The sequence below is a fragment of the Xiphophorus maculatus genome, chromosome 3, assembly GCF_002775205.1.
Source record: "Xiphophorus maculatus strain JP 163 A chromosome 3, X_maculatus-5.0-male, whole genome shotgun sequence".
NCBI lineage: Eukaryota > Metazoa > Chordata > Actinopteri > Cyprinodontiformes > Poeciliidae > Xiphophorus > Xiphophorus maculatus.
In genome coordinates, this window is record NC_036445.1 from 14,667,595 (window position 1) to 14,793,299 (window position 125,705).

Sequence of the window (125,705 nt, forward strand, 5' to 3'; positions counted from 1 at the left end):
AAGATGTACAGGATAATCAACCACGTACACACAGACTCTCTCCCCCAGGACAATTGAGAACAAGCAATTGATGTGTTAAGACAGTTGGAGGATGCCAGAGTATCCAAAAAAGACTCATGAATGCATGGGGAGAACATTGTCTCCTTTCTACTGAACGGTGAGGCATGGGTCTGTGCAGTTCAATACTCTATTTTGTCTGTTCCCATTGTAAAATATGACTGACCTGTACCACATGACTCCTCAACCCCCTTCAGTTGTAGATTCATAAGACAATGGAGCCGTACAATTATGGCAGAGCTACTGGTGTCAAACAACACAGTATATTCATTGAAAAACGTCAGTGCTAGCAACAAGCATGAGACATACTAATGTGTCACGTTTGTTGTCACACAAGCATGATACATCAGTGGGGGTATGGGTTTTTACTATTATTATAGATAATATAAGAATTTGTGATAGGTTCAAAATGAGTGGGCAGAGGCTGGAGTTAGAACATCCACTATGCAGAGCAGTACCTCACACAGGGGCTACAAATGTCCCATCCCTAATGTGAAGCCACACCCGAATCTGCGACATCAGAATAACGAGAAAAGAACTAGATTGGCAATCAGTAGCCTAAAGTCCACTTTTCAGATGAAAGTCATGGCTACATTTAATTTGGAAATCAATCCAGAGTCTGGAGGAAGAATAAAGGCACAGAATCCATATTATTTTTGATGCCATGTGATCTGCTGGTTTTAGTAGACTGTGTTTTCTATAGTCTACAGTACACACAGTCATCTACCAGGACACTTTAAATTAGTTCATCCTTCTATCCGCAAGATTTTTGGAGAGCTGATTACATTTTCCATTTGTCCACACCTGCCCACACTGCCATGGGTACCAAAAGCTGGTACCTATGTTGACTATGTCGTTATTAGGCTTGATAAACACCATGCTGGCCTGACCTAGCAGAGAATCTATGTTTTAAAAATGAAGACAAGAGACACCAGACCCAATAATGCAGATGACCTGAAGACCTTCAAAGCAACCTGGGTTTACGTTGCATCTCAGCAGTACCACAGACTGATTTTATCTGTGCCACATTTCCTTGATGCACTAATTCATGCAAAAGGCCCAATGAAGTATTGAATGCATAGAAATGAACATAATTTTAAGAAGAATGACATTTTAAAGCCTGATTTTAAAATATAATATTTTATTTATCTTATGTAACATTCTAGTTTTCTGGGATACTTTATTTGGGATTTTCATTATCCATAAGCTAAAAGAATCCAGATGTCAAAATAAACCATACTTTAACATATTTTACTCAATGTAATGTAACTCTTTATTACATATGTTTCCTTTCTTGAAATAACTGAAAAGAAATATTGAACTTTCTTAGATATGTAGCCCACATGACGTGTTCCAATGAAATACACCAAAAGTGACTTTTTAAACTAGTTTTAAAGCATGAAACGTTAGTGCTGATCATTTGAAATATGAAGCCTCCAGTATAAACTTTGCTGGGACATTTTACAATAGTGCTCTCTTTCTCTCTAGTAGAACAGAGTACGTTTTTCTCTGTTTATGACCTGCGAGAAAAAAACAAAAACCATTCCTCTCTTCTGGCAGCCCTTCTACAAGAATGCATCCAGCTAGTTCTTGCCATATCTTCCCAACAGATGTCATTTCTTGTGCAGCATCTATCAACTACTAAAGCTGCTGTAGAACTGGCCTAAGAGGACAATCCTGGAGTTCTGTGCCTGAGTGCTTGCTAAGTAAAAAGAAAAAATGTTTTTGTTTTTGTTCTTGACACGTCAAGTAAAAGAACAAATTCCTCTATTCTTGCAGATGAACATATTGGCCTCAACGTATATTTTCATGCCTGTGTTGTAAATACATTCTTGCTGAGATCTGATATCTCAGGGCTATATAACCTACACCTTAGATAATGTCTTAAATCTCCAAAGTTACTCACAACATTTTGTGCTTTAGACTAAAAACAAAGCAGTCATGTGTTCTAAATGTCCTCAGGTGGGGACTGTTCAAGTATCAAACAATAAAAATACAGAAAAGCTTGCTCCAAAGTGTAAAAATATAAATTAAATTAAACAAAATTTTCAAGCCATGATTATATTTGACAGTTTACCTGCTATTTTATTCTAATATAAATCCAGAGATTTTCACTACAAACCTTTTCAGCAAGAACTGTTCAGGTTCTGATAATACAATAGACATAGCCCATCAATTTCAATGCGTTTTGATGTCTGCATCAGTGCTGTGGATGAGAAGGGAAGTCAGTGGGAGAGGGGAGCATGACGTCCATCCACAACTCCTGGATTTGGAGCAGCAGTACAAGAATTGCGTTTGGACAATCAACACCAGACTCCCTGTCAAGCTTAGGATGAACAGGAAGGATGTCAGAGTTGTTCCACTTTACCAGATAGCTGACGAAATTGAGACAGATGCGGAAATGAAATTATTATGAAATATCTATGCATTTTTAAAGGTTTCTTTTTGGCATTTAAAAAGCACAGTCCAAAATAGTTTGCTTTGTTTGAAAATAAACAGAGGCAGGATTTAAAATTTTAACAGTATGATTAATTTACAACTTCATAGAGAAAACTTTTTTTTTTTAAATCCAATACTTACATTTTCTATTAAAAATGCAGGGATAATAGTCCAAAGCCAGAAGACATTTAAATACTACACTCTGTATTGAATTGGTCTGCCGTCTATCCTGCGGCCATCCTCAGCGGCTGCCCGTTCAGTGTGTCTTTCAGTGCCTTCTTTTCTATCATTTCCCTACTAGCCATCTCATTTCATGCAGGACTGGGGTTTCCTAAGAGACAGGGGTTCAATGGAGACAATCTGCTTTTCTTCAATTAACATTGAGAGCAACAGAAGGAAAAAGCAGGGAGAGGGGCAAACTCAGAGGAAGGGCAAAATGAAAGGTGGGTTATTTTAATTTATGGAGATTCTATCATTTTTGGGATATTTTTCTTGTATTAATTAATTTAATTATTTGTAACTTTCAAACACAGAAAGTAATTTAATATTTCATGACATTTCTTAGAGTCCAAATTTTTCATTTTTTTTTTAATTTAACAATATTCATTTTCAATTGTAATGCAGGTCTTACATTTATTTATTTATTTTTGATATTATATTGAACCCAGTTAAGATAAATAATATCTAACCATGATCTACAAAAATTCAAAAGGAGTGACCAGTGACTTTGCATGGTGAAAAGAACACAAAAGGGTGTGGCGTGGGAATGTCCTCAGGGGTCAGGAGTGACGGTGGAAGGGTCAGAGGTCAGAGGCAGCTGGACAGCACACAAGAGGAGATGATGGTGAGAAGTGGAGGAGAGGGAGAAGTCCAAGACTGAAAGACTGGACCCAGAGCGACATTAACATTGAACACATGGGAGGCTCACTGACCACTGAATATTTTGAGAGAGGATAATCTGAAGTTTAATGGTGCATAATAATTGAGAAGTGACAATACTTTCTTTGCATGTGCAAAATGACTTACAGCAGGTGTGTTGCCTTTAACAGTAAGAAGTCATTATACAAACCAATTCAACAAATGTACTTCAATATTGCTGTGCTTTACTAAATACTGATACTATTCCATTATGCTACTTTGACAATACCTTTGGTAAAGCTTATGAAAAATATTAGAAAATATCAAAACTCCTTGTTGTTATCACCAAGGAAATGTTGTTGGCTGGTGATTTAAGCTATCCTTTATTTATTTATTTTTTTTCACATTTTGTCACAAGTTAACCTTAAACTTCAATATACTGTATTTTGTTGTGATTTTATGTGATAGACCAATATCAAGTAGTGCAACTGTAAAATGGAAATTGAATTTTGGAAAAGAGAGCTAGAGAAAAAGCACACCACACTTTCCACATTTTTATTTGTAAAGACATTTCACTTTTCCTCCATCTAACAAATATTGTTTGCAACAGTCTAACAAAAAATAATCAAACAAGTCTTTGCTGCAATGTGACAAAATATAAGTGAAAGAAGCATAAATACTTTTGCAAGGAACTACATGTGACCATTTATTCATGACCTACAAATGTAGAGTGGTTACACAGTACAGAGCACAAAGTGTGGAATGTTGTGCATGGTTTTTTACGCCACACCTTCTGTGATCTCTTTGATTGCTTCCGACACATGCCAGCATTAAATTACAGACAGGTTCAGCTGGTATGTTGAGTCACTTAAAAAAAAAAAAATCAAGGAAGTCTGTAACGTTACAAAAATAAACATTTACTAACACAAATACAACTATTTATTCATTAGCAGTAAAAAAAAAAGTCATATTTTGTAACTGAAACATAAAGGCTGTGAAAAAGGTCACCGATAAAAAAGTGTAAAGTATTTAAAAATATTATTTTCTTTGTTATAATAGCTCTGAGCAATTTTCTGTGTACTTATGGTGTATCGGTACACTTTGCTTTCTCTGTAAGCACTCCCGAGGGCCGGTCCCTTGACTTTGATTTCAAGCAGACACTCTTGACAGCCAGGCCAGGAGGTCAATATGCAGATTTTCACCCCTGTACAAGAGGTATAGCGCCAATCAATTTTCTCACATTACTCTTGCTACATATCTCTGTGAATCTGCACACCCATACAACATATAGTTGTATAATTCTAATTGGTATTAGAATTAGACATGCACAATAGCAGAGGATGCTGTATTTCACCTAAAGTCATGCAAGTCATAATACCGTGTTTGTAGTTCAGAAATATTAAATGTTTGGTGTTTAACATCTTAAACACTTCGCAAAAATGCAATTCAGAACCAGCTTCATGACAATTTCATCACTGTTCTTACTGAACGTGTCACTGGCAATCCACTCTCAGTTACCACAGGTCTGGCAGATGAAATTTAGTTCCTGCGTTTCTGGCAAACCGACCCACTGCTGCCTCCCTGTGGCCTCAATGGCTCCACTCTCACCACACTGAGTTGCCCTTTCTGGTCCTTCTCCTGGCTGCCAGTTCTGGTAACAGCCTGCGTTCGAGCTGGTCCAGAACCAAAAATTAAAGTTACAAGTGTAGCGTAAGCCAAGCCACACATGAGGGGATGTAGAGCTTCTTGCCTTCTCAGCCACTTTGTTTTGAATGTCTTTATTGGTAATCTGAACTAGGTCGACATAGTGCTCCCTGCAGAAGCTCAAAGCCGAAATCCATGTCATATTTTTCTGGATTAATATCATGCCGTCTTCTGGAAAATATAAAATATGGAATCAGATTTTGGCAAAGTAAAATTATAGGCACATGGGTTTGTGAAACATACCTGAATAAAAACTGCTGACAGTCGACATCGGAGTTGGTGATTGTGTTGTTGTTTGGATTGATGTTCCGGTCTGAAGTGTTGGTGTGAAAACACTGTTTGTTGTTATATTCACAGTAGTGTTTCGGGGTGGTTGTTTTGGTGTTACTTCTGTACTGTTCAGCTGAGGGATTGTAGGATGTGAAACAACCTCTATGGTGTTAAGAGCAGTTGGTCCAGCATCTGTTAATGGTGCTGGTGCGGTAAGATTTTGCGGTGGTGCTGTTGATGTAATCATTGGCATTTCTATATTTGTAGTGTTAAGATTACTGGTTATGGGATTTGAAACAACCTCAGTACTGTCAGATGTCAATCCAGTGGCAGTTGATAGTGTTGATGTGCTAACATTTTGGAGTGGTGGCGTTAGTGTCATTGTTGGCATTTCTGTGCTTGTGTTGTTGAGCTCAGTAGTTATAGGATGTGAAACTACCTCTGTGGTGTTAGATAGATTTGGTCCAGTGCCAGTTGTAGGGGTTGGGGTAGTAACATTTTGGGCCTGTTGTGTTGTTGACATTGTGGGCAGTTCTTTAAACTCAGTGATGGTGGGGTGTGAAACAACCTCAGTGGTGTTAGATGTAATCAGTTCAGTGATTGTTGATAGCCCTTGGGTTATATTATTTTGCTTCAGTGTTGTTGTTGTCATAGTTGGCATTTCAGTACTTGCATTGTTGAGCTCAGTGGTTATGGGATGTGAACCAACCTTTGTGGTGTTAAACGTAGTTGGTCCAGTGATAGTTCTTGGTGCTGGGTTGGTAGCATTTTCAGGCATTTCAGACGATGTTATTGTTGCCATTTCTTCATTTGTACTGGTAAGTTGAGTGACCGTGGGATGTGTAACAAACTCTGTTGTTGTAGATGTAATCGATCTAGTGCCAGTTGTTGGTGCTGGCATGGTGTCATTTTGCTGCAGGGGTGTTAGTGTCATTGTTGGGATTTCTGTACTTGTGTTGTCAAGCTCACTGGTTATGGGATGTGAAACAACCTCTGTGTGGGTAGATGTAGTCAGTCTAGTAACAGCTGATGGTGCTGGGGTGGTAATATTTTGAGGTGGTTGTATTGGTGCCATTGTTGGTATTTTTGTACTTGTATTATTGGATTTTGTGGTGATGGGATGTGAAATAACCTCTGTGGTGTTAGATGTAGTACGTCCAATGGTAATTGATGGTACTGGGGTGGTAACATTTTGAGGTGGAGGTGTTGTTATTGTATATATTGTATATGCAGTCAGTCCAGATATAGTTGATGGTTCTGTAGTGGTAGCATTAGTAATCTGCTGTTCAGTGGAAACCAAAGTGGAATTAAAAGTTGTTGTACCCGCTTGAGATGAAATAAGTGAAGGAGTTTCCATGTTAGTTGATGCAGGGTATGTAGTTATGTTCTGTGTAGTTTGTAAGCTGGTGGTTGTTGGATCTGTTGCTGTAAAGGTATGAATAGATAGACGGATGATGTCGATTTGTTCTGTTTTGAGGAAGATTTAAACAACTGCTCATTCAAACTTTAACAGAATTTAAATAACAACTTTCCTCAAATATTACAAAGAAAAAAAAGAACATACCTGTCCCACAAATGACACTGTTTCCGTTATTGCAGTTCTGACTGGACCACTTTCCATTGTTTCCTAAGTCAGCTGTAACACAGTTTCTATTGTTACCATAGAGGGGTTCATTGGTATCCCAAAAGCGGAATGATGAGTTACTGCCACCCGACCATGTCCATGGATCTTTGAAAAGGCCAATCCACAACTTTTCAGAAGTGGATATGTTGCGGACGGCTTTATTTTCCTCTGCTGAGTGTATAGTAACCAGATCAGATGAAAGGTTCCAGCAATAACTGCGAGCATCCCTCCATGATTTTTTAGTCTGAACAAAGATGTAAGTGCGGACATCCCCAACACCTGGAAAAAAAAGAAGACATTGATGCTTTGAATGTGTTATACACTCATCACTCATTTCCAAGTGCATCAAGTGATAACTGGGAACATCATTGTAAAGTTTTATTATTATTCATTATTCCATTATTTTAACTTCAAAAAAGTACAATTTATATATAGGAACAAATTATTATACGCAAAGCATATGATAATTATACGATAATTATATGATGATTATACACTACAGCTTAAGAGAGCCCAAAATGTAGTTTTTCCAGACACTAATGTAACAGGAGACCAATAATAAAGATGCTTAGTGCAGTAAGATTATATTATGGCCCACACAATCACTTGACATTTGTCGAGAACTGTCTGACAACAACAGATAGCCATTGATGCCTTGCACAAGGAAGTTGGGTGTGAAAAGGTAATTTCTAAAGAAATCAGAAGTGTTCACAGAAAATGTAATAAAAAATGGGTGAAAGGACAAAGTCTGGTAAAGGATGGTGTGCAAACAACTGGAATAATGTCAGCCTTAAGTGCTTTGGGAAGCAGTCCCCATTCAAGAGTTTCAAGGAAATTTGCTGTGGACTTAAGCTGGAGTTAGTGTTTACAGACATGTCCAGGACAAGAACTTCAATTGTCATTACTTATGTTTAGGTACTCCTGAATCCTAGACTTTAATAATGGTCTTATCTGGACTAAGGAGAAAAAAGGACACAACTGTTACTCCATTGTTCAAAGTCCTCTTTTCAGGTGACTAATGTGTTTCTTCTTATTTGACAAATTAAAGCCAAGAATCTAAAAAAATATGAATAGGTCCACAATTCAAGTTGCTAGAAGTTCAGTGTAAAGTCAGTACTTGGTGATGATTTGGGTATCTGTGTCATCTACTAGTGTTGATCCATTGTATTTTATCAAGTCCAAAATCATTGCAACCATTGATTAGGAATTATTTGAGCTTGGTTCCCTCTGCTGAAAAAAACTAGGGAAATACAGAATTCAGTTTCTAGCAAAACATGGTACACACTGCCAAAACTTACTTTAATGACCCAGGATTGCTTGACTCGCCTGAATTGAATCAAATAGAGAATCAAAGGAGTATTGTCAAGAAGAAGAAGAGAGACACCAGACCCAAGAATGCAGATGAACAGTTATTATTAGACCTGGATTTCTTTAAACTTCCAGCAGTGCCACAGGCTAATTGTCTCCATGTCACATCACAGTTGATATGTACTACAAAAGATTAATAAAGTACTACAAAAGAGAGAAGTTAAGTAAACATAAAACAGAATAATAATATAAAAATAATAATATGAAAACATAACTTGTAAAATAAACTCATAAGTAAATGAACCTAAAGAATAATTTTTCTAACAGTGATGAAGTAATTCATGCTAAAGAAACCATGAACAGGTACTCAGTGAAAGTACTGTGCAGTATGTGAACACACTTTTCAGGAGCTTTATTGGTCTTATGTTATATTCAGATTGTCTGAGAAACTGATTTTTGGTTTTTTTACCAACTGTAATCCTTAGACATCAATATCAACAAATAAGCGCTGAAATATATCACTCTGTGCATAATGAATCTAATGAATATATGAGGCCATGTCCACTTGGAGACAATTTTAGGTGCATCTGAAAACATTTTTTGTCATTTAAGCTGTGTGTCCACACCGATGCAGCATCTTGTGAGACTGGAAACAATCATCTTTGATACTAAGTTCCAGAATGGATAAATTTCAATGTCGGTTTTATGTTTCCATGAGGCAATATGAGACACTTTGTTTGTTTGTTGATGCCTTTGTTCCATCTCTTTATCTATCCCACATGTGCCTGTCTCTCACAAATAACAGACGTGGTGTCTTTTGGTGCCTTTTTATTGTCTTTGTATGGCAGTGTTTTAGCGCCACCAGCATGTCAGTGTCAGTAGGGATGCATTCTGTCATGTGGAGACACTTTTTTTTTCAAAAACGTTTACAAAAATTCACCATGCTCATCTGTGTGTTCAGGGCCTGATTTTCATTTTTTTAAAATTGAATTAACGGATTTAAAATTACTTATATCAACATCATTTGAGATTGAGACTTTACCATCACCTACCTTGGCAAACAAAGCTCTCTGGAGTTCCACAGTCCTTTTCAAGCCACATTCCATTTTGATTCATTACTGCACATGCTTCTTGTTTCTTATCCTGTGGTTCTCCAGAATCCCAATTTAAAAAGCTTGTTCCTTGATCAGACCCAGTCCAGTGCCAAATCCACAGGTTTCCAAGCTCCAGTCCTATCCAAATGTTACTAGCAGTTGGCAAAACTAAATTGATCATGATATTGACTTCGGCTAAACTGTAAACAGTGGCTACATCAGTATTCATGTTTCTACAGTAAGTCTTTGCCTTGTCATACTTCATCTTCTCAGTCGTTAGCTGAAAGCCTGAAGATTCCAGTGGGGACATGAAAATCACTGTGAAGAGTTAACAACAACTTTTAAACCGAGCAACAATCATAAAAAACTGTATAATTTGTACATTTGCATTGTTATTAGAAGAGGTCTGCATCAATATGACTACTTCTTCAATATTAATATCCTAATTACCACATATTCTCTACCAGGAAAGCAACAAACAAAACATGTTTTGTACTAACCTGAGGTAATAATTAAAAACATAGTTGAAGTCCTTCTAGTTATTAGCCATATTTCAGTCATGATGAAGGTTCACTTGGGTAAAAAAGATCAAGTAAATAATGCCGGAATATAACCATATGCTGCTCCTATCAAAGGGTTCTGGCATGCAGCTTTAAGCAGCAAAGTGTCCATAGTAAGAATGCCACCTGGTGTGTAAAAAGATACTTCTCCAGAAACTACTTGAAGCAAAGCAGTTTGTCAAGTTCCTTCATTCTCTTATACATACAGTGGTATGTGGTTTGTTGAGATGAAACAACGCCTTCTTCTGGCATTAGATGCATAATTATTATAAACGGAAATGAACATATTAACAGATAAAAAGACAGAAAATATTTTAAAGCGACATGTCACATTTGGGACTATTTTGTGTTAAGTAATTACAAGCTTCTGTTTACATTTTAAAACGTAAAGTATGTCTTAACAGGAAATTGCATGGAAAATTGAACCCCAAATTAGATACTTTGGATGTGGAAGAGTTCTGTAAACAAAATAAGTGGTGTAAAAACACGTTGTGCAATATATTCATTCTCTCAAGGAGGAGAAAAAAAACATTCCAGTTACTATGAAGGTGTGGCCATTGTAAAAATGTTGCTTAGATTGACTACAGACTGAACAGTGACCCATAAACAGAATAACTAAAAGCAACACATTGTTTCTATTTGAACTGCTTTTTAACAATCCACCATACCAAAACCACAGCACTCAAATACTTCATTTTATCTGGCAATGAAACTTTTATCTCAGTCTGGCGCTATAGTAGTAAACCATTTAAATACCACTTGATGTTAACTGTTACTGGAAAACTATTTACTCAATAGCGCAACAAAATATGTAAAAGGGAATTTGCATTTTGTTTCAACTCATTATTAAATAAATAATAAATACTGAAGCGTCGATAAAGAAGTTGAACATTATAGGTGTCATATGACAGCGCTGTTATGGGTGGTCCCATGAGACATTTTGGCTCTGGTGGATGATGGCTCAGAGCCAACATGGCCTGTAAACAACAACAGCGGCGTCAAAGTAAAGTTAACTGAATCTGATTTTCGGCGTGTAGTCTAGTTTAAATTAGAAGAGATAACGCGTGGTGGTTTTTCAACAATGCTTCGAAAGTGTATATGGTATGTAACTCCAAACACAAAACAACCACAGACTAGATTTGCCACCACACTTTCTTGGAGCTATACGTGCTCTTGGCTAACTCTCTTAGCCGCGTTAGCCAAGTTAGCTTGCTAACTTGCTAGGCTTATCTATGTAAAGATAATTCTTCGAGTTGGGTTTATTTGGGTTCGTCGTGTGGGGTAAAGCGATGTATTGTTTGTATTTGAATTGGGGCATTTCAACTTTGTCTAATTGCTTTTTCAAATAATTTAAAACCTAACTTTCGGACGTCGGTAAGCAAAGCTAATGCTAGCTAAAGATGTCTGTTTGCGAGGCTTGCTAGGAGTTACGGTTTTGCATTCAAATGTCCCTTAATAAAATCAACGAAGATTGTATAGTGGCTTATAAATATACAATCTTAATGTTTGGAGAAAAAAAATGCATTATTTTTACTTGCATGATTTTCAGTTTTGTGACGTATTTCATCGGGCAGCGGTAATGTGCTTGTATAGCATTTAGCAAATGTGAAATTCTGTTGATAAATAAAGCCAATGCATCTTTTGGTTAAATGTTGGTTAAATGCATCTATTTAGCACACGTGCTTAAAGATTCAATGCCACATTCTTGATCAGTAGTCCTCGTACCATTTCACATGTTTTGATTTTAGCTGTAGATTTTGGACTTGTGAATACGCGTCATCTCTTAATATATTGATCTCTTACAATACTAGTGCGGTAAGATAATGCTGCACGTCAAAACAAACGATGACATTTGAAAGTACAATAAAGTAACTATTTTAAGTGCTAAGATCATGTGTGAATATTGAGGATTAAGACATTTGTAGCATTTCAAAAGCTGATACTAGGTGGTAATCTACACGAAAAACTTTGAAAATGTCTTATTCAAAATCTTAAAAAAGACACAAAAAAACAATGCTTTTTTATATCCTATAATAATTGTAATAATTTTCTGAAATTTTGGTATCGTTAATTTACATATGCAAAAAATCACTTTTGTTGCTAATATATTTTTACCAGTGAAATAGCCACAACAAAAAAATAGACAAAAAAAATTAATTCAGCTAATTTTTTGAATAGCAAGTGAATTTTCGAGAGGACGGCGCAACCAGAAGTATAAATACAAATCAAACAATTACAGCAAAAAACAGCAGCCACACTTCACTTGCTGTGACTTTTATTGTTAATACCTGTGCTTGTTGTTGTGAAATTATTTTACTCCCTATATTTAGTGGTTTTCCATCAGTTTGCATTAATTTAACACATTAATTTAAAACAAATAAACAAACCAAAAAAAAAACACAACCATAAATGTTTTAGATAACCTCTCTGCTTTGCTAATGGCATCTTCTTGTTTCAACCTCAGATTGACATCCTGAAGACGGAACATCATTCTCTTCAGCGGGTAGCTTACGAGCCATGTCCGCACCTCAACCTAACAGCTCAGCCTCCAACAGCCCAACCAACTTCATAGGTTCTCCTTTTTCAGTGATAAGTCCTTCTCTCGGCTCTCCGGTGGCATCTCCCTCTCTGGGATTTGGACCCATCAGCAGCAGTCAGGTATATGTTAGGTAGCTGTATGAGAAATTGTACTCATCTATTTGGGTCCGAAAATTATTGTATTGCAAGAAGTCTTGCAATTGTTTTAGAGCGCCTCGGATGAGCATTACCATTTCTTAAAACCTCGTGTTGCCTTTTCACCACCACCTTCTTCCATTTTTCACACGTACACAAAACAATTTTGCTGTCGCTGGACTTAACCATCCTACATCAGTTTATTTCTCTTGGTGGTTAAATAATCTTTTTTTTGTGGAAATAGATTATCACAAAAAAAAACAATATATAGTTTTATTTATATCTTGTTTTGTACATATTCTAAATTACACTACAGATTTTGTTGGTTGGACTTCTGATCACAGTCTGTGTCCGTTGACTCTTATAAAATGTAGGCGATTATGATCCATATCACATCAAAGTAACTATAAGCAACCTCCAGTCAGTAGGTAATATCTTTGGCTTCTATAGAAACCATATTTTCTAAATTTAGAGGAAGAAACTGTTGCAAAATATGTAGAAATTGGCACATGATTGGCATAAAATGTTTTATTTTAAATTGCTCCTTACAGCATCCAAAAGAGTAGGGAGAAAACTAGGGATGCACTGATTCACTTTTATCACTTTAATACAGATTCATGAGGTTTAGTATCGGCCAATACCGATATGACACAGAAAAACATAGCTGAATTGACTTAAAAAACAATTTTTTAAGCACAAACATATTTATAATTCAAATTCAAAAGTGGACACAAATATATTCAATTATTTGATAATTTATTTGATAATTCCGCACCAGCACAGCAAACTTAAATACACAAGTAACTTCACAAGCTTGGTAAAGCATGTAAAAACAGCACAACTTCATTTTGTTCAGTCAGTGCAATTAGGAGTATAACAGTCAATGTAAAATAAATAATAAAGAAGCTGAAATTGACACAAACAATAGGGTTAATTGCCTTGGCCAAACATGTAAAAAATAAACTGCATTGAACCTTCTTTCAAATGGTTCAGAAAGTGCAATTAGGAATTCTAAATATAATGTTAAATAAATAATAAAACATTAGGATTAGACGGAATAGATCTGCCCTTATGGATTGAGAACATTGTCATTGATTGCCGATCTATAATTTTTGTCAATATCCGGGCCCATTAATGATTACTAGTGTTTCTTCATAGTGTGTTGCGTTGTTGGAATTTTTATATTTTTTTTACTTTAACTTGATTTTAACCAATAGAATTATTGTATATCCAGATTTCGTCTTCAGCACCAATATCAGGGATGCATTCAGTCAGCAGTTCAGAAGATATTAAGCCTCCATTTGGCCTGAGGCCCATGCAAGCTCACAGCCCAGGAATAATGATGTCTCAGAAACGACTGTGTGTGATCTGTGGTGACCGCTCTTCTGGTGAGTGGACTATTGAAAGGCAGCACTAGTTTTCTGTTTATTATTGATTAAAATGATCCAAAATGTTCATAAATCTCTTGCCTTCCCTCCTTTGTTTTGTTTGATCATCTTAAGTTTCACTTACCTGTTTAATCTTCAGGCAAACACTACGGTGTGTACAGCTGTGAGGGGTGCAAAGGTTTCTTTAAACGAACTGTGCGCAAAGACCTGAGCTACACCTGCAGGGATAACAAGGAGTGCCTGGTGGACAAACGCCAGCGCAACCGCTGCCAGTACTGCCGCTACCAGAAGTGCCTGGCCATGGGTATGAAGAGAGAAGGTACGCAAGGAGAAGTGTCAAATATAACATCCACTAGTTGTTTTTTGTAGTGTGATGAACTATGGCTGTTATTAGAGTTATTCAAATAGTCAAAGTAGTTTTGGATTGGCATCATACTTTTAGAGAGAGTGGATGTTGGCTTGGACAGAGATAGATTTATTGGACCTGGGGTAAAAAAAACTAACGCCTCTTTGTCTCTTCCCTCCACTTTCTCCAATTCTACCCTTTCCCCGTCTGTCAATAGCGGTAAATCCTATAAAGTGGAAAAACAAGGATGGAAAAGATGAGGGATGGATGAGTATGTTGTCTAAATTTCAGAGATTTTGTATCTTAAATCTACTTCAACATTTATCACAGAAGAAAATGCTAAGCAGGATAGGCTCATGTGTGACTTTGTGCTATAGTGTGGAAAAGAGAGACAGCTAGTGCACTTGGCTGCTTAGTGATGATGGACTGCTCTGTTAGGCAGCTACAGCCGTGTGCTTGTTTTGTGAAAATGAATGAAAATCCCATCTGTGTTGACAAAGTAAAGAACATGGTTGTTCATATTTTAGGTATGCTACTAGAATCCCAAAGCATGTCTTTTAAGCCTTGCATGCATGTACAAGCCCACCTTAATTAGATTGCATATTTAGGCACAAAGGATTCGGTTCGCTCTGATCACTGACACTTGATGACCTTCAAGTGTCACTTTTTATTACTTCTCTCAGAAGCCCATCTTCACAGTAATGTCAAGATGATTTCTCACAGGATCTGAGTGATGAGAAGCCTGAATATTAGCACTTTTGGCAACTAATGAAAAGCCCTGTTGCTTAAGCTACTTATTAATCACTCTTCTTTTGATTGTCATTATAATCGTCTGTCTTTAGGTTTCTAACAAACAAAATGTAGCTATCTAGGCAACATTTACACCGGAAATTGAAGCAGAAATTTGTAGCATCTAATGAAATCTTGTGCACTCAAAATTGCAAAGAAAATTATTCCTACTGATTTCATTAATGACTAATTTAGCATATTAGTTCTACTAAAAATAGCTGTAACATTTATTTATTGTTCTTCTGATTTACATAGAAAGACTTAGGAATCAATTTAGAATACATTTAGATGTAAGTCTTAGTTTCTATTTTAGTGATTGTTTGCTAGCAATAACCGAGGAGGCCACTCCTGGAACTGGCTGGCAGTACACAGCAATAATAGGAAAAAGGAGTCCTGTCACATACGTATCTAGGACAAACATAATTGATCTTGTCCCCCCAAACGTTTTATAGTGCTACATTTCTGAGTCTCTAAATAGAAAAGTGCCCCAAGAACTTTAGGCACAAAGTAGTTGAACTTCTGCATCTCCCCTGAAATGTCGAGATATTCCTAATATTTTTGATAATGAAAAAAAATAACCATCTATTGCATCAGGCTTAAATTTATCAACCATTCTGTGATTTCCTTTGAGTAATCGAATATTAAACTAAAGTCACTCCCAGTAGTTAACTTCACGATTAGACAAGAGCCTCTTATTGCGTTGGAAAACAACTGACCTTGAAAATCCTGCTTCATTTGGTAATAAATTATTTCACTGTCATCTTCTGGTCATGGGAAAGATTCAAGCTGTTCTCTGTGGGTGGATTATAACTACTCCACACCCACAAGATTGTCTTCATTTTAGGTCTACATATTTTTGTTGAGCTAATTAAGTGTCTGGCATCACTGTCACACTGCATGACTCAGCATGAGCAAAAGCCTTTTTCTTTCATGACTAACAAGAATTTGTGGTTTATCTGTGGAGAACATTTGTTCTGTTCTGAGTAGGTTCCTGCTTCCGGTATTATTACTAGTGAATTATATCGGGCAGAACACCAGGCACAAAGAAATGTCGAGGACGTTTGGCTTCTGACCAACCACCCTGGTGCTAAATCCATCCATCTGTCCATGTCCCTAAATCCATTTTATTCTGTTCCGGGTTGTTTGAGGCTTGCAGCTGTCAACAGACAAGTGGCAGGTTACGCTGTGACAAATCAGCAGTGGATCTTGCAGCGTAGTTACATGTATTTTATGTCCATGGAAAATATCTTACTAACTTTGGTGTATTCATGGTGTGTGGCTTGCAGCTGTGAGCTGTTTGATAATTAGATATGTTTTGTAACTAGGCCTCCCCCTAGTGGCAGACTTTGATACAAAAATGCAGGAAACTCCAAAGGGCTCACTGTTCTGTTGAGAGGTTGCAAGCTGATCTTTTTTTATTGTGAAAAAGCAGTTCTTTGGCTATAAACCTTTTGTTCTGCATTGCCTTTAATGCAGGTTTAAAGAGGACAAAATAACTGCAACGATACGGATGTTGCTGGCAGATATCAGTTTCCTATTTCCTTTTGAAGTTTGATCGTGAAAGTTAAAAGACATGACACAAAAAAGAAAATGTAATGCAGCTTTTTTATTGAGATAGTACTTATTAATCTTACAAAAAACTTGATGAGTAGACCAGTTTAGGCATCAAATCATGTTTCTAACCTTGATCTGATAGGTACAAGTGCATAAAGTAAGCACACTAAAAAAGACAGTTCTTGATAGATAAGGTTTGATGTATTCATTGAAAATGTGGGAATGAGGGAAGGTAAATTTTCTGTATGATTTTATGTTTCTTGGAATATGATTTGATCATGATGATCATGGATCAGAGAGCATCAGAAAAAATCATCTGATTCCCATCTCTGAGCAGTGAATTGGTAGCTGTATGCTGTTGCTCAAAAGAAAGAGGGAGGGAAAGAGGAGACAAAACCTTAAATATGAATGCAAATAATTACAAAATCTCTGCATGGTTTTACACTGAATTATCTCAATTTTAGGCTTTCAAGGGGGTTAAATTGTCCAGATTTTGTAAGCCAATTTTTTAAAAGTTTATAATTCATCTTGGGACTTGTTGTTTGTTAGAAGGAATCTATGAACATTTAGCCATTTCTTGCAAACTCACAACAAAATAGTTCTTAAAACTGTCTTGGTGTTCAGTTTACAGAGTGACAATCAAAATATTCTTGTTAGCCTTTTCCACTGCCTTCTCTGTTATCGAAGAGTATGTCTTGAACAGGGACAGATTTAAAAACCAGAGATTTTAGCAGTTGACTAAATTTTGTCATCATTCATGTTAAAAAAGACATTGAAAGAAGATAAACTGTGTAAAAGCAATTAACCTCCATCCCAGAGATAACACCAATGTAAAATTTAAAAAAGTTGCAATAACCTAACTTAAAGTTTCAAAGTTAATATTAAGCCTTGTTAATATTTAATTTGAAAGAAAAATGTATGTATTTTTTTTTTAGAAAAAATAACTTCTAAAATTATAAAACCATTCAGTTAAAGCAGAATGTAAATATGAGCTTTCATGTTGGATTAAAAGCCAATGAATCCAAACGTCCATTAAATCTCCCTGTGTACATTCTGGAAGTGTTTCTTTGTGTTTGTCTGCTGCAGCGGTTCAGGAGGAGCGTCAGAGGAACAGAGAGCGCGAGGGAGAGCTGGAGTTCAGCTCCGGAGTGAATGATGAGATGCCTGTGGAGAAGATCTTAGAGGCGGAGATGGCGGTGGATATGCGGGTGGACCTTCACTCAGACAGAGGGTCTGCAGGAAACTCTGTGAGTTGTTGGAACAGCAGTCAATCCATTTTAGTGTTTTTTGTTTTTTTCTTCTCCCGTATTTTTCTAAAAAATAAAACAAAGTCGGCTTTATTTGTTTTGCAAGTAACCAGGAAGTAATTGTGATATGTTTTGCAGCCCCATGATGCTGTTTCCAACATCTGCCAGACTGCTGACAAGCAGCTGTTTGCTTTGGTGGAGTGGGCAAAGAGAATCCCTCATTTCTCCGAGCTTCCCCTTGATGATCAGGTCATCCTCCTGCGTGCAGGTATGAATATCGGCTAACAGCTTCAAATTAAAGTCAGCGCATTCAGATTCTGTTTGGAGAAAAGGTAAATCGCTGCTATAGAGAAACAAAATAGGTCTGTGGCAGATTGCCAGGGTCAGTTGTTAAAGCTTTGACTCACGCTGTGGGAGATGCTATTAAATTACTGATTACTAATTATTATTGATTACTAAATATGTGAGGAACAGTGTAAATATCTTGAAAAGTCAGGGATTGGTACAATACTTTTATAAAATTCTTTGTAGCAAATGTATGCAGCGTTCAACACATTGTAGACTGAAAGCTTAAATGAAACGGCAATAGACAGAGTGGTTTTAACCTTAGAGTGCAGGGAATTACTATAACCCAGCAGTTTACATTCAGGCATGGGTTACCTCTGAATAGAGTTGTACATAAATAAACAGGAGAATAATTATCTGCACTGCTGCTTGTATTTGTTAGGGTGGAATGAGCTCCTGATTGCCTCGTTCTCCCATCGCTCCATTCCTCTGAAGGATGGCGCTCTGCTGGCGTCCGAGCTGCAGCGTGACAGCGCACACATGGCCGGAGTTGGTGCTATTTTTGATAGGTACGTTTACATGGACAATACGCTTCCAGAATGCTTAAAAATAAATTACAGCTAACATAATCAGCTGTCATGTGGCTAAACTCATACGGATTTGCTATTATAGATGGATGCATGTCTGTCTTTTTAAAATATTTTCCACAAGCAGACTTCCACATTGTTCTTTGAGAATGTAAGTCTCTGCATAAAATATGTGTTGAAACATATTGACTGTTAATGTTGCAACAGAAACATGTGTGTTTGTTGATGTAGTTCCAGGTGGTGACATTTTTTGTTTGTTTTATGTTTTACTTGTGTTTTTTTCTAATGGATCAAAACTTTCCAGGGAGAGTGTGCAGAGTGCAGAAGTTGGTGCCATATTTGACAGGTACTTGTACAGTTCTTCAGTGTTATTTTTGAGTTCATAATTTGAGTGTACATGTTTAATAATTTGACACATTTTCTCACACTGCAGGGTTCTTACTGAGCTTGTTAACAAAATGAGAGATATGCAAATGGACAAAACAGAGCTGGGCTGTCTCCGGGCAATTGTCCTGTTTAATCCAGGTAATTTGAGAATACATGAGCATAAGAATGATTTATATAGATGCACTAATTGAAACATTGCAGTCGTTTATCGATCTCAAGTCTTTTTAAAGGTTTGATCTGCTGGTAATAATTTCAACCGATTCAGACATTTTTGTAAAAAATGTTAATATAAGAACAACACTCTAGCCTATCTGCTGTCAGTCAGCCTGATTTCTATTAAAAGTAGAGTTGAGGTCACTTTCCATGTCGTTTTCAAACTATTATTGACAGAGTTTTAAAGAAAATGCAAAATTATTTTTATTAGCATTTGGGAAGGTAGCATTGCTAACAAAAACTGTTCAATTTTTTTGTTTGGAGAATACAGATTCAAACCTTGACTCAAAGCCATCCAAAGAGCTATCAAAGTTTCAAAATCCAGCTGCAGCCAGATTTAACTGCACAATCATAGAAATACTGTTTCTGACCTTACTGGTACTGAGAATAGCTACAGTAGAGTTTTCTTTCCTGAGCAGCAGCGTCCACATCAAAGACGATTTTGTTTAGATTTAGTGTGTTCAGTTTTGACAGACCAATGAATGTCGATCAAGTTGGAAATGACCAGATTGTAGTCATGAGCAGAATTCTTGGTGCATCTGAAATGGATTTTTTTTCTCTTCATATCTGAAATGTGTCATGTAATAATTGTGCTTATTAATGTTGCTCTGCTAGATGCTAAAGGGCTCTCCAGCACAAGTGAGGTGGAGCTCCTTAGAGAAAAAGTCTATGCATCACTGGAAGCTTACTGCAAGCAGAAGTATCCAGAGCAGCAGGGAAGGTAAAAGTCCTGTACTGTGAAGTGTTGACTGGTGCATTATTTATGTCCCTGAGGAAAAACGAATGAAACGATTTTCTCCATGCAGGTTTGCTAAGCTCCTCCTTCGACTTCCAGCCCTGAGATCCATTGGCTTGAAGTGCTTGGAGCATCTTTTTTTCTTCAAACTGATCGGGGACACGCCTATTGACACCTTCCTCATGGAAATGCTTGAAGCTCCCCATCAGTTGTCTTAGACAGGAGTCGCGTACTGTGGATTTTAGAAAGCTGGAGTCTGGGGAGGCGGGCATGGGACTGGAGTGGCACTTTAAGTTCTTTTTAAGATTTGTCAGTTTGTCTCACTGCTGTCTGCATTACACCTTAGTGCAGCACAGATTTGCTCTTTAGACCAAACCCAAGGCTTGGCATGACCTTCAAGCTGGTGCTATGTGTTGTCATAACGTCATGAGTAAAAACTATGGTAAACACATAAATATTTTTAAGAAAAATATTTACATATTTCTCTCAGAGTGGCTATAATTTGGGTACTCATTTTTATAAGACTTTTTAAACACCTAAACTCATCTCTAATGCCTTTCTTTTTAATTCAAGAAGGATGCATTCTGAATAACGCTTTGTGAAACGTTTTTTTTAATTTAAATCAAATCTAATAATGCATTATGGTGTCCAGAAGCTCTGAATTGACTTGACAGAATCTGAACCCTGAGATTGACACCAGGTTGAAATGATCCCAGAATTAAGTCTGCGTCTCTTCTATATGTTGCTTAGTGTTTACATATTTTCCCTTTAAAGCAATTCAAATCTATTCCCTATTGTATTTTGTGACAGGAATAAACTGCACATTTGGGATTTGTGCTACTTTTAAAACAAACTTTAAACAAACCGGCCTGACCTTCCCGGCATTCGAGGTTTGTTTGTTTGTTTGTTGTGGTGCTATTTCAGAGACGATTTGACATTACTGGTGAAGTTGCACACCAGACCATAAAACGAAGAAAATATGCAAAACTAGAAATTCTTTTTGTTCTTTGTTTTTAAAATGTAGCAATATAATATGTCTGCATAAGCCTGTCAGTTATTCAATGTTTTGCAAAGATAAAAATGTCCAGTGGAAAGGGAATACTCCATGATGTAATTTATCTATACAATTATGAGGTACTGTGCTAAACAAAAGGGTCAGGGAAAATGCACATAAAAAATTAGAATAATTGCTAAATTCAACGTATGATGTTATTATGCACCCTCGTTTTTAGATGGAATAAAGCAAAATGTTTTTTGGGTTGCACTGGATTTGCTGAGACTGATCAGCTTTGTTTTGTGCTGTTTGTGATGCTTGGTTTTTCCCCCCTCCCCATCTTTCCTTTCATCTTTTTGTAGGTAGCTTACTTTTTCTTCATACAGTTTCTGCTGTTTAATAAAAAAAAAAGAAAAAAAAAAAGCAAACCATAATCAAATTGAAACCCAGAAGACCTTGATGTACAGATGATGTAAACAAGACCAAATGAGGTCTGTGTGGGAAACGCTATACAGGAAAACACTACGTGAGCAATATCAGCAGCCTGTCATCCACTTCTGCGCTCTTGAACTTTTAAGTAACTTGAAGCATGGGTTTTGTGGACTAAAAGAATAAAGAGGATTAAGTTTTTCTTGCATTTTCATCATAAGTGTCACATGTGAATTTCTTTTCTGCTTAAATCCAGTACAACTGAAGGATGATTAAAAAATAGTCCCAAAGGAGTTTCAATGAGCCTTTTTATTGTAGTTGTTACATAGATTTGCTGTGGGGATGGATACAACAGAAGCCTTGGTTTTAATACTATTTTTGTTTAAGGTGAGATGGCACAGGCTACAGTACACATGGGCTAAAAGTAAGAAATGTGAAGTGCAAGAAAATCAAAGGCTTTCAACTTGAAGTTGCTGGTTAATTTGATCATTTTGTAAAAATAAAAAAAAAGCCAAAAAACCCCAAAGTGCATCTAATATCTGAAGCTCAGAAAACCTCTCTTTGTAGCAAAAAAATAGAGTTTCTTAAAGCCAGGCTGGATGAATTTTCTTAACTATCTCAATAACACTTTCAGCTTTTCCTGAACATCTTCACACACAGGGCCAAAGATGAACAAAAAACCATTTAGTGAAATTACCACTTCTAAATAATTTCTATTATTTCTCATAATTGATAACTTGTCCAGTCTGGGTACTTATACTTCCCTTAATTATAGGTGCATCCTAATAAATTATATCAAAAATGGCATTCAGTAATCTGCTTCTGGGAGTGCAACTTGTCGTATGCTATTACACAGCTCTATCATGGAAGCCTTCTGTTGATTTTGACTTGAAGCTGATGAAAACCCAAAATTCAGTTTCTCAGAGTTTTGTTTCAAAATAGAGCTCTCCATTAAAAATGTATTTCAGAAATCTGGGCTTTTCAAAAGTACGTCCGAATACTGCAGGTTATGCACGCCATGCTGATCAGAGCTCCTGGATCAGTTCAACATGACATGGATGTGATCCTGAAGACCAGGTTGAGTAAATCTCCTTCAGTTTTGCATTATTGGCTCTGATGGGTCTTATCTTCCTTTTGACAATACATAGATTCTTTATGAGGTTTGTTATTGCAGGCCAGTGTTGGTCATATTGTGGTCATCAAAGTAGACGTAGGTACTTTTGGCAGTGTGGACAGGTACCAAGGTCTGCTGGAAAATGAAATCGGCATCTCCATAAAGCTTCTTGCAGAGGGAACCCTTAAGTGCTCTAACGTTTCCTGGTGGATTGTTAGCTTGCTGACTTTGGATTCGATGAAACACTGAAGGAGCACAAGTAAATGACGTGGCTTCCCAAATCTTCACTGACTGCCAACTTTACATTGGATCTCAACCAACTTAGACTTTTATTTTCAAATAGAATAAAAAATTTACTTTCATTTCTAAAGACGACTTTGAGTGAGCAACAGTCCAGTCTTTTTCTCCTTACACATCTAATTGCTGTAAATCCTGTACAGTGACATTTTGTCAAGTAAATACATTTACCTTAGAAATTCTAAGCTTTGTTAAAACTGAATATACTCACTCTAGTAATTGCAAAAAGAGATGTACACAGATCACAGAATGAGTTTTTATACGCAAATATTTTATTTGACTTTAAAGTCTGGCTCAGTTTTGCATTGTCTTTAATAATGTGATGTATGTTTATGACAAATGTTGCTATTATCTTTTTTTTACATATGTGTTTATTCATACTGTATTGTGCAAAAGTCTTGCGCCACTTCTAACTTTAAAATACTGAACAAACTTTTTAAATATGTACAATCCTTGGTAGAAAATAAACTTATTAGGAATTTGAGAAAATTCGACTCTTCGAGCTCAAAATACTTTTTTGCAAATACTTTGTCAGAATAAATTTTGCTGATCCAAGTTGTCATACCACTATTTTTAGTAATAATGGAAAAACACAAACACCTGCCTTTATAAACAACAAAAGTTTTAGTGTTCTTAAAGAATAAACTTTTGATGACGTATGGGAGTTCATATGCATCTGGTTATGATGGAGGAACAGAATAGCCAGCAGCTGAAGAGACAAACACTGAGCTGAGGACACAGAATGTGACAAAGCTGCTAGTCCTGTGTGTCATTTGGAATAAAACAATTAAACCACTGCTGCTTCCTTGCTTATGTTTGTTCCTTGGATAACAAAACTGAATTAATTATATGCTATACAGAACAAAATGCTGTGCTTTTGTTTTTGATTGCCTTCATAGCATCCAGTCTGTTTTTGTGTCCAGCTGAACCTGCCAGCTGTGCTGCTGAAAGTTTCCCTCGCTGGGATCTCACAAACCCTCCACAGTGAGTCAATCCAAACTATGTGCTAGTAAACAATTTAGCAGTCAGGATAAACGGGTTCCTCCTCTTATGACATTTAACATTTATGGTTGCAATGTGTATTTTGAAACTGCTCCAATACGATTAAAACATATTTTCTAAACATTTAGCCTTCTATAAATGTATCAAAACTTAAAATATGCATGCACCTTTTTTACTTTAGACTATTGTTATTACTTTGTGTTTAAAAAATTACATTAGACATTTCCTTCTTTAACATTATGTTTTAAGCTCTCTGCTTCTTCACACCCTGTCCAGTAATGTTTGTTCCTGTTGTGTGATTTCTTTCCAGATATGTTTTCACTTCATTTCCACGGCATGTTTGGGCTAAATGAGGAGCTACAAAGTAAATTTAATGAAAACCAAACTTTCCTTTCTTTTATTGTTCATCTGTATTAAATATTTATACTCTGATGGGCACCGGTACAGATCTTTACAGGCACCTGTAAAGTAATTAGAGGAGCCATTTGAGAATTGCTTTTCATTGTCTTTTTTTAACAATTCACATCTTTGAGAATGACTTTTAAAACAATAATGCCTAAAGATGCACCAAGAAATCATCTAGTGTTTGAAAATGGACAATTGCTATATTGATTGCTGCTGATCACTGACCTGTCAGTAATAAACTAAAAAATCAAATCTTACACCTAACAGTAAATGCACCAGACATACACGCTACCCGGCTGCTGTAAAAAAAACAGAACAAAAAAACATTTGGTACAGATTACTCAGAAAAGGAAACCCAAAGCAATTTTCAAAATCGGTGAAATGTTTAAAAATAAAGTCAGAGGAAGCACAAAGATTTTATCCATTCAGACTGTGAGAGAGCAAAACTTTCAGCAGTTTACAGGAGGGCTGAGCAAAATGCAGAAAAGCTTTTCCAAATCTGACTACTTTGGAACATACTGAACTCTGAAGTATTGACAGCCTTTTGGAAATTCATAGTTAAGGTGAGAATCTAGGGAATTCAGGGAGATGGCCTTTTTGGCATCCGTAGTCAGGATTTTTGAAGGCAAAATATATAAAACAAAAGGGATGACTCCAGATTTTCACAGCAGTGTGCTTAAAGAAATACTCAAATATCCTTTGAAGGACAAAGTGACACCTTCTTTAATGTCATTTAAACTACAGATTAGTTTGGCCAATTGTTACATCTCCTTTACCTTAATTGGTCTGTATGTGCACTAATTTTACACCAAGGCTAAATGGTAGGACTCGGATGACGTACAACTTGAAGCTGTAGAAACTACATTATCTTCATAAAGACAAAAAAAAAGTTATTTTGCCATGATGGGTTTAAAAACATCGACTGATGAACATTAAAATAATTTTCTCATACACAAACTGCACATCTGTAGTAACAATATGTGATCACATGTCCCTGAAAGCGTCTTAATAAATAACTGTCGGCAAGGCACTGAAATGTGCAGCTCATAGTTTCTATAAAATACAACTCAACTTTATAAAGAGTACTAACTGTGCCTGCCTCCCTTGAATACTTGCCAGCCTTTTAGTTTTTATTTAAGAATTGATCCAACAATGCAACACTGAACATTTTGTTTCATTATAATCTTCAAAAAAAAAAATATCTACACTAATAAATTCCTTCTTCACCTGTAAACTCATGCACATCTGCCTTGAATCTGTCCACTTCAGTCACGTAAAAACTGTGCTACTGAATAGCTGGCACATTGATGAGCATATTGTCAGAGTCAAGATGTCAGAGTGGTTCATCAGTGTCAAGCATCTCACATTCCAATGATAGCCAACGTTTACATCCAGTGCAAATGTTCCTTTTTAAGCACCTTTTCAGACCAAAATGAAACACAAAATACCCCAGTAGTAAACAACAAAATAACCATCTTCACTAAGTCATCTATTCAATAGATGAAATGTCATTTAGCTCAGCTATACGTTGTTCAACCCCCAGCAAAAAGTCATTTTAAGGGTTTCGGTTCTGCGCCACATTCAACCCTTTGGATCCAGAGAAGGCTGCAGGGATTGAAGCTCGTGCACTGGCAGCCTTAGGCGCACACAAAACAAAGCAAAACCACTGTGGGCACTTGTACGCGAGTCGCATTTGAAGGGTGACCGTGATAAAGCCTTGCGAAAGCAGTCATTCTGTGATCATCCAGCAAAAGCCAAGCTTAGTGGTTTGAATGCAAAGCTATTTTTCCTGCCCACAGGTTTAAGATTAAGATCTTTCGCAGCGGTTTTCCCCTCTCTCTTGTGTCACAGTACGTAAACCAAACAACTCATCCCAGCTCACTGTGGCTTGAGTGCCAAGCTAGAGAGGGGTGGGTTTCCAGTCTGGATCGGAAGTAGAGGGCAGTGAAAGGGCCGACAGTCGTCTTAATGTCCAGCATAATTGCGGTCTTCCTCACACCTGGAGCTCTGAACCACCGGACAAGCCAAGAGCATTTGCCTCTTCTGTCGTCAAGCCGCTCTTCAGTGTCCTCCTTACTGTGTGGTCAGGAGAGAAAATTAACAATAATAAAAACAAATGTAGCAAAAGCATTTCTTGTTTTTGATTATATTTGCGCACATACACAACACCCACATGATTTTCTGTTAAGTCGGGATCGTCTCCTTTCGCGAGGTAGCGTTCTCGGGCCGGGCCCCTGAGTGGCGGATCGAACGATCCTCTCCATGATCTCGTCGGCTGTGTCGTCTGTGCAGTTCACAGGGTCATCGCTGGTAGAACACCACGGAGCAATACGCCCTGAAACAAACGCAGCAGAATCAAATGAAAGCTAACATGCTATGCTGTGTAATAAGGTAAACTACAGAGCAAAGGAGTTACAAGTTTAATTTTATGAATGACGTGGCTAAATCTGAATTTTTACATCACGTATTTGCAATGACATTTGCGGATGTTCAATAGGGGAAAAGCTAAATTTGCTTCTCCATGAAAAGGAAGATCTGCTCCTTAAATAACCTCTTTAAACAGTGTCTCTCTGAACTGAGGCAGTTTGCCCAGATTTGAATGAGGTCTTTTGCATGCACTTGGGGAAAGACTTTCTAAATGTGCATGTTTTTAAGCATAGCTTTCTTAAAGTCTTGAGCTATTTACTTAGATGTGTATCAAAAATACTCCTTACCAAAGTAGCAGATGAAAAAGGGGAAAACATATCTTGGTGGGCTGATGGATTTACTTAAAAGCAGCTCAGGGTTGTTAAAAAAGATAAAAGTCATGTGTGAGATTTGACTGATATTTTTGTCAATAATTTCTCTTACTGAATGTTTATGGATGGTGAGGGAATAATTATGACGGATCCCGCCTGCTTAAAGCTTAAACCTAGATCTTGTGGGCGTGCCATACATGTTACATTTTTTACTATTCAGCACAATATTATATTTTTATTTCATTATTTTTGCACATTTAACTTTTTTTCTTTTAACTTTTAGGGATTTGAACACAAACCATAGACTGGATACCTTAGAAAATAAACACAGGCTTACAAAAACAAAACAGTAGATTCATCATAATGTCAACATTATACAATTTTGAAAATTTAGCTTCATTTTTCTTCTTTTCTCAACAAGTTAAGAAAGACCAGAGGATGGTCAAAAAGGAAATGACTACTTAGACAATAACGATTTGATAATGTTCAGGAGAAAGTTCAGAAAATCATTCATCAAGAACTCATTAGATTGCACGATGAGGTAAAACTTATAACTCTTGTCCCTGAGCCATTGATGGTTTCATAAAATCACATATTTATGAGTTATAAAGTAACAGTAAAACACTGCTTTCTGACCGACCTCTGAGACTGCCTCCTCTGGTACGATTCCTTAGGCCAGGCACTGTGGATGTGCTGCTCTCTGCGTCCGTCAGGCCAGTTTTTAACATGGCCTTCATGTTTTCATGTTCCGCTGCATCGTCAGCACTCTGGATACCCTGAGACTGACTCTCCTGTGCGTCTGAAGAGGCACCTCCAAATTTACCGCTCTGTAAGGGTTTAAGGAAAGAGGTGAAAACTTTAAATGTAGCTCTTTTCATAGCCTTTCCCAGACTGAAATAGGAGAAGTTAGTTATTTCAAAGGCACACAATAAACTTTTCAATGTTTTACTTTCATAACTGTTTCTTTCAGCATGCTTTTGGATTCTGTACTTTTCTACCATTAAGTAAAAGTAACGGCTTAAGGTTAGAATTCACTCAATATCCAAGCGGCATCATGTTTCTTATTCATGCCTTGTCAAAGTTAGTCCCTCTTAGTCTTACAAACAACTCACGACTTGTGTAGACCCTTTGAGTAAAACTGTTATTTAGAAATATAGCTGTGCGTCTTGTTAAATGTTAGTCCAAACAGAGAATATACAGACACGTACATACATACATACTGTAAGTACATTCCTACCTCACTGTCATCGTCATCCTCACTCTAATGAAAATAAAGAACAAAATAGGTATTTATAATACTAATTACGTCGTACTGTAAGCATGTAATTAGAATAAGCAAAATATTCTGGCAAAAATGTATTTGCTTTTATGTTAAATGCTTAATTATAGATTTACTATGAGGAATGTGTCTGCAGTCAACGTGATGTAAAACCCAACATCTAATGGTGCAACTACCATTTAATATCATCAACGCAATCTAGTACCTTATATACTGTAGTATATTGCAAAAGTAGATCATAAAGGGGCAGTATTGTGCATTTTATAGCATATTGTACACTATAAAGTGGCACATAATGCAATTTTTTAAGGACAATTAAGTAATTATGTTACATTCAGCTTTTTATAAAAATGTTGCATATATCAAAAATGACTTAAAACAAATGATACTTCATAATTTGATGCCTTGAAATTGGGCCTTTAAGAAGTTCCTGTTCTTTCCGACACTCAGCCTCCAGCACATCTGGACAGAGATACCTCTCCGTTATGCCGTTTACAACTGTTCTAAGGAGCATTGCACTGACAAGTAGTTTAAGTATGATGAGCTCAGAAGATTTACAGTTCCACCAGATGTTTGCTTTTGCGTTCATATATAGTTCTTCTAATAAAGAACCACAGGGCCTATTATTATCTCTTAGGTATTTTAATCATTAGAAAAAAACAAAACAAAGCAAATTTAATCTAAATCTGAATTGGCAGGTTTGGCCCAAAGGAAAAGTAGAATCCATTTAGGAGAGCAAAAGCTAGATTATAAAATATACAATTGATGTATTGTTATTTGGACAACAAAAACAAAAACACAGAGAAACAAAAACATACAACAATAGCCCAGATGATCTTGGTCATAATTTTAACTGTTCAGATTTTGCCAATTTTCACATTTAAAACTCCAGCACTCTGGGCGATTTAGAGCTTTAACATCTTTCATTGCAAACGAAGTTCATTTGCTTCATTTGTGTAACAGAGGGGCACATATGATGGAAGATCTTTAGGAATGTGACTGAGGTGTGGCCCCTACTTATTTCTCCTTGAGGGAGAGACACAGGTTTGAATTTTCACACCGTGATTAAATTAGGTATCCTTTTCAAAGAAAAGGGTCCCTTCTCTGTAGCCTCCTCCATTAACAGCCGACTCTCCAGGGTCTCCGAGATTTAAATCGCACAGCGAGGTGTTTGCGCTGGCCTGAAGCAGCTACAGAATGAGATCCATTCCACACGACTCCCTGATTGTTGTTACAGTAACTCATACATGTGAGGACGGAGAAAGCTGTGATGACGTCTTTGGGAATACAAACCAACCCTTCGGCCAGAAAACAAGCCAGATTTCACAAGATTACAGATAAAACCACTGAAAATGGTTGGTTAACACCGTTTCATGGAACTGAGGAAGCACATACTAAACAAGAAGGGTGATAGAGCAATGAACAACCCTTACATCTGTTATCATTTTCCCCCTGGTCTTGTTTCTTTCTCTGTGGTTGGCCCTCTTCTGTTTCTGTTGCAGCACGCGCTCTCTCGTTGTGCGGTACTCCAGGGCGAACTCACTCAGGATCTTGCTGAAGCGATGTATGCTAACCTCTCGTACAGCATAGATAGGATGCCCCAGGAACAACAGAAAAGCGTGGAACCTGCAGATTTGCATGGATGACAGAGATGTCCATCAATTGTGTGGTATTACAACACAAACTTTGATGCATTGGTATTTTATGTGAAAAACCAACACAAAGTATGTCATAAATGTGAAGTAGATGGAAAATGAGAGCATTAATCATTAATCATTGTAACCATGAACACCTTTTCACAGACAGTTGAAAACCTTTTCACATTTTTACATGTAAGAAAGTTCGAAAAATATATATAGTATCAATTTTAGTTGGTCTTTCACTTATAATTTGAAAAAAAATACACTCTTCAGTATTCCAGCATACCTGTTGATTATTCTGCGATGCACTATTTTCAGAATTATAATTCTCTCTGCACAGTCTTTCAGGAAGTCTGACATTTTTTGCTTCAATGCTAGTTTCATTTCATGTTTAGCGATGACTTTTAGGTGATCCCATGATGCTTTGCACCTGCGCTCCATCTGGGCCAAATTGTCTTGAAGCTGGTCAAAATCCACCTGAGAAAAAAAAAAACTGTTGAGGAGTGGTTTTAGTGGATATGACAGATATTAGAGAACATAATGAGTTTTTAACCTTGGTCAAGCGGGTGATGGCTCCTATTTCAGAGTAGAGGTCGGTGCTGTCTGGAAACTTTTCCACCACAATGGCGCAGGCGTGGTGTAACAGGGACTGCTTATGAACCGTGTCTTTCACCTCCGGGACTTTTTCCAAATAACTCAGCTCAAAGCCTTTGGCCTACAGACCCATAAAGACACAAATAACACTGAGAATGTGGATGGAATTAGTTCGGTGAAATCGAGCACCAGATGGAAGTGAATTTCCCATCCGGCACAGCTAGAAAAATGGGGCTGAATGGAGATATGTAGATTAATTAGATTGTTAGTATCAAAAACCACAATCTGCTTAAGGCCTGAGTGTTTGTTCTCTCTACACAACAAAGCAAAAGTGGGTCCAGAATGCATCATGAAAGACATAATACCAACAGGATTTCCCTTGTTCTGCTGCCAGCTATAAATGGCTTACTGCAAAAATATAAATGCAGCCATTATTTACGGGAAACTTCTCGTTTTGATGTTGATGACTTATGTTTCCCCTTTTGGATGTTTGCCTTTAGTGATCCCAGAGGCTCATACATGCAAAGTACTCCCACAGAGGCGCAGATGGGGTCACAGGAACAGAGAAAAATCTCACTTTGTGACAAAGTGAGAGGAAAAAAAAAAAACACAGAGTTCACACACAGGCAATCCAGATGAACAGGAACTTCCAAAAAAATTAATAAATTAATTACACAACTCTCCCTCTCCTTCTTCCTTCTCAGCAGATGGAGCCAGACTCAACAGAAGCTGCTGCAGTCAGGCAGCAAACTCACTCACACACATTCTCTAGTGTTATTAATCCCAAAATAATGGGTTTGACTGAAAGTATATGGTAGGAATGTTAATTGAAATTCAGTATATAGAAGGACAACTAGAGAAAAACTAGTATTATCAGAAGCATTCCTTGGATTGTTTTTCTTACGTTTGAGCCATTGAGGAAGTTACCAATGGCCAGCAGGGTGGTGAGGATGTATCTGAGGGTCTTGTTTTTCTCAAGTTGGTCCATTCCTTCTTTTAGGTCCTGCAATGGCTCTGCCACTTCCTAAAAGTGCAGGAAAAATAAATTCATAAGAGTATGAAAGGAACACAGAGCACTAACATACAGAAAGAAAGAAAGAAGGAAAGAAAGAAGGGAAGAAAGAAGGAAGGAAAAAAAGGAAGCCTGCATATCATCCAGGTTGTGACAGAAAAATGCTGTTTTAGAGAGAAAGACCTAAACTTGTTCAGCTGAATGCCTGTTTCATCTGCCCCGGATTAGGGGGAGCAGGAATGTGTCCGACCTTCTCAATAAGCTCATAGTCCATCTTGAAGGCCCACAGCTGCAGGCGCGCTGACAGCTCCGTGATGGAGGAGAGGGTGAGCAGGAACTGCTCAGCGCTGCCCAGAGGAACGTCAGGGTTCATCAGCTGAGCCTCCTGAATCCTCTGCTTCTCCTCCTCTGTGGGGATCATTGTGAGGATTTTCTAGTACAGAGGAGAAATTCAAATTTATGCAAAATTTGTCTCTGTCTGTCTGGATGAAATCTTTGCATGATATGTCAGAGAAGTTGGTGGAAAACATTGATTCGGATATTTCTTAAAGCCGTTTCCTGCTTTCCCACTGAACTTTTGCCCCTGCTTTTGTTTTCTTACTGCAAATACCTCCAGAGAAAAAAGATGGAGAGGAATCTTCCTGTCTCCTAAAAATGAACTCAGGTTATGTAATACCAAAAGTATGAGGTCTCTGTTACCTGCGACTGTATTCTGCAGCAGTTACCCTACATTTTGTTGTTGAGATTATCTAAAAATAACCTTTTTATAATTTCTCTTTTTAAATGTATTCAAAAGATAACAATGTGAACTATTACAACAGAAAGCTTGACAGTTATTCTTAACCCTTTCATGCATAGTGGTCACTACAGTGGACAGCTATCTAAAAGCCATTTTCTTGTGCTTCTTGTGGATTTTTATATTATAAATGCACACAGGCCACTGAAGTGGACACTAATGCATCATAAAATACAGTATAAACTACTGACCATCAGCTGCATGCCAGTAATTATTTTTGTTAAATCCAATATGGCCGACCCTGTCCCTTCTTCTACTGTAGATGGCTCTTGCAAGTAAAAAGAAAAATATTGTGACATCAGATGACCCCTAAAGAACAATACCACTGATGTATTTTTCAAATAACAACTTTGTATTTGGAGAAAATTACAATTGATCACCTAAAAAAAATAAAATATATATATTTTTAAAAAAATTTTCCCTACCTTTTTCATGCCTTAAGAAAATTTTAAAAAATGGAAAAAATATCTTGACACAAAGGATCATAATTCATGCATGAAAGGGTTAATGACACCCATTTACAGTTTAACCCCCCTGACACTACATTCAGTATACATGTAAGTTTTGATGCAGCTAATTAAAGCCTACCTCAATGCCTTCCTTGTTTAGTGCATACTCATCAAAGTTGAGAATAGCTGTCTTGATTGTGCGTGGAGGGGGCAAGACAGTTAACCCGATATTTATGGTGTTGCTGCGCTTTGAGTCCAGGACAATGATTTCTTGTCGTTTGCCTTCAACCGATGCTTTCTGGGAGAAGAAGAAAACATTGGGAGTAGACTGCTTGTAAAATTCCCTACTGCTCTCTATCATAGCTTCATTAACAATTTGTACTGTCAGTTCTGTAGTAACGTGTTTAAGATTTAATGACCAATTCTTTAGCAACTCTCCATTACAATGTCCAAATACAGGGTTTAATCTGGTTTATTTTTATGCAAAACAGTCAACAATTATTTTCCGCAATATTGCTATTTTAGTTCCCAAAGAGGAAACCCACCAGATTTTAATCCAACGTAGCATCACTGTGGCATTTTAAATTGCATGACGTTTATGAGTAATTTAAATTATTTGAAAAGCATACCTTTGTTACTGACAACTCCTTGGATTTGGTCTCAAACAGCTGCTCCAGTTTAGAGGTATCCAGTTTAACCGGCTCCAATTTGGACCACAGGGATTCCTTACAGAACTTGTGATTCTTGCGCTGCCAGTCTACAGGACGCACCTCGTTCCAGAAGAGACGGATGGTCTTCTTCTTCTTTTGGAAGAGAGGGGTGTCCCCTCGACCCAGCTGAGGAGAGGGCGGTGGTATGGGAGCCATAAACGGAGGGGGTGGAGGCATCATCCTGCCCGGAATGGGAGGAGGTGGGGGACATCCGAACAAAGGCGGAGGTGGTGGGAGGGCAGAACTGCATGGAGGAGAAGGTGAGTTGACCACGCCCTCCAAATCTAAAATGTCCATGTCGTCCTCCTCTCTAAGATCTGTGAAGTCCATTTCTTTGATGCGCAGCTCCCTGGGGGACGCCATCAGCTGATCCCAGATGTGATCTGACTCTTTCTTTGGGGGTGAACCAGATGATTTGTCTGTCTGCTGTTGCTCTTTAGGAACCTCTATCTCCAGTGCACATGTAAGACCCTTGACTAAATCTCCAAATTTCTCCGCCACCGCCCTGACGTTGCCATGGTTGTCCAGATTACCCACCTCTAATTTTTTTACACAGTCCTCTCTTTCCTGTCTATTCGCCTCCAGTGTGGAGATCCGGCTGGCCAAACTGGCCACAGGGTCACTCCCATCTGTTTCCTTTTCACATTTACATCGTTCCTTCTCTGACTCTCTGACGTCCCTGTCATCCTCTGAAACGGCCTTCTGGGCATAAAGCATGTCCAGCATGAAGCGCTTGTTGTTGAGAATCTTCTTGCATTGGTCATTCACATCTGTGTCCTTTGAACAATGAGTCCATTGGCCTGTTGATTAGAAAACAATTATACTGTTAATTAGAGCAACATGAAAAATATTCATACCCCATGATCTTTTTTATAGTTTGTCAAATCAATATTACAAATGTATGTGTTTTACAGAGATTGTATGTGATAGACCAAAAAACTAAGTACTGTTAAAGTGGAATAAAAACGATACAAGGTTTAAAAGTTATATTTTTTTTGGTTGTTTTACAAAAGACCGAACTTCAAGAGTTACCAAAATAGCAGATAAAATATGTGTAAACCTAGTGTAAAATGAGATTGGCACAAACACAAACCTACAAAGTTACAGCAAAGAGGAGTAACTCCAGGTTTGCTACCTGAGTCAGTGTCTTTAATTATCTTCTGCTCTCGCTCCTCCCTCTCCAGAGTGCTGCTTGTAGAAGAGATGCTGGATGCAGAGCAGTTGTCTTTTTCATTCACTTCCTCGTTCTGTCTCTCTTTCTCACTCAGCATCACACTTTCCTCCACCTCTGCATCTGCAGGCTGTAATTTCTCCTCTAACTCCACCTCCACATTAACATCCTGCTCTCCAACCTCTGGTCCATCTGTCACCTCTGCTTCCTCAGCTCCAACCTCATCAACAATCCGCTCCCGTTCTGTAAGGATCTCCTGCTCTTGTTTCTCTTCCTTTTCTTTTCCCGACTGCTCCTTCTCATCAAGCTGTGTTGCGCCTTTCTTGCCACTCTGTATGGTAGCAAAAATTCCTGCAACCGCACGTGTCTTTGTCTCAGTTTTGTTATTTGCTGTTTGGGGCGAGTCTGATGCTGGTAGTTCAGGTGCTGGACTCTTGGTTCTAATCTGTGGGATGAGGTTTGGACTTGATATGTTTTCTGTTCCTGGAAAATCAGAATGTAGAATTAACTCAAGTATTAACCTTTTTATTCATAATTTGCAACAATATGGACAAATGGTCATTTTGAGCCAGAAACTGCTAAATGAAACTGTTTTCAGATCTTTTTTTCAAACTTTCTTTGGAATAACACATGATATTCTTTTGTTTTTATCTCCAAAAACTAGTACAATGCCAGACAGAACGTAACCCTTCCTCATCATTGGTATGACCTTTTTGTTGATGCATTCAAACCCATTTTTTTTCAAGGTAGCATGACTATGTAATGCTACCTATGTAACATACAGAGATTCAGAGAAACAATACCTATGGGCCCAAAACTGAACTTATTTTTAGTTTCCTCAAACCACAAATGACTCCATATTTTAAATAGAGACTCAAATATAAGCATAAACTTCCAATAGCGTCTTAGGATGTTGTAGGGAAGATCTACATTTCTTATAGACGTGAACAAGTTTCTGGCATCATTCTACCAGGATGTTTGACCACTCCTCTTGGCACATTTGGTATAGTTCATTTAAACTGGTTAGTTTCCAACCATTAGCCTGGAGTCTTAGTATAAGGTTGGTATCAAATAACTTATAGAAGAAGTTTAACCCTAAGTTGCTTTATACATTTTGCAAGCAATTTATGTGTTTGGTATTTAAATTCTCCTGTTTGAGCCTTCAGACCGGTACAGATTTCAACCATCTCACCCAAACTGTCAAACAAGGATATTCTAAAGAAGCACCCTTGATCCTCCAACGCTAGAGTCTGTCATAAACTGGTACCTGCAGAAACACTGTTCAGAGTGATGCAAGTTTAGCATGAATGCAATCATGTTTACCCAACGAGGAAGTGCCTGCTTCAGAGTTAACTGAAAATTACAGCTGTTCACATGAGCACGCCAAACGCCTTACAGAGAACAGCTTAATGGAGAGATTGAATGAAGACTCATTTATTTCACCACAATGTGAAATAAATCTCCATTACGCTGGATGGAGATTTGGTCATTCCCCACCAACTCTTGAGCATCAACAGTAAAAAAAAACAACAAAATTTTTTTTTTTTACCTGACATCTGCTCTGCAGCCGTGACTGTCTTTTCCTGTGAGATAGAGTGTGACGCTGTGGAACAGCGGGATACTGAGCGGTTGGTCGGAGTTGGACTCAAACACAGCGTGATTTCTGTTCGTCCTCTTGTCGGCATTCGAGGGCGCTCCCGATCAAACTCCTCTGCAGCCAGCCTCTCTACTGCTTTGTACCTTCAAAACAAAATGAAGACTTCATCCGTCTCTGCATACAGCAATCTGATTTCAATTGTATAATTTAGTGTGTGCAGGTCTATTAGAGCGTGCCCTTGCAAATGAACCTTTTCACATTCCATTGGTCACATGTAATTTATTTGGACGTTTTGTGAGTTCTCAAAACAAAGTAATGCAAAACTGTGAAGTTGAAGGAATGTACTACATGGTTTTCAAGATATTTTCACAAACCAAGATCTAAGGAGTGTGTGGTCAATATTTGTCTTCAGTTCCCGTCACTGCAATACATTAAAATTTAATTGTCGTCAGAAGTTACCTAATTAGTAAATAGAGTCATCCCATTTGTAATGTAATCTCAGCATGAAGAGAACAATTCTAGGAATCAGAGGATTATTAGCGAGCAGTAGTGAACAAATGGCATCAGGAAGACGAAGAAACACAGCAGACAGTTTAGGGAGAAATCTGTCTGGAGGTTTAAGGTTGGATTCGATTACAAAACAATATCCCAAGATTTGAACTTGTCAAAGACAACTTTTCAATCCATCAGCTGAAAAAAATATGGCACAAATGGAACTCCGCCAAGACAAAGAGTGCATTAATCAGAGAATCAGCCCAGAGGCTCATGGTAATTCTGCAGGAGCTCCATGGATCTATAACTGAGGTGGGGAAATCTTTTGACAGAACTGCTATTATTTGGACACTCTGCAAAGAAGATTTAAGAAGACCACACTTGTAGTCATAAGTAACAGGGAGCACATATGAGGGGCCGTTTAGGACAAAATTTACGTTTTGTCTCTCACACACTACCAAAAACTCTCGCATACTCCAAAAAAGTAGCCACGCACACTCCAAAAAATTACGTTTTGTCTCTCACACACTACCAAAAACTCTCGCATACTCCAAAAAAGTAGCCACGCACACTCCAAAAAATTACGTTTTGTCTCTCACACACTACCAAAAACTCACGCATACTCCAAAAAAATAGCCTCGCATACTCAAAAAAATTACGTTTTGTCTCTCACACACTACCAAAAACTCTCGCATACTCAAAAAAATTACATTTTGTCTCTCACACACTACCAAAAACTCACGCATACTCAAAAAAATAGCCACGCACACTCAAAAATTACTCACGCACATTCAAAAAATACTCAAATTGCGTATACACACACTACTAAAATGTCACACACACACACACACAAACGTTAACTTTCTCGCTCACATACACTACTACCAGCTCGCTCACATACACACAAACGTTAATTTTCTCGCTCACATACACTGCTAACAGCTCGCACACACACAGACGTTTATCTCTCACATACACAAGACTAAAGTTGAACACACACACAGTACTAAGACTCGTTTTATGTATGTGTGAGAGCGAGACTTTTTATGAATGTGTGAGAGCCAGACTCTTTTTGAATGTGTGAGAGCGACACTCTTTTTGAATGTGTGAGAGTTGTCACGGAAGAGGCGGGGCATAAGTTTTGGATCAAACTGCGCATGCGTAGATCCTAAACTATAAGTTTCGATTGTTGACTCACTGTATGTTCTATTACTTAGTATATTTGTGCTTTTAAATATATATAGAACGTTTAACTTTCTTGTAGATTAAATGTGCTATAGAAATAAATGAATCTGATTGATTGATTAAAAAGAGCAAAATTGCTGTAGTACAATCTGTCCACTGGGTGCCAGTATTACAGGAATTATTAACCGGCGCCAACTAGTGCCGAAGAAGAAAGAGTTTGCTATACCGAACATGGCTAACTGTAATTCGAAACGAGAGAGAATTGGTCAGGCAGCTGCCATTTTAAACACCATTCTATCTTCTCCGGAGGCAACCAGCACTTTGACAGGCGCATTAAACGATTCAACGACTGCCCGCAGTGCTACAATCTGGCACCCAGTGGACAGATTGTACTACAGCAATTTTGCTCTTTTTAATCAATCAATCAGATTCATTTATTTCTATAGCACATTTAATCTACAAGAAAGTTAAACGTTCTATATATATTTAAAAGCACAAATATACTAAGTAATAGAACATACAGTGAGTCAACAATCGAAACTTATAGTTTAGGATCTACGCATGCGCAGTTTGATCCAAAAATTATGCCCCGCCTCTTCCGTGACAACTCTCACACATTCAAAAAGAGTTTCGCTCTCACACATTCAAAAAGAGTCTGACTCTCACACATACATAAAACGAGTCTTAGTACTGTGTGTGTGTTCAACTTTAGTCTTGTGTATGTGAGAGATAAACGTCTGTGTGTGTGCGAGCTGTTAGCAGTGTATGTGTGCGAGAAAGTTAACGTTTGTGAATGTGCGCGAGCTGTTAGCAGTGTATGTGTGCGAGAAAGTTAACGTTTGTGAATGTGCGAGCTGTTAGCAGTGTATGTGAGCGAGCTGATAGTAGTGTATGTGAGCGAGAAAGTTAACGTTTGTGTGTGTGTGTGTGACATTTTAGTAGTGTGTGTATACGCAATTTGAGTATTTTTTGAATGTGCGTGAGTAATTTTTGAGTGTGCGTGGCTATTTTTTTGAGTATGCGTGAGTTTTTGGTAGTGTGTGAGAGACAAAATGTAATTTTTTTGAGTATGCGAGAGTTTTTGGTAGTGTGTGAGAGACAAAACGTAATTTTTTTGAGTATGCGAGGCTATTTTTTTGGAGTATGCGAGAGTTTTTGGTAGTGTGTGAGAGACAAAACGTAATTTTTTGGAGTGTGCGTGGCTATTTTTTTGGAGTATGCGAGAGTTTTTGGTAGTGTGTGAGAGACAAAACGTAATTTTTTGGAGTGTGCGTGGCTACTTTTTTGGAGTATGCAAGAGTTTTTGGTAGTGTGTGAGAGACAAAACGTAAATTTTGTCCTAAACGGCCCCTCATAAGCACATGCTGGTTCTTGTTTCATTGTGGTCTGTTTTAAGTTAATTTTAGAATTTGTGTTGTGTATAAGACTTTATCTTGCCATGATTTTTTATTGTCTTTTAAACTGTCTGTATGTTGTCAAACATACCTTTTGGGAATGTTCACTGGAAATTATCAAAGGCTACAAATACTATAGTATTCAGTATTGTTCATGCTTAACATTTGTCCATATGCAAATACACAAGAATTAAAGAAGAGAGCTATTTTTGAAAGGATGTTGTAAAAGAAACTTTCTTCACAGTTTGCCACAAGCCAAGTGGAGGATACATTAAACATTTGAAAGAAGATTCTGAACAAATGAAACTAAAAGTGAACATTCTGGCCTATGCAGACAACAATATGCATAATCCTGAACCCTGCAATGGAAGATGTTGGTGGTAGAATCATGCTGTGCTTTCCTATAGCACAGCATTAATGTAGTTAATGGTATTTTACCATTTTGAAAACAACACTAGGCAATAATTACTTTATATAGAAAGACACAAACCAAAAGACATAAAATCAAAATGAAATACATTGAGAAAATTTGAAAAATGTTTTAAGTGGTATTAGTACTTTTGCTAGTTGCAGTGCAAAAACTGAAAACCAGTTCTAACTGCATAACTAAATTTGGTGTTGTTTAGTCCAGTTATTTATTTCCGAGTGAAATGTTTTCCAGGAAACTATTGGATTAAAAACATCCAGCCATTGAAAGAATTACATTTTTGGAAGTATGATAGCTTTATATAACATTGATTGTATCTGTAAATATTAGCCATTTACCCTATCTCATTCCAGGAAAATTGTGGAAAAATGGGGCCATAATCCCATTAATCAAGACGTGAATGTTGACAAATGACATCCACCTTTTTTTAAACTGCCGTGAGGAATTTTTGGCAACTACTTGCTAATGCTGGGTTTCTTTCTAGGCTTTCTTTCAAATATTTGAGCTGCATGTCGAAGTTCACGGAGTTGAGAACAGGATAGTAACACAGGGAAACAAAAACACAGATCCATTTGAAATAGAAACAAAATGAACTCACCTTTCCTCTCTGACTTGTCTCGCTTCTTCCCTCTTTTCCACATGATCACGACTGAGACAAAAAAAAGCAACCGAGCTTCACAAAAGGCAATTTAGTACTTGAATGATGTATATATTACTCAGCACAAATCCTGAAATCTTAGACTGCTATAATGTTAAAGATCTGGAATATGGCCTGCAAATGGCTAGGATGTGGCATATACAGGTAACATATGTTTTTGCAGAGTCCTCCTGTTGTGTTTCAGAGTGCAATTATCCTCATAAATAAAACTCAGCTCCTCTCAGCCTCAGGAGAGATTTATGAGCACTTCAGCTGAGCTAAGACAAGAGCCACCTGCAATATTTAGCTGCCAGTTGTGAAGAAACAGTGCACGCTCTTCAACATGAAGTCATGCTGGGTTTTATCTAAAGGCAAGGTGAGACTAACTTGAATCGATTTCTCTCTTCTCTTTCAATCCTCTGCAGACGTTCCTCTCTTTCCCGACATCTCTTCTCTCTCTCTGCAGCCAGAGATTCTTGATGTTGCCTGTATGAAGATGTCAGCAAGCTCCCAATAGCAGTCCTGCTTGTAGAAATGTAAAAAAAGGAAAACATGTGAAGGCATTAATAAAGATGTAGCAATGAGTGTTCCTTTTATCAAGTCTAATTTCACTGAAGATACAAAAAGTGTGTTGATGTGTTCACCTGTCAGTCTTGGAGTCAGGTGCAGAGGGTGTTGAGTTACTGATTTGATGGATGGATGATGTTGGAGTTGGATGTCTACTGTTACAACTTTTTCTGGATAGGAAGAAGAAGAAACAACTTAATGTTGTTTGTCTTTCTTATTTTTTACCAAAATAATAATAAAAAAAAAACATCAGTGACATGATGCAAAACCGAGAATTCTGGACAGTTTAGAAATAATATTCAGTAATTTAATTCAAGGGTTAAAAGTTATTCATATTTCAAGTTGTGTCTTCTGTTTGAGGATTATGGCGTACTGCAAAGTAAACTAAACTCAGTTTTCAGAAATTTCAAGCGCTGCCTATTCAACTGTTTGGGAGATGAGATTTTTAAGGCATTAACTGTGACTGGAGTGCTTGAAGAGGCGCTCCACCGAGACTTATCCTGGATATGAGCTTCAGCTTTGGCTTGGATTCAGGCTCCTGAGCATCAGGAGTGGACTGGGGAGGAAAATAGCTGGACTGTGTATTCAGTTGTTCAGTCGTCCAAAGTTATCTTTTCAGATGACAGTAAATTTTTCATTTCATGAAAATGAAATTAAGACCCCCTGACATGGAGAAAGAAGCAAAGAGGCACAAAACCCAAGTTGCTTGAGGTTCAGATTAAAATTTTCTCAGTGAGTGAGAATCTGAGGAACTGTATTATTTGTTGTCGTTGGTCTACTGAGTTTTATCAAGTCCAAAGTCAGTGCAGCTGTCAACCAGGAAATTTTAAGGTTCTTAATGCTTTTTCTATGTTGACAAGCTTTATGGAGATACTGATTTCATTGTCAATGAGGACTGGGACACCTGCCAACACTGTCAAAAAATACCAATACCCACTTTAATAGCCCTGGTATCAGTGTGCTCAGTATTGTCAAGAGGGAAAAAAAGAAACACAAGACCCAACAATGCAGACAAACTGAAAGAAACAATAAAAGCAACTTGGGCTTTTGTTACACCTTAACAGAGCCACAGGCTAATGGCAGATCAAAATAATGATCTGCTTCATTATTTCATCCAGAAGGAGTTTTGACAAAGTAAAATGCACATTTACAGTACATGGACAAACTTTACACAGGAGGTCAACATTTTTCTAATGAAAAAAATATTTTTAATGCTTTAATGTATTCAAATTTCTGAAAATTCAATTCTGGGTTTTCATAAGTCATGGTGATCAAGGTTACTCTTGCTTTATGAATCTAGTGAATGAAATAAATTAAGCTTTGAATGATAAGGTAATTTTCTGAGTAGTTGTCTAGTCACATTTTTTAGTGCTGCAGGTTTCAAACTTCAGAAATTAACGTCAGCATTTCCATATATTCCTGTTATGCATGACCTGCTGACTCCTGATCTTACCTCTCAGCCCAGCAGGGCTTTCTAGCTGAGTAAGTTGCAGAAGGTGGAGTATCTGTCAGACTGAAGATGGAAGCAAGAGAAAAGATAAAGTAAGACAGAGAGAAAAAGATCAACTGTTAGCCATCCAGTCAAGTTAGTTAGAGAGCAGATGGATCATAGAGAGTTTAATGGCCACAAGAAAACAAAGCAGACCGGAAGAACACATCTTTGTCTGTAGATTGAAACAATGAGCTTCTTCGAAAGCAAAAAAAGTACAGCATGTTATGTATAATTTCAGTACTATAAAGTTCTATCACTCTCAATTTAAGTATATTGTTTATAATATGCTTTATAGGGAATAATATCAGCTGCAGTTAACCTGGGATATGGTAAGAAAGTACAAAATCTACTATGACTGGTATTACACCAATGAGTAGATCAGTGGTCAAATTCAACAAATTTTCCCTGGATTGGCATTAACTGATACTAATGCATCAAATAGGCTGAAAGACTTGCTTTTAAGTTGACTATGGCTGAGAACATCGATTTTACTAACAGACCACAGGAAAGAAAATATCTAGAAGGCTGTTGTTCTGTTGGATGCAAGTGAACCTAAATGGGTTCAACATTTCCTCTGCCAAGTATCATAAAATGGAGAACTAACACAATATATATTCAGTGTAACTGATCTGGCATTTAAAGTGCTAAACTGTATAATAATGATGGCAGATTTTAAATAATAGTGTCATTAGTTGTGCTTTTATGCTTTCTGAAGTTTCACTGGGAGAAATACAGGCTTTAGTGGTGATGTGCTTCACAATGAATAATGAGCCAGTTGTAATGCAAGTCCCTCATCAAAACTAAAAGACACCTGAGTCTGGTTTAACTCAGCAAATGAAGGGACATGAAAAGGGTTCCAGTCTGACTACTACTGAGCATGTGCAAAGCCTGTCTTTCCAACTAGCACCAGACAAGAAAACGGTGGCAGAAAGGAACACACCAAGGACTAAAGGTCCTCTTTTTAGGTGCAACGGACACAGGAGAGGGTGTCCTGGTCTTGATGCTGAGAAAGTCTCTCTGCCCTGCAGGGTCACTGGCTTTAAGGAGGAGGCTGGTCATACACTTTAAGTTCAAACACATGTTAGGAGTGTCTGCTACATCTGGAGCCACACTAGGAGGACAAAATACAAGAAAGCAGGAGTCCAAATAGAAGGAGTGAGGCAATCAGACAGGGAAGATGCTAAAAGAAGAAAAAAGAGGCAGTTGCATCCTGCTTGGCTGGCCTCAAATACCTGTGAGAGCCCTGTCTAGAGGGTTCAGTGTCTGGTTGGCTTTCATCATCTGCCTCGGCCTCCTCATCCTCATCCTCCTCTTCTTCCTCTTCCTCTTCTCTGTGGTTAGAGGAGGGGCCGAGGGATGAATGGATGAAAGGGAGGATGTCGGTGGGCGGGAGGCGGGGAGTGGAAATTTGTAAGGAGACAATGTGAAACCGCAGATGGTTTGCCCAGGGGAGACAACGCACAGAAATGAGACACACAAAACATGCTTGTCAGACAAAAAGCGCCATAGGCGTTAGTACAGAAAAGCAACAAGCAATGGAAGATGTTAGCAGATTGAGAAAATTAGTGGGATGACATCATAAAAACAAGCAATGGATTTTTACATGCAACAACTAAGGGTACATGTGAATACAAATTAAGTAACATACATTAGCCCTCAAAAGTATAGACACTAAAAGTTAAAATGCAAGGATTTTGTGACGCAAACAGTGAATCGAAGATAAGACCCGCTTCAAATGTTTTTCCATCTGTACTATGATAGACAGTTCGGTAAAATGTATTTTTAAAAGTCCTGTTGTGTTGTGTACAGGGCAATATTACACAATGCTGAGGAAATAAATGTAAACTTTTGAATTTAAAGACAGTTTTAAAATAAAACAAAGCGAATAAATAAATAATGTTGATAACCAATCTTAACCTAAAATGGGAAGCAATTAGTCTGATTTACAGCCAAACAAGAAAGAAAAAGTGAATACAGTATAGCCAATTAACTGATGTGCCCCCCAAAAAAGTCTGAAATTGAATCAAAGGTAATACTCTAGTTTAAGTGTGTTAACATTAATACAACAATGATACATTTATTCCATTTACTGTTTTCTTCCGGTTTAATTTTATATGACAAACAGTATGTTATATTAAAGGTGAAAAAGAATTGTAAAGGACAAATCTGTTTATCTCATAAAAATCTGCCTTTAAGGAGTGAGTATACATTTGAGACCCACTTTTATAAAAAATATAAAACTGATGGAATAAAGAGATACATTTTGACAAAATCAAACGATTAGGTTTGATTAAATAACCAGAGATAGAGCAGTAGACAATATCTTGTCTGGTTTATTTGACAGTGTGGGATCATCACACATAACCCTTCCTCCAGTTTGCTGTTTGGATCCCTCCAGGTTGTCTGGATTTCATTAACAATATGGAAAATTGTGCTCTTCAAAGGGAGCTTGAATTTCCTGTGGTAGGGTGGAAGAGGATAGGCTGGTATCAAATGGCCTGCTGGATTGAATTTAGCAAACTTGAAGACCTCAGTGCAGTCGAGAACACAGGTAGGTACTCTGCTTTGAATTGCTTTAACATTGTACCTTAATCAGACAGACCGTCAAAATCAAAGTGGTGTCTTTTTACTGCACGGTCCAATAAAAAAAAAGTTGAATCAGTTTTGAATTCTGAGTGCTTTTAGTAATTAAGGTTTGCTTGATATGAAAACACATGGGATTGTGTAGATAAGGTCAGAACAGTCTCTCTGAAGTAAATATGACATAAAGCAGAGCATGGATAGCCTATATCGTGAGTTTATACATGGTCCCTGCTGCCATCCGAAGCAGAAGAGAAACTCTGACATAAAGAAAATTAATATAATCTTACTTTGTAGCAGAAGGCTCCTATTTCATTCTTTAAATTATAATCTCTGGCTGGAGAAAATGCATCTGCTCAAGACTGGACCTATAAATCTGCAAAGTGTACCAAGAAAAAATGTCCTTTTCTGGAATATCGTTCACCTTTTCCCTTCTTTTGCTCCTTTTGCCTCACCTTTCGCTGATGTCTTCAACTCGGTGGCCACCAAAGGGAAGGAAACTACCGGAATGGGAGTAAGAGTTGCCTGGAGATGCCGAGCTGGAAGTATGGTCTTTGTTATTCTGCAGCGAATGTCTCCGGCTCCGTCTTCTTTCCAAGCCCCGTCTCTCATTGGTACCACCGACGCTAGCTCTGCGGCGGTCCTTTCTGCCACATGGAGGCAGCTGGGCTTCGTCGTCCCCGTCCTCATGGCGAAGAATCGTCTGCATCAAAAAGGCATTATAGTTTAACAAGGTGATGAAACACTGGTGATGAATCGATACCACTATGTTGAGGTGTAGTACTTGTCTTCAGCGAGTGACTTCTTACCTCATAGATGTTGAACTGTTCAACAAGATCAAGGTCAGTGCCTTTTCTGCCTAGATGTCTCCGGGCCGTCACTTCAATACCTTGTTCCTCAAGACAGTCCACCATGTCGTAGTAGGAGTCCTGATCCGGAAGGGCTGCCAGAGTCTGAGAAAAAACATAATCAGTTTGAAATGAACCAGTAAATGAAAGAAACATGTTAGGGATATTGGCTGCTTTGTCAGACTTGTTTCTATTAATTTATTTAGTCATATTTATTTGGAACTGAAGTTGAAACAGAAATAGTTGTATCTTTAAGAGTCTACATTAACAGTTGAGGTAAGCTTAATGGTGTCAATGTTAACAAAAGTTTTAAAAAGTTAATATCTTTTGTCATAGAGAAATGAATGACAGTCACACCTACAGTTCAAAGTCCTGATTGGTGATAGGCACCAGCACCCCTCCTGACCACAATGTGATAAGGGTGTAAGAAAATGAAAGGATGGAGTTTAAAGTCCTACAAATGAGCTACCTGTTGCTGCACACTACCGACCAGCTGACTGAATGAAGGCCACATCTCTTGTTGCTCAAATACAAGAAAACGAAATACCAGAGATATTTCTAGAGAAAAACAACAAACAGACGGTCATGGTTGCCGAAACTAAAGGAGGAACCCTCTTTATTCTTGTTATCTGATGTAATCTGACAGCGGTTGTGCACAGACAAGTCTTATCTCATTATAGAATGAATGCTTCTTTGCAGGAAACACAAAATCTGTCCTCATTTTGATAATTCGTGTGAATGTTAACATTTGATCATAATCTATCACCAGGTGGAGATAGTAAAACACATAACATATCAGGAAAACTAATAGTTTACTAATAATAATTAAAGCTGTATTTACGTACCTTATTAATGAGCGTCATGGCAAACACCAACAGCTCGGTGTCCACTCCATCCTTCTCCTCCAGGATTTCCATGACATTTGACCAAAGTTTTTTACCTGTGCCACCAAAATCAGGCAAGGGATAATGCATGATGAGACTCAAGTAAAAACATCTGATCATTTACAAAGATAGTGGGGAAAAAAATCTGTACCAAGCCATCTGTCCATTTTATAGGGCAAAAATGGTCTATAGACAACTCTGACCAAGAATTAAAAAATAATATTTTGTAGCTTCAGTCAAAAAAAAGCATTGGTGTCCGTTATCTCTATTGTGCTCAGCCTTCAGGTCAGCTACATCTTCTTATCTGCAGCTCAGGGAATCATGTTCAGTCTTCTTGTAACCCTCAGTAGAAATGGTTTCACACTGAGGTGAGACTGACGGATATCTGACCCCTCCACACAGAAGGCCAGCCCAGGCTGCTTGCTCACAGGACAATACTGAGCTTTTAAAGTGAGTAGATAAAACTTACTTAAGACGTTAGTTACAGTTTTTCAAACAAGGAACAGATGATATAATCACCTCCACTGTTTTTCTCATCAGTTTGAAATATATTAAATTTTTTTAAGATCTTTTTTTTTAAAGCAATTATTCGGTTTGCAAATAGGAGTCGGAATTGTGTGGTTATAACAAATCCTCCTTTGTCTTCATGGCTTGTAAAATCCTTTAGATTCCTTTTTTATTATGTTTTTCTCTATAAGAAAAACATAAGGGGGGCTTCAACCAAATGTCTTCAGCTTAAAAAGACAGTGCATTAGTGAGCTTTAAGATTTATTACGGATTTTTGGCTCACTCATCATTGTCATTGTATGCATTGTGTTCCTGCTGCTAAAGCTGCTAAATACACTCTAAGAAATCAGTCATGTTGTCTATTTGCTACATTTAATACCAGTTGGAGGAAACTTTTACAACGGACCCATGCTTGATTACTTAATCATATATCTGCTACTGTTCAGATTATCAGCAGCCTGCAGTATCAGTTTCTGTATTTTTCAGAAATGTTTGTACAATTAAACTTAAGTAAAATGAAAACTGTAAGGACAAACTATAGATATGTGTCTGTTCAGTCTGTCCTACTGTTGTACTGTCTACAACAGTAGAGTGTCGTAGACCGTCTACTGTCTACAACAGTACTGTCTACTGTTGTACACAATAGACTGAACATGCATTACTGCAAACAATATCTTGCTTTTTCAATCTTTCTGGTCCTGTACCTCCTTTGGTATCCACAGTGTTCACAGCCTTTATTAGTAGGGCAGCATTGCTTTCTGTGTATTCCACAAACACCAGCAGCAACTTGAGGGACGTCTTCACCACTAGACGAAACTATTAAAAATACAAAATAGACAGAAGGCACAAAATACAGAATTCAAAGAGGGCAGCTCAATATTGATACATTGATAGTTCTAAAATCAACTTTAGACATTGTTGATATCCATTAATTAGCATTACCTCTACATTCATGAATACTTTATGTTTTCGTTTTGTCTGAGCGCTTTCCTGTCTGGACAGTTAGAGTTTTCATAACTGTGACAGTGTGTACAAAATACTGCATATTTAAGAATATTTGGATACAACACCAATGTGGAAAATATTTAAAATCTGGTAAAAAAAAAAAGAAATACCATTGGGCAAACTTTTAAACATGAGTCTTGGCTTAACAAGACAGAGATTTATAAATACTTTAGAATAGTATAAAGCATCAAAAATGAGGAAAGGATAACACAACGGCTAATTTCAGTAAGCTGAAAGGAAGAAATGACAGAAAAGAAAACAAGAATAGTAATGAATCAACTGTGGTAATATGACAAACAGCTCTATGGTGGATCTAATAGGCCATTTTTCATTAAAAGCAACAAAGAAAAAGCTGAGTATTTTGTCATAATTTACATAAAATAGCTGGTAAATAAGATCTAAAGTTAAAACAAGATCCTTCCTCAAGCAATTTGGCCACAAGGGGGCTGAAGCACCACGGTGTCAGGAAAGGATTGAATCCCTTTGGACATCATGATTCAATCTGTTTTTAAGTGCTCTGATGAGATTACCTAGCTGAGACTGTTGCAATGACATTACAGAGTTTACAATCTCTGAAGGGAGTGGAGATCTTTTCAGAGCTAATGGTTATATTCTTTTTACCTTTGATCCAACCAAGGTGTAAAGCCACTGGACTGTTTCATTGTGAGATATGAGGCCATTCATCCCATCCACGTACAGCATTATCTGGCCTAAAGCTACAGAGAGAAAAGAGTGGAGGACAAATTAGATTAGAAAAAAATAAATACCAGTTATTGATCAATGTAAGGATGTTTGTACATTAAAAAGAATGACCTTACTTGACACTTCATGTGAAAGCAGTCTGACCATTGATATAAAGGTCTACAAAATAAGTAAATCAACTTGAGACTAGACCCTGTCAGTATTGTCACACCTCAGTATGTCGGTGTGTAGGAGGCTTCACTAGTAAATGTCAGACTTCAGAAGAAAAAAGATCAAAATGTTTATGACCAAAGGTAGATAGGCTAATATCTTTTGTCTAGTAGTAGTGAAAATGCCATTTTGCCTCAGAATGTTAACTTGGAGCAGAAAGATTGTTTGCTGCAAAATCATAGACATGTCTGCAAAAACTGACATAACGTAAAATTGGGGTGTTATAGTAAAAAAAATATATATATTAAAAATATAAAAGTTCTTAGTTTAATATCAATAGAAGCTCAAAGTGAATGACCAAATAAAAGAAATATTTAATGTTCCTCAAAAACAGAACACTGTAATCATTTCTTACGCAGTTTAAAACGCTTTCTCATGAGACATCCTGCTAAAAGCCTGCAGTTATGATACATTTCCCTCTGCGTTTCTCATGGCGGGTTAGAAAATCATGTATCTGCTGTAGATAAGCCAAAATTCCCAGGTGCAGCTGCTGTGTGTACATCACGCATGAGAGCGAGCATGGATCCATATCTCTGTGTGTTTGTGCATGCTGATGGCTCTCTGGAGCAGCGGCCGCAGAATTTCATCTTTTATCAATAAGGGGTCAGATTGTCCCAACATGTCAGACGAAAATGTACTTAAAGATTCATTTCTGCTGCATGCTCTGCAGCAAGGAAAACAAAACTAAATTCATCAACAAACAAATACAGGAACAGCTGAGCCTGCATGTTTCTTTTCAAATCCATACCTGCAATAGGATCACTGTGCAGACTTTTATCTCTTGCAGGCACCTGTAAAAGGTATCTGCAGAAGTGCTCTGTGGTTTTTGAGGAATGTCCAGAGCAAACAGGAGTGAGAAAACAGAGGTGGCCTTAATGAGGCTTTTAAAAGTGCCATTACACAAAGCTGCTGACAGATGAGACTTTATCTGGTAGCCACAAAATGAAATACCTTTCAGATCATTCTGACATGTTATCATAAGACATTAGTAAAAAAAAAAAGAAAAAAAAGAAAATCTAATATATAGAAAGTGGCTGAATTTCTGGCTTATACATGAAGCCAAGCAAAAGAAAAACGAGAACAAATATATTGCGTATGGATTTTATTCAGTGAGAAGCAAAATATATGCAAACTGTTAGAAACCACAATAGAGCCCACATAAACATGACCTTTTTCCTCACATATCAAAAATACTGCTTCATGAAAGCCTTCATTGCTGAAGGTCCCTTATGTACAATTTAATGTAAAGCTCCAAAAACCACGAGTTGAATAGTCATGCAACGGTTTAAAGTAAACTGTATTGCCCTTCACTATAGGGATATCTACGGGCACAGAGAGGAAATTGTCTAATCACTTTCTAAATGATTACCAATGCAGACAGCAGATGGAGTTGGTACACTTTGGCAAACTAACCTATATCTAATAGTTATTCGGTGTAAGTTGATCTAGGCTGTAATGTTTCTTTTTCCTACAACTCTCCCTGAATTAATAGTTTGTGGAACAACCTCTTACTGGAATGACAGCTGCGAGTGTTAAGATGGAAATTTGTGCCTGGTCTTTTTTTTCTTTTCCAAATTGCCACAACTGTCAGAATGGATGAAGAGCATTTGGGAACCTATATTTCCTAAGTCTATGGAAGCTAAATTGGATTCAGGTTTGGACTTTGGGTCATTCTAGCCTATGGATGAGCTGAGCTCTACCAGTGTAGTTCTGACTGGATGTTTAAGATCGTGGTCTTAACGATAATCCAAATTAGAGGATCGTGGGAGAACCTCCAACTTCGTCTCAAGTGTTTTGCAGTCTCTAGTCTAAGTTTTAGGTGGATGGCCATGTAATGGTAGGTCAGTAGTTGTTTCTTCATTTCCGGACGTTGGGTTGAACAGTTCACCGTGAGATGTCCAATGGTTGTGATATCAGTTTATAACCTAACCATACTCTAAACTTTTCCACAACTTTAGTCATCATGACGATGATTTGTACACTAATCTCTCCAATAAATATCACAGCAACTTTATTCAATCCTTAATGATTCAAAGTAATGTAAAACGTTTCCACCTAAGGAAACCCAGAAGATTGCTTTGAATTATTGATACGTTGAAGTTTGTTGTTGTAATATGTGTGTGAATATGTGAGAAAGTTTAAGGATTACCTTTCAATGACACATAGTAGATGCATTACAGGATACATAGGGTTACTGTAACATTAAACCAAGCTTTTAGGCAAGATGAGCTACATTTTACTAAAATCCAGCTTCAGTGACAGTGTTTAATGAGAAGTTTGGTCTCTGCTGATCAGTCATTTTATCTCAGTGGAAAGCATTTTTTTCCTTTCTTGATTGATTGATTTAAAACTTCAAAAGGTAACTGCAGACCAATGAACTGTGAGAGATATAAACTGACCTAGAATTGAGAGAAAACTCTCAGCTTAAACAACCAAGGTCTGATGGAAGTGTTTCTTCTGGGCCTCTCCCTCTCATAAACCACAGTAATTATCTTCCACAGCCTCAGGAATGTGCAGGAAGGGCAGCTCCATGACCACTGCTGAGGTGAGAAGCACACTGAGGTCTGAGAGGCTGGACCATCATAAGGGAGCATAGTCAAATGTAGATTCCCAACAAAAAACTCAAAATTTACCTTTAAATAATCAGCTATGCAGTGAAATGTGTTGCTTGCACTTGCCACTTTGGTTTCTTTTGCATTTTAAATAAAATGGGTCAGCCAAACTGGCTTGTTAGGGCACAGCATCCATTTTCCCAGGACTTTTGGTTACAGGCCAGTTCTCTATCCAGGCTAATGCAACTTAAAGCCCCTTATCTTGTTTATTCTGCTTTAGTGAGAAGCTGGACTCACATTTTTAATTTTAGCACTCCATATTTTCAGAAGTTATTTTTGCTTTACGATAAGATCCAGAAAAAAAGTTTTCAGGTAGAGTTTATTTTTGGTTATCTTTCTATAATCAGAAGAAAAAGAACTTCTACAGAAGTAAAAGATGGATTAAACTAACTATGCTGATTTAAAATGTGCATTATTTAATTATGTGAGCTAAGCAAAGTTTATTAAATGTTCAGAGTAAGAGTTACTAACAGAAGACTTTATGACAACTAATTTGTGAAAGGGGTTGCTTGTGGTAATGAACTTATGGAAAAAGTCTCAGTTCTCAGCCCTGGAGTGCTTTATAGTGTTTTCTTAAGCTATATTTCATGGCTTGCCTCTTCATGGGGATTGGCAATAGTACTGATTGACCTTCAGGGCTGTTGTTAGCCACATACAGCAATAAAAACCCATGAACAGACTATATGTTTGATCAAATTACAGCTTAACCCTAAGACTTGTAAAAGAAAAAAAAAATCAATTACTAAGAGACATTAGATTGATCTCCACTGATGCTGAAAAAAATATCAGCATCAGTATATACTGTATATTGCTTATAATTCCCCTAAAATTCCCCTAAAATATGAAAAATGTAGGACTACATGCAATCTTACTGTAACATAATGTACAGTGTCATGTTACAGACCTGTGTCCTTAAGTAATTTTCTGTCTTAAGAGGGAGAAATTATGTTGTGCACACGAGGGAAGACTATATACACACATATATATATATATATATATATATATATATATATATATATATATGTATATTTGCAGTTTTAGTTTCAGACCTCTGGAACAGCATATAAAGAAAATCAAACAACAACTGCAACACTGAGAAGTTTTTTTTTCCACTTTTTCATCCTGTGGTTTTACCTACTTTTTCACATATTTTGTTCTTTACAGAGGTACTGTGTGGTTATTTAAGAGCAGTAATGAGGAACTCAGTCAAATTCGTCATCAGGAACTTGACTGTGTGAACTCAGATTGGAGAACCAGAAAGAAAATGTCATGAAAGTGTCAAACAAACTCAAAATAATCACACTACCTCCAAATGAGTCAATCATTTCTAGGAAGGTCTGCCAGTGCGTATATTTTTTGTTATTCGAGTCCCAAACCTTTAAAATAGCTTTTTAAACATTTTCATACTGACAGATATCAATGAGTATGTCAATCAACAATTATTGACTTTTCTATGATTCAGCATTATGTGTTCTTTCAAATCATTTTAGACTACTTCATATGTTTAGACACAGGCTGTAATAAAATAATTTATAGACTTTTCAGGTTTGGTAGCCATGACAAGAAAGGTTGAGATAAAATATGTGTAATTTAAGTTAATTTCACATGGGTCAAGTTTCTTCAGAGAGACCTTTCCCTTAAATAAATCAAGTAATAATTTTAAGAGTTTTTTAGTTGTTTGGTATTTACATGGATTCTTTTTGTTTAATTTCTGAAGTTAGCTAAAGCAGACCCAATGAATAAATTTACCAGTACATGTCATTTCTGTACTTTAACATCCACTTTCCAAGTTGCAACAAATATTATTAGTTATATGAAGTTGGGTCTTTTAGACACTGGGATAGAGAAGATGCTTAGAGAAGTGAAATATCAAAAATTCTGGGTTGTAGTAATTTGAGGTTTACTGACATTAGAATCAAGATTTATCTCAATTCACACATTAATTTTATGTTTGTTTTTTTGATGGGTATTAATAAAGTTTATGGTTTTACTCATTTGTTCTTGCATTTTAAACTTTGTACGTTTGTATGTTTGTTTTGTAAGCAACATCTAACTAGAGATAAACATTGCAAATTGGCTAAGGGTGTAAAAGTTTTAGTCTGTTGACACCAAAAACTTGTCACTAAATCTAACCAGTGAGATCAGACATTTGTTACAGCAAAATATCTGAAGGTATATGTAGTGAAGCTTTAACTAGTGTGTGTAGTCACACAATCTAAGGTCAAGAAACAAAGCCAAGAAACTTTATTTGATGATTATGTTGAAAGCTGACACATTTCCTTTTGTTTCTGACATTTTTCCTCACTGCATTCAATGCCTCAGGCTAACTTCTGATTTAGCATTTGAGGGTCATAAAAAGACAAGTTTACAGCTCGGCTCTTATTGTATATGATCTGGATTAAGACATAGTTGTGGGCTGCCTTCTATTTGTTAGTCAGCTAATCACCCAGACCATTAGAGCCAGACAAAGTGCCTCTGCCAGCGCAATTCCAGTCACCGTGCCGTCTGCCAGACTTGCACTGAGCCCCATAAAGTAAAACAACTGGGGGATACTTTCATTTTCAGGCGTGCATGTATTTGGCATCTGACAAAATTTGGTGTAGGCCCTAATCACAAACACAATCCCCAGAGACAAACAAACAGAGCTAATGGGACATTAACATTAAGTAAAGCAAGAAAGCCTCTCTGATATTTGGCTGAGCAAGCACTGCAAACATCATGAACAGAAGTGCAGAGGAGGGCAGATCAGTAAAAAGAGGGGAAGAAAAATATTTTTTAAAACTATTTTTCTACTTCTATCTCCTCTGTTAGAAATAGTTGCAAATGTAGAGTTGCTTCTGTCCTAAATAAATGATAAATGTTTAAAAAAAAAAAAAAAAAAGAAAGAAGTGAACAATGAACAGCTGGGCTTTTGGCCAACAGATGAGCTTCTACATTCCATCCAAACAGGACAGTCTTTGGCAAACTGCATCACATCCACCCACTTGTAAAGTGAATTGAAGAATGAGCTGTGATAAACTCTTACCACTCTTGAGGGGTTTGTGATGTGATTCTGATTTTGGTCACATGCATGAATCCCCCCCCCCCCTCCAAAAGAAAACCAATGTAAATCTGATGTAAAGCTCATTCAAACGATTCTGAGCTTTGGATGTTGTGTGACGGCAGGATATATATTCTTGCTCGAAATGATGAGGATAATGAAGTAAAAGCTTGATGTATTAATACAATCTAAAAGACTTATCATGAAATAGTTCTATTCTGAATTCTTTCATAGTAAAACCAGGCTCTGAAAAGGAACTGGAATTCCCCAGCCAGTGGGTTTGTTGAGTTTGGAAGACATCTACAGATCCAGGGAGAAAACTAAGGGGAGGCAGAATATAGGTCAGGCAGGTGGGGTTGAACTGGGTCCAGATGCAAGCTTTTTGCTCATATGAGCGCCACTATGGTGTGATTCAATGGGAGTGGCATAAATAAGCTTTATATTTGAACACAAACACATGGACTCTTTGTTTTAGTGTTAATAAATATACAACAAGGGAGTAATAAATACTATAGATATAAGCTAAGCTACAGAATATTTGTTAGTAGCAACATTTTTGTCAATTTTGCCCTTGCTTTTAGCTCAAGTTTTATTAGCTTATTTAATGGAGTTAATTGCTTGTTTTGTTGCTGTGTCTGTAATTTTGCTTTTGTTTTATTAAAGCAGGTCTTTCTTGTAAATGAGATGTTGGATATCAGTGAGACAAGCCCTATAATTAAGGTAAATAAAATAAAAATAAATAAAATCAGTTTTCAAAAATTTGATTCAATTTACTGAAAGAATAACGCTGGAAGGAAAGAAAAATATAGGTGGTGCACCGCCGAGAATTGGGACGTCAGCAGCTGAAACCATGAGAAACTAAATTTCCTCTTTCCAAATGGAGTCTTTCCTGTCAGCCCAGGGGAGAAAATTAACAGACAGGTAACTTTCATGAGAAAAACTATAAACTTAGAAGCTACAAAATAATTATTTTTAATGCAGTAACATGAAGCTGAAGTTTTATTTTAAAAGTCAAATTGCATCTTTATGTATCTAGTTTTTTGGGTTGAAAAACAAACAAGCAAAAAAAAAATCATATTTCCAAATTTATGTATTTATTTTACTTGAAAAAGTTGATTAGAGCATCAAGGAAACTGTTTTCCTGGCATGTAATAATGATACAAAGTTATATGTTTCTCCAAGTCACTGTTCAAAATGGGAAAGATGAGAAAACATGGACTTTTTCACACAACTCAAACTGGTTCTTAAAATGATGAGTTCCTTCACTGTAAGAAGGAATAAGTGGACATTACTTAAAAAAAAAGTAAACTTGTTGCCTCAAAAAATCAAGTTTTCAAAACTTAAAAATGTTAGTATGTGAAAGTACATCTTACATTTACACAACTCGACTAACTAGGAAATTCTGAGTTGCATTAACTTGTGCAATTTTAGTCACCATAACTTAAATTAACTTAACAAATCTGAATATGTTGTAATCAAACAAGCAAAACATTTTTTTTAAAACTAGGAACTGTATAGAAAGAAGACACTTGCTAGAAACACTCACTGGCTCCTGCTTTTCATTTATTTTTCAACTCAAACTTTGTTAAAAAATAGAAGCAGAGCAGGGTGGTCATAAAAATGAATATACAACTCACTGACGGTGCAGTTTCATTTATCCAAATGCAAATGCTAAAAACTAATTATAAGAGCTGCAATGCTCAGAAAGTAGCCTCATTCTTGATGAACCCACTACAAAGACGAAGCATTGGAGTCAACGTTTCCACCCTAGACATCTTTAAACTAATTTCTGTGACAAATAAAAAAGTGCTTTAATAAACTGCTGCTGCTGGGGGCACAATGCATTGTGGGATACCTTGTTGGCTCATCACATATAAATCAATTGCCTCAAAAGAATGAATTATTGCAACATATAAAAACAAATGAAGTTATGTTGTGTGATTTAAGTATTGAAAACCTAAAATAACTTGATAAATTTTGTTTAGCTGTAAATAAACTAAATAGCAAAGACATCTTGACACTATAAGTTATATACAAATAAGGTATGGTAAACAATATTTTTAAGCTGAAGTGTTATTCTCATCAAATTTCTTTTTTCTGCCCACATCACCAACAGCAGCATTATTTTGTTGACCTACACACGTTAAAGAAACGTGGCGTCATTAGTGAATGTTTCATTTTTCAACTGTGAAATTAGTTGTACAAATGTTCAAAACCTTCTCTTCAGTTTGCAGGCTTGCTTGAGCAGAAATGGAGTATCGTCTGGGCATGTCCTTAACTTTAAGTGTGTTACGGATAAATAATTCTGTTATGTCTCTTAGCTGCTTGCATGCTCGCGTACATGTGTGTGCACCCCTACAGACCCCTACACCACGTATACACACATCTATGGATAAGGAAATGACTCCACAGGGCGTAACTAAGATAGAGGCCTAGAAAAGGAACTGGAAACTGTTGTCCGGTGCTATCTTCTCTGTTTCCCATAAGAAGCATGGTGATGGACCAGCGCTGTAACGGTAAACTATTTGTCCAAAACAATGTTATCACTTATTTGGCTTTAATAAATTGGACTGATGATTTCAACTCTGTTTTCATGGCCATTCAAGACGATTCCTCAAATAAAAAAGAGTGCAGGGCATTAAGAGTTAACCCTTTGCAGTCCAAAATCATCATCACTTTCAAATAACTTAACGTTGTTGCATTATCTCAACTTAAATAGATTACGTTATCAAGCATTTTTTATCCAAAAGTTCACACCACTTGTTCAAGATGAGTACAAACAACAAGATGATAAGAATTAAGTTATGTTCACTTGAGCTCTATTATTGAACAGAATGTTTTGTTTTACAGTGTTCCTTCCACAGTCAACAAACCTCAATGAATCTTTAATATGCTGGAACAAGAGATTCATATCATAGATGTACAGCCAACAAATATACTGCAGTTTGGAATTTTACATGTCGATATGCATCTCTGAGGAACATTTCAAACAACTTTTTTGAATCTGTGCCATAAAGAATTAAGCCAGTTCTGAAAGCAAAGGCGGTCCAATCTGGTACGAGCATTGTCAGTTAAAACTGAGCAACATAGACTCTTTAGGTCAAGAATGAGGCATTCAGGAGTTTTAAATGTATGAAAAATATGCAAAAGATTGGGTGAAAAACCTGCATGAAACCTCCAGAAAGTTATGCTTCTACTGACACAATGAGAGGAGTTCATCCTTGTTCTTCTCAGCATATCTGGTGAACTTATCTTCTCCCTTACCATCGGTCCAGCCTAATCACAAAAAAACAAGTAAATGATAATAGTAAAACCTCAGCAAGTATCCATACCTACACATTTGCACAAAATCCACACGGCACAGCTCAGACCGAATGGAATTGTTTATCCAGACGATGGGACATCGTAAAGGTTTCCCCTCCAGAGCAGACGACCTATAACACAGCCAGACAACGCAATACGCACTGTTTCCAAGAACGGCTTCCAACGCCTCTGTTACCTCAACTGTGCCTGGGTTTTCACTCAAAGCGTGGTAGTCAAAACAATGATCCAGATTCTAAATTAAGAGCACTAAAAAGACCCTCTAGTATGTAACGGTATACTGGAAAAATGTGCTGCTTTTTTTTTTTTCAGGAACACATGATCACATTCATCTGTACACATTTGAAGCCAGCCTGTCCTCTTGATGCAGGTTAAGAGTATTAACATGGAACATGTGACAAATTGTGATTTCTGCTGGGTTTCTTTTTATATCTCAGCACAAAAGAGGTAAAAAGAAAAACAAAAAAGAAAACACAGCTGGCTCAGCTACTATTTGTAGGAAAGAAGAAAAATTGTTTGTTTACTGTGAACTTTTGGATCGCACACAATCTTGGCACTGGGATGAAAAAGCAAAGCGCAGCTGTGTCACTCCTCAACCTCAGTGACATGCCACATGTACAGTTTGAAGCACTACATCCTGGCAGAGACAAACAACAACAAAAAAAGAAGAAATCATATCTAGTCTGGTGTTTTTAGGTGCACTCAAAGTTTCAGACATGGCTGCCCATGAATATCCCTGGCCAAAAGCTAGACCGGGTGCGTTGCTGGGAACAGAGATCCACGTCCCAAATGTTTTAGGAGGCAATGAAACACTCGTCTGGAACACAGCTCCTTTTCCCCACACCGATGTTTCTCTGAGAACCTCCAGCCACAAAGTAGGAAATCACAGCCGTGATAGAACAGCCGTGTCATCAGAAACAGGAGATCTTAAAACAGTAGCAGCAGAGAGAGAGGAATATACACACCTCAAAGGAGCAAAGAAGACAGGATGAGATAAAAGCATAAAAATGAAAAATATGGCCATAAATTATTTCATAGTTATACTTCTGGATCTGGCTTGTTCACAACACAAGTCCTATCTATTAAAGTTATAAATACTACATTTACCATGCAGTGTAAAGCAGCAGATGAGATATAGCCTCCTCAGCATGACAATTTATGGACATGTTTTCCAAAAATGTATCCAAGAGTGCTCCGGTTCAAAGCTGTGAAAGTATTTGACCCAAAACGGATTTCTTTTTTTTTGTCACACTTATATGTTTCAGATTATCAATCAAATACTAATAGCAGACAAAAATAATCTGAGTTTATACAAAACGATTTTCAAAAAATAATAAAAAAATTTTGGTGATAAAAGTGATATACACCAGCCTAGCACGATATAAAAATATAATTGTCACCGTTGTGAAGTAATGAATTAACTATCAATAAACAGTTTTTGTGGTTCGATTTCACAAGTTGCACCCAGAGCTGCTAACTGCAGAATCAAGAAAGCATTTAAATTAAACCCATCTGAACATGTGACGGCTGTTTGGCTGCTTCACGACCAGGACGACTTGCCATGCTGATGTAAGGACAAATTTGCTACAGAAATTCCTGAAGGAGAATGTCCAGTAAATTAAATGTTTTGGTTTGGCCTAGTTAAAGTACAATTTGGGTCTGAATTACCTGATGTGGTATGACATTAAACAGACTGTTTATGATCAGAAAAACATCCAGTGTGGCTGAATTAATATAATTCTGCAAAGAAGCGTGGGCTACATTTCTCTTTAGTGATTAAAAAAAGCCAACTGTTTATTGTCACCACCTCTTAATGGCAACTGATTTGTATTTTTTTGTCTCTGGTTGTGTTTGTCTATCTTAAAATGTGTTTGATGATCTGAAATATTTACATGGAACATAAAAGCAAAAACCAGAAAAAATAGAAATAAAAAATTCTCCCAGAAAATAGTTTTTCGCTACACTGTGGGAGTAAAGAAAGGAGGCAGCCTCTCTAAATTACCATGTTTAAAAAAGCAAATATTTGCTTTTAATTTGTTTCCACTGCAGATTTAAGACGGCAAGTGCTTTGTCAACAAACGCATGCAAACAGAAATGGCACGGGCTTCGGGAAAGCATAGCTAAAAACACAACTTAAAATGAAGAATGTCAACAAGGAGCATTTCAAAGAAGAGAATAATTGCTTCAAGTCCATTGTAACTATTGCTTCTTTAATCTACCCTTTTTTCCCTCAGTCACTCCTGTTTTTATAGAAACCAATTAAACATGGTTGTTATTATGTTCGTGTTCTTATGAATTCGGCCAATGAAACAAAGATTCAGGAAGAAACGCTGTGATTCGGCCCTTCCAGCCCGTCTACTTGTTTTGTTCTTGGTAATTAGTACCATAAGGATTCTTTTTCTTACCACAGTCAAAAACCTTAAGCTTCCTGCTGAAACCTAGCTGACCATTTGCACAGGCTGCTTTTATTTTAAAGCTGTGAAAGCACTTACTGGGCTGTCAACAGTGATAGGTTACCCTGAAAACACAGTACATTTGGTACTTTAACACAAATGGAAAAGACAGAATGGCACAAAGGCATATTTAGGTGTGAATACAGTGACTTGCCTTGCAAAATGATTCCAATTTAAAAACCTTGAACATTTTGTCACGTTACAACCAAAAACTTAACTGCGTTTTACTGGTATGTTATGTGACAAAAGTAGGAAAATGAAACATAACTTTTTAAAAATTTCGTACCATGCATTTTGTATTCAATCTCCACATGTCAATACTTCGCAGTTGAATTTAGAAAAAAAGCATCCCCACAGCAAGATGCTGGCACCACCATTTTTTTTTTGGTGCCATCTGGTCAGAGCAGCTTCTTCCAAATGTTTGCTTTGTCCAGCTGCAAATAAGGTATCTCAGGGACTCTTCCTGCTGCACTTCCAAAAGGATCTAATAGTTGTCCCATCAACAAGATTCTTCCCCTGAATATGTGGATCTCTGCAGCCTATATGGCCACATGTTTTGGCTAATTAGCCTGGTGAGAGATCCAGTCATGATGACTGGGTCTCTCACTGCTAGTGAGCTTCTTATTACTCACTAGCAGTTTTTTATGTGAATTTTTGTAATGTTAAGAAAAACAATCATCATGCTGTTATGCACTTTAGCAAGGCTCCAAGGAACATTGAAGGAGAAGCAGGTTCCACAAAATGTCATCCTTTACTTTGCAGCATCAGACATTTGAAATGTTTGTTGCTGAAAAAGCTCAGTTTTAATCTCTGACCAAAGTTCCATTGGAGTGTCCAGGTGAGACGATTCCTATAGCATGTAACATTTAAATATGGAATGATGAAATCTCTTCAATATAGGCTGATGCTATCACATTAAAATATGAACCTATTTTAGGGCTGTTTCTACATCTTTTTCGGGGATGCAAAGCAGAGACTATGTGTTTTAACGCAAATGAGGACTGAATGATCCAAATGAGGCGTCTCTGGGATTCATAACTAATTACAAAGTTTACAGGAGAACCAGATGGCATTGGCACCTCTGAAAGAGTGACCTCACACCCTTACTTCTGCTGAGATGATAAAGGCACACAAGCTCTCCCCTGAGCCCCAAAATGTTCAGGTTTTCAAGAGCTAAGCCCAGGTTTTGAAGGCCTCTGCCAGGTGTGAGGGGCCATGTAAAGGTCTGTGTGAGCACTAACTAGCCACAGACATCTCCAGGGGGCTTTCTCAAGACAAAATAACAAAAAAAGAAAGAAAAAAAAACAAAAAGAAAAAAATTAAGAAGGGGGAAAGTGTGGATTGTATAGAATCTTTCACAGATTTAAGACTGGGAACCTGTTCTTGTAAAAGGCGAGCAGACTGGTGTGCATGTGTGCGTGTGTGCATGTGTGTCTGTGTGTCGTTTCTAACTACAAAAGATCTGTAAGATTGAAGCAGCTTCATGAAAGAGAGCAAGATTGTTTGGTCGGGAAGGTTTTTAATGCACACCAGACAGATGGGTTCAAGACTGTATTCTCTTTGCTTATCCTCTGTTTTTTCCCCAAGGCTCAACTTGAAAGACTTTGCAGAACAAACACCCACATTAAAGGTGATCAGTATTTGATACCATATAGTGATTTTTGTGCATGTGTGAAAAGTTAAGACGACTAATTTACTCCCCTTACCCTGTAGAGAATCCTTCTGACTTAGCTGCTCTTGGAAGTCATCAACACCAGAGCAGTCAGATCTACATGCATTTCTGACTTGTGCATGTGGGTTCCAGCTCAAACTCAGCTTGTGTTCTCCAAATAACACCCCACAGAGGGAGGGTGATCTACTATGCTCCACATTTCCTCAGCTTGTCAGCAGAAATTAGGTCAAGAGTTGAAACAGTTTAAAAATTCTTAAGGGAGAGTGTTTCTCATGGTGATGTAGAGAAACATACGGAAAACAGCAGTCTGTGGTGAAGACATAAAACAATAGCAACAGACTGACTAAAATACAGCACCGTGAAAAATCACGTATACCCTCTGAACTTTAACAATATCCAGTCACTTTACTGGTGTTGTTTAATGTATTGTACTGGGATTTTATGCGATAAATCATCTAAAAGTTTAGCAGAAATGTAAATGTGTTTTAATCCAAACCATGGGTGTCCAGCTCCGGTCATTAAGGCTCGGTGTTCTTCCAACTTCAGATGTGCTTCTGCTCTAATATAGCTGTTTCAAATGGTCCAACAACCTCGTCAGTTTGTCAGATATCTACAGAGGGCTGGTAATGAACCACCAGTTGATTATTTGTTTCAGGTGTGTTAAACTAGTAAAGAACGAAAACATGCAGGCCTCTGAGGGCTGACTTCGGACATCATCGATCTAAACCATTTCATTGTTCCGCTTTATGTTTAGGGTTGTTGTCCTTGACCTTTTCCTTGGAAGGTGAGACTCTTCCCTAGTTTCTATTCTGCAGATTTTCTTCCAAGAAAGTTTCCAGATATTAAAGGGATTTGCATACAGGCTAAAAAGTTCTATCCTGGTTTTATCTGTCCAGAGCATCTTCTTCTTCTGTGTCTTTCTGGGAGTCCAGACACTCTTCCATAAAAGAGTACCTAAACAGTTGTCCTGTCAACAATTATTCCACCTACGATTTGTATTTCTGCACCTCTTCCAGAGTTTCATGAGCCTATTAGCTGTGTCTGTGATTAATGCTTTCCTTACCAGAGTGTTCACTTAAGGCGGAAAGCCAAGCTGCTTCTTCTCTAAAGTTCCTTAAGAAAGTCCCTGGACCTTCATGGCATGACTGTATTCATACTGAGAGTACAGTAAATGCATTTGGATTAAGGTTTCTTCTAAAGTAAACTTCAGAAGTTAGTTATTAGTTAGTTAGGGTTAGAAACCCACTGAAGTTTATATATGGGTAGGAAATTAAATGCATAGCATGCTTTCCAGGTACTTATTTGTAAAAATATGAAAATATTGTCTAATTTTGCTATGGACTTGTTATGGATTGCTTGTGTTGGTCTGTCACATAAAATCCCAGAACAACATATTAAAGTTTGGCTTGAATGTGCCAAGATATTTCACAATTTTTTCTTTGAATAGCCCAAAGAAAGGTGGTCTCACAATCTTCAGCCAAACTTCAGTAATAACTTGTGTTTGTGGATAAGTTAGTTTCCAAAAGCCAGCTGTTTTCATCCTCCATCATGTTTTGTGTCATTTAACCCGCTATGATTTATGAGTCTGAATGTGAGCCAACTCAGATGAAGCCTGAACCATTTCAGATCAGATTCTGGAAAGGTAGCCCAGGACATGAGATGAACTAAGAATAATTGAGATGAATTGATCAGAATTTTTGAGACCAGTTTCAAATCTCCTTTTTAATAAAGTTTAAGCTGCCAGCACAATTTCATCTTTTTCATATTTGTCTTAAAGAACTATGATATATGTATGAGGTATTTATCATTATCACAATATAATAGAATATTTCACATAAAATAAAATAAATTTATATACTATCCTACAGGTATCAGACTGTTTTCATTGAAAAAAGTATCAATAATAGGTTGTAAAATAGCTCTAATAAACTTGTGGGTGTAGCATGTAAGTGAAATGTGCAATACAGGGGTGAAAAACACTCTGAAAGGTGTTTGACCCATGTAAAGAAAAATACTTGGCATAAGCTCATATTAAGCTAATATCAAACCTACGTGGTAAATAAAGCACAGGCTAAAAAAATCAGTGCAATCAGGATAAAAAAGTGACATATTCAAATTGAAAGACAATAAAACAAAGACAAATAAAATAAATGGAAAGAAGGAAAGAAAGAAATAAAGAAAGAAAGAAAGAAAGAAAGAGAGAGAAGGCAAAGGGGAATTAGTTTTATGATCTGTAATATCCTGGCAGAACTTTATTAGACACTTAAGCATGTGTGACCTGCTTTTTTCACAGCAGGCTGTTAAATGGTAGTGACTTTAGAATGAAAGCTGTGGTCTTCAAGTATCCACAGACAGGGTGTCCTTCACCTCTTCAGCCTCCTCACAAATGATCTTTCACCTCCCCATCATGGGAGCCATAAATTAGGCAGCTGCTACATTTGGTCTAACCGAACCACAGTATCTGCTGCACACACTTGAGTGTGTTTATGTGCTTTAACTTTGCGTGTGTGTCTGTGCAAGAGGGTCATCAAGCAGAATCATCAATTTACATAGTTTATATACACACATGTGGCTCTTGATGGGTTTATGGAAAGAAAAGTTGTTACAGGACTGATTAGAAACATCCTCGTGGTGAGGTAAAAGGAAGGAGCATTGTTAGTTTACTAGTGTTCATACCCCTGAGGATGTAATTCTGGTAGTTCTGGTCCGCTTCAGCTCCCACTTTGATCAAACACGTCAGTCCTTCAGCTACCACAAATTCGTGAACCAAATCTTTGTCATCCTGAAAAGAAAGAACAAGGAAAAAGGGAAACTATTTAAGATGAGTTATTTATCATTCACAATATGTCTACATAGACACAGATTTCAGCCAGTGGACATACATTACCCTCTTCTTCACAGTCACTATAGTATTGGGATTTTAAGTGACACATCAACACAAAATAGTCTAAAAAAGTGTAGAGGATGGAAAATAATACATGGCTTACTTTCAAATTTTTTTGTTTGCAGTTTTATTCAATCCCATTTACTGTAACACTCGAAAATAAAAGCCTATGCAGCAAAAGTAGGGTTTGTTTATAAAAAAACAATATCGTGAACTGGGAGCATAATATTGACAAAATAAGAAACATTTTCAGTTCAAATTTGCATGTATAGTGTAAAACATTGTGACCAAAAACACTATCTTGAACCAGACTCTACACAGGCATTAGGATATGTATATAAAACATACAGCTGGTTACAACAAGGCAGCTGGTTGAATTAGATCCATGTTGGTTTCACATCACAAACTTAGCTTGTATTTTGTTACTGATGGTAAAACCACCTGTGTTTCTCACACCTGTCCGTGACTGCATTATTTAAGACCCAGCATCAGGTTTCTGCAGGATTTATTGCTTTCTTATACATTCTACTGTTCAGATGGGATAGGGAGGAAGGCAGCAATAAACACTGTGGGGTGGCCAGGGCTTCTTGCGTCCCTGGAGCAGGTCTAAGTGCTTCCAGAACATCTTTACCATATATCACCGATGGAGACTGCAGTCATTTGGTACAGACTCCAAATATACAGAAGTCTACTGAAGAAACAGACATATGCACATCATTTCTGAAATGAGCGGACTTCACGAGTGTTAATAACATCCCTCAGATATTCGATGGAGGTAACCATAGTGAGGAAACTTGAGGCATTCTGATCTATTCTGGTGTGGTCGAAGCGTCTGTTGCTTTTGTTCCCATATCGTAACCAGACCTCAAAAGGTCCACAGCTGCCACGAAGGCAGACTCTCAGCAGCACAACTCTGCCTTAGGAAAACAGTACTATGTCCAAGTGTGAGTGTTCACTGATTAATGTTTTCACACCACATATATCTCTTGCATTTTAATGGGTGAGCATGAACCGCTGCAAAAATTGCAAACACGAAGCACTGTGGAGGGGATGGGATCTTGCAAGATTTAAGTTAAAGGGAAATGTTCTAACTGTGCAAATAACTTTTTTCAAATTTTTGTCAGATTACAGCCAGAAAACATGTTTCATTGGGATTTTATGTAATAGATCAACACAAAGTAGTGCATAATTGTGTAGTGGAAGAAAAATAGATAAATGGCTTTTAATTAAATTTTTGTTTCTCCAAATAACTTGCAAAAGGGTTCTGTACATTCCTATTTCATCCCTGATTGAATACTTAGAAAGATCTATTTTGCCTGCAACTGCAGCTGCAAATCTTTTAGGAATGTCTCTCCTACCTCTGCACATCTAGTCCACTCTTCTTCACAACATAGCTCATGTACAGTCAGAGTGAATGGAGACAGCCATGAACATAAAGTATATTTTTTCAGTAAGACTTAGGCCTGGCCTTTGTGTACATATTTGTACCATTCTAACTATGGATGTTGTTGTTTTGCCTCAAAGTGAAAGTCTAACCTAGCTTGAAGGTTCACCTTCAAACTCTTATCAACTCTGTCCAGTTTTTCTTTTCCTACTGAAGAAAAGAATTCCTTGAAATAAAGCAACCTAAAATATATGATGGCAAAATGGCCAATTGTGTGTGGAAAAACTCAAGGGGTGTGAATACATTCTCAATGCATTGTCAAAAAATTAACATATACTAAAGAATTACCTGAAAAATCTGCTTCAGAGAAAAAAGAGCCCTCCGCAGCTCCCGTCCTATGGAGTTATAGAGTTTTTCTGTGAGGAAAGAAAAAAAGAGGAAAAGGTTAATAGCAACATTATCAAGAGAGGTGACTGGGAGAGCTGACTTCTCTTTAAACACCATGCGTTTTAGTACACTATAAGATGATATTCCCATAAATCACTTCCTCATGTGAATGCAATGCACACAATACTGGACTCAAGTAGCTAAATATAAAAACTTTCCCACAAGGGGAACGAAGAAGGCATAAAAACAGTAGGAGAAGCTCAGACAACATCTGCAGAGAGTTAGTGAACAGAGAATTCTTCCTGCTAAGAAGGACCAATCTGCAATTTACTATAATAGTAATAAAAAGAATCACGGAATAAGCTTTGACCACTAGCCACCACAATGACTAAGAAACAAGTCATGCATCAATCAGTTATGGAAACTGTACTGAATAGTAAAGAGACATCTGAGGAGATGGTTCAAATGATGACAGTTTTTTTTCTGCAGATCCTCTGGCAATCCTTGACTCTGTGCAGTCTGCAGGATCTACCATGGAGAGGCAGTGTTGAGCACAAGGAAAGTGGCTTACTCATCACTGCTGTGTGAACGCTCTCTGACTCAGCAAAATCTGTCAGTTGCTGTTGCAGACACAGCAGCATGCAGTGCATTGCAGTTTAATGCAGAGCAGTGCAGGTCAGATTGTTCAATTCTTAATAAACTCTGCAGTGGCTCTTCTTTTTCATTTCTCCCCTCTGTCACATCCAAATTCTACTTAAAACATCATCTACAACAACAGAGAAACAATATGTGTATAATGCTGCAAGAAATACAGTCTTTGCACAAAGCATAAATAATAATAATAATAATAATGAAAAAACTGCTCTCAACTAAAACTTTAGAGTGAGAAATTCACACTGTTGACTTGATACATTTGGGACAGCAGAGCAACAGTCTCCTGTTCATTATTGCTGTTGGCTGTGTGAGCTGAAGACTAAATCCCTTCAGCTGATGAACTGAGACAAAGACAGGGCCGGGGTTCGTTACGCCTGCCAGTTTTGTGGCCAGACACTTTATACTTCTACATGCTCAACCAGACAAAGTGGAAACTCAAAGTTTGATGTCTCTGAGAGGATTTCCAGTGACACGCAACAGATTTCATAACACACATGAAGCCTTCCACTCAGTAAAAACCATTTGCTGCCACTGTGACAACATGCAGACTGAGTCACGATACTAAAATAGTAACCTAAGTTTTTCAGAAAAGTCTGTTATTATGAGATCTTCTGCATGTCAATTGCTGAGCAGAAACAACAAATCATCTTTGTCTCGGTATAATTGTCAAAGCCTGTCTAGTTTCTTGCACCGCCATGCCATTAATCTAATAAAGTAAAATGTACTACCTTTAGAAACTTTCAGGACCACAAATAAATCAGCAATCTGAAAGCAAAGTGCTCTGTTGGGAACATACGGAACAATAACATTTCTGATATATGACTGAGCTTGATGATTGAGTATGTGAGATTTTTAAATTATATTTGCAATTTAACAGGGAGTCAATGAATAAAAACTAAAATAAGAGAACTAAAATGTCTCAAATTTATGTTAATCAGAAATCTTGGTGCAGTATTTTGATTAAACTTAAAGCTTTTTACTTTTTTTGGACTTGCTGATAGTAAAAATTATAGTAAAACATTTTCATAATGCTAATCTTTTGCATTAAATTCATCATTAAGGGGATGATGAAGTGCCAAAGTGATTAGCTTCCTTTGTCTTTATTGGGTAACGTCCCTTATTAACCTGTTGCCTCACACTGCTGGTAAAGTGGCTGAAAGAAGGATAATATATACTGCTCAAAAAAATAAAGGGAACACTTTAAGTGTTAAACACCTGTTTAAGTGTTCCCTTTATTTTTTTGAGCAGTGTACTTTCTTTCACTTAAAAGCAAAATAAGCTCAGTTGTTTGAAATTTTGTACAAAAAACACCATTAAGTATTAAAGGACCACCACATATTGATCTCAGTAAGACTCCTCTGTTTTATCACAACAGTTTTATTGAATAAGGTCATCTGAACTTATTCTACATTTATGTTACACAGATACATTACAGATAGAATGATATAAACTGTACCAATGAGAGGATTATTGGCCCTGTTGTCAGAGGAATTTCTTACCCCACATTTTCCTTTCATTAAACTTTCTATTAATGTTTGCACTCTAAGAACATCTAGAGTATATTATGCTGTGTTCAATGAATCTATATGCTGTGTTTCACTTTTTGAAATAAATTACTCAACCCAATTTTTGAAAATATCCTAATTTAATGAGATGCACCTGTATGTGGTTGGAAAGTATTGCTTTAATTCATTTTTCATACCAATATTACTCAGTATTACAACGGTATCACCTAATACTGTACAACGGTACATCCTGTTCCAAATTTTAAGATCTTAATGTTTTCTGTGCTCAGGGCTTTGTGTTGCTCAGCTCCCTCTTGAGTACATGGGTACTGGTCTTTATCGGGAAGTCACCCCAAATCACTGGCAGCAGCATCCTAGAGGAATAAATTCTGCAACTCCAGAAGTACTGTCAGGGCCAAACTGTGTGATGTTGGTGATTTATGTCTTTATAAATAACAGGAAGGAAGCCTGACTGAAACTTTTCAGTTTGAGGCCCCTAACTGTGCAAGTTAGGGTCACATTGTATTTTTAAAACATGTCATAAAACTGACACATCTTTGTAGTTGCATATTTTTTTGGCTCACTTTTTATCACTAAAATCTCTTGCAACTTTGTTATACATGGGATTATAAAACTGAGGAGTATAAAAATGTAAACATACTACATATATTAAATAAATCAAGACTAAACACATCTTATACTAGGCGTTACCCTAATGCCACAAGGTTTTAAAATAATACTACTCCCTTCTCGAGGTCACAGTGTAGCCAGCTCTATTGCTCTGAACCACAGGAAGACGACTAGGAGTTTGGATTAGGGGATCTTCAAACAGACAAACTCTCGGATCAGTGAAGTGGAAGAACAGAGGTAATAACTCTGGGTTACTCATCGCACCTTCACAACAAAAAGTGAGCTTGATTTGTGGTCATACTGAACCCCAACTTCAATCAGTGCTCCTTTTCTTGCAAACTGTTGCGACTGCTCAGTGTCCACATGGACACTGATCATTAATCATTCAGCGGAAAAATTACACCGAGCATTGCTGAGGAGTCTGGGATGGTTCTGCTTGGCACATGAATCAACACTTGGGTTGCTGTTGAGTTCGACTGTATCCCACCAATGGGTTCTGTGTGAGTCTGTCAATCAGCAACAACGAAAAAGACGGATTCTTCCATGTACAGCTTTGTTACCATTTGTACAAAGGGCTTGTGCGTCTCTACTTAGCCATGTAGTTTGGACTGCAATAAAACTGTCAGAAAGTTATTCCTGCCTTGCATTAAACAAAGCCCATCTGCAGGAACAGACAGTTCCTTCGCTGTCCCCATCCACAGTCCACACACCGATGTTCCTCCCAGAGGCCTGTGTTTAATGAGAAATAACTCAGTGGAGATTAGTTCCATACCACTTGGCACAGATATGCACCCAAAAGAACGGGCCTTCTCCATTTCCTTATTTAGGAAGAAACCTGGGAGCTTATTTATCCACAGGAAATGTTTGGGTCCCAAATCAATGTGCATATGAAACCATACTAAAAACTTCAGACTCAATCTCTTACAACATTCACCATATAGTCTGGCATTGGGCAATACCAAGCTCAGAGAACAAAGGAAGACATAAAACATCCTGGCTGATTTTAATGTGATTTCACCTATTACAGCTAGAATAGCTAAATAAATAAACTGCGACAACCATATAACTTTACACACGCAAAACATACGACTAGCATTTCAACAGTTGTTTTCATCTTCCAGCCTCCAGTGATGTTGCTGATTCTTCATCAAAAATACATGTGATTGTGAAGGTATATTAACTTTCAGCAAAACTACCACTGTTCCAGTGTGTTAAAATTCAAGCAAAAATTTTAAAATACACAAAATGACCTAATATATATATATATATATATATATATATATATATATATATATATATATATATGTAACGAATTAATCTTATGCTATTTTGACACAGATACAGAGAGATCGTTCTAACAGTCTAACACCGTCAATATTAACAAGTTAGTAATTGATGTTTTGAAATATCCAGCTTGAAGTTTTAATTTACACATGATATAGCACAAAATTTTCAAAGATTCAAGTTTTACATTTGGGTTTAAATGGTGAACCTTACAAATACAATAACTGCATATTTGACCAGATTATGTTTCTGGCCAGCTTGATTGTAGTTTGGCTCATTATTATGCCGTAAATCACTGATAAAAATGAGAATGACATTAACAAGATTGATCATGGTTTAAAGTGCAAAACTGTGAAATAAGCTATAAGAGCAATTTTGAAAATGGGATCTTTTGGTGTAACTTGAAGTTGGTAACTGGTAATGAGTGAACCACACAATTTCTTAGTGATGTTAGAAAGATTCTGACATTTCGGAATGAGTTTATAATTTTGCTGAGCGTCATGCTCAGTTTTAATAGAACCAAGTACAGCGAAATTACTTTCCAGCATCTGGTTCTTTTGATGCATAATCCTTGTGCACCAATAGATTCTACTATAATAGAGCATTACAGTACTTATAGCTGGAGAGGTACAGCATTCAATTATTAATTAACAGAACAGTCATAAATAATATCATAGTAAAGTTTCTATCATTAACATGAATGTGCTACGAATAAAAAGCTGTTGTGGTGAGTTCATGTCCTCAGACAGCTCATGGCTTGGATGATGTTTAAGCTGCTCCTAACAAGACAACTTTAAAAAAAGGAAATTTGCTTTAAAGATATTTAAGTTCTTTGGATCCTATTCCAACAATTTCCAGATCCCTGTTTCAATTTTCTGAGTCATTTTTTTGTTTTTTTTTAATATTATATTTGTATGCCAATCTGAACTGCAAACCAGTCTATATCCCTCATTGTTTGACATCTAACAAATTGTGAGAAATTGGTTGCCTTTAAGTCATTGCCTTTTTCATTTTCCATCTTGAAAACTCTTTAAAATGTTTAGTTGCTCATCTGTTCACATGCCTTCAGTTCCAGAGAGTGCTATAAAATGAACAGGATGACTACCACTGCTCATGCATCGCGCAGCAGGCGGAACACATAAACCAAATCCAAAGCACAGCCAGGAAACCCACAAGGACCCCACTGGGGAGCGAAACCTCACGCAGACTGGTGTAAATTAAACTATGTTTACTTTCTCTGCTAGATGTGTCAACCTAAAAGTACAGGAGGAGGATCTTTTACACTACTGTGATGCGTGTGTAAAATTTTTATTGTAATCCACAGTAAAATCAACAGCTTTAATGCAAGAAATGCTGAAATATGGATCCAACATTTTGTTATATCAACGGGAGGAAACAATGATCCATGAAAGGGAGCCGAAAATATTCCATTTAGATTGGCAATTTTACTCCAATCACAAAATCGTATTATTATTTATTACTGCAAACCAAAGTAAAACTTTTGCAATAATAAAAAGTAGACAGCACTTGTCATAATTAAGTATCAACTTAGCCTTTATTATCTTACAAAAAAAAAGTATCAAGTGTATATGTAGCTAAGAAATAAAGATTGGTATGACAAAATTTAACTTGTGTTCTCTCACTTTGTTATGGAATCAATATCCAGTACGTTACTGTTTTTGAACGATACAATTTCATATGTTACAGTGTTACTACATAAAGCATTGGTCCAAAAAAGAATAAAAAAATAATCAATGTTTAATTTTAAGCCACAGATGGACTGCAAGAAGATGAAAAACAAGTAAAATGTTGATAGCTTAAATATAGTCATTTCCCACAGAAATTGTATTTCTGTGAAATAAAATGTTCCATGTTTAAGTTTGTGATGGTAGGACAGAAATATATTTTCCTGACATGCTTATGTCATCTGATGGTTTTAGTAAAGATTTGCGTGCAAAATGCCACTTTACTACAGTTTGAAAATCACAAGGTTCCCTCATCATCCTCCTCACTCTGAGTGGTTACAAGATCATTTTGTGTCCTCATTCACCCGTATTTTCTTACTCCCAAATTTTATGATTATGATTATTGCTCTGAGTGTAGTTCTGACTAGCATGTTCTCTTGTCTGAAAAGTGCCTAAGAAATTGTTTTGTCTCTTGTCTGTTTATATCCCAGAGAAACAGGAAGTGATCAATTATTTAACAGGTAATTAATGTCCTGATCAATTTATAAAAAGTAAAGAATACTTCAGATCACAAAACGCTTCACATTTACCTTTTCAATGCTACAAGAGACCTCAAGTAGTGATTCAGAAGATAATACATAAATTACAATTTTTAATAGTGTTTTGATGCTGCTGCAGCAATAATAGATTAATTTACTTAATTATTATTTTTTTTAGCACATTTTTAGCAGACATGCCAATAGGTGTTAACCAAACTCGCAACAGGACAGGTTTGGTTAACGTTGGTTAGTCAGTCACATGCCAGAGCAGCACTGCCCATGGCTGGATTCCATGGGAACCAATTTTTCCACTGGTCAGTAAACAGAGGTCCAGGCTGAGGTCAGCTAAACTGCAGCCATTTGTGAGAGTTCTGTCTCATGTTTGCAATATCTCTGCTTGGCATGTGGAAGAATAAAAGGTTACTTTTTTTTGCTTTTTATTTTCATCCCCCAGTATTTTTACAAGAAGCAGTTGAGTTTACAATGTCAAGTCACGAAACACAAAAGAAGAACAACAACATAATATTCTTATGTTCCCTTTGTTCCTTTGTTGCTCTGTAAGCAAAGTTGCCCAAGTTTATGAACAGAAAATTCAAGAAATTAAGGAGGACGACCTCCCAGCAGATCCATTGGACGGCATTATGCTATTTTGTGGTCTGAGGTTTTCACCATAGCTGTAAGGTAAGTTAAATGATGGGTCAATAAAAGCAGCTAACAGCACTCAGGCACAGATCAATTGGAACATGTTTACACAGACCAACTTTGGACCAGAAAAAGCCTGTACAATTATAAGAAGCAACAAGCATCAACATGGGGATGCACACTCCAGAGAAAAAAAAGGAATTAATTAATTTGTTCCTGTTACCTGGAGTTTATTCTAAATGCTTTGGAAGTTATGATAGAAGACACATGGGCATGATGGTTTGGATTAGGGAAACGGAGTCAGGCCACACAGAATGAAGAAGCTCGTGTCACTGGCAGCAAACCTCACAGAAAGGCTGAAAAGGACCCACAGGGAGTAAAAGTTATGGGAAGAAAGAGAAATTAAAACCAACAAATAGACACTTAACCTTCTGATGGAAAAAATAACGCTGGAACGGGACTCAAACTGTGCTGCTATTCATACACAATAAAAAGCGTTTAAACCAATGATCCTGCAGACTCCAAGGTAAATCGTCTCTGGAGTGAGGACACGTGTTCCTTCAGGGATGTTAATGACAGTGTTAGGGGTGTGCAAATAAACGACGGTAATTCGTTTTGATTCGACTTCCTTTCCAGATGCCTAACCCAGACCTTCTCTTCACGCTGCTCCAGAGAGCACGGCATCCACAGCCCGCTGGGAGCAGAGAGGAGATCGGATTACAGAGCTGTGACATTCGATCCTGGTGGAGGCATGTGACACCAAAGTGTGCTTTAATAAACACTAACGCTGCCCCACAGAGCTCCACATCACTCACTGCGAGATTAAGAACATTTGTTTATATACCTGCATCGAGTGAAAGTTTTTGTTGGTTCCCGAAATCTCCTCTGGGAGACAGGGGTCGCATCTTAGTTTGGAGTAAAATCTGTTTAGTGTGTTACTGATTATGTGACTTCTGAAGGCAGCTGACTTCACTGGATTTTATTAGGGGATATCAGAGTAAAGGGGGCTGAGAACAACTGCATGGCACACATTTAAATGGTGGGTGGGGAATAATATTGCAAACCATGTATTAGTTGCATTCTAATACATGAAATTATTAGAATTTTACAGAGTAATGTGATGCACATAAAGTCCTCATAACATGTTGTGAGGTTTGTGGCTGTAACATGAAAAGATGTGACAAAGTTGAAGGCGTGTGAATGCTCCTGCACTCTTCTGTACATCCATCTTTCATCGCTTGTTCTGTCCTGCATATGCTGAGCCTCACTGGTTATACTCTTCAGGTGAGCCTCCAGGTTAAACATTTTGCAAATTTACCATGAAGATAAAAATCTGACACGGAGCACGAGAAGCAGCGGAGGAAAGTGACGGTGGAATCTGCAGAATTCCAGACAAGGAGAGAGCCGTGACAGCGAGGCTGATGTGAAGACAGACAAATCTTTTATTACAGCCTGCCACTCTAATGAGTCATTCCGTAGCTACCAGGTGGGGGTGACCCTCCTGACACCCAGTAAATACCCTCCTTTTCTTGTCTCCTCTTTTCTTTGCCGACACCCTTTCACCTCCTCAGCAGGGCTTCCCCCACACTCACGAGTGCTGACACAGATATGTAGTGGAGCGGAGAGCAAAAGAAAAAGTAGAAACCCATTCAGCAGGCCAGACAAAAGCCTGACACAGATATAAACTAGGTGATCAACAACTAAAATGGGACTGCTTGAGGTGATTGCTGTTATGGCAATATGCTATAAACCCTCTAGCTTTGGTTTGTTCTGCAGCATTATGACCGACTTTTTGTAGAGAGATGGACCCTGGCTACTCCACATGTGTTCCTTGGCCGATGACTGAGCCAAACAGCTTTTCTGACTACAGTAAAATGTGCACATAGATGCAAGGCCAGATGCCTAAAGAATGAGATTTTAACTCCCAGTCCATATATTTAGCTATCACATGTGAGCATGCACAGTATACTTCTATTTTATGCTGGGATTTTTAAATGCTCATCCATAAAAGCACAGGTCTGCAATGCCAAGTTTTTTGTTTTTTTATATTGCTTAAAATGGAAAAAAAAAGATTTTCTTTAGTTGTCGGCAATTAAGCAGATTTTTTTTAAATGTAAAAAGTGTGAAAATGACTCCCAAACTTATTTTCTCTCACTTTACTTGGCCTCTCTGCCCCTGACTTTCCTCTGCTCCCCCTTCTTCTTGACAACCTGACACATGGGGTACTGCACCAGTGCAAACTCCATCCAATAAACACAGCTGAGTCGAGACCACATCTATTTCAGACTGGGCTCTATGAATAGGAAGCAAACACATGTGTCACAGTACACCATCTTATTTCCATACTGGCCACCCGGTGACTGACTGCCCTTAAAGGAAAGGAGATGTTGAAACACCTGGTTTTTGCACAAATGGCATCCATTGCAGCCTTCCCCCAGTTCCTTTTACTTTTTTTGATGTTTATATATATATACAGTATATATTATATAATTTATTAAGGGGACTCCTCTTGTCCTCTTGTGGAGGGAACTGGAGGGAAGTCTATATATACAGTATATACATATAAAAGGATATATTACTTAAAGGTATATATATACCCAGCCTCCTCATTTTCTTAGTTACTTATTATATACTTTATTTTAAATCAGTCCTCTAGACTTATTCTTTTAAGCAAAGTCCATGGCAACCAAGTCATCTACTTAGACTCACACTGAACTCAGCAGTTCTGTGAAGACCTCGGAGATTCATTAGAGAACATTAGGTAAGGTGAGGTGAGGTAATTTTATTTATATAGCACATTTTCGGCAACAAGGCAATACAAAGTGCTTATGATGCTGTTTGTTCATTAGTGAACAGACAGCATCATGAAGAACAAGGAACACAGCAGACAGCTGTAAAATAAGTTTGTGAGAAGTCAAAAGCTGTGCTAGGATCTACAACAATAACCTGAACCATTAATATCTCAGCTAAGGAGAGCACTTAGTTGAAAAGAAAGTGCAACTTAACCTAACCTGCACATCTAAATAGTTGCCTACACTAACAACAACTTGAAGATGCAGCTTTTGAAACAACTTGAACAGATTTTGGTTCAAGCAAAACTATAATTGTTTGAACTGATACGTAATGCCTACCTGCTAGCTTTTATATTATGGTAAGAAGACAGTGGTTACTGTGCAGTTCATTAACAAAAAGAAAGGAAAAACGAATGAGCTACTTCTCAATTAACTTGTAAAAACAGAGAACAGCTGACTACAACTACCACAGGGTGACAGTATTGGATCTGCTGGACTGGACATACATGAGGAAAATTGAAGGCTCCTCTTCACAAGTTTGTTTCATCTGCACGAAAGTAAGGCCGGTAAAAACATCTGCATTACAGAGATCATAAATCCCTCAAAATCCACAAGTTTTCCCCATTACTGAATAAGTAGCTTATTATTTTTGTCTAAAAATGTCAAATTTTACGACTCATTTATGTTGACAAAACTTAATCTAAAAGCACAGAAATGGCAGACCACAGCTACATTCGCTAAAACCAAGGAATAGAGGGAAAAATTACTGCGTCGATGAAAGTTGAGATGAGAGAACGGCTGTTTTAGCAGCAAACGCTACCCACTTTAAAGAGAGACATACCTGGCTTTCAACAAACATGCCCTAGCAATGTAAATCACAGTGAGGAGATTGTGGAAAACCACCATTAGGAGTCAGTCATGCATCCACACAGCATGACAGTGTCAGCGTGCAGAGGGATTGGTTGGCACACCGACAGCGCCCTCAGTTTCTGATAGGATTGGATAAAAAGGCGTTCTGGCTCACAGCACTACAGTGGATCAGCCGTCTCTTGGCAAGAAAGAATGCAAAGTGTTCTTACCTTATTTAGCCATCATATCACAAAGCATGCAAAGCAGAAAGAGCGAGAGGTAGCCACAAGATTATCACCCAAAGCTGTGAATAACACGTCAACAAGACATATCTTGAAGTAATGTGATTCTATCTGAGGTATCAAGATGTGAAGAGGTGTTCATCCAGTTGAAGGATAAGAGTCGCTGTATTGTATATCTTTAAAAGACAAAGCCTAGTTCAGGCTAACCTGTTCCTAAATGTATGCATCTGACATTGGCAGACATCAATAGGACAGGCAGAAGTTTTTGGGGTTTCTTTTGTGCTTTTTTTTGTAAAGTGGTTCCAAGACTCTATCTCTCAACAAAACTGAACCTTCATTTGCAAAAGCCAGTGTGCTCTAGCATGTGATGGATGGATGTTTGTGCTTCTTCCAGGATAACAGAAATGAGATATTGTTGGAAGCCTTTAAGAGGAGAAAAATATTGACAAATGGGAACATGTTGCTGCAGCTAAAATTAAAGGGAACCTATTCAAGTAAATGTGAGTCATATTAACTTTTAAAGCATCCAAGTATTACTGTTTTTCATTAATTGTGTAAGATCAGAAGACAGAGAGTCTCTACCATTATTCCAAGAGTTCTTTTCAAATATTCTCCTCAACATTACTTTATATGGACTAGAGAAATAGTTAACAACTTTAACTAGTATAATATGGGCAGAAGGGATGTGTGGGGGAAGGACCTTGCTCTCTGCACAGTAGGGGGTGAAAGGCATGCCTGCTTGCATTAAATCAAAAATATGAGAAAAAAAGTTTACATGCATGTGGTCAAATGAGAAAACACTCTGATTTTGATAATTCACAAAAAGTTCAAACTTTGAACTTTTTTTTACATTTTGTCACCTTAAAGTTTTTGGGGTTTCATGAAAAATGTCATCCGTGGTAGAAAACTATCTGTGCATATTCCCCTGAAAACATTAGTTAGAGAGTAAAGCACGGGGGTGACAGTGTCATACTGTAAATGGGTCAGAGATGCAGATCAGAGATGAGGAGATAAATATAGGCATATCCAGGAAGAAAAACTGTAAGACAATGAAAAAGACTTGAGACCAGGACAGAGGTTAACCTTCCAGCAGGACAACCCTTACCATACAACTAAAACTACAATAAAATTGTTTCATCTAAAGAACTCGAGGCAAAACTTGAAAACACACATTCACAAACATGCTCAATGTCTCTAGAAGTTCATAGCTGGTAGAAACATACCTCAAAAGCAATGCAGTTGTAAAAGCTGTAAAAGGTGGCTCTACACATGGAAATCGCAATAAAATACAGTTAAGCTTGTGGCTGTAACATGACTAAATGTAAAAAATCTCAAGGGGTATCCATTTGCGGGGGCGCCCTAATAAACTTACTGACGTGGCTCAGCATTAGTGCAGTGACTGAACTGATTGAACTTGACTGAGTCTATAGAAAGAAAGACTTGTTTTCAGAAAAAAAAGAAACTGTTGAGAAAATAAATTATTTTAAGAAATCATTCAGTAAATTATTTACATTTATGATGTTGCTTTTGATAATATACATTACTTCAAGCGACCAAAATAGATGCCGCTTTATGTACTTCCAACTTCATAAAGATAAAAGGGCAAAAAAATTAAAAAAAATAAAAAGTCAAGCAGCAAAGCTGCGTATGGATTTGGGGTAGGAGTTGGGGTCTTTATGGGATCTAATGTGAGTGGGCTGCGGCCCTGCATGATCACACAGTAACAAGTTCGGACACCTTAGCCTAACATTCTGGTACCAGATTCATGCCGTTTGAAGTTTTCACATTAAGCAACTTCATTCCTCTGGCACTCCCCCACCTATCGCATTCCTCCAACTTTCAGCTCTTCTTGACCTTGTGCCAGCTTCACCAAAACCTTTTTTAAGCACACCTGGTAGTGGTTAGGCTCAATCACAGCCCAGAGCTGCTGACGGCTGCTGCAGGAGAGAAGGAGAACATCACGACAAAGGTACTCCTATTAACACATGCCTCTATGTTATATGTATTACTCACAGCAGAGTTAGATGTGTCTAAAGGAATGCACCTCATACCCAGAGCTTTACTCAATGCACAACCTTAAAATTAGAGATAAATCCCCCATTGCATGTGGGGTCGAGATCAGTCGAGATTGGGAAGTGCAACATTTCCACATTCACCAGCTGCTCTATTTTACAAGTTAAATAGATGGTTATTTAATTTTATTGGATAAAGGGTAAAAATGAAAGGAAGGTGTATGTAAAGCTCCATTCTCCATTGTAAAACAGAGTAAGCGATAAGTGCAAATCAATGACCTCATTCTTTTTAAACCACTTAGTTTAAAAAGACTCTTCCCAAAGCTCTAGTGATTGGATTAATGAAGAAATGCAACTTGAAATCATCGTCTGACATGTACAGGCTGAGAGGCTACATGCAGCCTACCTTTATCATTGTTAATTTTGTTTTCCATAAAAAGTTGTAATTGGCTAATTGCCCACTACTCATCTGAGAGAGAGCAAGAAAGAATGAGACTGATCAGACAAGAGAGGCTAAATGTATATAATAATAAACAACCTTTCTATTCTATTCTGCTCTATTCTGTTCTGTCGGCTGCAACGTTACTCTGTTTTATCCTGAGTTTTTAACCTCTGTCTGTTTATATGTTCTATAAACTATCAGTAAAATTGTATTTTACTGTTTTATAAATAATAAATAACCCTTCATGGACAGGGAGGCTAGAACATTTTTTTTTAATGTTGCACTCATACATTCTCATATTCCCATTCTTCATAAGAAATCATAATTGATTAAAGTCATTATCAACAGATGAAAGCATTACAAAAAAGTCAATATTGAAAATCAGCCAGTGGCCTGTGGATCTTGGAAATGGTGTTTCATGCAGCCAACAGGATTCTTTGAAGGCCTTTAAACTTTAAAAGATCCTGGATGTAACCAGAAGACAGGATTCCTTCTTCAAATTCTTAAGTATCATATTAAAGAAGAGGAGAGAATTGATAACCAGAACAAAAACAGACCACCCATTTACTGTACACACTTCCAGGCTAATGTTTAGTTTGAACAGCAGTTTGAACAGATTATAATTTCTATAATATTGAATCATAGAAGAATGCTTCACTCAATGACTTAAACAAACAATGACATAGTCCTGATGGTTTCCAAAGGCAGAAACACAGAGATTGGTGTACAGTGTCAGGTTTTAGGCCTATTTATTTCATTTTTTTCTCCTTTTACTGAAACGTTTTGACTCCTCAGATTATTTACCATTTACCCCTTAATTTAGCTTTTATGATTTATGCATGATAGGGTTTGACAGCTGTAAAACAAAAATCTCATTTGAACACGGCTTAATGGGATTCCCATTTGGGAATGAATGAATGAATATACTAGACACTAGTATGTTTATACTAGTGTCTAGTTTACTTGAAACCAGACTTGTGTTTATATGTGTTGTTCCCTAAAACATTTTACTAATAGTATGCTGCATTACTCTTAATGGTCTGGGAACACCCAGGATTGCAGAGAACATTGTTTTTTAATCAACAAGGCAGTGTCAGATGCTGCTTACAGTCTTTGTTCGGGTTTATTAGGTTGACATGTTCCATATGTTGACATTAATAAAACGTGGACTAAGGTAAAGTAAATTACTTCCATTTAAGAAGAACTACTGCTGCTTTGAAGAAAAGAAAAATGTTGCTTGAATATTTGGACTAAATGAAGGAAAATACTTGCTGAACATTCACCAGTGTTTATGCATATCTTTAAATTATGCTTAGAGGTGCCATGGTTGGATCCTAAATTCTGGGCAAAACAAAAGCTTATTTAAATTATAAGTATCAAAGTCCAATCCTGGTAGTCTACATGGCATTATGTTATTTCACTTCAAATGAGGGTTATTCAGCAGTGAATTTGCAGAACCCTTTCAAAGACTATAGACAACTTTTTGTGTGCAGCTTACAAAACAATTGTATCGTCAATCAATCATATCTAAGTTTTAACTAATGATCTCAGAGTTTTTCACCCTTTAAAAGAACATTGAAAACAGACAGTACTAGCTGCAGAAATGGTCTAATGGTTTCTTTCCTTTCCCTGAAAATGATCAAATTTCTGTTTTGTAATGCACATGTGTGAAAAATATTATCAAATAAAGTCCTATCAGCCACATTCCTTTCTGTGTCAAAAATAGCCTAGCTCAAATATGGTGGGCTTTTCCCAAACAATACCTATCATTCAAACACCGCCCAGCCTGTTTAGGCTAGCCAAACTGCAAACCCCCTGCCCCCATCTGATTTATTACAATTTATGCAAATGAGCCCCTGGGCCCCTATCTTATTCTTAGTTGTGCAAACTGCTGATTTAAAAAAAAAGCTCTATGGGATACAACTAAGAAATTTAATAAGAACTGGTCGAAATAAAAATTTACAGTTTGAGTTATTGCTCTACTGAGTGAGAACTACGGAGAACCAGAGTACGGTAATCTCTATAGCTTAGAAACAATTCGGAAATTGGGAAAGTGTGGTTTTACTACGTTTGAGGACTTAAATTACAATCTGAAATGGAAAAGTTTCACATTTTCTTAACTCTCCTGTTATGTTCGTTTCTAGGGTACAGCAAAAATGTTTGTGGGTCAATTTGACCCAGGGAGTGTTTAATCATGCAATAGTGTCAGAAACCAAAAAATTCCTCCAAAACATTTTTGTATCTGATTATTAACTCCAATACTAACCATTTCAATCAATATTTGTGCAATGATGTTTTATTATTTCTCAGAAATTAAGGATCAATGACGACAACCTGCTCATTTACTCATTTGGACATAAAAAATGGAATTTAGATTTTTAATGTCCACTGAAAAAAACCTAGACACAAAAAAACAATAATTTCCTTGAAGTTGACCTTTGGTAAATTATTTTATATTATACTTTTTTTTTTTACCAAAGGGTGATCTTTATAATTGAACTTGAGACACACATACTGTTCTGGGTCAAATTGACCCGCTGATTAAAATCAAGATAAATGAGTCATGCAGAGAGTATTTATGTTTTTCTCCACTTCTGCTGAGTGTCACTCAGAGTGGGTGGAGTTTGTCCACAGGAACAGAAAAGATTCCCGTCAAAAGTTGTGTGAACACCTGCTTTCTCGCAGTTTCCTAGTGAAGTAAAGAGAATAGTGAGAAAGTGGGCTTGTGTGTGTGTGGTTGCGTGTGTTTGTGTGTGAGTGTGTGTGTGGTGAAATATGGTTCATAACTGCAAGGAAACATATAGAATTGGACATTTTAAAATCTTTTTTTGCACTTTAACCTGACTGCCGGGTCAAATTGACCCGAACAGTATCGATGTAAAAAGTAGACCTAGGGTTTGGTACAAATGTGTAAAATGAATAAATTTTCAACTTATGTCTAGAGTGCACCTATTAAGACAAATAGAAAACGTTTCATGCAAAAAAAATGCTTCTATTTTTTTTTTTTAATTTGTAAATTTTAAAACGGGTCAATTTGACCCGGAACATAACAGGAGGGTTTTAATGGTGCCTTCAGTGCAGTGTAACTGCGGCAGAGTATATGGAGCCACTGTAACTTCATGGGGGAAATATAACGTCTCTACTTCTAAAACTTCACCTGAAGTAGTATGTCCTGTTGGTGCTAAATGAATCCCTGATGTTTCCAACGTGTGGAAGCGAGTCTCTACTTTACATGTTTTGTTTGTTTGTTTTTTTAGTTAATCCTTAATGTCTTCTCTGTCTGCACCCATTTGTCTTTGGGCCGCCTGGGCCACATCAGTGGGGAACACAGGGAGAAAAATGGCGTGTGCATGTGTGTGATGAGTGTGACAGCTGCAGCCTGGTTCACACAGCCACTGTGTCCCACTCTGTCACACCAGTCAACAAACCCTCAACCGTAATTAGCAAATACAGAATGAGATTTTTTCTTCACTCTTTCTCTGCTTACATCTATGGACTGCATATGAACAAATATATGAAGTTTAAAACTGGACATCAGTAACTGGATTGTAGATAAGATTTTAATTACCGGTAGATGCAATTTTGGTTATAAGCACAAATAAAAAATGCCCAAAAAGAAACCTGCTTCTAAGAAGGACAGTGTGTCTGTCTGATGAGCTTCTTAAGGAGATGGTGATTTTTAATGCTGTTTAATGTCTGAGTGTCATTACTTAAGACAACCCTGCACATGACATGTTACTGTGCTCTGAGGATAAACTGTCATATTTTATGTTTTAGAAAACCCTTTCATCTGCATGACTTGAACTTAATTTGTTTCAACAAGCACAAGCTATCACCAAAGCTATTTTTCAGTTCCCAAAGCCGAGAGAGATGAATTATGATCCCATCAGTGTTTATTTCGCCTGCTTTAGAAGATCAATTCAATCATAGAGCTCTGGCTCAGCACTACAACATTGTCACAATCTGCACAACAGCTGTTCTGGGGATAAAAGCCAGTTTCCAGTCGATTTGTCTGTCTTGTAACACAGATGTGACTGTCTACTGGTGCATGACCAGAAATGACAAAAAAGAATATGAGCGCAGTTATTAAAAAAAATGTTTGACAAAATCTTATTGTTTGGGAATAATTTCGACCAGAGATGAAGAGAAAATTACAAACTTCTCCAGTGAGTGAAATCATACCACCCATGTCCACTCCAGCATTTTAATGACCACAACAGTAGAACAAGCAAATAACAGAATTTTATCCCACGGACATGTTCAAAACCCAACAAAGAGCAATAAACTCCCATAAAGCCATGAGTGAGACATGTGAATTCACTTTGTGTGGACACAGTTGTTGGAGGTTGCGATGCTTGCCAAAGCCAGTCATTGTATCAAATGTGCAGTTCACTGCGTTACAGCTATGTTTGTGTTTTTCACTCAAACAGCCCAACACTAGTTCTGTTTGCTTGCATGGCTGTTTTTTTTTCTTAAAAAATTATAATGATCCTTGTTGATTTGCTAATCCTGAATGGTTTAGCTGATTCATATTTATTATCCGACACTTAAGAAGCAATGCATGGGTGTGGAATCAGACCTTATGTGCCATTATCTCCCTCGTGGCCACTCTTAAAATTTCCAAACAGCTGTATCAGCTCATCACTCAAGTACAATAAAGGTTTTTCATAACATTCACAGCCATGGGATATAATCATATGATTTTACTGACCTATATTTTATGGTGGTTTCCCTAGGGTTAAATGCTGAGGTGGAGGGAGAATGTTCATTTTATTAAGACTTTTACTTTGGCTCATAATTGCAAGTCAAGTTTAAGAAACATATTAAAAGCTATCCAGTCAATGGATTAATATTGTTTAAAAAATCTAATAAACATATCATAAATATCTCTCATCCATGTATTCTCTGCTCCAAATAGGCATCGTTAATAAACCTCATTATGCTGTTTCGTGGCAGCGATAAACTGAAAATTAACCAACACTAAAATTTATGACGATAACTGACAACGTTTTGCTCACGTAGGTGTATATATATATATATATATATATATATATGCAGCCCTACATATATATGTAGGACTGCACAGTGGCGCAGTTGGTAGCACTGTTGCCTTGCAGCAAGAAGGTCCTTGGTTCGATTTCCGGCCGAGGTCTTTCTGCATGGCGTTTGCATGTTCTCCCTGTGCATGCATGGGTTCTCTCTGGGTTCCTCCCACAGTCCAAAAGCATGACTGTCAGGTTAATTGGTCTCTCTAAATTCTCCCTAGGTGTGAGTGTGTGTGTGTGTGTGCATGGTTGTTTGTCCTGTATGTGTCTGTGTTGCCCTGCGACAGACTGGCGACCTGTCCAGGGTGTACCCCGCCTCTCGCCCGGAACGTAGCTGGAGATAGGCACCAGCAACCCTCCCGACCCCATTAGGGACAAGGGTGAACAGAAAATGGATGGATGGATATATATATATATATATATATATATATATATATATATATATGTAATGTATACATGGATAGCTCACTATCTATTTACAACTGTACTGCTTAGATCCAAAATGCTTGTGCAATGACTTATGCCCTGGCAAACCAGGACACTGGAAAAAACTAATGTTTTCAAAATAAAGTTTGAATTGAATCCCCAATATAGTATATCTCTGGTCACTGCATGCCAGGCACTAAGTCTGAACATTAAATTTTATGTGTGTGTGTGTTTCTTTTTTTTAACAAACAGGTGCCCTTTCTGATGTACCGTTTCTTCAGAAGTATCAGAAAAGTCAACACTAAACATATTAAATGCAAATTCAGGAACACCAGGTGAATTCTGATACGTTCACACTCCTTACACACCCCCACGTGTACACACACACACACTGGTACTTTTTCATGTTGCTGTTGTTGGGCTAAAATCTCTGTTGAGTAATAAGTTTGTTTGTTTTTTTCGGGGGGCTGGGGGGGCACAACTATGTTAGCTTAAAAAACCTAAGCAGAATAAATAAAATTAATGAGCATTAAAGTAATATTTTACTTTACAAATGTCTGTAAGTAGGGTCAAAGAGATGTTATTACCTGCTTTTGTCTCTATTTTTGTTATTCTAAACTTTCCTGAGCATAACACAAATTGTTTTAACATCCTGAAAAGTGATCAGCCTGATTTCCTCTTGCCTCACAGAGTAACGGAGAAACAGAGTGGAGTCCAAATAGAGATGTGATGACCGGCATCAGGAACTTTTACTCATTGGCAAAAAAGGGACATGGCATGATGTAATGTTATAAAAGCAACAAAAAATGAAACAATGTTTTGTTTTTTCCTCTATAAAAACCAAAACTAACGTAGCAGCAACTTCATATTCAACTTTTATTTGGGAAGTATACAAGTCTTATCGCTGGATCTAACAAGTGATCAAATTACTCACTAAACATAGAAAACCTACCAGCCGGAGAGAGCGGATACAGCTGGGACAAGCTATATGTATGCATGAGAAAGGTGAGACCTGTCCACACCAGGGATATACGAGGCTCAGATGAAAAAATAAATTAGCACTTTTGCACATCTTCCTAATGAGTCACACTCTAAGTAGTTACTCTTAGTATACCCAAACGTAGTCTTGTAGTTAAAAATACATAATGTTAGATTAGCGATACTTGGCGCATTGCGTATTTTGGAGTCTTCAGCAATTTTACAGCACGGATGCACAGCTGTATTCTGAATGGGGACATGAAAAGAGAGCAACAATCCCCTTTAGATAATAACTTCTGTGTTGTACGAACAAATGATGGGATATTTTATTTGCGGAAGATGCAGAAGCTCAGTCCTATGATGACGAGATTTAATTGCGTCAGTCTGACATGTTACTTAGGTCCTTCAGGCTACATGAAAGTATGACTGAATCATTTCAAAGTTTGTTTTCTAATTGATCTGTATATATGGTGAGGTTTTCTTTTTCAGATATTTTCACCTACTTCATGTCTTCACACAAGTTCTGTCCAAATGATATCTGTTTAACTGATTGTACAAGATTGTACACTCGGATCTGACAGTAATCAGATAAATCAGATTAATTGCAAGAATTAATGATAAACTTTTTTACTTATTTATGGGAACAAATGCAAACCAAGCTCAGAATAATTACTGTGTCTTAGAATTACAGATGTGGCCCTTGAGTGAAACCTTCTTATAGATCTGTATCTGTAGTAAAAAGTAAGACATTAAATTCATTCATGGTATTGGAATGTATAGTAACAAATATAAATAAGATTAATGTAACAGCAGAATAAATTATTTAGCTATGTAAGTCCTGAGGCAGAAACTGATACCAGTCACTTGAGAGATAAACATGGAGGAAAGTATATTACACAGAGCAATTTGGTTTAAATATTTATTTAAAGTGTTATTTGATTTGCTTCCAAATAGGATACATGGGCAGCTTTGTTCAATAGTCGATGAGTCTAATTAAATTCATTCAAAAGGAAACATCCGATCTGATGGGAAACTGTCTGTCCATGAAAGCCTTTCTGAATGTTCCTTTGTAGTAGAATCGTCTGTTTGCCAGGGCAGGAAATCAACATGCTGTTTCGATGAGACAAGCATCCGCAGAAATTCAGGATTTCAGCAGGGGTGCTAATTTGTCATGCTCTGCCACAACATTGAGAATATATAGAAGGTCATCCAATCTTCTGCTGGCACATGGGGGTCATTAAATAGTTGAAAAAATGACAGCCTTATACACAGAGAGAATGAGATAGATTCCTGCATTTAGAGGATGAGGCCCTTTTCACTCCGTGACTTGGATTACACCAAAGTCTGCCTCACATATGGACTTCTCTGACCAAAATTCCATTAGCCTTTTTTTTATTATATAAAAAAGAACATAACTGTCCACTAGTAATCCTAGCATCAACCGTCAATGATCCTTTTGCCCAAACATGTTAATTTATGGCATAACAAGTGAAAAAAACATTTCTTTATATATATTTTGGTAATAGATTAAGTTTTTGCAAACTTTCTGGATTAGAGGTCTTGGGTGGCCAATCATATCTCAAAGTTGGCGATAATGGAAAGTCATTTACTTGAAGGTGTGCATACTTCTACGTCAATGAAATGCAAAGCAGAAGTGTGATAGTAGGACAAGGGGATAATATAAATACTTTTTATTGAAAATCCAATCATACTTGCTAACTCTTTTCTGTTGCTTACGAAGAACGACGACACCACTGGCTTAATTTTTCTTCAGACGAGGGCCAAAACAAGGCAGGAAACATTTCCAGTTGGACAGATAGCCCTTTGATTCTGCACAGCTGTCATGCCTTCAGCTTTAATCTACTGTGGCACAATATCTCCATCTTTCCTTAGTAATAGCGAGCCCCAAGCGACTAGCTGACACTGGCCTCTGTGCTGCTGCTGCTGCGTTTCTGTGGAGTCGACACTTTCCAAAGATAACACAGTCCGAAGATTTCCACTCACGGGCAGACTGAGGCCCTGCTGAGGCAAACTGCCTGATGGGGAACAGACCAAAAAGGGCAGACACCTCTTCTAAGATGCACAGTACTACACTATCTGATACGCCTTCAAGGTTTATAGTTAGTTACCACAGATGAGAGAAACAGGGACTGACACTGTGATTTAAATACACCCAGAGGATAAAGAACCAGAAGATGCATGAGGCCCAGCTGGTTTCAAAGCATGACACCAACGATAGAGTAATAAGGATGTCATCAAGTGCAAAAAGTCAAACAAATCAAGTGTATTTACACGTAAATCTACTGATCATGCTATAACTTATCACTAATAGCCCCCCCATTCCCTAATAACAAACTGATTCATGTCAAAACATGCTCCTATAATATACTGTTGCTTTCTGTTATTCATAGGTAAATTAAGATTTCCAGGAAAGGCTTGTCCCTGTGAGAGCGCAGGCCATGTGCACAGTCATACACCACACGACGTCTTTGTAGGGGAGCATTCCTTCTAGTCTTTTTACTCTGCCTCTTAAACTATTCTTTTCAATTTGGAAACGGTGTGCATGAACAGCGGTTTAGCAAAAAATATGGGGCAGTAGATTAATGCAAAATTAAGTTGCAAAGAAAACATGTGAAATGTCCCAGACTGAGGACGACACAAGAAACTTTCCACAGGAGGAAATACACAAGGCTGAATTTCACTTAACCTCTTTTTGCACTATGTGAAAATGGACAAAAATAGCTGAGAGTTTTCACCATTGCCAAACATCACAATTACCCAACACAATCTCTCTGAGGGGAGCAGGTATCTACAGTATGTCAACATCCTAATGTCTTGGATGGAAGTCAATAAAACTCTATGTTGACACTCTCTTTAAAATATTTTCCTTCCAACTGTGCCCCACTAAACACTACAGAGGAAGGCGAAACAAAAATGATGGTTCCAGCATTCACCATAGCTTACAGGAGCTGGGATTGTGTCTCCTCTTCATTAATCACTATATGGTGACAGGAGGTGGTCCTCCAGTCAATCAGCCTACCCCCGAGGGGTGACCTCAAGGCCGACAGCTTCCCTAAAGCCTCGGCTTATACATAAAGACTCCTGCCTGTTCCAATAGCCCAAGTTACAGAAGTCTGTGCCAGACCGGGCCTTTCATCCTCCAACATTTGCACATCTAGCATCCTGGAATAAAAGCATCAAAGGTGTAAAGATTGCAACTCAGGAAAAAGAAAGTGTTTAGGTGTGTGCGGCCAGCAATGTGCCCATGTGTTGCAGCATGTGGGATAATCCCATACAGCTTCAACAGTGGGAATCTCAAAGTGGCTTAGAGGTTATTCAAGGTTAAACCTCAGGAAGTCTGAGAAATGCCTACTGTTGTATGTCATGGGATAATGAGGTTATCCCATTGTTTAATTTGTCTCTATTAAGTGGGTTTCATACAAAATTTTTCATGTCAAAATTTCATCCTGATCCAAGTATGATATCCAAAGACATCAATCCTTTTCAACCTCTTTAATCTCAAAGTCCACAGTAATATCTTGCATATATTTTAATACTTCTATCTTTATGTGAACCTCCTAGTCTCTATGTCCTGTTGCTGACAGTTACTAATCAATTTCCCCTCTGTGGCACCGATAGAAAGGACAACAAAAAGTGTCTCCTTAGTGAAATAGAAGACTTACGGTTAGTTATTGAGGATTTTCTCAATAACTAACCTCAAACTTAAAACAAACTGTGTTTTGTATTTATCTGACTACATTTGTGAAAGTTGGTTTAATGATCTGAAGCATCCAAGTTTGACAAAATGCAAAAACAGAAGAAATCAGTCTGCAGTTTTTGGTACTTGGGTGCTAGCTTTTTATTTGGGGAAGGTTGTCTTTTTGCATTAATGAATCATTAACAGCTCAATGTCCAGAAGCTTAAAAAAAAAAACAAAAAAAAAAAAAAAACATTCCTCTGGTACACTGGCCTGACAGAAAGTTAAAAAGTGGTGAATGACCAAAGAAGCCAGGAGTATTACTCCTTACGAAAGACACCTTCGAAAGATAGCATCTGGGAACTCTGCTTCTCTAGAGCGTTGTGTGCTATTGCCTTCTTTTTCATTCTAAGTCCCTTTCCTTCCAAATTTGAAGAAGACACCAGTTGTATTCATTCCAGCTGAGTTACATAAGAGTGTCTCACTCTGGACAAGCCTTGGCAGCAGTGGATGGCTGGTTGGCAGGTTCAGGTTTAACTTCCTCTGAATGCTGAGACATAGAGGTTTCAGATGGCAGCAGTGGGGATCTCCTTCAGAGTAATTTCAGGTAGGCCAGGCATGTCTGGAGCCTGAAACAGCTGACTCTACTGTAGCCTTAAAACTCCCATGGTACAATGCATCAATACACTGCTATGTGCAAAATGGGCTAAAGACATGCGTGACAGAGAATCAAATTTATTTTGTCTGGGAAATCTTTCTAAAACAGAAAATTGAGACATTTGTTCCATGAAGGAAGATTAAAAAAAAGACATGCAGAAAGCTTCTTGCAGCTGTTGCAAAACAAATTACAAGAATGGTCTTTGACTTTTGTATTTTTTTTATTATTAAGCACAAAAGAAAGGGAGTGAGTCTATGCCATTGTGTATTATGTATGTAGCTCAAAACACTACATTTTGGTCTAAAACAACCAGAGTACCTTATTCCACATATTTGATTGGTGCAACAAGCCATTTTGATGGGTTTCTTTCACCAAAACCTCTCTTTTTTACAACTCTCTAATAGAGACATAACTAGTTTAATTCATGAAGACCTTAAACTTCTGATTCCTTCACAGAACAGTTGAAGTTTTACTCGATTCAACTTACCTAAATGTTGACTATTTTACTAATTAAATCATTTCTAAAAGCAACTGGATGCACCAAATTCTGGTTAGAGGAGTTACAGTAAATGAAACATGCAAAACTGTGATGGCTATGAATAGTATTTTTAGGTCACTGCTTAAAAAAAACAAACAAGTCAGCTGAACATAAAACAATAATATTTTCTGCATACGCCCCTTCCTGTATTTAATGTTATTTTTTACTTTTTTTCCACATTTCTAAATGAAACCCTGCACTGTCTTTTTGGGATTCAATTAGATCCTTGCTAATACAAATGGCATTCATGCCAAAACATGGAGAAAACAGTCTGCTGTCTTTAAATACCAAGGGCCAGACAGAGGAACAGATTCTTAAATTTTTTTTAAAATATTTCCAAACACTGAGATTAAAGGCTTGTTCTCTAGCTTTTATCTTATAAACAAACGTGTAAGCAAAGCATCTTTGTCCTTTGTATGTTCAATGATCCTTAAGTGACCGCTAAAGAAACCACTACACAGCCCATAGGAATACATCTGAATAAATCACAACATTCTCTGACATATTCACTGAAAGATCAGACTTAACTTTGCACAGCTTTAACCACAACAACCATGTAAACATGACTCGCTGTCCTCAAAGCTTCGAGCGGCATTACTTATGGTTTATATCAATCGAGATTTTCACTCCTCTTTATAAGCAAGACTAAGCAAAAGTCAAAAAGAAAGCCTTTTTAACTCTCACCACAGATGGAAATTGGTTCAGATGTTTGCTTAAATTAAGACAGATGATTTTGGGATAAAATCTCACAGTTTATGGTAACTCCACAACAATGTCTCTGTACAAGCTTTGCCCCTTATGTCTGTGCTTTTGAATTAAGTACTTATATTTTAGTTTGCAAAATTTCTGAGGTATGTCTACCACAGATTAATGCTGAAAACCCTTTCAAAAAAAGAGATAAAGACAAAGATAATTATTTTTCCAACCCGATTTATATTTAAAGTATTTTTTAAAATTATTATTAGTCATAAACATGTTTCTTTTAACTCAAAGTAACTTAAAAGTTGTGGATGGGCTCAGCAGAGACTTTAATCTAACAGAGAATGTGTGTAGGGAGCAAAAAATTAGGGTGATGTCAAATAGGTTAATAAGTTAAAGTGCATGAAATGTTACCAAAGGACAGGCATGAGCAGCAGAACTCTAGTATTGAATGATGAGTATAAAGATTTCTAAGAAAATATGAAGATTTATAAAGAAATGTCTACATTCTGTGAGAAAGTAGACATCACAATAGCTGCCCTTATCTGTTAAAGTAGGCTTTTAGTTCACTTCCACATATTTTATCAATGCTTCTGTTTTTTCCCCTCCTCCATCTGGTTCTGTTCATCTCCTTTAAATGATATAACAAAGGATTTCCAATCTTCTCCTGCTAAAAGTGGTCCCCTTGAGTGTCATGGGTGGGCTGAAAGAGGAGTCTAGGCTAGTGCTTGAGCTCTTTCAACTGCACCCTTCAATCACCCTCACAATGTTTGGAATGGAGGTGAGAAGAGTATTCATGCTTCCAGCTAAAGAGAAACACATTCTGGTTTCTCTGGGTTCCTAAAATTTGTTGAAAACATGTCTTAACTACTACATAATAAGGTACTTTTTTTTTTTTAACTTTGAACACCAAGAAAAGTTCTGCTCCAAATTGTTTCATTACACAAATCTTATTTTTATCCTTCATTTTTCAGAACCAAAATTCCTCCTTCAGTGCATTCTTCTGTCTAAATTGGGTAGAAAATGACTTGTTTTGGGCTTCAAAGTGAGAAAGATTATACGTTTCATTGAAGGCTCAATAATCTAAACATTTCCTATCCTACCTCTAGTCTCCCACTGAGCTTAGATTACCTCTAAAAATACCATCTGAAGTTGCGACTTTGGCTTTGACGATGTTTGAAGATGATAAATGGAAACAGACACCTCACAGTGTGGATAATATTTACATGGATTAAAAAAAAAAAAGGTTTACAATGCCCATCATCATTCCACAGTTTTGAATCGGACACCCACTGTGGGTGGTTACAATTCTGTGAACCAGAACGTGAGGCGACATTGTGCAAATTATTAACTCATCGCCACAAATGGTTGCATACCGCCTGCTGCCACTGCCAAATAACTCAAACTTACTGTGACTGAAATCCTGTTGCGCTGCAGTCATTTATAGGATTAAGTACTTGCATGAATACCCGTCACAGTTTTGTTTTGTCAAAACCAGTAAAATACTAAAACTAATAACACACAGAAAAAAAAGAGGATTTGTGGAACAGGTCTGTCAGGTCTTTGAATTATGTGTCTAGTCTTTCATGTGTCCCTAGTCTCAATATTTGGTGTATGCTCACATCAGCAGAGTGGAATCCTCAGTGTTTCTTTTAGACAAGACTAAGTACAAGTTACCTTAAATTTCCTCCAGCATATTTTAGTTCTTTTTTTTAATACATCAGCAGATCATTTGTTAGTAATGATCAAGGATTGTCCCTATGTTTTTAAAACATTATTATCAAATTAATTAGACATGGGTCAGGTGCGACCCTTCTATGTTGTTTTGTTTTGGCTGGTCAGTGAGCGGGACTTATTTTAGGCCATTAATCTCACATCTTTAGTAAATCAGCTGTCTAGAAAGTATATTCTTAAAACTCACTTTTTTCAAACACTTGGATTTCAGACACTTTCTTCACTCTCATCTCTCCATTGTTCCAGAGATCCTGGACACCAAAATAGTTGTGTAAAAAAATGAAGTGCAATGTCACTGATTTGGTCACATTGTTCTGTGTCTCAAAAGAAAAGTCAGGATAAATAAAATATACAAAGCCACCATGATGATCAAGAGACTGACAGTTAGAGAAGCAAAAATCAAGGGCCATTAAAGCATTCTACCTTACTATTGACGATCTATTCAAAGAGATGCTATGAACCTCTACCACTTTTTAAGCATTGCTTCAGAGCAACAATTGACTGTCACATCCTTTCAAACTAATGCTCAAACAAAACATATCAATCCCTGTTTTTCCAGCTGAAGGCAGCTCGAAGACCAGATCCATCACGGCACATGAATGTAACGAAAATCCAATAAATCCTCCATTAAAGGAAAACAGTAATGGTAAATGATTCAAAGCCAGCCAGCTGTGGCAACACTACTTGATCCAAGGTGAAGAGAAGAAAAAATAAGCCTGTTTCATGCTATAGTGCATGAGTGACAGTTGGTGTTGTGACAAAAAAAGAAAATGTGAGCTGTTTTGGTTCTTGTGTGGATTTCTCATTTTCTATAGATACAGAGGGAAAGAGATGTTTCCTTACAAAGACAGCCACATCAAAGCTGACGGAGAGAAAAGGAGCCAGCATGACATATGAGGGAGGATGTCTGATGAATTCCATGGCACACAGGGATTTGGCTGAGGGCCACTAGGGCACAGAGTTAAAGGTCAGTCATTTTAAAGGCAGTGCTGGCAGTCTTCTTTCCCATATAATATAACCCCAAAGTCAAATTACAGATATGAGTGAGATGATATACTAAATGGCAATTGAAGGTTCACAGATTATATGCTGACAGATGTAAATACACTTTAAAGAAAGTTCAGAACATAAAAAAAATAAAGAGAAAAATGGCAAAAAAAAAAGATAATCCATATTGGCATACTTAACCAACGTAAACTGAGAAACAAAATAAATAAAATAAGTAAGTTAAGAAAAAAGTACATTTATTTTTGCGTCTTTCGTTTGTTACTTTTGCCGGGCCTAAGCCCAGATAAAGGAGGAAAGTTGGAGTTGAAGGATTAAGAAAAACAAGAATTGTAAGAAGATGGTTCATTTATTTTTACTCACTCCAACAACATCCTTCACATTCACCGCTGATGACCAATTATAAGACCAAGTCAATGAAATTAAGTGACTTCTGGGCACTTTTAAAACAACTAGTTATTTTTTTTACTAAGCAGCAACAATGGGCATGAGAGACTGATAACAGGAAGTATATAAGTGTTAACAGGTTGTTTGACGACAACCCTCTTTGGTGTGGACTCTGTTACTACGGGAAGAAATGCAGCCATTTTCATTATCAGCCAGGTGCTTAAAAATGAAAATAGAGAAAGCACAGAAGGTAAGACGTTATCTCAAAGAAAACCTTTTCCTACGATATATTGATATTTTATTTGGGTTATTCAGGGGTGTAAGAGCGCAGCAGAGGTAGATAAGTGGAAGACTTAACAGAGTATGGAAAAACTGCTCTGTTTTATCCTTTGGCACTTGTAACATCTGTCTGACATGTAATGTGTGAATTTCTTGGGTGACATTTTTAAATCACAGATCAAAGATAAGGATTTTCAATTAAGGATTAATCACAGACACTGCTGTTCTAATAATACTAACCTCGCTAATTGCACTAATTGATAATATCCTCTGTTTTACAGTGACTGATTTCTCACACAAGGTACATAACTTTGTATTTGGTCCCAGTTCAAATACTGAACCATCAAAAGATTGAGAATAAAATAAAACTAATTTAATGGTGTTCTTCAATTTAGTCGATCAAAATAAGCTATAATACTTTACTAAAGAATAGAAATTTGGCCACAAAATTCTCATCAGTTAATCTCAAATTTTAACAACTCTGCCTTTCAACGGATAATTAAAGTTAGACCTTTTTTTAAAAAAAAAAAAATGTGTTGAGGGCTTCTAATGTGGTCCCACACATCTTTTATCCAATAATGAAATGGAGAGGAGGCAACAAATCTGACCAGAGGCAACTTAAACCCAAGCTCTAGAATCTCACAAATCCTCCAAAAGTAAACATGTCTGTGCAGTCAACAAATAAATATTGGTTTACGGAAAAACAAACAGAGTCTTTCCAATTCTTCTTCCCCGCCAGCAGTCAGATGTTTAGTGTCTGTGGTCACGGATGTTACCCACCTGCCTGTTTCAGTGGGATCTGCTGCAAACTCAAAGTGGTGGAGAACCTCAGAGCGGTCTGGTTCACATGAACTTCTCTTTAAGCTGTCATGATGGGCCTTTTTCAAAAGGCACTATATGTTGTTGTTTTCCCGACAGGAGTTTGTGTAGCTGTCAGAAATAAAGCTATGAGATAAATATCACTTACTTCTGTAAAACCCTGTGATGCATCTCTTGTTATGCAGAGATTCAGTCCTTTGGTCAGAACCCCATGTTCACCCTTTTTCCCCTCAATCTTGTAAACAAGAAAAGAAAGGAGGGAAAAAAATCCCCCACAGATGAAAAAGTAGACAGCTCTCTTCTTTCCTGGATGGGTGAGTAGTAGCACTGAGGGGCCTTCCAACTGGAAACAGATGGCTTCTTAATGTGTGCATGCCTTTGGAGTGTGTGCAAGAGAATGTGGGAATGCGTGTGCTTGTATGAATTAATGTTACAGCTGTGTACAAGTTTGCATGGGCCAGCAATCAGTCCTAATCATACAGTCAGAAAAAAAAAAGAAAGAAAGAAACAGCACAGGGACAAAATACAAGGAAAACTCTGCCACACCTAAATCACACATTAACCTCAGAAATGTTATCTGACTGCATATGGATGCAAACTCAGAATGTATACAAAAGCTGAGTGCGACAAAGTGCGAGACGAGTGATACCATCAACCCTTCAGACAATCTGGTTTTGTAGAGAAAAAGAAAGATCCCTTCTGCCCACTTTTCATTTTTGCTTCTTAAGATTTCTCCTCCTTGGCACATTGTTGTTTAGGTTGGCCTCTAGGGGTGACTCTGAGTCTATCATCCTATTTTAGGCTTTCTGTGAGGCGAAGCAAAGAAATGAGAGTCTGGGCCACTTGATCTTCCACTGTGTCCCATGGGTGCCATGGGACATGAATGTTTTTAATTATTCTCCTCCTCTCCAGCCTTTCCAGACACAGAAATGTTTGATTTTCTGGCTTTAATGTGACTTCAATGTGACTTCAGTTTATGGTGCAAATAGATCTTTTTGAACCCACTCTGACAAACACTGGTTCACTGTTTAATTCTGCCAATGGTACAATGTAGATACGTGAAAAAGAAAACTAGTTTCAGAATTTTAATGACCAGAGCACCCATAGTCTCGTGCAATTATATGGAAACAAGACATTGTTGAGAAAGCTCTGCATATTAACTCATTCAATTCTTTCTCTTGGGATGCATGACAACTCAAAAGCTTGAATACTCTATTGTAGCAGTTCATGGCTTCACAGGTCAGGTAGGTCAGGTGTGACTCATTGCTAAATAATTAATCATGGTTTCTATCATTAGCCAGTATCGCCCAAATATCCTTAGCAACTCTAAACAATAAAGAAAAAAATCTACAAATGATTTCCTGAATATTCATGTGTTTGAATATAGAAAATAGAAAACAATAGAAGCACATTGGCTGATGTTACTAGATTTAAAACTTCTTACTAGTCTTGTTATCAATTTGAAACAAGTCATGTAGAGGACAGAGAAAATATGTGGAAGAAGGTGCGCTGGTCAGATGAGATCAAATGCATTTTTTTTTTTTTTGCCTGCAAGTAAACACATGTGAAAGATGGTGGTGGTGGGATCATCCTGTGGGAAAGCCTTTCTTTAGCAGGGATTTGGGAACTGACCAGAGTTGATGAGATGGAGTCATATACATTGAAACACTGTAAGAAAACCAGCTTAATGGCAAATGATCATGGTCTCAAAATAATGTGATGGCATCCTAAACTGTTCATAAAACTTTAATTAGACAAAGATTAAAAAGTCAAAAGTCAGTGATCTGTCAACTGCAGGTGTTAGTTTTTAGCCGGCAGCAACCATTTTTTCTCCACTGAATAAAAACATCCTTTTTTACAACCACCATTTGTCAAATCAAAACTACCAATTTAAGAAAATTATAGCATAAAACAAATACACAAGTCACACATAGAAGACTACACACAGTGTATTTGCAGTGTATTGCAGTGCATAATTCAATGCCCTTAGCCAACTTTGCAAGAGGTTGTAAAATACAAGCCAGATAACCCACCAAGGATGTGTCACCGCTGATCTCAGCTGCTACCCTGCAGAGAGGATCAGCATTGTGCCAGATGAACCTGTCCTAGCAGGTGAATACCGCCAACTTTAAGCTTTTATTTTTTGTTAAGATTTATTACTTTAAAGAATAAAAAACACATGTTTAGAAAAAAAAGGGTTGCAACAGCTGGGTAAACTGTGATGTCTGACTGATTTACAGCAGCTTCTTGTAAAACGAGTAACACAAAGATGACAGTAAAAGCACATTTTTGGGGGCTTAACGGATATTTCTGTTTGAAATTGACACATTTCCCACATCAGAAATTGGTTTGTGTGATTGTGATCACTGAGGACATGATTCAGTTATCACTTGGTATTCAAATTTAGACATTATGAGAACTAAACAATAGTCTGCCGCCATAAGTGACCCTCCTTTTCCCCTTTTATTCAGTCTCAGAGACAACACTAGTCAAGATGAGGCCATATTGTATTTACGGACAATACAAAAATAAGCATAAGCTGCTTTAATCAGGCTCTTCATACCACATCTAGCACGCTGACAATAATTACAGCCTGACAATATAAACAGGCTGTGGCCGAGGCTAACACGCAGAATGGAGCAAGATGAGTTGATTTCTCCAAACCATCAGCTGCTGGGCTGGCCATGCAACTATAAACAAAGACCAAATCATCACCAGTTCTGCTTACCTAATGAGAAAAACCACATCAGCTAAATGTAATTTTCCTTGTTTTTATTAAAGAACTATGGCACTCATTTAGTCACATTTTAAAACAGTGGCAATTTTGGTGAGCAAAATAAAACAAAGTCTCACTGGAGGGTAGTGCTGTGGTACTGAAGACAATTCTTATTCTCAAGACTAAAAGCCCCAGCATGCTTTATCTAAAGTGTCGACACACAAGTCATGTGGCTGTGAACCATTCATATTCGCACACACCTTTCATGCAACAACGCAGACCATTTGGGGGACACCGCTCCTGGTTCAGCGTACAAGATGTGCATCCTTTGTGCATTCTTTTACGAGACAGTCACAGAGAAAACCCCACACTTTTCTGCAGGCAGCATGCCTAGGAGTTATTAACTATTCATCTCTCAATAACTAGTTATTTAGTGAAGAATCATACAAAATGTACATAATTCTTCACTGCTTCAAATAAATGTTCCTCAAAAAGTATCCATGTCTCCTGCAGATACAAAAACCAGATAGTGTAAGCAGAGTAGTTGAAGAGAAATATTCAAATATTCAACTTATTTTTAACTTTTGAAATGTCATTGCAATCATCCGTGTCCCTGTTTGCCAAGGATGCGAAAAAAAGTACAGCGAGTGGGAGAAATATTTTTCTGTGTAAAAATTTGGATGTTTTAAAACCAACTAAATCAAAAAACTTTCTGTAAAACTCCACAACTAGATATTGTGGAGATTTACAACATTTAGCTGTAAATCCTGTTCATTTGGTGAACAAATGTCCTAATGCAAATGTCACACAGAGTAAACAAAATAAAAAATAATACATTCAAATAAATCTCTCATATGTCATATTGGATTTTTTTTCAAAATCTTTATTATGACTAAAAAAGTTCTTTTTTAGTGCTCAAATTCACAACAAAGGTCATGTCATGCCAAAGTGTATAATGCCGTTTAGTAAAAACATTTCCTATCTATGGCAACCTAGTCGACTCTTTCAAGGCTTTGCAGCAATTCCTTTTGCTCAATGAGCATTTACTGATAGTGGGTACCTGAGTGCATTGAAATGCTATCATAGCTATCAAGCTATCATACTAAATATGCATCACATCATTTCAGTTTGAATGCATTTTGGAAAATGTTTGTACTGAGAAACCATATGAAAAATAATTCTGGTTTATGGCTTCTAATGTACACTACTGCTTTGTTTTCTCCTAAAGTTGTTGGTTATTAAAGAAGATTTAGATAATACCTATCTATGCTCCAAAAACAACTGTGGGTAAATCTTCTTTTTGCATATCAAAGGTGTTTTGAGTATACAAAGAGTAATCTTCATTCTTACGAACAAATTACTAATGCAGAAGGCTACAGTTTCATAAACCATTAGCTCTGTGGGTGAGGCATTTTGTTCCACTTCTTTATTACCCCTGAACAGACATATGCATGTAAGTGCTAATGACTATGATTAAGGAAACCCGGATTAGGTCCTGCTGTGGTTTGCACACGCTATAATGCAAAAAGGCAAACAGGAGGTTGGTTCTGTTTTGTGTAAATCTAAAAAAAAGCACCAGAAAACACTCTCTTAAAGATGTACCACTTAATTGAAGTTTAAACTCTATACAATGTCTGTTCCACAAAATAGCAGTAAATGACTCAGAATAGAGTAAACATGGCTGAAACCAAGTCATTATTCATACCCAAGGAGGGAGCCTCTGGGATAAACATCTCAACATTGTGGGTGTGCTGATGCAAAGTCATCAGTGAGAATACATTTAAAATTAAATTTAAAAAAATCAGTTACAATAAGTCTCTAGAAGCCTTCATTTCACCATCACTGTTGGAAATCTAATATTGTTTCCACTTCTACACAGTTTGAGACGAACAAACAGAAAAAAAAGAACAGAAAGTAAATATTGGTACTCAATCTGTAAATGTATAACAAGCATCTAACCCTAAATAGCCATGCCATTTCACTTTGAAAGACTAACGCATTATGTCTTTTGTAGACCAGGAAAATCACTGCATAATGTGCTCAGTGGACCAAAAGGTCACTTTGCTAGTCTGATAAAATTAGGCTCAAATGTCTGGACGAGTTACAGTAACAGTGGTTGGCTAAGCTAGACAAAATAAATCAGCTAGCCACACAGAGAGCCACCAAGGGGGACCAGAGAGAAGGGCAACAGGTGGCTGTCAACTTAGAGAGAAAGAGGGCCATCATCCACTTAGAGTCTGTCTATCTCTCCCCAGGCTCCACTAAGCTCACCCAGGCACCAGCAGGGGACAGAAGAACCCACACTAGAGGGGGTTTCAAACAAATATTCACAACCACAGCCATATTGAACTCGTGACCTGTTGTGAAATCAACGACAATCCGTCAACAAGATGATCAATTACAGCATTGTTTTAAAAAAAGCTTTGAATATAAAATAGCTCCACAGTATCACTTACGTAGTCAGCGTCTAAACTCTCAGAAGAAAAGAAACCCTGAAGCTATCCACATAAGCAAACCTAATCTCTCTCTTAATCCTTGTGCATGTCACTAATTCTTTGATCAGTTGTCATATTTTAGGAAAGGACACAAGACTGGCGCATCCTCGGCTCCAGTCAAACATCTGACTCAGATCATGTTGACCTAATTTAAATAAACCCTGTCTAGGTGGATTTTACCTCAAGTGAAATTTGACAGTCTGCAGCTTAATAACCTTTGCAGATTTTGAGTTATTTTTGCACTTCAAGCCGGCAGGAGGGGTGTGTGTTTAAGAGAAAATATTCTCCTCCTTACTGTGCTACTGCTGCAGACATTATGTGTCAGTAATAAACTCTGTGAGTTAATTACTTTTTAAAAGCTTGTTTAGTCACTTTATATGACAAAATAACATTAAATAAGGTAGCAAAACAAATAGCACCCACTTATCAGCACTGTATTTCCAGAAAGAGGCGGAACAAGCACGTCAGTGTAGTTAAAACGAAATCTGAAAGCCAACATCTGAATCAGATTGGACGCACGTGTGTCTGTACACATGCCACCGCGTGTGCGTGTTTGCATGTGTTTCCACTCAGCTCTTTGTGCTGGTTCCCTCACATTACTCAAAAAAACACAGAAACTCTCTTTGGCTCATGCCACTGCTCTGTTGTTTAGTATGTTGTGGAAGTGCTGTTAATTGTCACACAAATTAAGGGCCTGGGCCCCATCCCACAACTGCCACTGTTTAAGTTCAAAAAGGATGCAGAGGAAGCAACGTGCTGCTAATAAAGGTAATTAAAGCTCATATTATGTCCATGTGTGATATGAACAGATTAGGGTGGAGTTTATTACTTACCAATGCAGGCATGAACTCTGACTGAAAGCTGCGAACGAAGAATGATGCTGTGTTTCTTGCCCCTCCTGCAAAGAAAAAAAAGAAAGTGCTAACAATTTGTGTTTAGGTTATCAAAATAGAGATGCAGAAAAAAAATAAAGATTGTGTGTAAAATTGGACAATTTTCAGTTTGATTAGCAGTCAAAGGTGATCAGCCAGTCAAAAACTCATCCAGATCTATTCCCATCCAGAGAGCACCTTCAAAACTAAATTGAGTTTCAGTACGGCTGGTCTACCTATCTAGACCAGCCATTTAGTGAGGATGCTGATAAAAGAACGTTCTAAGCTGGCTATTTTCAGCATCTGTGAAACGCTTTCCAATGAAATCAGTGGAAGAGCAAAGATTTAACTCTCCCGCAGTGACTCTTTGGAGGACCATGGCAGATTTCGCAATCGGACAACAGGGAAGTGATGGAGATGGCCCATTAGCCTGTCAGCTCCCGAAACCACACAAAAACAATCCTTGTATAAGCACACACGAGGTCAGTGTGACCCACCAGGACTACACACAGGGTAAAAAGCTTGAGTGCTCTCTTTGGACTGTGAGATGGTTAAGAGCCTAATTAAAAGGAAACTTGCTATGCTATATGCTCTGTGGAAAATGCCTGCTTTTCATTCATGCTACGAGGGATTCAAAACTTATAGCCAACATATCTGACACATAGGCCCCTAATATTAATGACTAGTAAGAACATGAAGAAGGTTAAAATAAAATGTATTAAGTGTTGTTCTTGTGTCTTCTACTACAGCTTGTGAAGTTCTTGTACAATAATGCAAAATGGGCCTTACAAACTCAAAACCATGGAGAACAGTTTCAAAAATCCATCAAAAAAGCTAGCTAGTCAAACTGATACGGAGTACTTAGGATTTAATTTTAGCTCAGAAATCTGTAGACTTCTGGCTTGAAAGATATATATACAGGAGATGGTTTGATTTTATCTCTAAATTTGCTTATTTTCAAAAAGCTGCGATATACATTTTCACCCGACATTTGTATTTTGGTCATAACAACACACCAAACTGGGAAAAATTCCTTTCCAAAACAGAAAAAAGACAGGAGGAACTTGGAGGTCATCTCCTCCCTCCCTGTGTAAATGGAAATGTGCCAAGAACCAATCACCATCCTGTCAGCTGCTTACAATAGCTGAATGAATCCAAAACAAAGACAGCAACAAAGAACCTCAATTCAATTCAGTTATCATTAGAAAAGTGTTTTTGCTTTAAGAGAGATAATCTTCCCATTTTAGGAGATTCCTCTGCTGTGTGGAATAAACAGAAGTCTGAAAAATCTGCTGAAGGATAAAGTTGACGCTCTTACTTTTTTTTACTGTTTGACACCTTAATTACCAGACAATTACTTATGACTTTCCAACATCTTCCCTCTTTCTGTGTTACTAGGGTACACTATTAATTGTTTGAAATGCTTCTAGTTTGGCTCACAATGCATCAAGAAGTTGATTGGTAATCCAAATCAATCGATTTTAGCTTGACCAATTACAAGACAATCAGAAAATTTAAAATGTTTTCTTATTTTATTGTAGTTCCTCTTTACTGACAGAAACTTGTTTTTTCATTACTTTTCCATTTCACACTTGCTGCTGTGGCCAAGTTGCCTTCAACTTTTTTCTATAAGCAAACAAGTCAACTGACACTGGGAGTAAACTAGTAGGTTGAGTTCAGAAAAGTTGTTGATTTTTTTTTCTTTCTTACTTCTGAAAAAAAGTTTACAAAAGCCTAAATTGGAAATTGGTCAGAATTGTCTTATTGATTAATGTCTAAACTGACATCTAAATGCAGCAGATCTCCATAGCTAGCTTTGAATTTTGCTGTTCAGGTCCACTCTGTTGTTTCTTTGGATGATAGATTGTGCCCTTAACCTCCCAAATATCTAAAGAAACCACAAACAAATCAGCTAGACACCAACACAGACAAGAGCACAGCAGGTATAACTGCACAACAACCCCCTCCTTCACACCACTGACAAATGGGCTTCTATGGTTGTGTGGTTGTTCAGGCTGGCTCAGGGCCAACGGCAGCCTGTTCTGGACCAGGAGTGGGTTTGACAGTCAAAGAAAAGGCTTGGCAACAAAGAAAGAAGCTCATACTAATGCTGTGTCACAAACAGGCAGCGTTGGAAGACAGACAAAACAGATTTTGTACCCGCGACTGATCAGCATTAAACTGCTCTGATATTATTTACAAAATGGAATTATATGTCAGAGAAAGCCTGCCTATACTCACTATTTTTCAAATATAGCATCCTGCAAAAGGCAGAGGCAATACAGGAGCAACATCTGTCAACATAGGCCTTCCCCGGTGAGATGAGACAGCAAACAGGAACGTAATCCACTGTGATGCTGTCGAGGTAAACGGGTAACTAGAGCCATTTTGTCACGAATGCCTGCTTTCTCTCTGCAACAGGATATCTGATCTTTACAAAGACCTGAGTCTGCACAGGCCGATATTCTCATTATCAAATTAACCAAACATGCATAGAATATAAGTGGGATTTTAAGGTACACCTCCAATGAACATAAATATGAAAATTCAACACTGTTGTACAGGGAGGCCTCCAGATTCATATTCTCACTATACAACTTTTAAGAAAATTAAGAGATAGGATAGGCATGATGCTATATAAGCAATCTAAACAAAGGAAACCTCTGAGATACAATTCCTAATAACATTTAAACAAAAATCTGAAATACTGTATGTCAGTCCTCAATGAGTTACACTCAATATAGGCATCAGCCAAGACAATGACAAAGATGTAAGATGAACAAGTTTCATCTTACATAAATTTAATTTTTTTTCTTTACTGGACAAAATGCAATTTTTTTTCTCTCCCAAGATAAGTTTATGTTTATTGGAATCATCTGTATATTTCATGTGACATAAAATACAACTAAGCTAAGATTTAAAAATCCTCAGTTCAAAGCAGTGACACAGGGGTAAAGCATGAAATGCCTGTACAGAGGCGTCAGTCCTATGTGGCTGTCACAGGTTTGAGTCCAAGCAAAAATTTAGAATTTATTTGCAGAAAATGAGAAATGGTCAAAAAAGATGCAGTGCTTTCACATCTCAAATAATGCAAAGAAAACAAGTTCATATTCATTTAGAAACAATACTAATGTTTTAACTCAGGATGAGTTAAATCAATATTTAACTCTTATTCCATGGTCATTCATTATGGAATCACTATGAGGTTTTCAATGGGTTTCAGTGCAGTGGTCTCTTATTTTTTTCCAGAGCTGTTTTTAAATTGTAGCTGTAAAATACAAAAACACAACATTGGTTGGGTTATTTAGATTTTTACATAGAGGGTTTTAATTGTTGTGCATATTTTAACATGTGTTTTATCTGTCATTCACAAGGGGCTGCTGCAAGACACAGCTTTCCTGGTCACAACTTTGAATATGAAATTTCTTAAATTGCAAACATATGAAATGACCAGTACCATCACTTTGTGCATCTGTTAAAAAAACACAGCAAACTAGACAGTCAAATTTGTGAATGCGACAGACTTTATTCCTTGACAAAATACCTTAGCAGGAAGGAACTGGTACTACATTGTCATGAGTACATGAACTAGTTCAATATGATTTTTTTTTTTTTTTTTATCGCCCCGCAAGGGGTCTTTTTGTGGGCTCTAGTGTCCCTTTTTTTCAAAGTAGGCTGACAGGAAAGGGGTAAGGAGAGGTGGGAAGACATGCGGTAAACGTCGTCGGGTCCGGGAGTCGAACCCGCGACAGCCGCGTCGAGACTACGTTTGCCTGAATGTGGGTCGCACTAACCCCTCCGCCACCACGGCACGCCCAGTTCAATATGATTTTTAAATAAAGTGACTGTCAATTCACGCAGCCATGTTCTGTCATAATAGCAACATCATTTTATAAGCTTACTTCTAAATATTTCTGATAATAACATTTTACTGTGAAGCCCAGTATATTTACTTAAGGTTATCATTCAGCAACAACCTTATATCACCCCATGTCTATTATGGATGAACTAATCATATTGCCAGTGATAAAAAAAAATTAATACCTCTGATTGGCTTTCATTACCAAAAGTTCAAATGTTGACAAATTTCATATAATGGTTAGTAGATTCATAATTCCCACTTTTTTTTTTCAATCTATAAACACGTGACAGTCCAACTTTTTTTATTTTTTGTTTTTCTTAGTTTACTATAAACATCAGAAAATCTTTGCATTATATTGCTAAGAGAGAGAAAAATAAATCTCTGCCAGTTAAAGGCTTGAGTGGTGCACTTACATTTATTTGTTTAATTATCTGAGTACACTTTTAAAAACTATATAATATTTATGTTCCCCATCTCTATTCAGAGAAGGTTATGCTACAAGCTTATAATGGTAAGATACCTTTAGTGTATAAAACGGATAACCACTTGATTCCAGGTTTTAATTAAATTAAAAAAACAATAATTAACTCAAATAGTCAATTGCTGTGTCAATCAACTGCTACAGGCAGAAACTGGGCCAACATGCTTTGTTTTCTGTAAGGTTCCTTCACTTCTTTCTAGGTTGCATCTTTAGTAAAGTTTATAGCACTGACTGGACATGGGCATGTCTGCCCAGTCTAAACTCTCTGGCTTTATCTAAGAGAGCATTACTGGTCCTGTTTATGAAACACAAAATATGTACCTAGAAAGTGAACACACACTCTTGGGCTGCAGTTAAGCCAGATCTTCCCCTCAAAGACCAATTAATGCGAGACAAGAAGGCCCCACAGTGGTCTACTGACTCAGCATTTCTTACCAAAGAAACTTCTGCATCCATGTCCACCAATGGACCACCAGCGTCTGATCTACTCAGATTAAGTTCTAATTTATAAGACAGACCGACTTTATGCTTTGGTAACATTTACACATGCACAGAAAAAAAGGTATTTATAAGATGGCTTTATATTGTCAGCAATATACTTTTTAACTACAAAATACAGATAGTGAAATAATAGTGCTTTAACTCTCTGTGTAAAGTTTAGCTGTGAGACTGACAAATTCTCTGGTTATTTTCAGATGCACATTTCTCCCTTAAATGAAAATCCTGTGTGTGCTGAGAGCAGTGTCCAAGTCGGTCAGAAAAAAATTGTTGGAAAAAAGCGAAAGCAGAGCTCTCCTATGAGAAATGAACGGATATAATGAGAAACTGAATATTTGAGGCCTGCAGAGCTCGAACAGTTAGATTTTAATATGCCTGCCTTTTAAACGCTTGTCAAACACATCAAAAAACAGGCAATAAAACTAAGAAAAGTATTTTCAGCATAAAATTGTTGGCTTTTGCATTTGAATTAAGCACACCAGTGAAATGCTATAAGCTGGAATACACACACACTGCACCAAAATAAAATATTCCATGCCAAATCAATTATGTAGTCACCAACTGCTCTGATCTTCTGAGGACAATCAAGGGAGTGGAGTCTTTCCTTAAGGACTTAAAACTTAACAAATAATCCGCCAATCAATGTCACATATGTCAGCAAAACCCTTGAATGTATCTCAACATTAGTCAGTTCAATAGTTAATCAACATCATCATGGCCAGTTACACTGGAAGTACTCCAGCTGCCTAGTTTGTCCTTCAGAAGAAATAAAACTTCATAAATGCCTCAAAGGCAATGACATGCAAAAGTATTTTTACCCTTTGAACTTGTCCACATCGTCATGTAACAATGAACTTTATGTATTTTACTTGTAACATATGTGGTAAATCAAGAGAGGTGGAGAATAATGGTAAAAGGAAAATGTGAAAAATGTGGCATACCCAAAAAATAAATTATAACCAAACCTATTGCCTTCAGAAGTCCCTTATTTGTAAGCAGAGTTCACCTCTGTATAATCTAAGCTAAGCATTTAGAAAACATTCTTTAACAAACAGCATCAGGAAGATCAAGGTATGCACCAGAGACGACACAGAGAAAGTGGCGAAGAAGTTTAAGTTATATAGCAATGTGTCAAGCTTTGACAATATTACTAAGCACTGTTCAATCTGAATAAATTGGGTTTGTTTTCACAGCAAACCTAATAACACATGGATCTCCACCAAAACCAAAAAAGTAGGCAAGGAGAGCATTAGAGAAGCACATCCATGGTTTCTTTGGAGGAGTTGCACAGATCCATAGCTCAATCAAACACAGATATATCAAACACATCATCATTAAGGTGACATAAGAAAGTGGAAACACCAGGATGTGGTGATGTATTTGTTCAACATTGTCAGGTAAGAATTTATTACAAGATAGAGCTACATACAAAACAAAACTCTACAGTACAGAACAACAAAAGAAAAACAACCCTAAACAATAGAGTTAAAATCAAAGCATATTATTGTGACAGAACAGATGAATAAAAGTCTATACTTAAATCTAGTTTAGGATCTGTTGTTCCTGGACACTCCATCTAATCTAAAAAAACAATGGGTAGAAGCCTCTAGATGTGCAAAGTTGGTAGAGATATACTCCAAAAAATTCAACTGTACCAACAGATAGTTTTTTTAAAAAAGCATTCACTAAAACAAATAAGACCTGCATTTTCTTTAAGAGTCCTGGAAATGCATTGATTCAGTCTTTCGCGGCTGCAAAATTTTAACAAGACAACTACCTAAAGACAGAAATGCCTCAGCACGTCTTGGCAAACTGGTCAGTTAATAACTTGAAGAGAAGCTGCATCAGTGATTAGGCGGGAGGGTGAATGTACAAGTCACAACTTTCTGTAGCCAAGCTACACAACATGGTGTGGAAGTGATTAAGGCCCTTAAGCTACCATGACATGGATATCTCCTGGCTCTGCAGCCCTCTGTCAGAGGATCATACTTTAATCTGATTGTAAAGACACTAAGTATGACACAGGCGCCTCAGGAATGTAACCTGTCGTTAATATCAATTGCACATGGATCCAATTGCCAATAATCAAGAAGGTTCAGGAATGTTTTCAGTTGGTAGATAACTAGGAGGAAAAGAATAATGACATCATTTTGCTTAGGTTAGTGAAGCTGGTTGCTTTACAGTTCACTTTTTCACGTACTCTGAATATTTTCTGACATTTTGAGTGATTGAAAAACAGAAAGAGTTAATAAAAAATTGAGAAAATAAAGGTGAAGTGTTTTATTACACCAGTTTGGCATTATTATCATGAGATCAAAGTGTGCTGAACTGCAGGAGGTAAATTCCCGGGCACATTACCGCCATAAAAAAAAAAAACAGTAAGCAGAACTAACCATTATTTTTCACTAAATAATTGGCCAACCACCTTAACCCCCAGCCTCCTCTGATTTAATGACCTACATCCATACTACCACCTCATGCCAGCTGGCATGACACAATCCCTGGCAGCCTCGGCCTTTGACGCGAGAAGAAGTGGACCGCTTTAACCTCACAGCTCTCTGTAACCTCCCCATAAGCTCCCAACAATTTCAGCTGGAACTGGGAACGGACGGCACTCTCGATGTCCAACAGAAACACCAGGGCTGGGAGCCGCTTATGAATTCCAAGTTAGACAAATAAATCCATACATGTTTGCGGTACAGCTAACCAAGAACTCTCATGCCAACCTTTGGTTTGTGAACATCTAAGGTGGGCAGAGCATATACCTAGCATGCTCTACCATTCATGTAAAACATATGGAGTCAATAAAGTGAAAGGCCAAACAAAGTGCATGAAACTGAAATTAAACTAACACAATTTAGAATCTCAATTTTGTCGTCTGTCCCCAGGAGTCAAGTTAATGCAAAGTGTAGTTTTTTTGTATCAGGCAGACTTTTCAGCAAAGGAAAATATTAGGCGCTCGCTACAACTGAAGTGTAGAACTGTGTGTACCTCGGTGATCTAATGAAAAACAGTGTCAATGTAAAAGAGATCAGAGTGATTACTCATAAGACAAACCGACAACCTAAGTGGTTTAGAATACGTCACTGCTGCCACACGATAAAGGACGCCAAGCGCTATAAAAAACATGGAAAAAGTTAGACCTCTGGTATGTAGCAAAAAGATGCAAGAGCTGCCGTCACACGGTTTCCTATCCTGACATGTATGCTGGGAATTTTAGGAAACAAGTACTGTCACATCTTTTAAATCTGGAGTGCTTTTGATGTGCTGCCTATTTGAATTCAAACCACTCAACAGCATCAGTGTTAGGTTAATTTTGTCAAGATGTTACCATCTTGTTTTTTTGTTGTTTTTTTACCAGATTTGAAGATCAGCAGTCCATCTGGGATTAAAATTTCAATGTCCTGTTCAAGTAGTAATTATTTGATGAATTAATCTGAAAGTTAGCCTTGCTTTCAGTTTCAAGCATCTGCAATGCTTTCTCAAAGTAAGAGACTCTCAATCTTCATAAACTGAGTATCTATATAGTGTTGAATGTGACTGAATGATGTTATTTTTTGTCATTTATATAACATCTGTGAAGTAGATTTGTAAAATCTCTTGTAAAGCATGCATGTGAGAGTTGTGACATTAACGTTCCAAAATATCCATTTAATATAGCAGCGTCGCCACATTAATAATCAGACCATGCAGTCTACAATAATTAATTCACGAAAAGGTAATCTGGAGCACAATTTACCTTTGGCGTCCAGTCTTCTTGCACCATGAGCATACAAGGCAGATATACATCTGCATCTTCATATGTACAGTATCTCAACAATTTGCGGCTACAAAAGACTTTATACACTTTCCCATATCTATGAAAGTATGCCATTTGAACTCTGAAAACAAGAACATATCTGTGTTCATACTAGTTTTGGGACACAGAGGGCCATAACATCCCAGCCAGAGGCATACAGTTAAACTGTACTGAACTGAAAAGAAGATTGTAATTTCTTTGTGAATCACACCATAATATGAATAGGTGTCTCATGTTCTTCTTGTCTGTGAGAACTACATATGAAAGTTCTCACAGACAAGAGAACTTTCTTGTCTGTGACAAGAAAGTTTCTCAACATACTTATATTTTGACCCCTGCTTTGGGGAAGTTTGTTTTTTTCACTTTTTAGTAAAAAAAAAAAAATCTGGACACTAGAACATAAAGAATCATTTACAACAATTTTGAAGTAAATGGTATTTTGAGGTCACCAATGATTTTAATCAATTCTTACCAACAATGATAAATGTAAATATAAACCCAACATCCAAAATCTGTGCATTTCTTCAAGTTTCCTGTGAGTGATTATTAATGTGTACATGGTTGTGTAAGAGAAGAGTCATTGAATTTTACTAAGGATCCAAAACAAAGGCAAAATGATTAGGGATTTAACATGTTGGACTGTCTGTAGCATCATATATTATCATTTAGTATTACAAAATCAGTCTCTATGTATAATGTGCTCTATCTTTGAGATTTTCAAAGGGAGCAAACATTTTCCAATCCAGTAGTTGATAGACAAGGTTAAAATGTCAAAGAGATACATTTTAGTAACTTTTCTGCAGCATGTCCCACCAAATAGTGTTTTTGTCAGTGCAAAATGGTACAGCTTACTATGGTGCATAGACCAATTTTAAAAAGTATCGGATTTTTGAACTTCCGACTGACCAGTCACCTATTAGGAGCAATCGACCTGACGATCATCCACTTGTACCTAACATGTACTAAGTGCATCTCTAGCATAACTTTCTAGTAGACCCCAGGGACGGCAACTACTGCTCTCCTCCTCAGGGTTGAAGAGATGACGGTGTGAAATGGGAAATTTAAATTCAACTTGCTATCAGATCTAATTACATTGAACTTTTTTAGCAAGAAGCACTGTTCCTAAATATGATTCAAAATACCGTCTCATTGATTTTCAGAGTCAAGAAGGCATTCTGATTTTAAGCAGGCTTTTACTTGTAAAAGGGTGGAATCATTAAAGACTTTTAGACCTTGCCTTTTTTTAATAAACAAATCTAGTGCCCTTGCATGAGCGGGAAGCAGAACTCATTCAGCTAATGCCTGGAAAACGAATTTTCGAGTAATTCATACAGTTTGGTTTTATTACCATTAAAATCACTGTAATTGGATCAGATTAGCCACAGAAATACAGCAAGAATGACATTAACGTATGTCCCCATAACCAACTATAACAATTCCTTCTTATCGGATCTGAATTGCAGTCTCTCTCTCTTAAACAGTAATCATATTGCAGTGATTATGGTTGACTGTAAAAGCTGGGAGATATTTGGGTTGTTTTTAAAGCCAGACTCCTGTAATCAGCAATTGTAAGTAAGTTACTCTTGAATCATTCTTTTATATATATTTCTCTGGGTTGACAGCTAATTTAAAGCATGAACAATTGATTCCGGGAAAATCAGAGTCTGGCGTGTAATGTATATTACTGTATCCACCTGCTCGGTAGGGCCAGAAACTCTTGTATTTTCAGCTTTGTCTGGCATCTGTCCGACACAGAGCTTTTGAAGTAGAAGGAGTATACGACCAACTTTTTTTTTTTTTTTTTTTTACTGCAGTGTTCAAGTTTATTTTAGTCTACAACTTCAGGCCAGTAATGGAGAGTGTTTCTCATTCTGTGTGCTGTTTACAGCCTCTTCTTTTTTTTTGTTCTTTTTGGTGTTTCCAAGTTTTGGCGATAGCAAAGGAAAAAGTTAAGCAACAGACAGAGAAGGATGCGATTGTTATCTTACCCTCCATCCTCCTGAAATCCCTCCAGTTCATCCTTCTGCTCTGCCAGGGTAGACTCCAAATCCAAATAGCTTCCATTATGGGACAGCTGGAGGGCGCAGTCATCCGGCTAAGCATGCAACCACACACACACACGTAAAGAGGTTAGATATAACCAATGCAATTTTGATCCATTCTCATTAGGTAAAACAAGTGACACCAAAACCCAAAGAAAGCCAAACTGAATAAATATATTACATTAACACTGTACTTATAATAAGACATGACAAGATGGTTCTTTTATCAGCTCATGTCAGAGCTCTTCGGCGATAAACACAGTAAAGCTATGAAGGGTCAGAGCTGTTTTTCTGTCTGCTGTCTCTTATCTCTCTGCTCCAACCCCCACCATGTCCGATAAACTATCATCGAGCGCGATGATTTCACAGTGAGGGTATAATTCATCTGGTCCTTAAAGGTTGTCATCACCCGACTCGGGTCAAGGAGATGAAGAATGAGAGCGTCTGTTCACTTGTCTGCTTGACCTCTAAATTGAAGATATTAACCTATTTATATTGGAGGTCTGTCGGCTCCGCAGGACCCCGGCTCCAGCAGTGAAGCAGAACACAGGAAAACAAATACCATTAAAAGAGTCCAAACATTTGATTTCAGGAGCAGAGACTTGGCACTGCTCCGCTGCACTAACACTCTGGGTGTCTAAAACAACATGTAGTATGGGTAGATCTGTTCGCTCTGCTCTGTAATGAAACACAAAGGAGGAGAGATTTGGAGGCAATCTCCAACATCTTTTTTTATAATGAGCAACATGTGTAGTAAATACGCAACATGTAGGATTTCTTACAACAGTCCATTTACTCCCAGGCTGATGCACTACCACTTCCTTCCTTCATTCTGTACGTGACAGTAACTTCATTAAACATGATGGAGCATCACAGGAAGAGACTTTGTGGCTTTGAAGTGTTCAGCCACTCTGTTTGCATTACTGCACTCTAAGACTGTGTCAAATTTTGGAACTGAGACAAAACATATGGTTAGATGGGATAGCTCTCAATCCCCCCCTATCCTCCTTCTGACTTTTTTTTCTGATTCAGAGCTGCAGTCCCCTCTACTCATTGGTTCAGCAGATAACGATGTGAAAATATCTTAAAACAAAAAAGATATTTTATTTCAGTTGCCAATTTTTTTATTCAAATTAAATTATCTTATTAAGTAGATCATAGAGAGTAGAAGATTTAATTTAGTAATCCTTTAATATCCATTCCGTGTGTTTATTTATGCTAATGCATCCATTCGCCTAAGCCACTCTTTAGGAAGGACAAGAAACCATGCCATAAATGTAAGTCAAATGTATGTGGATGTGAAGTCATTAAAAAATAACTGCTTGCCTACACCTACCTGTATGTGAAGTCAGAGCAACAATAAAAAGTTTTTGAAGAAAAAAAAAAAAAAAACGGGTTGCGTAAAATTTATTGAGCTATTGCACATAGTCAGGAAGATAACAAAGGCCAGAAGTTAAAAAATGGAAAAAGAATATTGCATTCTTGGGTTCATCAGGTCATGTTATGTACCTGAGAGTTGATGGCTTGAGAGACATGGCAGATGTAAAAATGTAGTCTTCTAAAAGACAGTAGACCTTTAACAGGACTTATCCTCTGATCAAAGGACCAGACAAGAAATGAGCTGGGAAAATTGTTGAAAATATGTTGTATAATAATAATGTACATAAACCATTCATATTTGCAAAACTACAAAAACAGGCAACATAGTTGGAATTGGTACTTTGCGTTAAAGCTTTTCTACAGTTGTTTGTCTCTCAGAGCTGTAACTTAGTAACCCTACTACTTAAGGTTACTGATTGGAAAAAAGCTATGGGATAATGGGCATGTTTGACTTAAAACAGGATTTGTGTTTGTAGTAGATGGAATAATCAATTTAAAGCTAAATACTTTACTTTTTATGATTTTATTCTTCTGCAATAACTGGCTTTTGCAAATGGTGAACATGATTCAAAACAGTTATTTATCTGGTCTTTATTTTTATTTAAGAAATAAACTAGCATCAAAAAGTATGAATGCCAACTTTTTCCAAAGATGATGCAACAGAACAAAATAACTTTAAAGAAATTAGTTATTCGTGAGTGCTTTTTTAAAGACTGGATCAGATATAGAAAGTCACAGGGAGACAGAAAGAAAAGAGGAAAAACAAGCCCATCAAAGCAAAGGATGTAAGATTATATGACATTAGAGACAATCCAAGCATAAAGCATTCAAACAAACCTGGTAAATTTATGACTTTGGTTTTCTACAGTGGCATTAATATAAAATGCAATGCTAAAAATAAGAAACTAATTCCCATTACCCCATACTGAACTACCAAAAAAAACTTGGTTGTATTTTATTGAATCCAGGTCTTTATGCCCTTTACCTATGCATTACACTCCAAGAACTCAATGAACCGAACAGAAAACAAGAGCAAAACCTTTGCTGTCTGTTTTTTCACTCTGTATTACCTTAAATAGACAAAGCACTGAATCAGTCCTGCAGCTGTAACCAATAATTACCCAACTGTGGAACCAATAAATGACTAGCAGACCGACAAAAAGCAAACTCAAAGATTTCTGTTTCTCTATGTATCCACACTTTCACCAACACTCTTAACTCTCTTATATTTCCTCATTATAGAATCAGCCTGGATTACTCATCGCAGTTATTGGTACACAAGTAATGCAAGGCCAGGGTGGTGCGCTTAATTGTCCCTAGTCCAAGAATCGGAAGGAATGCAGGTCACAACTGATCAGAAACAGGGATTTGTTTGGCTGTCGCCTGCCCAGGACTTGAACCCACAGTAGCACTGCGATGGCCAAGTCCAGAGAAGTAACCGCAAGTGCTCTGCTCGCACTGAGGTCTGGCCTCTCCCTTCAACAACCATGCTGTGGTCCACTGACCAGGGAGGCAGTGCAGGGAAAAATGACTAAAAATAAACACCATGCAATTTCCAATTTAAAGCTTCTATCACACTCCAGTTTTTTATTGAAGCAAGGAGAGACATCTAGAAGCAAACACCGTCGACTAAGCACACCGTATGCACACGCCTGCATACATGTACTGCCTCCGTAGTGGCTACCTTGCACATCTGTGTTTGCAAAGTGCAATAAACTCTAAGTCACACCAGATGAAATCCAGAAATCTCCTTCATAAAGCTTTTGATGAAGCCACTTGGGGTCTTCTTTTGAAGGCATGTGACACCAAAGCACACCTGATGCATGAATGAGAAACCACAACAGTAATCTGAAGTTCCTGTCAGGCACAGTGTTGGACAATGCATTCTTTTGAAAGAGGCCTTCTGCTGCGACAACTCCTCCAAATGCAGAGAGGAGAAAAACCTCAGCTCTGCATGACAATGAGAACAGCAATTCACAGGAGGAACCTGTATTTTAAAGTGTTTTACATAACTTCTCATTTAACACAGCTTCTCATTATGGGGCCAGAAAAAATGCAGAAAAACAATTGTCTCTGAAGTTTAAATTGGTAAAGTCACAGTCCAGAATTGGAATCAAACAGCAGCAGACCAAAAGCGGTATGGCAGAGCTTTGATTTACAGACGCGTGCTAACAAACACTAAGCACATTCCTTTACTGTGACGCCGATAGGCGTGAAATGAGTCTCGCACCTGAGTTGTGGATCATTGCATCTCCTCCAAAGTTATCCTATATGCTGTTTGCTCTGAACAGCACCAGCAGGGAAGGTGCGTGAGGTGTCTTGCCCAAGGGTTACAAGGATGAACTCCTACCTCCTAGGCTACTGTCACCCTATTTTTATTTGTAGAAAAAATGTCATAGCAAGACCACACACTCTGCACCCTACATGTTGACTTTAAGCTTTTCTTCTTCCCAGGTGCTATTCTATGAATAACACACACCAATTTAATGCAGGATTAACTACACCCATGCACAGATCTCCAAACTTCAGCTTTAGAAACTGACGACGACAGCTCAGAAACAGCACATGCAAGCTGTCTGAATCCCTGGACACCATGTGTGAACAGCACACTATTTATATCAGATTGACCTCTGAGCTCTGGGACTGAAGGCTTGATGCTTGAGCCATTTACAGGGTCACTCTTAAAACAAATTCTTTAAAGAATGTAAATCGCAGAACAACTTGCTACATACTGTGACACCATTGTTGTTGCTGAGCTAAAGTGAATGAAATTACACCCAAGCAGTAATGCCAATGGATTGAAAACAAAGATTGGGCTCATTTTTAGTACGTCAGTGTTTGTTTTATGTATTTTTCACTGCTACCTTCCATTTGAAACACTTCAAAGTTTCTCTGTCACATCCTGTCAATGGAAGCAAGCTGGCGTCTGAATGTGAAGCAAGCTTGTGGTAATCTACAACCACCCCAAAAGGTTCCATCTCCCCAACTCTGTGTAAACAGTCTGCAATAACACAGATCTGAGAGGACAATGGAAGACCCAATTACATTTTGAGGTATGTGACATCCCTATTAAACAAAGATAAAAGCACATTAAAGTATGATAGGTTATGCAACTATGTTTCATTTGACTTTGAAAGGTGAGTAGGTGATATTGCTTTTCAATGTACTTGAGTCCACATGGTCAAACTAGAAAGCCAAAACAAACATTTCTAAAGATTTTGACGTTAGGAAGCCTTCAAAAGACATAGAAAGAAAAACAAACAGAAAGAAAGTGAACTATTCTTGTTGTGCAATTGTTTTCTGATCAAAACAATTGCACCATTCAAAACAAAAACATTTCGGTGACTTCAAGGTATTTAAAAATGGCTATGATATTGTCGAGAAAAAAAAAAAAAATCAAGCTGTTGCAAGATAAATAATGCAAAAAGTATCACCTTGATCCTGAAGATATGTTGAAAGCAGATTGCGGCACATTCTAAAGAACAAAGTTCGTCAATCTGACAAGGAAATCACATCAACTCTGCCCAGCTGAGTATTTCATCCCAGTCACTGTAACAGGAGCTGTGAGGTCACAGGTATACAATCCTGCACATTCAGTACAGTCTCTCTGCTTCATTAACAAATATGTTTATGAGGAATAAAAAGTTTGCTAGCAATAACAGACTGTGCCTTGCATTGAAACCAGACCTATACAGTTTTTTTGTATTTTTTTTTACATTTTGTCATGTAACATGTTTGTAATGTTTCTATTAATCTAAAAAGTATGCATTTCAGTTCTACGAATTCATGTCAGTAACACTAGTAAATCGAGTCCCCAATGTGTGTAAGTTCAGTAACAGAAAGTCTCAGGATTTTGTTAGAGAACATTAAAGTACCACAAGGTCCAGTGGTACTTTAATGTTCTCCTTGACAGGTCAAGGAGAAAGTTGTGGAGGAAACTTGGTGACTCGCCCAAGCCTAAACCTCCATGCTGGCCAAAAGGAGCACCAACCAAAGAAGAAGTCAAGAGGTAAATGTTAACTTGGGAAGAGCTGAAGAGATCCATAGCTCTGGTCGAACACTTTGTTGACAGATCAACTATTGGTGAGGCACACCATAAATCTGGCCATTTTTGAGGAGCGCAGTTTGCCACAAAGCATTTAGGAAACACACCAAACACGGGGAAGAATATATTCTGGTCAGATGAGAATAAAGTTAAACTTTTTTGGCCTACATGCTAAATGTGAAGTCTGGAGGAAAATGAACATGGCACCATAAATACATCATTCCTTTGGTGATGCACAGCAGTGAAAGCATCATGTTTTAGGATGCTTCAAGGATAGGGAAGCTATTCAAATACAAATGCATTTCACAATTTTCATTTGTGAGGAAAGTTGAAAAGTATTTATTTTCTACTTTACCATGGTGGACTACTTCCTGTCGGTCTGTCAGAGGGTGAATATTTGAGCAAGGTGTTGAATGAGTCCCTTTACTTACAGGTATGCATTTTTGTTATTCAACAAAAAATAACGTCTCTAAGTCTAGAAAAAATACATAGAACGTAAACTTTGTTGTTTTACATGTTCAAAATTAATTTATTACCAACAACCCTTCAGAAATAGTAAGAGGTTTTCATTCCAGCATCACTGAGGGTAACTAAGGTAACCACTGTTTGGCTCCATCAACATTTCTGCACCAGGTGCCTTGTTCAATGATCCAGCTTGGTTTGGTAACCTAGTAACCTCATCAACATGCTTAGGGCAATTGTTGGTTTAAGTAAGAGTGTTCAAGTGTAGCTCAGCTGATTGAAGAATAAGAACACAAGCAATAAATATTTGTATACATACCTTGTGTGGTGCTTTCAGCAGCCTGTGGACTCCAGCTACCTGATCGATCAGAGGAATATCTTCCCTAAAGGTATACAGAGGCGGTCTGGTGGGCTCTGGGAAATTGGTGCTGTTGAAAGGGTCGGTGTCATCTAAGAACTGCACCCTGCATGTAAGCGTAGCCATGATGTATCCATTCAAGGTGATATGAAGTGATCAGAATAGTGGATGCGGCGCTGAAACCTCTGACACCAGCGCAAACCTCCTCCTTCACCTTCTCCTCCTCCCGCTGCTGCTGCGGGGGCTGCGAACTACCGGCAGGTTCTCTGCAGTGGCAATCTCCCGCACCCTGTTATCCTTGGAGCTTCCCCATGAGTTTCACACTGCGCAGATGGGGCTGCCGCAATATTTGGTCCGGGATAAGTCGCTGGGAAACCGGACTGGTCAGAGCGCTGCCGAGGCGGACGGAGCGACAGTGTCCAAGGGCATTGCAGGCAGACTGCGGTGTTCGGACGGGACTGCTGCACTTGGTGTCTGGTCTGCGAGAACGATGCATAAACTCTGCCAGAGGGATTCAGCAGTCGGACCTGAGCCGGCGGACCCACAACAGCTCATGTTACAGGCGCAACCGTGACCTCTAGTGGCTAAAATAAAACGTGCAAAGAATATCGACTTTGCAGTTGATTTGAATTAAAATGTTCCGTAGCAAAACACTCAAAATATAAAATGTCAATAAATATAACATATCACATATTTTGTTTTATACAGCTATTTATTGCATTTACATCCACCAAATTCTAAGTTCTGTTTTAAAGGGAATGCAGGCCAAGTCTGCCTGCATAGAACCATTCATGCAAGGGGTAATTTAAAGTGCTTTAAAGAACATAAGTCAGATAATTTAACGTCAAATATACCTCATCTGAAGCATCAGACAACAGCATACAAACATAAGATAATCAAATAAACGCAAAAAAACATTAAGATAATAAATCAGAAAATAAAAAATGTTAAACATGATGTAAATTTTATAGCAGTCTTTGGCTGTTAACCCACAGTCCACAATTGTGTCTTTAGTCCTGTTAAAACAACAACAAAAAACAGTTTCTGCACTTCTCATGTTGAAAATGTTTTAGATTAATTTAAAAATAAAACTGAATGGAATAATGATGAGGTAACAGGCTGCAGATGGGAGAGAAGATAGAAGAAGGCAGCTCTGAGGAGAGAGAAAGAAATGGCACAGGGGGCAAGGAAGAGCACAATGGACTAGGAAATGACACTAAATAATTACTAGACCTTGTATTTTGAGGTGTCATACAAGACAAGATGACAGGTGTTTGTAAGCTCTGTCATGTTCGGATTCACCCTTCGGACCCACATGCAGAACCAACAAGTCCAAGTAAGGAAATAAGGTTTATTTTCAAAAGGTACACACAATTGACAGGTCTTCAGACCCTTTCTGGGGAGCGGCTAGCGTCACACAATCGGAGGCGCCTGGAATGAGAAGTAGGTTACTGAAGGTCAGGCAAGAGGGGATCAGAAATGTAATAGGAACAGCTTACTTCAGAGTGGTTCTAGGAAGCTCTGGGGAAGAGGTGTACAGGGTCCTGTGTGGAGGATGGTGATGTAGATTCCCGAGGTGAGTGCAAGGTAGGCTGTGACAGAGAGCCAGAGGTCTGATGGGGCAGAGCGAGCTGGGGAAACACGGCGGAGCAGGCAAGCAGGAGGCTTGCAGTGAACGAATCCTTCTAGAGATATCCAGTGACGAGCCACAAACCGGTAACGTCAATCATCCAGCGCTGAGTGAGGGCTCTGCTGCTCCTTTATTCCCAGCACTCAGATGAGGCTGATGAGCTCCACCTGTGAAGGCTGCCCCGGCTCTCACCCAAGATCCTCACTGGAACAGATGCATTACTCGCACTCACACACACAGGAACCCTGACAAGCTAGGGATTAAAAGTGTGATAAAAGAGATTTAAAAACAGGAATAGAGTAGGCTTGTATGACACTGAAAGGTAACTTGTTCCATAATTTAGGAACAACAACAGCAAATTCTTTTTCACCTCATCATCAGCAATAGTTTTAGGGACTGTCAGCAGTAACTGATCTTTTGCAAACAATAAATTGGAAAATGTGACATGTATTTTTGTTAATTTTCAGATAATTCAAAGGTCAATGCTTTGCACAACCATGTAATTGCAGATGCTGAAGTTTGTGAGTAAGTCTCTTTCTGTTTTTCTTGTATAGTGAGGAAACTAATTTGGCAGCACCTTAGACATTATAATGATCATCCATCCATCCATTTTCTAACACCCTTGTCCCTAGTGGGGTCTGGAGGGGTGCTGGTGCCTTTCGGGCGAGAGGCGAGGTATACCCTGGACAGGTCTCAATAATGATCATAGAGAAATAAATTGAATATATGCTAAGACCTACAGCACATATCTTTTGTCTGAGGTCAGAGCACAAACATCATAACACCCAAGAAATGTGATGTTATATGGTGGAATAAAGCTGAAAGACAACAAATAAAAGTAATAATTTAGCTGTCATTTGTGGTTTACTTGTATTTTTCAGAGTAATGATTTAAATTATCTTGTTCACCGATGCCAAAGTCAAGACCTGAAGTATTAAGCACCTCCTCCAACACAGGTAACTCAAATATTATTTTCCAGGAATCATTAGACTTGAATGACTGAATGCTGAAATTTGATGCAGGTGTGTTGAAGAAGGCACCTCTGTTCTTGTTTATAAGTTTTGCAAAAGTCTTTTATACATACAGTACTTTTGAAAGAATGTCGCAACCGTGCTTTTGAGATTCGAAGGGGCAATGCATGCCTAATTTGTATTAGATTTTTTTAAAAATAACTTCTTATAGTGTCTATTTGCTATTATTGATTACTTGAAGCAGTATCAATGGATGGTAATTACTTGTTGGGTGAGGAGAGCCAGGAAATGAAACATATTTATTGTTGCCTGACATGATCCAAAATTCTTTTAGAGAAAAAAATACTGATATGATTGTGTGTATTTTTGATATTAGTTTGACATGGATCATAAACAATTAATCTAATAATAGCACTAATATCTAACTTATTTAAAGTGGCGTGTTAAATACTGAAATAAAAGGAAATCTATCCTTTACTCAAATGTGAGGTAATATTCCATCTGTCCAGCAGGTGTCACTGTGGGTTTTCATCAACACTGTTAAAGAGCTGATGGGGTTTTCATGAAATACAATGAAATTTGTAAATCTAATGTCTTTGTGGTTGTGTGTAGGTAACAGTGAGGTAAACAGGATATTGTGAGAAATAAAATATAGACACATTATCACAGTTTCAGTCTTTATCCCATGCTGTTGTTGGATTTGTTATCACCAGCACATCATGCTGTGCCTCACATTAGCTTGCAGAGATGCTTTCTAAGATAACAATAACACATCAGTGCAACAAAATGCTTAAAGCACTTATTGCTTGTGTCTTATTCAGTAGCTGCCTGTACTCATAACACCAAATAAAAACAACAAAATTCAGACGTTCATTACATTAAAAAAATAATTTAAGAAAGAACTAAAATTAAATTAAAATTATCCCACTATCTTCAGTAACAACACACTTTTACTTCACTCATTTTGATGACAAATCTGACATAAACATTCAGAATTAGCTGAAGATTTGGTAAAGAAAACTGTTGATATGTGCTATTCTAAGTTTCACGTGTCTACATTAGGTAATATTATGAATAGTTTACACTTCAGTAGGTTATAAGCTGCCACAAGTTTTGTGGATGAAAACGTTTCTGTGCTGGGCCAACAATTTAACTCAACTCAGCTTGCTAGCAAGTTAGATTTGCTGAGCTTCTGCTCCCAGAGGCAGTTGTTGCCAAAGAACAGCTAATCTGAGCTGCAGTGGTTAAGGAAAAGATTTACATAACATTGCAGGAATTTAAGTTCAAATAACTCTTTTAATTAATATTTTGATTGCAAACAAGTTTGAATTATTTAGGTTTTGATAAATGGAGAACAAAGCAGATCACGTTATAAAGGAAACAAAATGCTTGTTGAAATTAATCATGCCAAGTGATTTATTAATATTGAGATCTATTTAAGCTTGTAAGTGTAGTAAGTTGTTAAAACGTGAGCAATTTGTTTTTGTTTATTTAATTTAGGTAACATGGTATCCAAAAGGTGTCACAATGTGCCATTTCTGAGTAAGTATTTTTTATAATGTAGTCAGAATTTCTTTTGGGTGTTACATAAACAACACATGATTTCAACTCAATCAACACATTTTTAGACTGAGCAAATAAATCATTGAATCTACAGAAAAGTTTATGAATGCATGGGATACCAAATATTGTGGGTCTATCTTAAATTTGCTCTGGTTAGCATTTTTTTGGTTTCCGTACCATGGAAAAGCCAAATAATGATAATGATATCATTAATTATTATGATTTAAATCACAAGATTGTACTAACATGCTCTTTCTATAGCCTTTAAATTTTACTGAAAGGATTACTAAACACATTTAATTATTGTTTTCAGTCATAAAAGCATGTCTATGTCTTTTATTTGACCTAATCATATTATGTATTACCTTCACACGTCATCTTATGGCTCACTTTCAATTATCTAAGGAGGAGCTTTGGCTGCATTATGACTGTAGCTACTTGTTAGTTTCCCACCTGTGGACCTAAGAGTGATGTAATGTTGCATGATGAACCCTTAATGTAACTTTTGTGTCACATGTCAATAGTTCATGTGGGTGTATGAGCAGTGGGAATGCATGTCACTGAGGGTGACATCCCCCAAGCATGTGTGCATTCTGAATCACACGCAGGTACGTAGTTGTCCTTTTTGTGCGTGTTGTGGACGGACGGTGATATTGTCCCCAGAGCGTCACGTGCTGTGGAATATGCTGGCTGCCTTTGTTGTCCCTCTGCCTGTTCTGCTTTTCTGGCACTTTCATACAATGGTGCACTTGAACACTGCGGTGTTATTAAGCCTTTCAAACTACTACAGCTTGAATTCCAACTCTCGGGAAAGACAAGCATTCTAATGTAGGACACATGGCACAAGAAACACCATCGAAAAGTAGTAACCAGAACCAAGCGTAACATCAAAGCAAAGGTAACAATGCAGCCTACACTCTGTGTGCGTTTCCCTTGAAAATTAGATATGATTTGCAGTGTAAGGTGTATTTCTGAAGCATGGTTGTGTTTGATAGTTATAAGAAGTCAGTATGTAACCTGTTCTGAACAGCTATCAGAGTGATCATTAAGAAAACCGAAAAATCAGTTCTCATTGAGGAGTTAAGCTAACAGCTCCTCAAAACAGGTAAAGTGTGAAGCAAAGTATTGCATGATTTGAAGAAAACTCAAACTCATACTGTCAAACAGACATACGGTCTGCTTAACCAGACCATATGTATTTTTTGCACCTTTTCACTGGTTTGTGAAACACTTTTTATTATTTCCTTGAGTAGACAATGATTAAAGTCTTACATTTATGTGCATTTGTTTTGTATGTATGGACTTGAACTGTGGATGCACTATAATTCACATTTCTTGAACCAGAACAACAGATATGAGAAAGCAAAACTGAGTGAACAATATGCAGTTTCGTTGAGAAGGAAGTATTTACCTTTATAAACCAGATAACACAAAAAGAGAGCTAATGGTTACACAGTGAGAAACTCCTAACGGGGTAAGTCTCTCGATACGTTTCTCCAAATCGTTAAGAAAACATTAGGACCTCACTAATGGTTATGTGCTTGTATTTATTATATTGTTTTGGGAGCAGTTGGAGCGTTCATCTTAGCAATCATTCTCAGATGTACAATGGAACTTCAGAGTTACATAATTAATTCAATCCAGCTTGTAACACACTTTGGATTACTTTGAATACATTTACATTTACAGTGGTATATCTGGTTGAGACCATGGACAGCACTGGAAGAGTACTTGAAAGGTTTTACGATTTATATTGCTATTTGAAAGAAGAAATAATTTCCACTATGACTGCATTTACAACATGTGCTACTCTCCTTCCTGGGCCATTTTTAATTGGCTGAAGCCGTAATCCACAGCACCCACAAATCTCAGCATCACTGGTGTCCTGCACATGCACATGACATGCACTTTGCATTTATGCACAGTTCATGTATTTAGACCTATTTATATTTGATTTTCCA

The 125,705-nt window shown here is 37.4% G+C and overlaps 3 protein-coding genes across 10 annotated transcripts; 1 reads left to right on the top strand and 2 right to left on the bottom strand.

The window, feature by feature from the left end:
• Positions 1-3,895: 3,895 nt before the first annotated feature.
• LOC102220461 (mucin-2-like) lies at positions 3,896-10,060 on the bottom strand. 3 transcript variants are annotated; one of them, XM_023330335.1, is made up of 5 exons: positions 9,855-10,060; positions 9,313-9,672; positions 6,893-7,231; positions 5,302-6,753; positions 3,896-5,229 (listed from the first exon to the last, which is right to left on the bottom strand). In XM_023330335.1, exons 1-5 carry the CDS (start codon positions 9,913-9,915, stop codon positions 4,865-4,867), a joined length of 2,577 nt encoding a protein of 858 aa, XP_023186103.1. In that variant the 5' UTR covers positions 9,916-10,060; the 3' UTR covers positions 3,896-4,864. The 3 variants fall into 3 exon arrangements, with proteins under 3 accessions (XP_023186103.1, XP_023186102.1, XP_023186101.1); XM_023330334.1 differs by having other exon boundaries at positions 3,896-5,226; positions 5,302-6,795; XM_023330333.1 differs by having other exon boundaries at positions 5,302-6,795.
• Positions 10,061-10,852: 792 nt separating this feature from the next.
• LOC102218909 (retinoic acid receptor RXR-beta-A-like) lies at positions 10,853-21,751 on the top strand. Of its 2 annotated transcripts, XM_005812632.2 has the most exons (12): positions 10,853-11,015; positions 12,379-12,572; positions 13,822-13,975; positions 14,115-14,294; positions 14,539-14,592; positions 17,751-17,911; positions 18,050-18,179; positions 18,639-18,765; positions 19,088-19,129; positions 19,217-19,308; positions 19,999-20,104; positions 20,190-21,751. In XM_005812632.2, the coding sequence occupies exons 2-12, from the start codon at positions 12,432-12,434 to the stop codon at positions 20,335-20,337; spliced, it is 1,335 nt and encodes a 444-aa protein (XP_005812689.1). In that variant the 5' UTR covers positions 10,853-11,015; positions 12,379-12,431; the 3' UTR covers positions 20,338-21,751. The 2 variants fall into 2 exon arrangements, with proteins under 2 accessions (XP_005812689.1, XP_005812690.1); XM_005812633.2 differs by lacking the exon at positions 14,539-14,592.
• Positions 21,752-21,833: 82 nt separating this feature from the next.
• On the bottom strand, positions 21,834-120,123 carry LOC102220724 (FH1/FH2 domain-containing protein 3). Of its 5 annotated transcripts, XM_014473935.2 has the most exons (29): positions 119,542-120,123; positions 113,282-113,388; positions 102,615-102,679; positions 66,991-67,058; positions 65,051-65,156; positions 48,986-49,080; positions 48,064-48,175; positions 46,814-46,908; positions 45,930-46,073; positions 45,576-45,823; positions 43,773-43,871; positions 43,481-43,651; positions 42,502-42,561; positions 41,126-41,218; positions 40,869-41,003; positions 40,443-40,493; positions 36,299-36,489; positions 34,714-35,232; positions 33,498-34,378; positions 33,008-33,166; positions 31,874-32,056; positions 31,516-31,635; positions 30,571-30,732; positions 30,304-30,494; positions 29,811-30,003; positions 28,336-28,359; positions 27,739-27,925; positions 26,534-26,695; positions 21,834-26,436 (listed from the first exon to the last, which is right to left on the bottom strand). In XM_014473935.2, the coding sequence occupies exons 1-29, from the start codon at positions 119,704-119,706 to the stop codon at positions 26,354-26,356; spliced, it is 4,869 nt and encodes a 1,622-aa protein (XP_014329421.1). In that variant the 5' UTR covers positions 119,707-120,123; the 3' UTR covers positions 21,834-26,353. The 5 variants fall into 5 exon arrangements, with proteins under 5 accessions (XP_014329421.1, XP_023187307.1, XP_023187306.1 ...); XM_023331539.1 differs by lacking the exon at positions 43,481-43,651; XM_023331538.1 differs by lacking the exon at positions 28,336-28,359.
• Between the last annotated feature and the right edge of the window lie 5,582 nt (positions 120,124-125,705).

Excerpts from the sequence above, each read along its gene's own strand:
- LOC102218909 (XM_005812632.2), top strand. The coding sequence starts at position 12,432 with ATGTCCGCACCTCAACCTAACAGCTCAGCCTCCAACAGCCCAACCAAC. Across the intron at positions 12,573-13,821 it reads GACCCATCAGCAGCAGTCAG|ATTTCGTCTTCAGCACCAAT; the intron begins GTATATGTTAGG and ends TTGTATATCCAG. Across the intron at positions 18,766-19,087 it reads GTTGGTGCTATTTTTGATAG|GGAGAGTGTGCAGAGTGCAG; the intron begins GTACGTTTACAT and ends AAAACTTTCCAG.
- LOC102220724 (XM_014473935.2), bottom strand. The coding sequence starts at position 119,706 with ATGGCTACGCTTACATGCAGGGTGCAGTTCTTAGATGACACCGACCCT. Across the intron at positions 41,004-41,125 it reads CCTGACTCCAAGACTGACAG|GACTGCTATTGGGAGCTTGC; the intron begins GTGAACACATCA and ends TTCTACAAGCAG. Across the intron at positions 40,494-40,868 it reads GAAGAGAGAAATCGATTCAA|TCGTGATCATGTGGAAAAGA; the intron begins GTTAGTCTCACC and ends TTTTTGTCTCAG.
- LOC102220461 (XM_023330333.1), bottom strand. The coding sequence starts at position 9,915 with ATGACTGAAATATGGCTAATAACTAGAAGGACTTCAACTATGTTTTTA. Across the intron at positions 7,232-9,312 it reads AGAGAGCTTTGTTTGCCAAG|GTGTTGGGGATGTCCGCACT; the intron begins GTAGGTGATGGT and ends TTTTTTTTCCAG. Across the intron at positions 5,230-5,301 it reads TGTCAGCAGTTTTTATTCAG|AAGACGGCATGATATTAATC; the intron begins GTATGTTTCACA and ends TATATTTTCCAG.